This window comes from Saimiri boliviensis, chromosome 18 (assembly GCF_048565385.1).
Source record: "Saimiri boliviensis isolate mSaiBol1 chromosome 18, mSaiBol1.pri, whole genome shotgun sequence".
Lineage (NCBI taxonomy): Eukaryota > Metazoa > Chordata > Mammalia > Primates > Cebidae > Saimiri > Saimiri boliviensis.
The window spans coordinates 43,929,859-44,073,285 of NC_133466.1; positions in this window are offsets into that span (position 1 = coordinate 43,929,859).

The window sequence follows — 143,427 nt, forward strand, 5'->3', positions numbered from 1 at the left end:
TAGGAGAAGAGGCTGTAAAGAGAAATACCTTGCTCTAAAACCAAAACGGAGCTATCTAGCAGAATGGTTGTCAATGTGTGTATTCAACTTCCTGAGATTAACTGATTTGTGTTTGCAGCAGTTCAGAAACCCTTTCTTTGGAGAATGCAGAAACTGTCATTTCAAGCCCTAGAGACACATATAAGAGTTAGCAGTAAGAATGCGTTTAAAACACAGAAAACCCGCTTCTTACGAACTAATCTGCTGTGTGTTGGTTCCTTTTAGGAAGTTGCATCTATGTTTTGATTCAGCGAGGTAGAAACACGTTTCTTCTAAAAGCTGCGTTTGGACATTCCAGAGTGGATGGGAGAACAGGCTGTAAAGAGAAATACCTTGCTCTAAAACCAAAACGGAGCTATCTAGCAGAATGGTTGTCAATGTGTGTATTCAACTTCCAGAGTTAAACATATGTGTGTTTGCAGCAGTTCAGAAACCCTTTCTTTGGAGAATGCAGAAACAGTCTTTTCCCGCCCTAGAAACGCTTATAAGAGTTAGCAGTAAGAATGCGTTTAAAACAGAGAAGACCCGCTTTTTACGAAGTCATCTGATGTGTGTTGGTTCCTTTTAGGAAGTTGCATCTATGTTTAGATTCAGCGAGGTAGAAACACGTTTCTTCTAAAAGCTGCGTTTGGACATTCCAGAGTGGATGGGAGAACAGGCTGTAAAGAGAAATATCTTGCTCTAAAACCAAAACGGAGCTATCTAGCAGAATGGTTGTCAATGTGTGTATTCAACAACCAGAGTTAAACTGATGTGTGTTTGCAGCAGTTCAGAAACTCTTTCTTTGGAGAATGCAGAATAAGTCATTTCAAGCCCTAGAGACGCATATAAGAGTTAGCAGTAAGAATGCGTTTAAAACACAGAAGACCCGCTTCTTACGAACTCATCTGTTGTGTGTTGGTTCCTTTTAGGAAGTTGCATCTATGTTTAGATTCAGCGAGGTAGAAACACGTTTCTTCTAAAAGCTGCATTTGGACATTCCAGAGTGGATGGGAGAACAGGCTGTAAAGAGAAATACCTTGCTCTAAAACCAAAACGGAGCTATCTAGCAGAATGGTTGTCAATGTGTGTATTCAACTTCCAGAGTTAAACATATGTGTGTTTGCAGGAGTTCAGAAACCCTTTCTTTGCAGAATGCAGAAACCGTCAATTCTAGCCCTAGAGACACATAAAAGAGTTAGCAGTAAGAATGCGTTTAAAACACAGAAGACCCGCTTCTTACGAACTCATCTGCTGTGTGTTGGTTCCTTTTAGGAAGTTGCATCTATGTTTAGATTCAGCGAGGAAGAAACACGTTTCTTCTAAAAGCTGCGTTTGGACATTCCAGAGTGGATGGGAGAACAGGCTGTAAAGAGAAATACCTTGCTCTAAAACGAAAACGGAGCTATCTAGCAGAATGGTTGTCAATGTGTTTATTCACCTTCCAGAGTTAAACTGATGTGTGCTTCCAGCAGTTCAGAAACCCTTTCTTTGGAGAATGCAGAAACAGTCTTTTCCCGCCCTAGAGACGCTTATAAGAGTTAGCAGTAAGAATGCGTTTATAACACAGAAGACCCGCTTCTTACGAACTCATATGCTGTGTGTTGGTTCCTTTTAGGAAGTTGCATCTATGCTTAGATTCAGGGAGGTTGAAACACGTTTCTTCTAAAAGCTGCATTTCGACATTCCAGAGTGGATGGGAGAATAGGCTGTAAACAGAAATACCTTGCTCTAAAACCAAAACGGAGCTATCTAGCAGAATGGTTGTCAATGTGTGTATTCCACAGCCAGAGTTACACTGACGTGGGTTTGCAGCAGTTTAGAAACCCTTTCTTTGGAGAATGCAGAATCAGTCATTTCAAGCCCTTGAGACGCATATAAGAGTTAGCAGTAAGAATGCGTTTAAAACACAGAAGACCCGCTTCTTACGAAGTCATCTGCTGTGTGTTGGTTCCTTTTAGGAAGTTGCATCTATGTTTAGATTCAGCGAGGTAGAAACACGTTTCTTCTAAAAGCTGCGTTTGGACATTCCAGAGTAGATGGGAGAAGAGGCTGTAAAGAGAAATACCTTGCTCTAAAACCAAAACGGAGCTATCTAGCAGAATGGTTGTCAATGTGTGTATTCAACTTCCAGAGTTAAACATATGTGTGTTTGCAGCAGTTCAGAAACCCTTTCTTTGGAGAATGCAGAAACAGTCTTTTCCCGCCCTAGAGACGCTTATAAGAGTTAGCAGTAAGAATGCGTTTAAAACACAGAAGACCCGCTTCTTACGAACTCATCTGTTGTGTATTGGTTCCTTTTAGGAAGTTGCAACTATGTTTAGATTCAGCGAGGTAGAAACACGTTTCTTCTAAAAGCTGCGTTTGGACATTGCAGAGTGGATGGGAGAACAGGCTGTAAAGAGAAATACCTTGCTCTAAAACCAAAACGGAGGTATCTAGCAGAATGGTTGTCAATGTGTGTATTCAACTTCCAGAGTTAAACTGATGTTTGTTTGCAGCAGTTCAGAAACCCTTTCTTTGGAGAATGCAGAAACAGTCTTTTCCCGCCCTAGAAACGCTTATAAGAGTTAGCAGTAAGAATGCGTTTAAAACAGAGAAGACCCACTTTTTACGAAGTCATCTGATGTGTGTTGGTTACTTTTAGGAAGTTGCATCTATGTTTAGATTCAGCGAGGTAGAAACACGTTTCTTCTAAAAGCTGCGTTTGGACATTCCAGAGTGGATGGGAGAACAGGCTGTAAAGAGAAATATCTTGCTCTAAAACCAAAACGGAGCTATCTAGCAGAATGGTTGTCAATGTGTGTATTGAACAGCCAGAGTTAAACTGAAGTGTGTTTGCAGCAGTTCAGAAACTCTTTCTTTGGAGAATGCAGAATAAGTCATTTCAAGCCCTAGAGACGCATATAAGAGTTAGCAGTAAGAATGCGTTTAAAACACAGAAGACCCGCTTCTTACGAACTCATCTGTTGTGTGTTGGTTCCTTTTAGGAAGTTGCATCTATGTTTAGATTCAGCGAGGTAGAAACACGTTTCTTCTAAAAGCTGCGTTTGGACATTCCAGAGTGGATGGGAGAACAGGCTGTAAAGAGAAATACCTTGCTCTAAAACCAAAACGGAGCTATCTAGCAGAATGGTTGTCAATGTGTGTATTCAACTTCCAGAGTTAAACATATGTGTGTTTGCAGGAGTTCAGAAACCCTTTCTTTGCAGAATGCAGAAACCGTCAATTCTAGCCCTAGAGACACATAAAAGAGTTAGCAGTAAGAATGCGTTTAAAACACAGAAGACCCGCTTCTTACGAACTCATCTGCTGTGTGTTGGTTCCTTTTAGGAAGTTGCATCTATGTTTAGATTCAGCGAGGAAGAAACACGTTTCTTCTAAAAGCTGCGTTTGGACATTCCAGAGTGGATGGGAGAACAGGCTGTAAAGAGAAATACCTTGCTCTAAAACGAAAACGGAGCTATCTAGCAGAATGGTTGTCAATGTGTTTATTCACCTTCCAGAGTTAAACTGATGTGTGCTTCCAGCAGTTCAGAAACCCTTTCTTTGGAGAATGCAGAAACAGTCTTTTCCGGCCCTAGAGACGCTTATAAGAGTTAGCAGTAAGAATGCGTTTATAACACAGAAGACCCGCTTCTTACGAACTCATATGCTGTGTGTTGGTTCCTTTTAGGAAGTTGCATCTATGCTTAGATTCAGGGAGGTTGAAACACGTTTCTTCTAAAAGCTGCATTTCGACATTCCAGAGTGGATGGGAGAATAGGCTGTAAACAGAAATACCTTGCTCTAAAACAAAAACGGAGCTATCTAGCAGAATGGTTGTCAATGTGTGTATTCCACAGCCAGAGTTACACTGACGTGTGTTTGCAGCAGTTTAGAAACCCTTTCTTTGGAGAATGCAGAATCAGTCATTTCAAGCCCTTGAGACGCATATAAGAGTTAGCAGTAAGAAAGCGTTTAAAACACAGAAGACCCGCTTCTTACGAAGTCATCTGCTGTGTGTTGGTTCCTTTTAGGAAGTTGCATCTATGTTTAGATTCAGCGAGGTAGAAACACGTTTCTTCTAAAAGCTGCGTTTGGACATTCCAGAGTGGATGGGAGAACAGGCTGTAAAGAGAAATACCTTGCTCTAAAACCAAAACGGAGCTATCTAGCAGAATGGTTGTCAATGTGTGTATTCAACAGCCAGAGTTACACTGATGTGTGTTTGCAGCAGTTCAGAAACCCTTTCTTTGGAGAATGCAGAAACAGTCTTTTCCCGCCCTAGAAACGCTTATAAGAGTTAGCAGTAAGAATGCGTTTAAAACAGAGAAGACCCGCTTTTTACGAAGTCATCTGATGTGTGTTGGTTCCTTTTAGGAAGTTGCATCTATGTTTAGATTCAGCGAGGTAGAAACACGTTTCTTCTAAAAGCTGCGTTTGGACATTCCAGAGTGGATGGGAGAACAGGCTGTAAAGAGAAATATCTTGCTCTAAAACCAAAACGGAGCTATCTAGCAGAATGGTTGTCAATGTGTGTATTCAACAGCCAGAGTTAAACTGATGTGTGTTTGCAGCAGTTCAGAAACTCTTTCTTTGGAGAATGCAGAATAAGTCATTTCAAGCCCTAGAGACGCATATAAGAGTTAGCAGTAAGAATGCGTTTAAAACACAGAAGACCCGCTTCTTACGAACTCATCTGTTGTGTGTTGGTTCCTTTTAGGAAGTTGCATCTATGTTTAGATTCAGCGAGGTAGAAACACGTTTCTTCTAAAAGCTGCGTTTGGACATTCCAGAGTGGATGGGAGAACAGGCTGTAAAGAGAAATACCTTGCTCTAAAACCAAAACGGAGCTATCAAGCAGAATGGTTGTCAATGTGTGTATTCAACTTCCAGAGTTAATCATATGTGTGTTTGCAGGAGTTCAGAAACCCTTTCTTTGCAGAATGCAGAAACCGTCAATTCTAGCCCTAGAGACACATAAAAGAGTTAGCAGTAAGAATGCGTTTAAAACACAGAAGACCCGCTTCTTACGAACTCATCTGCTGTGTGTTGGTTCCTTTTAGGAAGTTGCATCTATGTTTAGATTCAGCGAGGTAGAAACACGTTTCTTCTAAAAGCTGCGTTTGGACATTCCAGAGTGGATGGGAAAACAGGCTGTAAAGAGAAATACCTTGCTCTAAAACCAAAACGGAGCTATCTAGCAGAATGGTTGTCAAAGTGTGTATTCAACTTCCAGAGTTATACATATGTGTGTTTGCAGCAGTTCAGAAACCCTTTCTTTGCAGAATGCAGAAACCGTCAATTCTAGCCCTAGAGACACATATAAGAGTTAGCAGTAAGAATGCGTTTAAAACACAGAAGACCCGCTTCTTACGAACTCATCTGCTGTGTGTTGGTTCCTTTTAGGAAGTTGCATCTATGTTTAGATTCAGCGAGGAAGAAACACGTTTCTTCTAAAAGCTGCGTTTGGACATTCCAGAGTGGATGGGAGAACAGGCTGTAAAGAGAAATACCTTGCTCTAAAACGAAAACGGAGCTATCTAGCAGAATGGTTGTCAATGTGTGTATTCAACTTCCAGAGTTAAACATATGTGTGCTTCCAGCAGTTCAGAAACCCTTTCTTTGGAGAATGCAGAAACAGTCTTTTCCCGCCCTAGAGACGCTTATAAGAGTTAGCAGTAAGAATGCGTTTAAAACACAGAAGACCCGCTTCTTACGAACTCATATGCTGTGTGTTGGTTCCTTTTAGGAAGATGCATCTATGCTTAGATTCAGGGAGGTTGAAACACGTTTCTTCTAAAAGCTGCGTTTGGACATTCCAGAGTGGATGGGAGAACAGGCTGTAAAGAGAAATACCTTGCTCTAAAACCAAAACGGAGCTATCTAGCAGAATGGTTGTCAATGTGTGTATTCAACTTCCAGAGTTAAACATATGTGTGTTTGCAGCAGTTCAGAAACCGTTTCTTTGGAGAATGCAGAAACAGTCTTTTCCCGCCCTAGAAACGCTTATAAGAGTTAGCAGTAAGAATGCGTTTAAAACACAGAAGACCCGCTTCTTACGAACTCATCTGCTGTGTGTTGGTTCCTTTTAGGAAGTTGCATCTATGTTTAGATTCAGCGAGGTAGAAACACGTTTCTTCTAAAAGCTGCGTTTGGATATTCCAGAGTGGATAGGAGAAGAGGCTGTAAAGAGAAATACCTTGCTCTAAAACCAAAACGGAGCTATCTAGCAGAATGGTTGTCAATGTGTGTATTCAACTTCCTGAGATTAACTGATTTGTGTTTGCAGCAGTTCAGAAACCCTTTCTTTGGAGAATGCAGAAACTGTCATTTAAAGCCCTAGAGACACATATAAGAGTTAGCAGTAAGAATGCGTTTAAAACACAGAAAACCCGCTTCTTACGAACTAATCTGCTGTGTGTTGGTTCCTTTTAGGAAGTTGCATCTATGTTTAGATTCAGCGAGGTAGAAACACGTTTCTTCTAAAAGCTGCGTTTGGACATTCCAGAGTGGATGGGAGAACAGGCTGTAAAGAGAAATACCTTGCTCTAAAACCAAAACGGAGCTATCTAGCAGAATGGTTGTCAATGTGTGTATTCAACTTCCAGAGTTAAACATATGTGTGTTTGCAGCAGTTCAGAAACCCTTTCTTTGGAGAATGCAGAAACAGTCTTTTCCCGCCCTAGAAACGCTTATAAGAGTTAGCAGTAAGAATGCGTTTAAAACAGAGAAGACCCGCTTTTTACGAAGTCATCTGATGTGTGTTGGTTCCTTTTAGGAAGTTGCATCTATGTTTAGATTCAGCGAGGTAGAAACACGTTTCTTCTAAAAGCTGCGTTTGGACATTCCAGAGTGGATGGGAGAACAGGCTGTAAAGAGAAATATCTTGCTCTAAAACCAAAACGGAGCTATCTAGCAGAATGGTTGTCAATGTGTGTATTCAACAGCCAGAGTTAAACTGATGTGTGTTTCCAGCAGTTCAGAAACTCTTTCTTTGGAGAATGCAGAATAAGTCATTTCAAGCCCTAGAGACGCATATAAGTGTTAGCAGTAAGAATGCGTTTAAAACACAGAAGACCCGCTTCTTACGAACTCATCTGTTGTGTGTTGGTTCCTTTTAGGAAGTTGCATCTATGTTTAGATTCAGCGAGGTAGAAACACGTTTCTTCTAAAAGCTGCGTTTGGACATTCCAGAGTGGATGGGAGAACAGGCTGTAAAGAGAAATACCTTGCTCTAAAACCAAAACGGAGCTATCAAGCAGAATGGTTGTCAATGTGTGTATTCAACTTCCAGAGTTAAACATATGTGTATTTGCAGGAGTTCAGAAACCCTTTCTTTGCAGAATGCAGAAACCGTCAATTCTAGCCCTAGAGACACATAAAAGAGTTAGCAGTAAGAATGCGTTTAAAACACAGAAGACCCGCTTCTTACGAACTCATCTGCTGTGTGTTGGTTCCTTTTAGGAAGTTGCATCTATGTTTAGATTCAGCGAGGAAGAAACACGTTTCTTCTAAAAGCTGCGTTTGGACATTCCAGAGTGGATGGGAGAACAGGCTGTAAAGAGAAATACCTTGCTCTAAAACGAAAACGGAGCTATCTAGCAGAATGGTTGTCAATGTGTTTATTCACCTTCCAGAGTTAAACTGATGTGTGCTTCCAGCAGTTCAGAAACCCTTTCTTTGGAGAATGCAGAAACAGTCTTTTCCCGCCCTAGAGACGCTTATAAGAGTTAGCAGTAAGAATGCGTTTATAACACAGAAGACCCGCTTCTTACGAACTCATATGCTGTGTGTTGGTTCCTTTTAGGAAGTTGCATCTATGCTTAGATTCAGGGAGGTTGAAACACGTTTCTTCTAAAAGCTGCATTTCGACATTCCAGAGTGGATGGGAGAATAGGCTGTAAACAGAAATACCTTGCTCTAAAACCAAAACGGAGCTATCTAGCAGAATGGTTGTCAATGTGTGTATTCCACAGCCAGAGTTACACTGACGTGTGTTTGCAGCAGTTTAGAAACCCTTTCTTTGGAGAATGCAGAATCAGTCATTTCAAGCCCTTGAGACGCATATAAGAGTTAGCAGTAAGAATGCGTTTAAAACACAGAAGACCCGCTTCTTACGAAGTCATCTGCTGTGTGTTGGTTCCTTTTAGGAAGTTGCATCTATGTTTAGATTCAGCGAGGTAGAAACACGTTTCTTCTAAAAGCTGCGTTTGGACATTCCAGAGTAGATGGGAGAAGAGGCTGTAAAGAGAAATACCTTGCTCTAAAACCAAAACGGAGCTATCTAGCAGAATGGTTGTCAATGTGTGTATTCAACTTCCAGAGTTAAACATATGTGTGTTTGCAGCAGTTCAGAAACCCTTTCTTTGGAGAATGCAGAAACAGTCTTTTCCCGCCCTAGAGACGCTTATAAGAGTTAGCAGTAAGAATGCGTTTAAAACAGAGAAGACCCGCTTTTTACGAAGTCATCTGATGTGTGTTGGTTCCTTTTAGGAAGTTGCATCTATGTTTAGATTCAGCGAGGTAGAAACACGTTTCTTCTAAAAGCTGCGTTTGGACATTCCAGAGTGGATGGGAGAACAGGCTGTAAAGAGAAATATCTTGCTCTAAAACCAAAACGGAGCTATCTAGCAGAATGGTTGTCAATGTGTGTATTCAACAGCCAGAGTTAAACTGATGTGTGTTTGCAGCAGTTCAGAAACTCTTTCTTTGGAGAATGCAGAATAAGTCATTTCAAGCCCTAGAGACGCATATAAGAGTTAGCAGTAAGAATGCGTTTAAAACACAGAAGACCCGCTTCTTACGAACTCATCTGTTGTGTGTTGGTTCCTTTTAGGAAGTTGCATCTATGTTTAGATTCAGCGAGGTAGAAACACGTTTCTTCTAAAAGCTGCGTTTGGACATTCCAGAGTGGATGGGAGAACAGGCTGTAAAGAGAAATACCTTGCTCTAAAACCAAAACGGAGCTATCTAGCAGAATGGTTGTCAATGTGTGTATTCAACTTCCAGAGTTAAACATATGTGTGTTTGCAGGAGTTCAGAAACCCTTTCTTTGCAGAATGCAGAAACCGTCAATTCTAGCCCTAGAGACACATAAAAGAGTTAGCAGTAAGAATGCGTTTAAAACACAGAAGACCCGCTTCTTACGAACTCATCTGCTGTGTGTTGGTTCCTTTTAGGAAGTTGCATCTATGTTTAGATTCAGCGAGGAAGAAACACGTTTCTTCTAAAAGCTGCGTTTGGACATTCCAGAGTGGATGGGAGAACAGGCTGTAAAGAGAAATACCTTGCTCTAAAACGAAAACGGAGCTATCTAGCAGAATGGTTGTCAATGTGTTTATTCACCTTCCAGAGTTAAACTGATGTGTGCTTCCAGCAGTTCAGAAACCCTTTCTTTGGAGAATGCAGAAACAGTCTTTTCCCGCCCTAGAGACGCTTATAAGAGTTAGCAGTAAGAATGCGTTTATAACACAGAAGACCCGCTTCTTACGAACTCATATGCTGTGTGTTGGTTCCTTTTAGGAAGTTGCATCTATGCTTAGATTCAGGGAGGTTGAAACACGTTTCTTCTAAAAGCTGCATTTCGACATTCCAGAGTGGATGGGAGAATAGGCTGTAAACAGAAATACCTTGCTCTAAAACCAAAACGGAGCTATCTAGCAGAATGGTTGTCAATGTGTGTATTCCACAGCCAGAGTTACACTGACGTGTGTTTGCAGCAGTTTAGAAACCCTTTCTTTGGAGAATGCAGAATCAGTCATTTCAAGCCCTTGAGACGCATATAAGAGTTAGCAGTAAGAATGCGTTTAAAACACAGAAGACCCGCTTCTTACGAAGTCATCTGCTGTGTGTTGGTTCCTTTTAGGAAGTTGCATCTATGTTTAGATTCAGCGAGGTAGAAACACGTTTCTTCTAAAAGCTGCGTTTGGACATTCCAGAGTAGATGGGAGAAGAGGCTGTAAAGAGAAATACCTTGCTCTAAAACCAAAACGGAGCTATCTAGCAGAATGGTTGTCAATGTGTGTATTCAACTTCCAGAGTTAAACATATGTGTGTTTGCAGCAGTTCAGAAACCCTTTCTTTGGAGAATGCAGAAACAGTCTTTTCCCGCCCTAGAGACGCTTATAAGAGTTAGCAGTAAGAATGCGTTTAAAACACAGAAGACCCGCTTCTTACGAACTCATCTGTTGTGTATTGGTTCCTTTTAGGAAGTTGCAACTATGTTTAGATTCAGCGAGGTAGAAACACGTTTCTTCTAAAAGCTGCGTTTGGACATTGCAGAGTGGATGGGAGAACAGGCTGTAAAGAGAAATACCTTGCTCTAAAACCAAAACGGAAGTATCTAGCAGAATGGTTGTCAATGTGTGTATTCAACTTCCAGAGTTAAACTGATGTTTGTTTGCAGCAGTTCAGAAACCCTTTCTTTGGAGAATGCAGAAACAGTCTTTTCCAGCCCTAGAGACGCATAAAAGTGTTAGCAGTAAGAATGCGTTTTAAACAGAGAAGACCCGCTTCTTATGAACTCATCTGCTCTGTGTTGGTTCCTTTTAGGAAGTTTCATCTTTGTTTAGATTCAGCGAGGTAGAAACACGTTTCTTCTAAAAGCTGCGTTTGGACATTCCAGAGTGGATGGGAGAACAGGCTGTAAAGAGAAATACCTTGCTCTAAAACCAAAACGGAGCTATCTAGCAGAATGGTTGTCAATGTGTGTATTCAACTTCCAGAGTTAAACATATGTGTGTTTGCAGCAGTTCAGAAACCGTTTCTTTGGAGAATGCAGAAACAGTCTTTTCCCGCCCTAGAAACGCTTATAAGAGTTAGCAGTAAGAATGCGTTTAAAACACAGAAGACCCGCTTCTTACGAACTCATCTGCTGTGTGTTGGTTCCTTTTAGGAAGTTGCATCTATGTTTAGATTCAGCGAGGTAGAAACACGTTTCTTCTAAAAGCTGCGTTTGGACATTCCAGAGTGGATGGGAAAACAGGCTGTAAAGAGAAATACCTTGCTCTAAAACCAAAACGGAGCTATCTAGCAGAATGGTTGTCAAAGTGTGTATTCAACTTCCAGAGTTATACATATGTGTGTTTGCAGCAGTTCAGAAACCCTTTCTTTGCAGAATGCAGAAACCGTCAATTCTAGCCCTGGAGACACATATAAGAGTTAGCAGTAAGAATGCGTTTAAAACACAGAAGACCCGCTTCTTACGAACTCATCTGCTGTGTGTTGGTTCCTTTTAGGAAGTTGCATCTATGTTTAGATTCAGCGAGGGAGAAACACGTTTCTTCTAAAAGCTGCGTTTGGACATTCCAGAGTGGATGGGAGAACAGGCTGTAAAGAGAAATACCTTGCTCTAAAACGAAAACGGAGCTATCTAGCAGAATGGTTGTCAATGTGTGTATTCAACTTCCAGAGTTAAACATATGTGTGTTTGCAGCAGTTCAGAAACCCTTTCTTTGGAGAATGCAGAAACAGTCTTTTCCCGCCCTAGAGACGCTTATAAGATTTAGCAGTAAGAATGCGTTTAAAACACAGAAGACCCGCTTCTTACGAACTCATCTGCTGTGTGTTGGTTCCTTTTAGGAAGTTGCATCTATGTTTAGATTCAGCGAGGTAGAAACACGTTTCTTCTAAAAGCTGCGTTTGGACATTCCAGAGTGGATGGGAAAACAGGCTGTAAAGAGAAATACCTTGCTCTAAAACCAAAACGGAGCTATCTAGCAGAATGGTTGTCAATGTGTTTATTCAACTTCCAGAGTTAAACTGATGTGTGCTTCCAGCAGTTCAGAAACCCTTTCTTTGGAGAATGCAGAAACAGTCTTTTCCCGCCCTAGAGACGCTTAAAAGAGTTAGCAGTAAGAATGCGTTTAAAACACAGAAGACCCGCTTCTTACGAACTCATATGCTGTGTGTTGGTTCCTTTTAGGAAGTTGCATCTATGCTTAGAATCAGGGAGGTTGAAACACGTTTCTTCTAAAAGCTGCGTTTGGACATTCCAGAGTGGATGGGAGAACAGGCTGTAAAGAGAAATACCTTGCTCTAAAACCAAAACGGAGCTATCTAGCAGAATGGTTGTCAATGTGTGTATTCAACAGCCAGAGTTACACTGATGTGTGTTTGCAGCAGTTTAGAAACCCTTTCTTTGGAGAATGCAGAATCAGTCATTTCAAGCCCTAGAGACGCATATAAGAGTTAGCAGTAAGAATGCGTTTAAAACACAGAAGACCCGCTTCTTACGAACTCATCTGCTGTGTGTTGGTTCCTTTTAGGAAGTTGCATCTATGTTTAGATTCAGCGAGGTAGAAACACGTTTCTTCTAAAAGCTGCGTTTGGATATTCCAGAGTGGATAGGAGAAGAGGCTGTAAAGAGAAATACCTTGCTCTAAAACGAAAACGGAGCTATCTAGCAGAATGGTTGTCAATGTGTGTATTCAACTTCCAGAGTTAAACGTATATGTGTTTGCAGCAGTTCAGAAACCCTTTCTTTGGAGAATGCAGAAACAGTCTTTTCCCGCACTAAAAACGCTTATAAGAGTTAGCAGTAAGAATGCGTTTAAAACACAGAAGACCCGCTTCTTACGAACTCATCTGCTGTGTGTTGGTTCCTTTTAGGAAGTTGCATCTATGTTTAGATTCAGCGAGGTAGAAACACGTTTCTTCTAAAAGCTGCGTTTGGACATTCCAGAGTGGATGGGAGAACAGGCTGTAAAGAGAAATATCTTGCTCTAAAACCAAAACGGAGCTATCTAGCAGAATGGTTGTCAATGTGTGTATTCCACAGCCAGAGTTAAACTGATGTGTGTTTGCAGCAGTTCAGAAACACTTTCTTTGGAGAATGCAGAAACAGTCATTTCAAGCCCTAGAGACGCATATAAGAGTTAGCAGTAAGAATGCGTTTAAAACACAGAAGACCCGCTTATTACGAACTCATCTGCTGTGTGTTGGTTCCTTTTAGGAAGTTGAATCTATATTTAAATTCAGCGAGGTAGAAACACGTTTCTTCTAAAAGCTGCGTTTGGACATTCCAGAGTGGATGGGAGAACAGGCTGTAAAGAAAAATACCTTGCTCTAAAACAAAAACGGAGCTATCTAGCAGAATGGTTGTCAATGTGTGTATTCAACAGCCAGAGTTACACTGATGTGTGTTTGCAGCAGTTTAGAAACCCTTTCTTTGGAGAATGCAGAATCAGTCATTTCAAGCCCTAGAGACGCATATAAGAGTTAGCAGTAAGAATGCGTTTAAAACACAGAAGACCCGCTTCTTACGAACTCATCGGCTATGTGTTGGTTCCTTTTAGGAAGTTGCATCTATGTTTAGATTCAGCGAGGTAGAAACACGTTTCTTCTAAAAGCTGCGTTTGGATATTCCAGAGTGGATAGGAGAAGAGGCTGTAAAGAGAAATACCTTGCTCTAAAACCAAAACGGAGCTATCTAGCAGAATGGTTGTCAATGTGTGTATTCAACTTCCAGAGTTAAACATATGTGTGTTTGCAGCAGTTCAGAAACCCTTTCTTTGGAGAATGCAGAAACAGTCTTTTCCCGCACTAAAAACGCTTATAAGAGTTAGCAGTAAGAATGCGTTTAAAACACAGAAGACCCGCTTCTTACGAACTCATCTGCTGTGTGTTGGTTCCTTTTAGGAAGTTGCATCTATGTTTAGATTCAGCGAGGTAGAAACACGTTTCTTCTAAAAGCTGCGTTTGGACATTCCAGAGTGGATGGGAGAACAGGCTGTAAAGAGAAATATCTTGCTCTAAAACCAAAACGGAGCTATCTAGCAGAATGGTTATCAATGTGTGTATTCAACAGCCATAGTTAAACTGATGTGTGTTTGCAGCAGTTCAGAAACACTTTCTTTGGAGAATGCAGAAACAGTCATTTCAAGCCCTAGAGACGCATATAAGAGTTAGCAGTAAGAATGCGTTTAAAACACAGAAGACCCGCTTATTACGAACTCATCTGCTGTGTGTTGGTTCCTTTTAGGAAGTTGAATCTATGTTTAAATTCAGCGAGGTAGAAACACGTTTCTTCTAAAAGCTGCGTTTGGACATTCCAGAGTGGATGGGAGAACAGGCTGTAAAGAGAAATACCTTGCTCTAAAACCAAAACGGAGCTATCTAGCAGAATGGTTGTCAATGTGTGTATTCAACTTCCAGAGTTAAACATATGTGTGTTTGCAGCAGTTCAGAAACCGTTTCTTTGGAGAATGCAGAAACAGTCTTTTCCCGCCCTAGAAACGCTTATAAGAGTTAGCAGTAAGAATGCGTTTAAAACACAGAAGACCCGCTTCTTACGAACTCATCTGCTGTGTGTTGGTTCCTTTTAGGAAGTTGCATCTATGTTTAGATTCAGCGAGGTAGAAACACGTTTCTTCTAAAAGCTGCGTTTGGACATTCCAGAGTGGATGGGAAAACAGGCTGTAAAGAGAAATACCTTGCTCTAAAACCAAAACGGAGCTATCTAGCAGAATGGTTGTCAAAGTGTGTATTCAACTTCCAGAGTTATACATATGTGTGTTTGCAGCAGTTCAGAAACCCTTTCTTTGCAGAATGCAGAAACCGTCAATTCTAGCCCTGGAGACACATATAAGAGTTAGCAGTAAGAATGCGTTTAAAACACAGAAGACCCGCTTCTTACGAACTCATCTGCTGTGTGTTGGTTCCTTTTAGGAAGTTGCATCTATGTTTAGATTCAGCGAGGGAGAAACACGTTTCTTCTAAAAGCTGCGTTTGGACATTCCAGAGTGGATGGGAGAACAGGCTGTAAAGAGAAATACCTTGCTCTAAAACGAAAACGGAGCTATCTAGCAGAATGGTTGTCAATGTGTGTATTCAACTTCCAGAGTTAAACATATGTGTGTTTGCAGCAGTTCAGAAACCCTTTCTTTGGAGAATGCAGAAACAGTCTTTTCCCGCCCTAGAGACGCTTATAAGATTTAGCAGTAAGAATGCGTTTAAAACACAGAAGACCCGCTTCTTACGAACTCATCTGCTGTGTGTTGGTTCCTTTTAGGAAGTTGCATCTATGTTTAGATTCAGCGAGGTAGAAACACGTTTCTTCTAAAAGCTGCGTTTGGACATTCCAGAGTGGATGGGAAAACAGGCTGTAAAGAGAAATACCTTGCTCTAAAACCAAAACGGAGCTATCTAGCAGAATGGTTGTCAATGTGTTTATTCAACTTCCAGAGTTAAACTGATGTGTGCTTCCAGCAGTTCAGAAACCCTTTCTTTGGAGAATGCAGAAACAGTCTTTTCCCGCCCTAGAGACGCTTAAAAGAGTTAGCAGTAAGAATGCGTTTAAAACACAGAAGACCCGCTTCTTACGAACTCATATGCTGTGTGTTGGTTCCTTTTAGGAAGTTGCATCTATGCTTAGAATCAGGGAGGTTGAAACACGTTTCTTCTAAAAGCTGCGTTTGGACATTCCAGAGTGGATGGGAGAACAGGCTGTAAAGAGAAATACCTTGCTCTAAAACCAAAACGGAGCTATCTAGCAGAATGGTTGTCAATGTGTGTATTCAACAGCCAGAGTTACACTGATGTGTGTTTGCAGCAGTTTAGAAACCCTTTCTTTGGAGAATGCAGAATCAGTCATTTCAAGCCCTAGAGACGCATATAAGAGTTAGCAGTAAGAATGCGTTTAAAACACAGAAGACCCGCTTCTTACGAACTCATCTGCTGTGTGTTGGTTCCTTTTAGGAAGTTGCATCTATGTTTAGATTCAGCGAGGTAGAAACACGTTTCTTCTAAAAGCTGCGTTTGGATATTCCAGAGTGGATAGGAGAAGAGGCTGTAAAGAGAAATACCTTGCTCTAAAACGAAAACGGAGCTATCTAGCAGAATGGTTGTCAATGTGTGTATTCAACTTCCAGAGTTAAACGTATATGTGTTTGCAGCAGTTCAGAAACCCTTTCTTTGGAGAATGCAGAAACAGTCTTTTCCCGCACTAAAAACGCTTATAAGAGTTAGCAGTAAGAATGCGTTTAAAACACAGAAGACCCGCTTCTTACGAACTCATCTGCTGTGTGTTGGTTCCTTTTAGGAAGTTGCATCTATGTTTAGATTCAGCGAGGTAGAAACACGTTTCTTCTAAAAGCTGCGTTTGGACATTCCAGAGTGGATGGGAGAACAGGCTGTAAAGAGAAATATCTTGCTCTAAAACCAAAACGGAGCTATCTAGCAGAATGGTTGTCAATGTGTGTATTCCACAGCCAGAGTTAAACTGATGTGTGTTTGCAGCAGTTCAGAAACACTTTCTTTGGAGAATGCAGAAACAGTCATTTCAAGCCCTAGAGACGCATATAAGAGTTAGCAGTAAGAATGCGTTTAAAACACAGAAGACCCGCTTATTACGAACTCATCTGCTGTGTGTTGGTTCCTTTTAGGAAGTTGAATCTATATTTAAATTCAGCGAGGTAGAAACACGTTTCTTCTAAAAGCTGCGTTTGGACATTCCAGAGTGGATGGGAGAACAGGCTGTAAAGAAAAATACCTTGCTCTAAAACAAAAACGGAGCTATCTAGCAGAATGGTTGTCAATGTGTGTATTCAACAGCCAGAGTTACACTGATGTGTGTTTGCAGCAGTTTAGAAACCCTTTCTTTGGAGAATGCAGAATCAGTCATTTCAAGCCCTAGAGACGCATATAAGAGTTAGCAGTAAGAATGCGTTTAAAACACAGAAGACCCGCTTCTTACGAACTCATCGGCTATGTGTTGGTTCCTTTTAGGAAGTTGCATCTATGTTTAGATTCAGCGAGGTAGAAACACGTTTCTTCTAAAAGCTGCGTTTGGATATTCCAGAGTGGATAGGAGAAGAGGCTGTAAAGAGAAATACCTTGCTCTAAAACCAAAACGGAGCTATCTAGCAGAATGGTTGTCAATGTGTGTATTCAACTTCCAGAGTTAAACATATGTGTGTTTGCAGCAGTTCAGAAACCCTTTCTTTGGAGAATGCAGAAACAGTCTTTTCCCGCACTAAAAACGCTTATAAGAGTTAGCAGTAAGAATGCGTTTAAAACACAGAAGACCCGCTTCTTACGAACTCATCTGCTGTGTGTTGGTTCCTTTTAGGAAGTTGCATCTATGTTTAGATTCAGCGAGGTAGAAACACGTTTCTTCTAAAAGCTGCGTTTGGACATTCCAGAGTGGATGGGAGAACAGGCTGTAAAGAGAAATATCTTGCTCTAAAACCAAAACGGAGCTATCTAGCAGAATGGTTATCAATGTGTGTATTCAACAGCCATAGTTAAACTGATGTGTGTTTGCAGCAGTTCAGAAACACTTTCTTTGGAGAATGCAGAAACAGTCATTTCAAGCCCTAGAGACGCATATAAGAGTTAGCAGTAAGAATGCGTTTAAAACACAGAAGACCCGCTTATTACGAACTCATCTGCTGTGTGTTGGTTCCTTTTAGGAAGTTGAATCTATGTTTAAATTCAGCGAGGTAGAAACACGTTTCTTCTAAAAGCTGCGTTTGGACATTCCAGAGTGGATGGGAGAACAGGCTGTAAAGAGAAATACCTTGCTCTAAAACCAAAACGGAGCTATCTAGCAGAATGGTTGTCAATGTGTGTATTCAACTTCTAGAGTTAAACATATGTGTGTTTGCAGCAGTTCAGAAACCCTTTCTTTGGAGAATGCAGAAACAGTCTTTTCCCGCCCTAGAGACGCTTATAAGAGTTAGCAGTAAGAATGCGTTTAAAACACAGAAGACCCGCTTCTTACGAACTCATCTGTTGTGTGTTGGTTCCTTTTAGGAAGTTGCATCTATGTTTAGATTCAGCGAGGTAGAAACACGTTTCTTCTAAAAGCTGCGTTTGTATATTCCAGAGTGGATGGGAGAACAGGCTGTAAAGAGAAATACCTTGCTCTAAAACCAAAACGGAGCTATCTAGCAGAATGGTTGTCAATGTGTTTATTCAACTTCCAGAGTTAAACTGATGTGTGCTTCCAGCAGTTCAGAAACCCTTTCTTTGGAGAATGCAGAAACAGTCTTTTCCCGCCCTAGAGACGCTTAAAAGAGTTAGCAGTAAGAATGCGTTTAAAACACAGAAGACCCGCTTCTTACGAACTCATATGCTGTGTGTTGGTTCCTTTTAGGAAGTTGCATCTATGCTTAGAATCAGGGAGGTTGAAACACGTTTCTTCTAAAAGCTGCGTTTGGACATTCCAGAGTGGATGGGAGAACAGGCTGTAAAGAGAAATACCTTGCTCTAAAACCAAAACGGAGCTATCTAGCAGAATGGTTGTCAATGTGTGTATTCAACAGCCAGAGTTACACTGATGTGTGTTTGCAGCAGTTTAGAAACCCTTTCTTTGGAGAATGCAGAATCAGTCATTTCAAGCCCTAGAGACGCATATAAGAGTTAGCAGTAAGAATGCGTTTAAAACACAGAAGACCCGCTTCTTACGAACTCATCGGCTGTGTGTTGGTTCCTTTTAGGAAGTTGCATCTATGTTTAGATTCAGCGAGGTAGAAACACGTTTCTTCTAAAAGCTGCGTTTGGATATTCCAGAGTGGATAGGAGAAGAGGCTGTAAAGAGAAATACCTTGCTCTAAAACCAAAACGGAGCTATCTAGCAGAATGGTTGTCAATGTGTGTATTCAACTTCCAGAGTTAAACATATGTGTGTTTGCAGCAGTTCAGAAACCCTTTCTTTGGAGAATGCAGAAACAGTCTTTTCCCGCACTAAAAACGCTTATAAGAGTTAGCAGTAAGAATGCGTTTAAAACACAGAAGACCCGCTTCTTACGAACTCATCTGCTGTGTGTTGGTTCCTTTTAGGAAGTTGCATCTATGTTTAGATTCAGCGAGGTAGAAACACGTTTCTTCTAAAAGCTGCGTTTGGACATTCCAGAGTGGATGGGAGAACAGGCTGTAAAGAGAAATATCTTGCTCTAAAACCAAAACGGAGCTATCTAGCAGAATGGTTGTCAATGTGTGTATTCAACAGCCATAGTTAAACTGATGTGTGTTTGCAGCAGTTCAGAAACACTTTCTTTGGAGAATGCAGAAACAGTCATTTCAAGCCCTAGAGACGCATATAAGAGTTAGCAGTAAGAATGCGTTTAAAACACAGAAGACCCGCTTATTACGAACTCATCTGCTGTGTGTTGGTTCCTTTTAGGAAGTTGAATCTATGTTTAAATTCAGCGAGGTAGAAACACGTTTCTTCTAAAAGCTGCGTTTGGACATTCCAGAGTGGATGGGAGAACAGGCTGTAAAGAGAAATACCTTGCTCTAAAACCAAAACGGAGCTATCTAGCAGAATGGTTGTCAATGTGTGTATTCAACTTCTAGAGTTAAACATATGTGTGTTTGCAGCAGTTCAGAAACCCTTTCTTTGGAGAATGCAGAAACAGTCTTTTCCCGCCCTAGAGACGCTTATAAGAGTTAGCAGTAAGAATGCGTTTAAAACACAGAAGACCCGCTTCTTACGAACTCATCTGTTGTGTGTTGGTTCCTTTTAGGAAGTTGCATCTATGTTTAGATTCAGCGAGGTAGAAACACGTTTCTTCTAAAAGCTGCGTTTGTATATTCTAGAGTGGATGGGAGAACAGGCTGTAAAGAGAAATACCTTGCTCTAAAACCAAAACAGAGCTATCTAGCAGAATGGTTGTCAATGTGTGTATTCAACTTCCAGAGCTAAACTGATTTTTGTTTGCAGCAGTTCAGAAACCCTTTCTTTGGAGAATGCAGAAACAGTCTTTTCCAGCCCTAGAGACGCTTATGAGAGTTAGCAGTAAGAATGCGTTTTAAAAAGAGAAGACCCGCTTCTTACGAACTCATCTGCTCTGTGTTGGTTCCTTTTAGGAAGTTTCATCTTTGTTTAGATTCAGCGAGATAGAAACACGTTTCTTCTAAAAGCTGCGTTTGGACATTCCAGAGTGGATGGGAGAACAGGCTGTAAAGAGAAATACCTTGCTCTAAAACCAAAACGGAGCTATCTAGCAGAATGGTTGTCAATATGTGTATTCAACTTCCAGAGTTAAACATATGTGTGTTTGCAGCAGTTCAGAAACCGTTTCTTTGGAGAATGCAGAAACAGTCTTTTCCCGCCCTAGAAACGCTTATAAGAGTTAGCAGTAAGAATGCGTTTAAAACACAGAAGACCCGCTTCTTACGAACTCATCTGCTGTGTGTTGGTTCCTTTTAGGAAGTTGCATCTATGTTTAGATTCAGCGAGGTAGAAACACGTTTCTTCTAAAAGCTGCGTTTGGACATTCCAGAGTGGATGGGAAAACAGGCTGTAAAGAGAAATACCTTGCTCTAAAACCAAAACGGAGCTATCTAGCAGAATGGTTGTCAATGTGTGTATTCAAAAGCCAGAGTTACACTGATGTGTGTTTGCAGCAGGTTAGAAACCCTTTCTTTGGAGAATGCAGAATCAGTCATTTCAAGAACTACAGACGCATATAAGAGTTAGCAGTAAGAATGCGTTTAAAACACAGAAGACCCGCTTCTTACGAAGTCATCTGCTGTGTGTTGGTTCCTTTTAGGAAGTTGCATCTATGTTTAGATTCAGCGAGGTAGAAACACGTTTCTTCTAAAAGCTGCGTTTGGACATTCCAGAGTAGATGGGAGAAGAGGCTGTAAAGAGAAATACCTTGCTCTAAAACCAAAACGGAGCTATCTAGCAGAATGGTTGTCAATGTGTGTATTCCACAGCCAGAGTTACACTGACGTGTGTTTGCAGCAGTTTAGAAACCCTTTCTTTGGAGAATGCAGAAACAGTCTTTTCCCGCCCTAGAGACGCTTATAAGAGTTAGCAGTAAGAATGCGTTTAAAACACAGAAGACCCGCTTCTTACGAAGTCATCTGCTGTGTGTTGGTTCCTTTTAGGAAGTTGCATCTATGTTTAGATTCAGCGAGGTAGAAACACGTTTCTTCTAAAAGCTGCGTTTGGACATTGCAGAGTGGATGGGAGAACAGGCTGTAAAGAGAAATACCTTGCTCTAAAACCAAAACGGAGGTACCTAGCAGAATGGTTGTCAATGTGTGTATTCAACTTCCAGAGTTAAACTGATGTTTGTTTGCAGCAGTTCAGAAACCCTTTCTTTGGAGAATGCAGAAACAGTCTTTTCCAGCCCTAGAGACGCATAAAAGGGTTAGCAGTAAGAATGCGTTTTAAACAGAGAAGATCCGCTTCTTACGAACTCATCTGCTCTGTGTTGGTTCCTTTTAGGAAGTTTCATCTTTGTTTAGATTCAGCGAGGTAGAAACACGTTTCTTCTAAAAGCTGCGTTTGGACATTCCAGAGTGGATGGGAGAACAGGCTGTAAAGAGAAATACCTTGCTCTAAAACCAAAACGGAGCTATCTAGCAGAATGGTTGTCAATGTGTGTATTCAACTTCCAGAGTTAAACATATGTGTGTTTGCAGCAGTTCAGAAACCGTTTCTTTGGAGAATGCAGAAACAGTCTTTTCCCGCCCTAGAAACGCTTATAAGAGTTAGCAGTAAGAATGCGTTTAAAACACAGAAGACCCGCTTCTTACGAACTCATCTGCTGTGTGTTGGTTCCTTTTAGGAAGTTGCATCTATGTTTAGATTCAGCGAGGTAGAAACACGTTTCTTCTAAAAGCTGCGTTTGGACATTCCAGAGTGGATGGGAAAACAGGCTGTAAAGAGAAATACCTTGCTCTAAAACCAAAACGGAGCTATCTAGCAGAATGGTTGTCAAAGTGTGTATTCAACTTCCAGAGTTATACATATGTGTGTTTGCAGCAGTTCAGAAACCCTTTCTTTGCAGAATGCAGAAACCGTCAATTCTAGCCCTAGAGACACATATAAGAGTTAGCAGTAAGAATGCGTTTAAAACACAGAAGACCCGCTTCTTACGAACTCATCTGCTGTGTGTTGGTTCCTTTTAGGAAGTTGCATCTATGTTTAGATTCAGCGAGGGAGAAACACGTTTCTTCTAAAAGCTGCGTTTGGACATTCCAGAGTGGATGGGAGAACAGGCTGTAAAGAGAAATACCTTGCTCTAAAACGAAAACGGAGCTATCTAGCAGAATGGTTGTCAATGTGTGTATTCAACTTCCAGAGTTAAACATATGTGTGTTTGCAGCAGTTCAGAAACCCTTTCTTTGGAGAATGCAGAAACAGTCTTTTCCCGCCCTAGAGACGCTTATAAGATTTAGCAGTAAGAATGCGTTTAAAACACAGAAGACCCGCTTCTTACGAACTCATCTGCTGTGTGTTGGTTCCTTTTAGGAAGTTGCATCTATGTTTAGATTCAGCGAGGTAGAAACACGTTTCTTCTAAAAGCTGCGTTTGGACATTCCAGAGTGGATGGGAAAACAGGCTGTAAAGAGAAATACCTTGCTCTAAAACCAAAAAGGAGCTATCTAGCAGAATGGTTGTCAATGTGTTTATTCAACTTCCAGAGTTAAACTGATGTGTGCTTCCAGCAGTTCAGAAACCCTTTCTTTGGAGAATGCAGAAACAGTCTTTTCCCGCCCTAGAGACGCTTAAAAGAGTTAGCAGTAAGAATGCGTTTAAAACACAGAAGACCCGCTTCTTACGAACTCATATGCTGAGTGTTGGTTCCTTTTAGGAAGTTGCATCTATGCTTAGAATCAGGGAGGTTGAAACACGTTTCTTCTAAAAGCTGCGTTTGGACATTCCAGAGTGGGTGGGAGAACAGGCTGTAAAGAGAAATACCTTGCTCTAAAACCAAAACGGAGCTATCTAGCAGAATGGTTGTCAATGTGTGTATTCAACAGCCAGAGTTACACTGATGTGTGTTTGCAGCAGTTTAGAAACCCTTTCTTTGTAGAATGCAGAATCAGTCATTTCAAGCCCTAGAGACGCATATAAGAGTTAGCAGTAAGAATGCGTTTAAAACACAGAAGACCCGCTTCTTACGAACTCATCTGCTGTGTGTTGGTTCCTTTTAGGAAGTTGCATCTATGTTTAGATTCAGCGAGGTAGAAACACGTTTCTTCTAAAAGCTGCGTTTGGATATTCCAGAGTGGATAGGAGAAGAGGCTGTAAAGAGAAATACCTTGCTCTAAAACCAAAACGGAGCTATCTAGCAGAATGGTTGTCAATGTGTGTATTCAACTTCCAGAGTTAAACGTATTTGTGTTTGCAGCAGTTCAGAAACCCTTTCTTTGGAGAATGCAGAAACAGTCTTTTCCCGCACTAAAAACGCTTATAAGAGTTAGCAGTAAGAATGCGTTTAAAACACAGAAGACCCGCTTCTTACGAACTCATCTGCTGTGTGTTGGTTCCTTTTAGGAAGTTGCATCTATGTTTAGATTCAGCGAGGTAGAAACACGTTTCTTCTAAAAGCTGCGTTTGGACATTCCAGAGTGGATGGGAGAACAGGCTGTAAAGAGAAATATCTTGCTCTAAAACCAAAACGGAGCTATCTAGCAGAATGGTTGTCAATGTGTGTATTCCACAGCCAGAGTTAAACTGATGTGTGTTTGCAGCAGTTCAGAAACACTTTCTTTGGAGAATGCAGAAACAGTCATTTCAAGCCCTAGAGACGCATATAAGAGTTAGCAGTAAGAATGCGTTGAAAACACAGAAGGCCCGCTTTTTACGAACTCATCTGCTGTGTGTTGGTTCCTTTTAGGAAGTTGCATCTATGTTTAGATTCAGCGAGGTAGAAACACGTTTCTTCTAAAAGCTGCGTTTGGACATTCCAGAGTGGATGGGAGAAGAGGCTGTAAAGAGAAATACCTTGCTCTAAAACCAAAACGGAGCTATCTAGCAGAATGGTTGTCAATGTGTGTATTCAACTTCCAGAGTTAAACATATGTGTGTTTGCAGCAGTTCAGAAACCCTTTCTTTGGAGAATGCAGAAACAGTCTTTTCCCGCCCTAAAAACGCTTATAAGAGTTAGCAGTAAGAATGCGTTTAAAACACAGAAGACCCGGTTCTTACGAACTCATCTGCTGTGTGTTGATTCCTTTTAGGAAGTTGCATTTATGTTTAGATTCAGGGAGGTAGAAACACGTTTCTTCTAAAAGCTGCGTTTGGACATTCCAGAGTGGATGGGAAAACAGGCTGTAAGGAGAAATACCTTGCTCTAAAACCAAAACGGAGCTATCTAGCAGAATGGTTGTCAATGTGTGTATTCAACTTCCAGAGTTAAACATATGTGTGTTAGCAGCAGTTCAGAAACCCTTTCTTTGCAGAATGCAGAAACCGTCAGTTCTAGCCCTAGAGAAACATATAAGAGTTAGCAGTAAGAATGCGTTGAAAACACAGAAGACCCGCTTTTTACGAAGTCATCTGCTGTGTGTTGGTTCCTTTTAGGAAGTTGCATCTATGTTTAGATTCAGCGAGGTAGAAACACGTTTCTTCTAAAAGCTGCGTTTGGACATTCCAGAGTGGGTGGGAGAACAGGCTGTAAAGAGAAATATCTTGCTCTAAAACCAAAACGGAGCTATCTAGCAGAATGGTTGTCAATGTGTGTATTCAACAGCCAGAGTTAAACTGATGTGTGTTTGCAGCAGTTCAGAAATTCTTTCTTTGGAGAATGCAGAATAAGTCATTTCAAGCCCTAGAGACGCATATAAGAGTTAGCAGTAAGAATGCGTTTAAAACACAGAAGACCCGCTTCTTACGAACTCATCTGCTGTGTGTTGGTTCCTTTTAGGAAGTTGCATCTATGTTTAGATTCAGCGAGGTAGAAACACGTTTCTTCTAAAAGCTGCGTTTGGACATTCCAGAGTGGATGGGAGAAGAGGCTGTAAAGATTAATACCTTGCTCTAAAACCAAAACGAAGCTATCTAGCAGAATGGTTGTCAATGTGTGTATTCAACTTCCAGAGTTAAACAAATGTGTGTTTGCAGCAGTTCAGAAACCCTTTCTTTGGAGAATGCAGAAAACGTCATTTCAAGCCCTAGAGAAACATATAAGAGTTAGCAGTAAGAATGCGTTTAAAACACAGAAAACCCGCTTCTTACGAACTCATCTGCTGTGTGTTGGTTCCTTTTAGGAAGTTGCATCTATGTTTAGATTCAGCGAGGTAGAAACAGGGTTCTTCTAAATGCTGCGTTTGGACATTCCAGAGTGGATGGGAGAACAGGCTGTAAAGAGAAATACCTTGCTCTAAAACCAAAACGGAGCTATCTAGCAGAATGGTTGTCAATGTGTGTATTCAACTTCCAGAGTAAAACATAAGTGTGTTTGCAGCAGTTCAGAAACCCTTTCTTTGGAGAATGCAGAAACAGTGTTTTCCCGCCCTAGAAACGCTTATAAGAGTTAGCAGTAAGAATGCGTTTCAAACACAGAAGACCCGCTTTTTATGAAGTCATCTGCTGTGTGTTGGTTCCTTTTAGGAAGTTTCATCTATGTTTAGATTCAGCGAGGTAGAAACACGTTTCTTCTAAAAGCTGCGTTTGGACATTCCAGAGTGGATGGGAGAACAGGCTGTAAAGAGAAATACCTTGCTCTAAAACCAAAACGGAGCTATCTAGCAGAATGCTTGTCAATGTGTATATTCAACAGCCAGAGTTACACTGATGTGTGTTTGCAGCAGTTTAGAAACCCTTTCTTTGGAGAATGCAGAATCAGTCATTTCAAGCCCTTGAGACGCATATAAGAGTTAGCAGTAAGAATGCGTTTAAAACACAGAAGACCCGCTTCTTACGAACTCATCTGCTGTGTGTTGGTTCCTTTTAGGAAGTTGCATCTATGTTTAGATTCAGCGAGGTAGAAACACGTTTCTTCTAAAAGCTGCGTTTGGACATTCCAGAGTGGATGGGAGAAGAGGCTGTAAAGATTAATACCTTGCTCTAAAACAAAAACGGAGCTATCTAGCAGAATGGTTGTCAATGTGTGTATTCAACTTCCAGAGTTAAACATATGTGTGTTTGCAGCAGTTCAGAAACCCTTTCTTTGGAGAATGCAGAAACAGTCTTTTCCCGCCCTAAAAACGCTTATAAGAGTTAGCAGTAAGAATGCGTTTAAAACACAGAAGACCCGCTTCTTACGAACTCATCTGCTGTGTGTTGGTTCCTTTTAGGAAGTTGCATCTATGTTTAGATTCAGCGAGGAAGAAACACGTTTCTTCTAAAAGCTGCCTTTGGACATTCCAGAGTGGATGGGAGAACAGGCTGTAAAGAGAAATACCTTGCTCTAAAAGGAAAACGGAGCTATCTAGCAGAATGGTTGTCAATGTGTGTATTCAACTTCCAGTGTTAAACTGATGTGTGCTTCCAGCAGTTCAGAAACCCTTTCTTTGGAGAATGCAGAAACAGTCTTTTCCCGCCCTAGAGACGCTTATAAGAGTTAGCAGTAAGAATGCGTTTAAAACACAGAAGACCCGCTTCTTACGAACTCATCTGCTGTGTGTTGGTTCCTTTTAGGAAGTTGCATCTATGCTTAGATTCAGGGAGGTTGAAACACGTTTCTTCTAAAAGCTGCGTTTGGACATTCCAGAGTGGATGGGAGAACAGGCTGTAAAGAGAAATACCTTGCTCTAAAACCAAAACGGAGCTATCTAGCAGAATGGTTGTCAATGTGTGTATTCAACAGCCAGAGTTACACTGATGTGTGTTTGCAGCAGTTTAGAAACCCTTTCTTTGGAGAATGCAGAATCAGTCATTTCAAGCCCTAGAGATGCATATAAGAGTTAGCAGTAAGAATGCGTTTAAAACACAGAAGACCCGCTTCTTACGAACTCATCTGCTGTGTGTTGGTTCCTTTTAGGAAGTTGCATCTATGTTTAGATTCAGCGAGGTAGAAACACGTTTCTTCTAAAAGCTGCGTTTGGATATTCCAGAGTGGATAGGAGAAGAGGCTGTAAAGAGAAATATCTTGTTCTAAAACCAAAACGGAGCTATCTAGCAGAATGGTTGTCAATGTGTGTATTCAATTTCCTGAGATTAACTGATTTGTGTTTGCAGCAGTTCAGAAACCCTTTCTTTGGCGAATGCAGAAACCGTCATTTCAAGCCCTAGAGACACATATAAGAGTTAGCAGTAAGAATGCGTTTAAAACACAGAAAACCCGCTTCTTACGAACTAATCTGCTGTGTGTTGGTTCCTTTTAGGAAGTTGCATCTATGTTTAGATTCAGCGAGGTAGAAACACGTTTCTTCTAAAAGCTGCGTTTGGACATTCCAGAGTGGATGGGAGAACAGGCTGTAAAGAGAAATACCTTGCTCTAAAACCAAAACGGAGCTATCTAGCAGAATGGTTGTCAATGTGTGTATTCAACAGCCAGAGTTAAACTGATGTGTGTTTGCAGCAGTTCAGAAATTCTTTCTTTGGAGAATGCAAAATAAGTCATTTCAAGCCCTAGAGACGCATATAAGAGTTAGCAGTAAGAATGCGTTTAAAACACAGAAGACCCGCTTCTTACGAACTCATCTGCTGTGTGTTGGTTCCTTTTAGGAAGTTGCATCTATGTTTAGATTCAGCGAGGTAGAAACACGTTTCTTCTAAAAGCTGCGTTTGGACATTCCAGAGTGGATGGGAGAACAGGCTGTAAAGAGAAATACCTTGCTCTAAAACCAAAACGGAGCTATCTAGCAGAATGGTTGTCAATGTGTGTATTCAACAGCCATAGTTAAACTGATGTGTGTTTGCAGCAGTTCAGAAACACTTTCTTTGGAGAATGCAGAATCAGTCATTTCAAGCCCTAGAGACGCATATAAGAGTTAGCAGTAAGAATGCGTTTAAAACACAGAAGACCCGCTTCTTACGAACTCATCTGCTGTGTGTTGGTTCCTTTTAGGAAGTTGCATCTATGTTTAGATTCAGCGAGGTAGAAACACGTTTCTTCTAAAAGCTGCGTTTGGATATTCCAGAGTGGATAGGAGAAGAGGCTGTAAAGAGAAATACCTTGCTCTAAAACCAAAACGGAGCTATCTAGCAGAATGGTTGTCAATGTTTTTATTCAACTTCCTGAGATTAACTGATTTGTGTTTGCAGCAGTTCAGAAACCCTTTCTTTGGAGAATGCAGAAACCGTCATTTCAAGCCCTAGAGACCCATATAAGAGTTAGCAGTAAGAATGCGTTTAAAACACAGAAAACCCGCTTCTTACGAACTAATCTGCTGTGTGTTGGTTCCTTTTAGGAAGTTGCATCTATGTTTAGATTCAGCGAGGTAGAAACACGTTTCTTCTAAAAGCTGCGTTTGGACATTCCAGAGTGGATGGGAGAACAGGGTGTAAAGAGAAATATCTTGCTCTAAAACCAAAACGGAGCTATCTAGCAGAATGGTTGTCAATGTGTGTATTCAACAGCCAGAGTTAAACTGATGTGTGTTTGCAGCAGTTCAGAAATTCTTTCTTTGGAGAATGCAAAATAAGTCATTTCAAGCCCTAGAGACGAATATAAGAGTTAGCAGTAAGAATGCGTTTAAAACACAGAAGACCCGCTTTTTACGAACTCATCTGTTGTGTGTTGGTTCCTTTTAGGAAGTTGCATCTATGTTTAGATTCAGCGAGGTAGAAACACGTTTCTTCTAAAAGCTGCCTTTGGACATTCCAGAGTGGATGGGAGAAGAGGCTGTAAAGAGAAATACCTTGCTCTAAAACCAAAACGGAGCTATCTAGCAGAATGGTTGTCAATGTGTGTATTCAACTTCCAGAGTTAAACATATGTGTGTTTGCAGCAGTTCAGAAACCCTTTCTTTGGAGAATGCAGAAACAGTCTTTTCCCGCCCTAAAAACGCTTATAAGAGTTAGCAGTAAGAATGCGTTTAAAACACAGAAGACCCGCTTCTTACGAACTCATCTGCTGTGTGTTGGTTCCTTTTAGGAAGTTGCATCTATGTTTAGATTCAGCGAGGTAGAAACACGTTTCTTCTAAAAGCTGCGTTTGGACATTCCAGAGTGGATGGGAGAACAGGCTGTAAAGAGAAATACCTTGCTCTAAAAGGAAAACGGAGCTATCTAGCAGAATGGTTGTCAATGTGTGTATTCAACAGCCATAGTTAAACTGATGTGTGTTTGCAGCAGTTCAGAAACACTTTCTTTGGAGAATGCAGAAACAGTCATTTCAAGCCCTAGAAACGCATATAAGAGTTAGCAGTAAGAATGCGTTTAAAACACAGAAGACCCGCTTATTACGAACTCATCTGCTGTGTGTTGGTTCCTTTTAGGAAGTTGCATCTATGTTTAGATTCATCGAGGTAGAAACACGTTTCTTCTAAAAGCTGCGTTTGGACATTCCAGAGTGGATGGGAGAACAGGCTGTAAAGAGAAATACCTTGCTCTAAAACCAAAACGGAGCTATCTAGCACAATGGTTGTCAATGTGTGTATTCAACTTCCAGAGTTAAACATATGTGTGTTTGCAGCAGTTCAGAAACCCTTTCTTTGGAGAATGCAGAAACAGTCTTTTCCCGCCCTAGAAACGCTTATAAGAGTTAGCAGTAAGAATGCGTTGAAAACACAGAAGTCCCGCTTTTTACGAAGTCATCTGCTGTGTGTTTGTTCCTTTTAGGAAGTTGCATCTATGTTTAGATACAGCGAGGTAGAAACACGTTTCTTCTAAAAGCTGCGTTTGGACATTCCAGAGTGGATGGGAGAACAGGGTGTAAAGAGAAATATCTTGCTCTAAAACCAAAACGGAGCTATCTAGCAGAATGGTTGTCAATGTGTGTATTCAACAGCCAGAGTTAAACTGATTTGTGTTTGCAGCAGTTCAGAAACTCTTTCTTTGGAGAATGCAGAATAAGTCATTTCAAGCCCTAGAGACGCATATAAGAGTTAGCAGTAAGAATGGGTTTAAAACACAGAAGACCCGCTTCTTACGAACTCATCTGCTGTGTGTTGGTTCCTTTTAGGAAGTTGCATCTATGTTTAGATTCAGCGAGGTAGAAACACGTTTCTTCTAAAAGCTGCGTTTGGACATTCCAGAGTGGATGGGAGAACAGGCTGTAAAGAGAAATACCTTGCTCTAAAACCAAAACGGAGCTATCTAGCAGAATGGTTGTCAATGTGTGTATTCAACTTCCAGAGTTAAACATATGTGTGTTTGCAGCAGTTCAGAAACCGTTTCTTTGGAGAATGCAGAAACAGTCTTTTCCCGCCCTAGAGACGCTTATAAGAGTTAGCAGTAAGAATGGGATTTAAACACAGAAGACCCGCTTCTTACGAACTCATCTGTTGTGTGTTGGTTCCTTTTAGGAAGTTGCATCTATGTTTAGATTCAGCGAGGTAGAAACACGTTTCTTCTAAAAGCTGCGTTTGGATATTCCAGAGTGGATAGGAGAAGAGGCTGTAAAGAGAAATACCTTGCTCTAAAACCAAAACGGAGCTATCTAGCAGAATGGTTGTCAATGTGTGTATTCAACTTCCAGAGTTAAACATATGTGTGTTTGCAGCAGTTCAGAAACCGTTTCTTTGGAGAATGCAGAAACAGTCTTTTCCCGCCCTAGAAACGCTTATAAGAGTTAGCAGTAAGAATGCGTTTAAAACACATTAGACCCGCTTTTTACGAAGTCATCTGATGTGTGTTGGTTCCTTTTAGGAAGTTGCATCTATGTTTAGATTCAGCGAGGTAGAAACACGTTTCTTCTAAAAGCTGCTTTGGGACATTCCAGAGTGGATGGGAGAACAGGCTGTAAAGAGAAATACCTTGCTCTAAAACCAAAACGGAGCTATCTAGCAGAATGGCTGTCAATGTGTGTATTCAACAGCCAGAGTTAAACTGATGTGTGTTTGCAGCAGTTCAGAAACTCTTTCTTTGGAGAATGCAGAATCAGTCATTTCAAGCCCTAGAGACGCATATAAGAGTTAGCAGTAAGAATGCGTTTAAAACACAGAAGACCCGCTTCTTACGAACTCATCTGCTGTGTGTTGGTTCCCTTTAGGAAGTTGCATCTATGTTTAGATTCAGCGAGGTAGAAACACGTTTCTTCTAAAAGCTGCGTTTGGATATTCCAGAGTGGATAGGAGAAGAGGCTGTAAAGAGAAATACCTTGCTCTAAAACCAAAACGGAGCTATCTAGCAGAATGGTTGTCAATGTGTGTATTCAACTTCCAGAGGTAAACTGATGTGTGTTTGCAGCAGTTCAGAAACCCTTTCTTTGCAGAATGCAGAAACCGTCAATTCTAGCCCTAGAGACACATATAAGAGTTAGCAGTAAGAATCCGTTTAAAACACAGAAGACCCGCTTCTTACGAACTCATCTGCTGTGTGTTGGTTCCTTTTAGGAAGTTGCATCTATGTTTAGATTCAGCGAGGAAGAAACACGTTTCATCTAAAAGCTGCGTTTGGACATTCCAGAGTGGATGGGAGAACAGGCTGTAAAGAGAAATACCTTGCTCTAAAACGAAAACGGAGCTATCTAGCAGAATGGTTGTCAATGTGTGTATTCAACTTCCAGAGGTAAACTGATGTGTGCTTCCAGCAGTTCAGAAACCCTGTCTTTGGAGAATGCAAAAACAGTCTTTTCCCGCCCTAGAGACGCTTATAAGAGTTAGCAGTAAGAATGCGTTTAAAACACAGAAGACCCGCTTCTTACGAGCTCATATGCTGTGTGTTGGTTCCTTTTAGGAAGTTGCATCTATGCTTAGATTCAGGGAGGTTGAAACACGTTTCTTCTAAAAGCTGCGTTTGGACATTCCAGAGTGGATGGGAGAACAGGCTGTAAAGAGAAATACCTTGCTCTTAAACCAAAACGGAGCTATCTAGCAGAATGTTTGTCAATGTGTGTATTCAACAACCAGAGTTACACTGATGTGTGTTTGCAGCAGTTTAGAAACCCTTTCTTTGGAGAATGCAGAATCAGTCATTTCAAGCCCTTGAGACGCATATAAGAGTTAGCAGTAAGAATGCGTTTAAAACACAGAAGACCCGCTTCTTACGAACTCATCTGCTGTGTGTTGGTTCCTTTTAGGAAGTTGCATCTATGCTTAGATTCAGGGAGGTTGAAACACGTTTCTTCTAAAAGCTGCGTTTCGACATTCCAGAGTGGATGGGAGAATAGGCTGTAAATAGAAATACCTTGCTCTAAAACGAAAACGGAGCTATCTAGCAGAATGGTTGTCAATGTGTGTATTCAACAGCCAGAGTTACACTGACGTGTGTTTGCAGCAGTTTAGAAACCCTTTCTTTGGAGAATGCAGAATCAGTCATTTCAAGCCCTTGAGACGCATATAAGAGTTAGCAGTAAGAATGCGTTTAAAACACAGAAGACCCGCTTCTTACGAAGTCATCTGCTGTGTGTTGGTTCCTTTTAGGAAGTTGCATCTATGTTTAGATTCAGCGAGGTAGAAACACGTTTCTTCTAAAAGCTGCGTTTGGATATTCCAGAGTGGATAGGAGAAGAGGCTGTAAAGAGAAATACCTTGCTCTAAAAGCAAAACGGAGCTATGTAGCAGAATGGTTGTCAATGTGTGTATTCAACTTCCTGAGATTAACTGATTTGTGTTTGCAGCAGTTCAGAAACCCTTTCTTTGGAGAATGCAGAATCCGTCATTTCAAGCCCTAGAGACACATATAAGAGTTAGCAGTAAGGATGCGTTTAAAACACAGAAAACCCGCTTCTTACGAACTCATCTGCTGTGTGTTGGTTCCTTTTAGGAAGTTGAATCTATGTTTAGATTCAGCGAGGTAGAAACACGTTTCTTCTAAAAGCTGCGTTTGGACATTCCAGAGTGGATGGGAGAACAGGCTGTAAAGAGAAATACCTTGCTCTAAAACCAAAACGGAGCTATCTAGCAGAATGGTTGTCAATGTGTGTATTCAACTTCCAGAGTTAAACATATGTGTGTTTGCAGCAGTTCAGAAACCCTTTCTTTGGAGAATGCAGAAACAGTCTTTTCCCGCCCTAGAAACGCTTATAAGAGTTAGCAGTAAGAATGCGTTTAAAACACAGAAGACCCGCTTATTACGAACTCATCTGCTGTGTGTTGGATCCTTTTAGGAAGTTGCATCTATGTTTAGATTCAGCGAGGTAGAAACACGTTTCTTCTAAAAGCTGTGTTTGGACATTCCAGAGTGGATGGGAGAACAGGCTGTAAAGAGAAATATCTTGCTCTAAAACCAAAACGGAGCTATCTAGAAGAATTGTTGTCAATGTGTGTATTCAACAGCCATAGTTAAACTGATGTGTGTTTGCAGCAGTTCAGAAACACTTTCGTTGGAGAATGCAGAAACAGTCATTTCAAGCCCTAGAGACGCATATAAGAGTTAGCAGTAAGAAGGCGTTTAAAACACAGAAGACCCGCTTATTACGAACTCATCTGCTGTGTGTTGGTTCCTTTTAGGAAGTTGAATCTATGTTTAGATTCAGCGAGGTAGAGACACGTTTCTTCTAAAAGCTGCGTTTGGACATTCTAGAGTGGATGGGAGAACAGGCTGTAAAGAGAAATACCTTGCTCTAAAACCAAAACGGAGCTATCTAGCAGAATGGTTGTCAATGTGTGTATTCAACTTCTAGAGTTAAACATATGTGTGTTTGCAGCAGTTCAGAAACCCTTTCTTTGGAGAATGCAGAAACAGTCTTTTCCCGCCCTAGAGACGCTTATAAGAGTTAGCAGTAAGAATGGGTTTTAAACACAGAAGACCCGCTTCTTACGAACTCATCTGTTGTGTGTTGGTTCCTTTTAGGAAGTTGCATCTATGTTTAGATTCAGCGAGGTAGAAACACGTTTCTTCTAAAAGCTGCGTTTGGATATTCCAGAGTGGATAGGAGAAGAGGCTGTAAAGAGAAATACCTTGCTCTAAAACCAAAACGGTACTATCTAGCAGAATGGTTGTCAATGTGTGTATTCAACTTCCAGAGTTAAACATATGTGTGTTTGCAGCAGTTCAGAAACCGTTTCTTTGGAGAATGCAGAAACAGTCTTTTCCCGCCCTAGAAACGCTTATAAGAGTTAGCAGTAAGAATGCGTTTAAAACACATTAGACCCGCTTTTTACGAAGTCATCTGATGTGTGTTGGTTCCTTTTAGGAAGTTGCATCTATGTTTAGATTCAGCGAGGTAGAAACACGTTTCTTCTAAAAGCTGCTTTTGGACATTCCAGAGTGGATGGGAGAACAGTCTGTAAAGAGAAATATCTTGCTCTAAAACCAAAACGGAGCTATCTAGCAGAATGGCTGTCAATGTGTGTATTCAACAGCGAGAGTTAAACTGATGTGTGTTTGCAGCAGTTCAGAAACTCTTTCTTTGGAGAATGCAGAATCAGTCATTTCAAGCCCTAGAGACGCATATAAGAGTTAGCAGTAAGAATGCGTTTAAAACACAGAAGACCCGCTTCTTACGAACTCATCTGCTGTGTGTTGGTTCCTTTTAGGAAGTTGCATCTATGTTTAGATTCAGCGAGGTAGAAACACGTTTCTTCTATAAGCTGCGTTTGGATATTCCAGAGTGGATAGGAGAAGAGGCTGTAAAGAGAAATACCTTGCTCTAAAACCAAAACGGAGCTATCTAGCAGAATGGTTGTCAATGTGTGTATTCAACTTCCAGAGTTAAACATATGTGTGTTTGCAGCAGTTCAGAAACCCTTTCTTTGGAGAATGCAGAAACAGTCTTTTCCCGCACTAAAAACGCTTATAAGAGTTAGCAGTAAGAATGCGTTTAAAACACAGAAGACCCGCTTATTACGAACTCATCTGCTTTGTGTTGGATCCTTTTAGGAAGTTGCATCTATGTTTAGATTCAGCGAGGTAGAAACACGTTTCTTCTAAAAGCTGCGTTTGGACATTCCAGAGTGGATGGGAGAACAGGCTGTAAAGAGAAATACCTTGCTCTAAAACCAAAACGGAGCTATCTAGCAGAATGTTTGTCAATGTGTGTATTCAACAGCCAGAGTTACACTGATGTGTGTTTGCAGCAGTTTAGAAACCCTTTCTTTGGAGAATGCAGAATCAGTCATTTCAAGCCCTTGAGACGCATATAAGAGTTAGCAGTAAGAATGCGTTTAAAACACAGAAGACCCGCTTCTTACGAACTCATCTGCTGTGTGTTGGTTCCTTTTAGGAAGTTGCATCTATGCTTAGACTCAGGGAGGTTGAAACACGTTTCTTCTAAAAGCTGCGTTTCGACATTCCAGAGTGGATGGGAGAATAGGCTGTAAAGAGAAATACCTTGCTCTAAAACGAAAACGGAGCTATCTAGCAGAATGGTTGTCAATGTGTGTATTCAACAGCCAGAGTTACACTGACCTGTGTTTGCAGCAGTTTAGAAACCCTTTCTTTGGAGAATGCAGAATCAGTCATTTCAAGCCCTTGAGACGCATATAAGAGTTAGCAGTAAGAATGCGTTTAAAACACAGAAGACCCGCTTCTTACGAAGTCATCTGCTGTGTGTTGGTTCCTTTTAGGAAGTTGCATCTATGTTTAGATTCAGCGAGGTAGAAACACGTTTCTTCTAAAATCTGCGTTTGGATATTCCAGAGTGGATAGGAGAAGAGGCTGTAAAGAGAAATACCTTGCTCTAAAAGCAAAACGGAGCTATGTAGCAGAATGGTTGTCAAAGTGTGTATTCAACTTCCTGAGATTAACTGATTTGTGTTTGCAGCAGTTCAGAAACCCTTTCTTTGGAGAATGCAGAATCCGTCATTTCAAGCCCTAGAGACACATATAAGAGTTAGCAGTAAGGATGCGTTTAAAACACAGAAAACCCGCTTCTTACGAACTCATCTGCTGTGTGTTGGTTCCTTTTAGGAAGTTGCATCTATGTTTAGATTCAGCGAGGTAGAAACACGTTTCTTCTATAAGCTGCGTTTGGATATTCCAGAGTGGATAGGAGAAGAGGCTGTAAAGAGAAATACCTTGCTCTAAAACCAAAACGGAGCTATCTAGCAGAATGGTTGTCAATGTGTGTATTCAACTTCCAGAGTTAAACATATGTGTGTTTGCAGCAGTTCAGAAACCCTTTCTTTGGAGAATGCAGAAACAGTCTTTTCCCGCACTAAAAACGCTTATAAGAGTTAGCAGTAAGAATGCGTTTAAAACACAGAAGACCCGCTTATTACGAACTCATCTGCTTTGTGTTGGATCCTTTTAGGAAGTTGCATCTATGTTTAGATTCAGCGAGGTAGAAACACGTTTCTTCTAAAAGCTGCGTTTGGACATTCCAGAGTGGATGGGAGAACAGGCTGTAAAGAGAAATACCTTGCTCTAAAACCAAAACGGAGCTATCTAGCAGAATGGTTGTCAATGTGTTTATTCAACTTCCAGAGTTAAACTGATATGTGCCTCCAGCAGTTCAGAAACCCTTTCTTTGGAGAATGCAGAAACAGTCTTTTCCCGCCCTAGAGACGCTTATAAGAGTTAGCAGTAAGAATGCGTTTAAAACACAGAAGACCCGCTTCTTACGAACTCATATGCTGTGTGTTGGTTCCTTTTAGGAAGTTGCTTCTATGCTTCGATTCAGGGAGGTTGAAACAGGTTTCTTCTAAAAGCTGCGTTTGGACATTCCAGAGTGGATGGGAGAACAGGCTGTAAAGAGAAATACCTTGCTCTAAAACCAAAACGGAGCTATCTAGCAGAATGGTTGTCAATGTGTGTATTCAACTTCCAGAGTTAAACATATGTGTGTTTGCAGCAGTTCAGAAAACGTTTCTTTGGAGAATGCAGAAACAGTCATTTCCAGCCCTAGAAACTCTTATAAGAGTTAGCAGTAAGAATGCGTCCAAAACAAAGAAGACTCGCTTCTTACGAACTCATCTGCTGTGTTTTTGTTCCTTTTAGGAAGTTGCATCTATGTTTAGATTCAGCGAGGTAGAAACACGTTTCTTCTAAAAGCTGCGTTTGGACATTCCAGAGTGGATGGGAAAACAGGCTGTAAGGAGAAATACCTTGCTCTAAAACCAAAACGGAGCTATCTAGCAGAATGGTTGTCAAAGTGTGTATTCAACTTCCAGAGTTAAACATATGTGTGTTTGCAGCAGTTCAGAAACCCTTTCTTTGCAGAATGCAGAAACCGTCAATTCTAGCCCTAGAGAAACATATAAGAGTTAGCAGTAAGAATCCGTTTAAAACACAGAAGACCCGCTTCTTACGAACTCATCTGCTGTGTGTTGGTTCCTTTTAGGAAGTTGCATCTATGTTTAGATTCAGCGAGGAAGAAACACGTTTCATCTAAAAGCTGCGTTTGGACATTCCAGAGTGGATGGGAGAACAGGCTGTAAAGAGAAATACCTTGCTCTAAAACGAAAACGGAGCTATCTAGCAGAATGGTTGTCAATGTGTGTATTCAACTTCCAGAGTTAAACTGATGTGTGCTTCCAGCAGTTCAGAAACCCTTTCTTTGGAGAATGCAGAAACAGTCTTTTCCCGCCCTAGAGACGCTTATAAGAGTTAGCAGTAAGAATGCGTTTAAAACACAGAATACCCGCTTCTTACGAACTAATCTGCTGTGTGTTGGTTCCTTTTAGGAAGTTGCATCTATGCTTAGATTCAGGGAGGTTGAAACACGTTTCTTCTAAAAGCTGCGTTTGGACATTCCAGAGTGGATGGGAGAACAGGCTGTAAAGAGAAATACCTTGCTCTTAAACCAAAACGGAGCTATCTAGCAGAATGTTTGTCAATGTGTGTATTCAACAGCCAGAGTTACACTGATGTGTGTTTGCAGCAGTTTAGAAACCCTTTCTTTGGAGAATGCAGAATCAGTCATTTCAAGCCCTTGAGACGCATATAAGAGTTAGCAGTAAGAATGCGTTTAAAACACAGAAGACCCGCTTCTTACGAACTCATCTGCTGTGTGTTGGTTCCTTTTAGGAAGTTGCATCTATGCTTAGACTCAGGGAGGTTGAAACACGTTTCTTCTAAAAGCTGCGTTTCGACATTCCAGAGTGGATGGGAGAATAGGCTGTAAAGAGAAATACCTTGCTCTAAAACGAAAACGGAGCTATCTAGCAGAATGGTTGTCAATGTGTGTATTCAACAGCCAGAGTTACACTGACGTGTGTTTGCAGCAGTTTAGAAACCCTTTCTTTGGAGAATGCAGAATCAGTCATTTCAAGCCCTTGAGACGCATATAAGAGTTAGCAGTAAGAATGCGTTTAAAACACAGAAGACCCGCTTCTTACGAAGTCATCTGCTGTGTGTTGGTTCCTTTTAGGAAGTTGCATCTATGTTTAGATTCAGCGAGGTAGAAACACGTTTCTTCTAAAATCTGCGTTTGGATATTCCAGAGTGGATAGGAGAAGAGGCTGTAAAGAGAAATACCTTGCTCTAAAAGCAAAACGGAGCTATGTAGCAGAATGGTTGTCAAAGTGTGTATTCAACTTCCTGAGATTAACTGATTTGTGTTTGCAGCAGTTCAGAAACCCTTTCTTTGGAGAATGCAGAATCCGTCATTTCAAGCCCTAGAGACACATATAAGAGTTAGCAGTAAGGATGCGTTTAAAACACAGAAAACCCGCTTCTTACGAACTCATCTGCTGTGTGTTGGTTCCTTTTAGGAAGTTGCATCTATGTTTAGATTCAGCGAGGTAGAAACACGTTTCTTCTAAAAGCTGCGTTTGGACATTCCAGAGTGGATGGGAGAACAGGCTGTAAAGAGAAATACCTTGCTCTAAAACCAAAACGGAGCTATCTAGCAGAATGGTTGTCAATGTGTGTATTCAACTTCCAGAGTTAAACATATGTGTGTTTGCAGCAGTTCAGAAACCCTTTCTTTGGAGAATGCAGAAACAGTCTTTTCCCGCCCTAGAAACGCTTATAAGAGTTAGCAGTAAGAATGCGTTTAAAACACAGAAGACCCGCTTATTACGAACTCATCTGCTGTGTGTTGGATCCTTTTAGGAAGTTGCATCTATGTTTAGATTCAGCGAGGTAGAAACACGTTTCTTCTAAAAGCTGCGTTTGGACATTCCAGAGTGGATGGGAGAACAGGCTGTAAAGAGAAATATCTTGCTCTAAAACCAAAACGGAGCTATCTAGCAGAATGGTTGTCAATGTGTGTATTCAACAGCCATAGTTAAACTGATGTGTGTTTGCAGCAGTTCAGAAACACTTTCTTTGGAGAATGCAGAAACAGTCATTTCAAGCCCTAGAGACGCATATAAGAGTTAGCAGTAAGAATGCGTTTAAAACACAGAAGACCCGCTTATTACGAACTCATCTGCTGTGTGTTGGTTCCTTTTAGGAAGTTGAATCTATGTTTAGATTCAGCGAGGTAGAAACACGTTTCTTCTAAAAGCTGCGTTTGGACATTCCAGAGTGGATGGGAGAACAGGCTGTAAAGAGAAATACCTTGCTCTAAAACCAAAACGGAGCTATCTAGCAGAATGGTTGTCAATGTGTGTATTCAACTTCTAGAGTTAAACATATGTGTGTTTGCAGCAGTTCAGAAACCCTTTCTTTGGAGAATGCAGAAACAGTCTTTTCCCGCCCTAGAGACGCTTATAAGAGTTAGCAGTAAGAATGGGTTTTAAACACAGAAGACCCGCTTCTTACGAACTCATCTGTTGTGTGTTGGTTCCTTTTAGGAAGTTGCATCTATGTTTAGATTCAGCGAGGTAGAAACACGTTTCTTCTAAAAGCTGCGTTTGGATATTCCAGAGTGGATAGGAGAAGAGGCTGTAAAGAGAAATACCTTGCTCTAAAACCAAAACGGAGCTATCTAGCAGAATGGTTATCAATGTGTGTATTCAACTTCCAGAGTTAAACATATGTGTGTTTGCAGCAGTTCAGAAACCGTTTCTTTGGAGAATGCAGAAACAGTCTTTTCCAGCCCTAGAAACGCTTATAAGAGTTAGCAGTAAGAATGCGTTTAAAACACATTAGACCCGCTTTTTACGAAGTCATCTGATGTGTGTTGGTTCCTTTTAGGAAGTTGCATCTATGTTTAGATTCAGCGAGGTAGAAACACGTTTCTTCTAAAAGCTGCTTTTGGACATTCCAGAGTGGATGGGAGAACAGGCTGTAAAGAGAAATATCTTGCTCTAAAACCAAAACGGAGCTATCTAGCAGAATGGTTGTCAATGTGTGTATTCAACAGCCAGAGTTAAACTGATGTGTGTTTGCAGCAGTTCAGAAACTCTTTCTTTGGAGAATGCAGAATCAGTCATTTCAAGCCCTAGAGACGCATATAAGAGTTAGCAGTAAGAATGCGTTTAAAACACAGAAGACCCGCTTCTTACGAACTCATCTGCTGTGTGTTGGTTCCTTTTAGGAAGTTGCATCTATGTTTAGATTCAGCGAGGTAGAAACACGTTTCTTCTAAAAGCTGCGTTTGGATATTCCAGAGTGGATAGGAGAAGAGGCTGTAAAGAGAAATACCTTGCTCTAAAACCAAAACGGAGCTATCTAGCAGAATGGTTGTCAATGTGTGTATTCAACTTCCAGAGTTAAACATATGTGTGTTTGCAGCAGTTCAGAAACCCTTTCTTTGTAGAATGCAGAAACAGTCTTTTCCCGCACTAAAAACGCTTATAAGAGTTAGCAGCAAGAATGCGTTTAAAACACAGAAGACCCGCTTCTTACGAACTCATCTGCTGTGTGTTGGATCCTTTTAGGAAGTTGCATCTATGTTTAGATTCAGCGAGGTAGAAACACGTTTCTTCTAAAAGCTGCGTTTGGACATTCCAGAGTGGATGGGAGAACAGGCTGTAAAGAGAAATACCTTGCTCTAAAACCAAAACGGAGCTATCTAGCAGAATGGTTGTCAATGTGTGTATTCAACTTCCAGAGTTAAACATATGTGTGTTTGCAGCAGTTCAGAAACCCTTTCTTTGGAGAATGCAGAAACAGTCTTTTCCCGCCCTAGAGACGCTTATAAGAGTTAGCAGTAAGAATGCGTTTAAAACACAGAAGACCCGCTTATTACGAACTCATCTGCTGTGTGTTGGTTCCTTTTAGGAAGTTGCATCTACGTTTAGATTCAGCGAGGTAGAAACACGTTTCTTCTAAAAGCTGCTTTTGGACATTCCAGAGTGGATGGGAAAACAGGCTATAAAGAGAAATACCTTGCTCTAAAACCAAAACGGAGCTATCTAGCAGAATGGTTGTCAATGTGTGTATTCAACTTCCAGAGTTAAACTGATGTGTGTTTGCAGCAGTTCAGAAACCCTTTCTTTGCAGAATGCAGAAACCGTCAATTCTAGCCCTAGAGACACATAAAAGAGTTAGCAGTAAGAATGCGTTTAAAACACAGAAGACCCGCTTCTTACGAACTCATCTGCTGTGTGTTGTTTCCTTTTAGGAAGTTGCATCTATGTTTAGATTCAGCGAGGAAGAAACACGTTTCTTCTAAAAGCTGCGTTTGGACATTCCAGAGTGGATGGGAGAACAGGCTGTAAAGAGAAATACCTTGCTCTAAAACCAAAACGGAGCTATCTAGCAGAATGGTTGTCAATGTGTGTATTCAACTTCCAGAGTTAAACATATGTGTGTTTGCAGCAGTTCAGAAACCGTTTCTTTGGAGAATGCAGAAACAGTCTTTTCCCGCCCTAGAAACTCTTATAAGAGTTAGCAGTAAGAATGCGTTTAAAACACAGAAGACCCGCTTCTTACGAACTCATCTGCTGTGTGTTGGTTCCTTTTAGGAAGTTGCATCTATGTTTAGATTCCGCGAGGTAGAAACACGTTTCTTCTAAAAGCTGCGTTTGGACATTCCAGAGTGGATGGGAAAACAGGCTGTAAAGAGAAATACCTTGCTCTAAAACCAAAACGGAGCTATCTAGCAGAATGGTTGTCAATGTGTCTATTCAACTTCCAGAGTTAAACTGATGTGTGTTTGCAGCAGTTCAGAAACCCTTTCTTTGCAGAATGCAGAAACCGTCAATTCTAGCCCTAGAGACACATATAAGAGTTAGCAGTAAGAATGCGTTTAAAACACAGAAGACCCGCTTCTTACGAACTCATCTGCTGTGTGTTGGTTCCTTTTAGGAAGTTGCATCTATGTTTAGATTCAGCGAGGAAGAAACACGTTTCATCTAAAAGCTGCGTTTGGACATTCCAGAGTGGATGGGAGAACAGTCTGTAAAGAGAAATACCTTGCTCTAAAACGAAAACGGAGCTATCTAGCAGAATGGTTGTCAATGTGTGTATTCAACTTCCAGAGTTAAACTGATGTGTGCTTCCAGCAGTTCAGAAACCCTTTCTTTGGAGAATGCAGAAACAGTCTTTTCCCGCCCTAGAGACGCTTATAAGAGTTAGCAGTAAGAATGCGTTTAAAACACAGAAGACCCGCTTCTTACGAACTCATATGCTGTGTGTTGGTCCCTTTTAGGAAGTTGCATCTATGCTTAGATTCAGGGAGGTTGAAACACGTTTCTTCTAAAAGCTGCGTTTGGACATTCCAGAGTGGATGGGAGAACAGGCTGTAAAGAGAAATACCTTGCTCTTAAACCAAAACGGAGCTATCTAGCAGAATGTTTGTCAATGTGTGTATTCAACAGCCAGAGTTACACTGATGTGTGTTTGCAGCAGTTTAGAAACCCTTTCTTTGGAGAATGCAGAATCAGTCATTTCAAGCCCTTGAGACGCATATAAGAGTTAGCAGTAAGAATGCGTTTAAAACACAGAAGACCCGCTTCTTACGAACTCATCTGCTGTGTGTTGGTTCCTTTTAGGAAGTTGCATCAATGTTTAGATTCAGCGAGGTAGAAACACGTTTCTTCTAAAAGCTGCGTTTGGATATTCCAGAGTGGATAGGAGAAGAGGCTGTAAAGAGAAATACCTTGCTCTAAAACCAAAACGGAGCTATCTAGCAGAATGGTTGTCAATGTGTGTATTCAACTTCCTGAGATTAACAGATTTGTGTTTGCAGCAGTTCAGAAACCCTTTCTTTGGAGAATGCAGAATCCGTCATTTCAAGCCCTAGGGACACATATAAGAGTTAGCAGTAAGGATGCGTTTAAAACACAGAAGACCCGCTTCTTACGAACTCATCTGCTGTGTGTTGGTTCCATTTAGGAAGTTGCATCTATGCTTAGATTCCGGGAGGTTGAAACACGTTTCTTCTAAAAGCTGCGTTTGGACATTCCAGAGTGGATGGGAGAACAGGCTGTAAAGAGAAATACCTTGCTCTAAAACGAAAACGGAGCTATCTAGCAGAATGGTTGTCAATGTGTGTATTCAACTTCCAGAGTTAAACTGATGTGTGCTTCCAGCAGTTCAGAAACCCTTTCTTTGGAGAATGCAGAAACAGTCTCTTCCCGCCCTAGAGACGCTTATAAGAGTTAGCAGTAAGAATGCGTTTAAAACACAGAAGACCCGCTTCTTACGAACTCATCTGCTGTGTGTTGGTTCCATTTAGGAAGTTGCATCTATGCTTAGATTCCGGGAGGTTGAAACACGTTTCTTCTAAAAGCTGCGTTTGGACATTCCAGAGTGGATGGGAGAACAGGCTGTAAAGAGAAATACCTTGCTCTAAAACCAAAACGGAGCTATCTAGCAGAATGGTTGTCAATGTGTGTATTCAACTTCCAGAGTTAAACATATGTGTGTTTGCAGCAGTTCAGAAACCCTTTCTTTGGAGAATGCAGAAACAGTCTTTTCCCGCCCTAAAAACGCTTATAAGAGTTAGCAGTAAGAATGCGTTTAAAACACAGAAGACCCGCTTCTTACGAACTCATCTGCTGTGTGTTGGTTCCTTTTAGGAAGTTGCATCTATGTTTAGATTCAGCGAGGTAGAAACACGTTTCTTCTAAAAGCTGCGTTTGTACATTCCAGAGTGGATGGGAAAACAGGCTGTAAAGAAAAATACCTTGCTCTAAAACCAAAACGGAGCTATCTAGCAGAATGGTTGTCAATGTGTGTATTCAACTTCCAGAGTTAAACTGATGTGTGTTTGCAGCAGTTCAGAAACCCTTTCTTTGCAGAATGCAGAAACCGTCAATTCCAGCCCTAGAGACACATATAAGAGTTAGCAGTAAGAATGCGTTTAAAACACAGAAGACCTGCTTCTTACGAACTCATCTGCTGTGTGTTGGTTCCTTTTAGGAAGTTGCATCTATGTTTAGATTCAGCGAGGAAGAAACACGTTTCTTCTAAAAGCTGCGTTTGGACATTCCAGAGTGGATGGGAGAACAGGCTGTAAAGAGAAATACCTTGCTCTAAAACGAAAACGGAGCTATCTAGCAGAATGGTTGTCAATGTGTTTATTCAACTTCCAGAGTTAAACTGATATGTGCCTACAGCAGTTCAGAAACCCTTTCTTTGGAGAATGCAGAAACAGTCATTTCCCGCCCTAGAGACGCTTATAAGAGTTAGCAGTAAGAATGCGTTTAAAACACAGAAGACCCGCTTCTTACGAACTCATATGCTGTGTGTTGGTTCCTTTTAGGAAGTTGCATCTATGCTTAGATTCAGGGAGGTTGAAACACGTTTCTTCTAAAAGCTGCGTTTGGACATTCCAGAGTGGATGGGAGAACAGGCTGTAAAGAGAAATACCTTGCTCTAAAACCAAAACGGAGCTATCTAGCAGAATGGTTGTCAATGTGTGTATTCAACTTCCAGAGTTAAACATATGTGTGTTTGCAGCAGTTCAGAAACCGTTTCTTTGGAGAATGCAGAAACAGTCTTTTCCCGTCCTAGAAACTCTTATAAGAGTTAGCAGTAAGAATGCGTTTAAAACACAGAAGACCCGCTTCTTACGAAGTCATCTGCTGTGTGTTGGTTCCTTTTAGGAAGTTGCATCTATGTTTAGATTCAGCGAGGAAGAAACACATTTCTTCTAAAAGCTGCGTTTGGACATTCCAGAGTGGATGGGAGAACAGGCTGTAAAGAGAAATACCTTGCTCTAAAACCAAAACGGAGCTATCTAGCAGAATGGTTGTCAATGTGTGTATTCAACTTCCAGAGTTAAACTGATGTTTGTTTGCAGCAGTTCAGAAACCCTTTCTTTGGAGAATGCAGAAACAGTCTTTTCCCGCCCTAGAGACGCTTATAAGAGTTAGCAGTAAGAATGCGTTTAAAACACAGAAGACCCGCTTCTTACGAACTCATATGCTGTGTGTTGGTTCCTTTTAGGAAGTTGCATCTATGCTTAGATTCAGGGAGGTTGAAACACGTTTCTTCTAAAAGCTGCGTTTGGACATTCCAGAGTGGATGGGAGAACAGGCTGTAAAGAGAAATACCTTGCTCTAAAACCAAAACGGAGCTATCTAGCAGAATGGTTGTCAATGTGTGTATTCAACAGCCAGAGTTACACTGATGTGTGTTTGCAGCAGTTTAGAAACCCTTTCTTTGGAGAATGCAGAATCAGTCATTTCAAGCCCTAGAGAGGCATATAAGAGTTAGCAGTAAGAAAGCGTTTAAAACACAGAAGACCCTCTTCTTACGAACTCATCTGCTGTGTGTTGGTTCCTTTTAGGAAGTTGCATCTATGTTTAGATTGAGCGAGGTAGAAACACGTTTCTTCTAAAAGCTGCGTTTGGATATTCCAGAGTGGATAGGAGAAGAGGCTGTAAAGAGAAATACGTTGCTCTAAAACCAAAACGGAGCTATCTAGCAGAATGGTTGTCAATGTGTGTATTCAACAGCCAGAGTTAAACTGATGTGTGTTTGCAGCAGTTCAGAAAAACTTTCTTTGGAGAATGCAGAAACAGGCATTTCAAGCCCTAGAGACGCATATAAGAGTTAGCAGTAAGAATGCGTTTAAAACACAGAAGACCCGCTTATTACGAACTCATCTGCTGTGTGTTGGTTCCTTTTAGGAAGTTGCATCTATGTTTAAATTCAGTGAGGTAGAAACACGTTTCTTCTAAAAGCTGCGTTTGGACATTCCAGAGTGGATGGGAGAACAGGCTGTAAAGAGAAATACCTTGCTCTAAAACCAAAACGGAGCTATCTAGCAGAATGGTTGTCAATGTGTGTATTCAACTTCCAGAGTTAAACATATGTGTGTTTGCAGCAGTTCAGAAACCCTTTCTTTGGAGAATGCAGAAACAGTCTTTTCCCGCCCTAAAAACGCTTATAAGAGTTAGCAGTAAGAATGCGTTTAAAACACAGAAGACCCGCTTCTTACGAACTCATCTGCTGTGTGTTGGTTCCTTTTAGGAAGTTGCATCTATGTTTAGATTCAGCGAGGTAGAAACACGTTTCTTCTAAAAGCTGCGTTTGTACATTCCAGAGTGGATGGGAAAACAGGCTGTATAGAAAAATACCTTGCTCTAAAACCAAAACGGAGCTATCTAGCAGAATGGTTGTCAATGTGTGTATTCAACTTCCAGAGATAAACTGATGTGTGTTTGCAGCAGTTCAGAAACCCTTTCTTTGCAGAATGCAGAAACCGACAATTCCAGCCCTAGAGACACATATAAGAGTTAGCAGTAAGAATGCGTTTAAAACACAGAAGACCTGCTTCTTACGAACTCATCTGCTGTGTGTTGGTTCCTTTTAGGAAGTTGCATCTATGTTTAGATTCAGCGAGGAAGAAACACGTTTCTTCTAAAAGCTGCGTTTGGATATTCCAGAGTGGATGGGAGAACAGGCTGTAAAGAGAAATACCTTGCTCTAAAACGAAAACGGAGCTATCTAGCAGAATGGTTGTCAATGTGTTTATTCAACTTCCAGAGTTAAACTGATATGTGCCTACAGCAGTTCAGAAACCCTTTCTTTGGAGAATGCAGAAACAGTCATTTCCCGCCCTAGAGACGCTTATAAGAGTTAGCAGTAAGAATGCGTTTAAAACACAGAAGACCCGCTTCTTACGAACTCATCTGCTGTGTGTTGGTTCCTTTTAGGAAGTTGCATCTATGCTTAGATTCAGGGAGGTTGAAACACGTTTCTTCTAAAAGCTGCGTTTGGACATTCCAGAGTGGATGGGAGAACAGGCTGTAAAGAGAAATACCTTGCTCTAAAACCAAAACGGAGCTATCTAGCAGAATGGTTGTCAATGTGTGTATTCAACTTCCAGAGTTAAACATATGTGTGTTTGCAGCAGTTCAGAAACCGTTTCTTTGGAGAATGCAGAAACAGTCTTTTCCCGCCCTAGAAACTCTTATAAGAGTTAGCAGTAAGAATGCGTTTAAAACACAGAAGACCCGCTTCTTACGAAGTCATCTGCTGTGTGTTGGTTCCTTTTAGGAAGTTGCATCTATGTTTAGATTCAGCGAGGAAGAAACACATTTCTTCTAAAAGCTGCGTTTGGACATTCCAGAGTGGATGGGAGAACAGGCTGTAAAGAGAAATACCTTGCTCTAAAACCAAAACGGAGCTATCTAGCAGAATGGTTGTCAATGTGTGTATTCAACTTCCAGAGTTAAACTGATGTTTGTTTGCAGCAGTTCAGAAACCCTTTCTTTGGAGAATGCAGAAACAGTCTTTTCCCGCCCTAGAGACGCTTATAAGAGTTAGCAGTAAGAATGCGTTTAAAACACAGAAGACCCGCTTCTTACGAACTCATCTGCTGTGTGTTGGTTCCTTTTAGGAAGTTGCATCTATGTTTAGATTCAGCGAGGAAGAAACACATTTCTTCTAAAAGCTGCGTTTGGACATTCCAGAGTGGATGGGAGAACAGGCTGTAAAGAGAAACACCTTGCTCTAAAACGAAAACGGAGCTATCTAGCAGAATGGTTGTCAATGTGTGTATTCAACTTCCAGAGTTAAACTGATGTGTGCTTCCAGCAGTTCAGAAACCCTTTCTTTGGAGAATGCAGAAACAGTCTCTTCCCGCCCTAGAGACGCTTATAAGAGTTAGCAGTAAGAATGCGTTTAAAACACAGAAGACCCGCTTCTTACGAACTCATCTGCTGTGTGTTGGTTCCTTTTAGGAAGTTGCATCTATGCTTAGATTCCGGGAGGTTGAAACACGTTTCTTCTAAAAGCTGCGTTTGGACATTCAAGAGTGGATGGGAGAACAGGCTGTAAAGAGAAATACCTTGCTCTAAAACCAAAACGGAGCTATCTAGCAGAATGGTTGTCAATGTGTGTATTCAACAGCCAGAGTTACACTGATGTGTGTTTGCAGCAGTTTAGAAACCCTTTCTTTGGAGAATGCAGAATCAGTCATTTCAAGCCATAGAGACGCATATAAGAGTTAGCAGTAAGAAAGCGTTTAAAACACAGAAGACCCTCTTCTTACGAACTCATCTGCTGTGTGTTGGTTCCTTTTAGGAAGTTGCATCTATGTTTAGATTGAGCGAGGTAGAAACACGTTTCTTCTAAAAGCTGCGTTTGGATATTCCAGAGTGGATAGGAGAAGAGGCTGTAAAGAGAAATACGTTGCTCTAAAACCAAAACGGAGCTATCTAGCAGAATGGTTGTCAATGTGTGTATTCAACAGCCAGAGTTAAACTGATGTGTGTTTGCAGCAGTTCAGAAAAACTTTCTTTGGAGAATGCAGAAACAGGCATTTCAAGCCCTAGAGAGGCATATAAGAGTTAGCAGTAAGAATGCGTTTAAAACACAGAAGACCCGCTTATTACGAACTCATCTGCTGTGTGTTGGTTCCTTTTAGGAAGTTGCATCTATGTTTAAATTCAGTGAGGTAGAAACACGTTTCTTCTAAAAGCTGCGTTTGGACATTCCAGAGTGGATGGGAGAACAGGCTGTAAAGAGAAATACCTTGCTCTAAAACCAAAACGGAGCTATCTAGCAGAATGGTTGTCAATGTGTGTATTCAACTTCCAGAGTTAAACATATGTGTGTTTGCAGCAGTTCAGAAACCCTTTCTTTGGAGAATGCAGAAACAGTCTTTTCCCGCCCTAAAAACGCTTATAAGAGTTAGCAGTAAGAATGCGTTTTAAACAGAGAAGACCCGCTTCTTACGAACTCATCTGCTGTGTGTTGGTTCCTTTTAGGAAGTTGCATCTATGTTTAGATTCAGCGAGGTAGAAACACGTTTCTTCTAAAATCTGCGTTTGGACATTCCAGAGTGGATGGGAGAACAGGCTGTAAAGAGAAATACCTTGCTCTAAAACCAAAACGGAGCTATCTAGCAGAATGGTTGTCAATGTGTGTATTCAACTTCCAGAGTTAAACTGATGTGTGTTTGCAGCAGTTCAGAAACCCTTTCTTTGCAGAATGCAGAAACCGTCAATTCCAGCCCTAGAGACACATATAAGAGTTAGCAGTAAGAATGCGTTTAAAACACAGAAGACCTGCTTCTTACGAACTCATCTGCTGTGTGTTGGTTCCTTTTAGGAAGTTGCATCTATGTTTAGATTCAGCGAGGAAGAAACACGTTTCTTCTAAAAGCTGCGTTTGGACATTCCAGAGTGGATGGGAGAACAGGCTGTAAAGAGAAATACCTTGCTCTAAAACGAAAACGGAGCTATTTAGCAGAATGGTTGTCAATGTGTTTATTCAACTTCCAGAGTTAAACTGATATGTGCCTCCAGCAGTTCAGAAACCCTTTCTTTGGAGAATGCAGAAACAGTCATTTCCCGCCCTAGAGACGCTTATAAGAGTTAGCAGTAAGAATGCGTTTAAAACACAGAAGACCCGCTTCTTACGAACTCATATGCTGTGTGTTGGTTCCTTTTAGGAAGTTGCATCTACGCTTAGATTCAGGGAGGTTGAAACACGTTTCTTCTAAAAGCTGCGTTTGGACATTCCAGAGTGGATGGGAGAACAGGCTGTAAAGAGAAATACCTTGCTCTAAAACCAAAACGGAGCTATCTAGCAGAATGGTTGTCAATGTGTGTATTCAACTTCCAGAGTTAAACATATGTGTGTTTGCAGCAGTTCAGAAACCGTTTCTTTGGAGAATGCAGAAACAGTCTTTTCCCGCCCTAGAAACTCTTATAAGAGTTAGCAGTAAGAATGCGTTTAAAACACAGAAGACCCGCTTCTTACGAACTCATCTGCTGTGTGTTGGTTCCTTTTAGGAAGTTGCATCTATGTTTAGATTCAGCGAGGAAGAAACACATTTCTTCTAAAAGCTGCGTTTGGACATTCCAGAGTGGATGGGAGAACAGGCTGTAAAGAGAAATACCTTGCTCTAAAACCAAAACGGAGCTATCTAGCAGACTGGTTGTCAATGTGTGTATTCAACTTCCTGAGATTAACTGATTTGTGTTTGCAGCAGTTCAGAAACCCTTTCTTTGGTGAATGCAGAAACCGTCATTTCAAACCCTAGAGACACATATAAGAGTTAGCAGTAAGAATGCGTTTAAAACATAGAAAACCCGCTTCTTATGAACTAATCTGCTGTGTGTTGGTTCCTTTTAGGAAGTTGCATCTATGTTTAGATTCAGCGAGGTAGAAACACGTTTCTTCTAAAAGCTGCGTTTGGACATTCCAGAGTGGATGGGAGAACAGGCTGTAAAGAGAAATACCTTGCTCTAAAACCAAAACGGAGCTATCTAGCAGAATGGTTGTCAATGTGTGTATTCAACTTCCAGAGTTAAACGTATGTGTTTTTGCAGCAGTTCAGAAACTCTTTCTTTGGAGAATGCAGAAACAGTCTTTTCCCGCCCTAGAAACGCTTATAAGAGTTAGCAGTAAGAATGCGTTTAAAACACAGAAGACCCGCTTTTTACGAAGTCATCTGCTGTGTGTTGGTTCCTTTTAGGAAGTTGCATCTATGTTTAGATTAAGCGAGGTAGAAACACGTTTCTTCTAAAAGCTGCGTTTGGACATTCCAGAGTGGATGGGAGAACAGGCTGTAAAGAGAAATACCTTGCTCTAAAACCAAAACGGAGCTATCTAGCAGAATGGTTGTCAATGTGTGTATTCAACAGCCAAAGTTAAACTGATGTGTGTTTGCAGCAGTTCAGAAACACTTTCTTTGGAGAATGCAGAAACAGTCATTTCAAGCCCTAGAGACGCATATAAGAGTTAGCAGTAAGAATGCGTTTAAAACACAGAAGACCCGCTTATTACAAACTCATCTGCTGTGTGTTGGTTCCTTTTAGGAAGTTGAATCTATGTTTAGATTCAGCGAGGTAGAAACACGTTTCTTCTAAAAGCTGCGTTTGGACATTCCAGAGTGGATAGGAGAACAGGCTGTAAAGAGAAATACCTTGCTCTAAAACCAAAACGGAGCTATCTAGCAGAATGGTTGTCAATGTGTGTATTCAACTTCTAGAGTTAAACATATGTGTGTTTGCAGCAGTTCAGAAACCCTTTCTTTGGAGAATGCAGAAACAGTCTTTTCCCGCCCTAGAGACGCTTATAAGAGTTCGCAGTAAGAATGCGTTTAAAACACAGAAGACCCGCTTCTTACGAACTAATCTGTTGTGTGTTGGTTCCTTTTAGGAAGTTGCATCTATGTTTAGATTCAGCGAGGTAGAAACACGTTTCTTCTAAAAGCTGCGTTTGGATATTCCAGAGTGGATGGGAGAACAGGCTGTAAAGAGAAATACCTTGCTCTAAAACCAAAACAGAGCTATCTAGCAGAATGGTTGTCAATGTGTGTATTCAACTTCCAGAGTTAAACTGATGTTTGTTTGCAGCAGTTCAGAAACCCTTTCTTTGGAGAATGCAGAAACAGTCTTTTCCCGCCCTAGAGACGCTTATAAGAGTTAGCAGTAAGAATGCGTTTAAAACACAGAAGACCCGCTTCTTACGAACTCATATGCTGTGTGTTGGTTCCTTTTAGGAAGTTGCATCTATGCTTAGATTCAGGGAGGTTGAAACACGTTTCTTCTAAAAGCTGCGTTTGGACATTCCAGAGTGGATGGGAGAACAGGCTGTAAAGAGAAATACCTTGCTCTAAAACCAAAACGGAGCTATCTAGCAGAATGGTTGTCAATGTGTGTATTCAACTTCCAGAGTTAAACATATGTGTGTTTGCAGCAGTTCAGAAACCGTTTCTTTGGAGAATGCAGAAACAGTTTTTTCCCGCCCTAGAAACTCTTATAAGAGTTAGTAGTAAGAATGCGTTTAAAACACAGAAGACCCGCTTCTTACGAACTCATCTGCTGTGTGTTTGTTCCTTTTAGGAAGTTGCATCTATGTTTAGATTCAGCGAGGTAGAAACACGTTTCTTCTAAAAGCTGCGTTTGGACATTCCAGAGTGGATGGGAAAACAGGCTGTAAGGAGAAATACCTTGCTCTAAAACCAAAACGGAGCTATCTAGCAGAATGGTTGTCAATGTGTGTATTCAACTTCCAGAGTTAAACTGATGTGTGCTTCCAGCAGTTCAGAAACCCTTTCTTTGGAGAATGCAGAAACAGTCTCTTCCCGCCCTAGAGACGCTTATAAGAGTTAGCAGTAAGAATGCGTTTAAAACACAGAAGACCCGCTTCTTACGAACTCATATGCTGTGTGTTGGTTCCTTTTAGGAAGTTTCATCTATGCTTAGATTCAGGGAGGTTGAAACACGTTTCTTCTAAAAGCTGCGTTTGGACATTCCAGAGTGGATGGGAGAACAGGCTGTAAAGAGAAATACCTTGCTCTAAAACCAAAACGGAGCTATCTAGCAGAATGGTTGTCAATGTGTGTATTCAACTTCCAGAGTTAAACTGATGATTGTTTGCAGCAGTTCAGAAACCCTTTCTTTGGAGAAGGCAGAAACAGTCTTTTCCAGCCCTAGAGACGCATAAAAGGGTTAGCAGTAAGAATGCGTTTTAAACAGAGAAGACCCGCTTCTTACGAACTCATCTGCTCTGTGTTGGTTCCTTTTAGGAAGTTTCATCTTTGTTTAGATTCAGCGAGGTAGAAACACGTTTCTTCTAAAAGCTGCGTTTGTACATTCCAGAGTGGATGGGAGAACAGGCTGTAAAGAGAAATACCTTGCTCTAAAACCAAAACGGAGGTATCTAGCAGAATGGTTGTCAATGTGTGTATTCAACTTCCAGAGTTAAACATATGTGTGTTTGCAGCAGTTCAGAAACCGTTTCTTTGGAGAATGCAGAAACAGTCTTTTCCCGCCCTAGAAACTCTTATAAGAGTTAGCAGTAAGAATGCGTTTAAAACACAGAAGACCCGCTTCTTACGAACTCATCTGCTGTGTTTTGGTTCCTTTTAGGAAGTTGCATCTATGTTTAGATTCAGCGAGGAAGAAACACGTTTCTTCTAAAAGCTGCGTTTGGACATTCCAGAGTGGATGGGAGAACAGGCTGTAAAGAGAAATACCTTATTCTAAAACGAAAACGGAGCTATCTAGCAGAATGGTTGTCAATGTGTGTATTCAACTTCCCGAGTTAAACTGATGTGTGCTTCCAGCAGTTCAGAAACCCTTTCTTTGGAGAATGCAGAAACAGTCTTTTCCCGCCCTAGAGACGCTTATAAGAGTTAGCAGTAAGAATGCGTTTAAAACACAGAAGACCCGCTTCTTACGAACTCATATGCTGTGTGTTGGTTCCTTTTAGGAAGATGCATCTATGCTTAGATTCAGGGAGGTTGAAACACGTTTCTTCTAAAAGCTGCGTTTGGACATTCCAGAGTGGATGGGAGAACAGGCTGTAAAGAGAAATACCTTGCTCTAAAACCAAAACGGAGCTATCTAGCAGAATTGTTGTCAATGTGTGTATTCAACAGCCAGAGTTACACTGATGTGTGTTTGCAGCAGTTTAGAAACCCTTTCTTTGGAGAATGCAGAATCAGTCATTTCAAGCCCTTGAGACGCATATAAGAGTTAGCAGTAAGAATGCGTTTAAAACACAGAAGACCCGCTTCTTACGAATTCATCTGCTCTGTGTTGGTTCCTTTTAGGAAGTTTCATCTTTGTTTAGATTCAGCGAGGTAGAAACACGTTTCTTCTAAAAGCTGCGTTTGGACATTCCAGAGTGGATGGGAAAACAGGCTGTAAAGAAAAATACCTTGCTCTAAAACCAAAACGGAGCTATCTAGCAGAATGGTTGTCAATGTGTGTATTCAACTTCCTGAGATTAACTGATTTTTGTTTACAGCAGTTCAGAAACCCTTTCTTTGGAGAATGCAGAAACTGTCATTTCAAGCCCTAGAGACACATATAAGAGTTAGCAGTAAGAATGCGTTTAAAACACAGAAAACCCGCTTCTTACGAACTCATCTGCTGTGTGTTGGTTCCTTTTAGGAAGTTGCATCTATATTTAGATTCAGCGAGGTAGAAACACGTTTCTTCTAAAAGCTGCGTTTGGACATTCCAGAGTGGATGTGAAAACAGGCTGTAAGGAGAAATACCTTGCTCTAAAACCAAAACGGAGCTATCTAGCAGAATGGTTGTCAAAGTGTGTATTCAACTTCCAGAGTTAAACATATGTGTGTTTGCAGCAGTTCAGAAACCCTTTCTTTGCAGAATGCAGAAACCGTCAATTCTAGCCCTAGAGAAACATATAAGAGTTAGCAGTAAGAATGCGTTTAAAACACAGAAGACCCGCTTCTTACGAACTCATCTGCTGTGTGTTGGTTCCTTTTAGGAAGTTGCATCTATGTTTAGATTCAGCGAGGAAGAAACACGTTTCTTCTAAAAGCTGCGTTTGGACATTCCAGAGTGGATGGGAGAACAGGCTGTAAAGAGAAATACCTTGCTCTAAAACGAAAACGGAGCTATCTAGCAGAATGGTTGTCAATGTGTGTATTCAACTTCCAGAGTTAAACTGATGTGTGCTTCCAGCAGTTCAGAAACCCTTTCTTTGGAGAATGCAGAAACAGTCTTTTCCCGCACTAAAAACGCTTATAAGAGTTAGCAGTAAGAATGCGTTTAAAACACAGAAGACCCGCTTATTACGAACTCATATGCTGTGTGTTGGTTCCTTTTAGGAAGATGCATCTATGCTTCGATTCAGGGAGGTTGAAACACGTTTCTTCTAAAAGCTGCGTTTGGACATTCCAGAGTGGATGGGAGAACAGGCTGTAAAGAGAAATACCTTGCTCTAAAACCAAAACGGAGCTATCTAGCAGAATGGTTGTCAATGTGCGTATTCAACAGCCAGAGTTACACTGATGTGTGTTTGCAGCAGTTTAGAAACCCTTTCTTTGGAGAATGCAGAATCAGTCATTTCAAGCCCTTGAGACGCATATAAGAGTTAGCAGTAAGAATGCGTTTAAAACACAGAAGATCCGCTTCTTACGAACTCATCTGATGTGTGTTGGTTCCTTTTAGGAAGTTGCATCTATGTTTAGATTCAGCGAGGTAGAAACACGTTTCTTCTAAAAGCTGCGTTTGTACATTCCAGAGTGGTGGGAAAACAGGCAGTAAAGAAAAATACCTTGCTCTAAAACCAAAACGGAGCTGTCTAGCAGAATGGTTGTCAATGTGTGTATTCAACTTCCTGAGATTAACTGATTTGTGTTTACAGCAGTTCAGAAACCCTTTCTTTGGAGAATGCAGAAACTGTCATTTCAAGCCCTAGAGACACATATAAGAGTTAGCAGTAAGAATGCGTTTAAAACACAGAAGACCCGCTTCTTACGAACTCATATGCTGTGTGTTGGTTCCTTTTAGGAAGTTGCATCTATGCTTAGATTCAGGGAGGTTGAAACACGTTTCTTCTAAAAGCTGCGTTTGGACATTCCAGAGTGGATGGGAGAACAGGCTGTAAAGAGAAATACCTTGCTCTAAAACCAAAACAGAGCTATCTAGCAGAATGGTTGTCAATGTGTGTATTCAACTTCCAGAGTTAAACATATGTGTGTTTGCAGCAGTTCAGAAACCCTTTCTTTGGAGAATGCAGAAACAGTCTTTTCCCGCCCTAGAAATTCTTATAAGAGTTAGCAGTAAGAATGCGTTTAAAACACAGAAGACCCGCTTCTTACGAACTCATCTGCTGTGTGTTTGTTCCTTTTAGGAAGTTGCATCTATGTTTAGATTCAGCGAGGTAGAAACACGTTTCTTCTAAAAGTTGCGTTTGGACATTCCAGAGTGGATGGGAAAACAGGCTGTAAGGAGAAATACCTTGCTCTAAAACCAAAACGGAGCTATCTAGCAGAATGGTTGTCAATGTGTGTATTCAACTTCCAGAGTTAAACATATGTGTGTTTGCTGCAGTTCAGAAACCCTTTCTTCGCAGAATGCAGAAACCGTCAATTCTAGCCCTAGAGAAACATAAAAGAGTTAGCAGTAAGAATGCGTTTAAAACACAGAAGACCCGCTTCTTACTAACTCATCTGCTGTGTGTTGGTTCCTTTTAGGAAGTTGCATCTATGTTTAGATTCAGCGAGGAAGAAACACATTTCTTCTAAAAGCTGCGTTTGGACATTCCAGAGTGGATGGGAAAACAGGCTGTAAAGAGAAATACCTTGCTCTAAAACGAAAACGGAGCTATCTAGCAGAATGGTTGTCAATGTGTGTATTCAACTTCCAGAGTTAAACTGATGTGTGCTTCCAGCAGTTCAGAAACCCTTTCTTTGGAGAATGCAGAAACAGTCTCTTCCCGCCCTAGAGACGCTTATAAGAGTTAGCAGTAAGAATGCGTTTAAAACACAGAAGACCCGCTTCTTACGAACTCATATGCTGTGTGTTGGTTCCTTTTAGGAAGTTTCATCTATGCTTAGATTCAGGGAGGTTGAAACACGTTTCTTCTAAAAGCTGCGTTTGGACATTCCAGAGTGGATGGGAGAACAGGCTGTAAAGAGAAATACCTTGCTCTAAAACCAAAACGGAGCTATCTAGCAGAATGGTTGTCAATGTGTGTATTCAACAGCCAGAGTTAAACTGATGTGTGTTTGCAGCAGTTCAGAAAAACTTTCTTTGGAGAATGCAGAAACAGTCATTTCAAGCCCTAGAGACGCATATAAAAGTTAGCAGTAAGAATGCGTTTAAAACACAGAAGACCCGCTTATTACGAACTCATCTGCTGTGTGTTGGTTCCTTATAGGAAGTTGCATCTATGTTTAGATTCAGCGAGGTAGAAACACGTTTCTTCTAAAAGCTGCGTTTGGACATTCCAGAGTGGATGGGAGAACAGGCTGTAAAGAGAAATACCTTGCTCTAAAACCAAAACGGAGCTATCTAGCAGAATGGTTGTCAATGTGTGTATTCAACTTCCAGAGTTAAACATATGTGTGTTTGCAGCAGTTCAGAAACCCTTTCTTTGGAGAATGCAGAAACAGTCTTTTCCCGACCTAGAGACGCTTATAAGAGTTAGCAGTAAGAATGCGTTTAAAACACAGAAGACCCGCTTCTTACGAACTAATCTGTTGTGTGTTGGTTCCATTTAGGAAGTTGCATCTATGTTTAGATTCAGCGAGGTAGAAACACGTTTCTTCTAAAAGCTGCGTTTGGACATTCCAGAGTGGATGGGAGAACAGGCTGTAAAGAGAAATACCTTGCTCTAAAACCAAAACGGAGCTATCTAGCAGAATGGTTGTCAATGTGTGTATTCAACTTCCAGAGTTAAACTGATGTTTGTTTGCAGCAGTTCAGAAACCCTTTCTTTGGAGAAGGCAGAAACAGTCTTTTCCAGCCCTAGAGACGCATAAAAGGGTTAGCAGTAAGAATGCGTTTTAAACAGAGAAGACCCGCTTCTTACGAACTCATCTGCTCTGTGTTGGTTCTTTTAGGAAGTTTCATCTTTGTTTAGATTCAGCGAGGTAGAAACACGTTTCTTCTAAAAGCTGCGTTTGTACATTCCAGAGTGGATGGGAGAACAGGCTGTAAAGAGAAATACCTTGCTCTAAAACCAAAACGGAGGTATCTAGCAGAATGGTTGTCAATGTGTGTATTCAACTTCCAGAGTTAAACATATGTGTGTTTGCAGCAGTTCAGAAACCGTTTCTTTGGAGAATGCAGAAACAGTCTTTTCCCGCCCTAGAAACTCTTATAAGAGTTAGCAGTAAGAATGCGTTTAAAACACAGAAGACCCGCTTCTTCCGAACTCATCTGCTGTGTGTTGGTTCCTTTTAGGAAGTTTCATCTATATTTAGATTCAGCGAGGTAGAAACACGTTTCTTCTAAAAGCTGCGTTTGGACATTCCAGAGTGGATGTGAAAACAGGCTGTAAGGAAAAATACCTTGCTCTAAAACCAAAAAGGAGCTATCTAGCAGAATGGTTGTCAAAGTGTGTATTCAACTTCCAGAGTTAAACATATGTGTGTTTGCAGCAGTTCAGAAACCCTTTCTTTGCAGAATGCAGAAACCGTCAATTCTAGCCCTAGAGAAACATATAAGAGTTAGCAGTAAGAATGCGTTTAAAACACAGAAGACCCGCTTCTTACGAACTCATCTGCTGTGTGTTGGTTCCTTTTAGGAAGTTGCATCTATGTTTAGATTCAGCGAGGAAGAAACACTTTTCTTCTAAAAGCTGCGTTTGGACATTCCAGAGTGGATGGGAGAACAGGCTGTAAAGAGAAATACCTTGCTCTAAAACGAAAACGGAGCTATCTAGCAGAATGGTTGTCAATGTGTGTATTCAACTTCCAGAGTTAAACTGATGTGTGCTTCCAGCAGTTCAGAAACCCTTTCTTTGGAGAATGCAGAAACAGTCTTTTCCCGCACTAAAAACGCTTATAAGAGTTAGCAGTAAGAATGCGTTTAAAACACAGAAGACCCGCTTCTTACGAACTCATATGCTGTGTGTTGGTTCCTTTTAGGAAGATGCATCTATGCTTCGATTCAGGGAGGTTGAAACACGTTTCTTCTAAAAGCTGCGTTTGGACATTCCAGAGTGGATGGGAGAACAGGCTGTAAAGAGAAATACCTTGCTCTAAAACGAAAACGGAGCTATCTAGCAGAATGGTTGTCAATGTGCGTATTCAACAGCCAGAGTTACACTGATGTGTGTTTGCAGCAGTTTAGAAACCCTTTCTTTGGAGAATGCAGAATCAGTCATTTCAAGCCCTTGAGACGCATATAAGAGTTAGCAGTAAGAATGCGTTTAAAACACAGAAGACCCGCTTCTTACGAACTCATCTGATGTGTGTTGGTTCCTTTTAGGAAGTTGCATCTATGTTTAGATTCAGCGAGGTAGAAACACGTTTCTTCTAAAAGCTGCGTTTGTACATTCCAGAGTGGATGGGAAAACAGGCTGTAAAGAAAAATAACTTGCTCTAAAACCAAAACGGAGCTATCTAGCAGAATGGTTGTCAATGTGTGTATTCAACTTCCTGAGATTAACTGATTTGTGTTTACAGCAGTTCAGAAACCCTTTCTTTGGAGAATGCAGAAACTGTCATTTCAAGCCCTAGAGACACATATAAGAGTTAGCAGTAAGAATGCGTTTAAAACACAGAAGACCCGCTTCTTACGAACTCATATGCTGTGTGTTGGTTCCTTTTAGGAAGTTGCATCTATGCTTAGATTCAGGGAGGTTGAAACACGTTTCTTCTAAAAGCTGCGTTTGGACATTCCAGAGTGGATGGGAGAACAGGCTGTAAAGAGAAATACCTTGCTCTAAAACCAAAACGGAGCTATCTAGCAGAATGGTTGTCAATGTGTGTATTCAACTTCCAGAGTTAAACATATGTGTGTTTGCAGCAGTTCAGAAACCGTTTCTTTGGAGAATGCAGAAACAGTCTTTTCCCGCCCTAGAACTTCTTATAAGAGTTAGCAGTAAGAATGCGTTTAAAACACAGAAGACCCGCTTCTTACGAACTCATCTGCTGTGTGTTTGTTCCTTTTAGGAAGTTGCATCTATGTTTAGATTCAGCGAGGTAGAAACACGTTTCTTCTAAAAGCTGCGTTTGGACATTCCAGAGTGGATGGGAAAACAGGCTGTAAGGAGAAATACCTTGCTCTAAAACCAAAACGGAGCTATCTAGCAGAATGGTTGTCAATGTGTGTATTCAACTTCCAGAGTTAAACATATGTGTGTTTGCTGCAGTTCAGAAACCCTTTCTTCGCAGAATGCAGAAACCGTCAATTCTAGCCCTAGAGAAACATAAAAGAGTTAGCAGTAAGAATGCGTTTAAAACACAGAAGACCCGCTTCTTACTAACTCATCTGCTGTGTGTTGGTTCCTTTTAGGAAGTTGCATCTATGTTTAGATTCAGCGAGGAAGAAACACATTTCTTCTAAAAGCTGGGTTTGGACATTCCTGAGTGGATGGGAGAACAGGCTGTAAAGAGAAATACCTTGCTCTAAAACGAAAACGGAGCTATCTAGCAGAATGGTTGTCAATGTGTGTATTTAACTTCCAGAGTTAAACTGATGTGTGCTTCCAGCAGTTCAGAAACCCTTTCTTTGGAGAATGCAGAAACAGTCTCTTCCCGCCCTAGAGACGCTTATAAGAGTTAGCAGTAAGAATGCGTTTAAAACACAGAAGACCCGCTTCTTACGAACTCATATGCTGTGTGTTGGTTCCTTTTAGGAAGTTTCATCTATGCTTAGATTCAGGGAGGTTGAAACACGTTTCTTCTAAAAGCTGCGTTTGGACATTCCAGAGTGGATGGGAGAACAGGCTGTAAAGAGAAATACCTTGCTCTAAAACCAAAACGGAGCTATCTAGCAGAATGGTTGTCAATGTGTGTATTCAACTTCCAGAGTTAAACTGATGTTTGTTTGCAGCAGTTCAGAAACCCTTTCTTTGGAGAAGGCCTATACAGTCTTTTCCAGCCCTAGAGACGCATAAAAGGGTTAGCAGTAAGAATGCGTTTTAAACAGAGAAGACCCGCTTCTTACGAACTCATCTGCTCTGTGTTGGTTCCTTTTAGGAAGTTTAATCTTTGTTTAGATTCAGCGAGGTAGAAACACGTTTCTTCTAAAAGCTGCGTTTGTACATTCCAGAGTGGATGGGAGAACAGGCTGTAAAGAGAAATACCTTGCTCTAAAACCAAAACGGAGGTATCTAGCAGAATGGTTGTCAATGTGTGTATTCAACTTCCAGAGTTAAACATATGTGTGTTTGCAGCAGTTCAGAAACCGTTTCTTTGGAGAATGCAGAAACAGTCTTTTCCCGCCCTAGAAACTCTTATAAGAGTTAGCAGTAAGAATGCGTTTAAAACACAGAAGACCCGCTTCTTACGAACTCATCTGCTGTGTGTTGGTTCCTTTTAGGAAGTTGCATCTATATTTAGATTCAGCGAGGTAGAAACACGTTTCTTCTAAAAGCTGCGTTTGGACATTCCAGAGTGGATGGGAAAACAGGCTGTAAGGAGAAATACCTTGCTCTAAAACAAAAACGGAGCTATCTAGCAGAATGGTTGTCAAAGTGTGTATTCAACTTCCAGAGTTAAACATATGGGTGTTTGCAGCAGTTCAGAAACCCTTTCTTTGCAGAATGCAGAAACCGTCAATTCTAGCCCTAGAGAAACATAAAAGAGTTAGCAGTAAGAATGCGTTTAAAACACAGAAGACCCGCTTCTTACGAACTCATCTGCTGTGTGTTGGTTCCTTTTAGGAAGTTGCATCTATGTTTAGATTCAGCGAGGAAGAAACACGTTTCTTCTAAAAGCTGCGTTTGTACATTCCAGAGTGGATGGGAAAACAGGCTGTAAAGAAAAATACCTTGCTCTAAAACGAAAACGGAGCTATCTAGCAGAATGGTTGTCAAAGTGTGTATTCAACTTCCAGAGTTAAACATATGTGTGTTTGCAGCAGTTCAGAAACCCTTTCTTTGCAGAATGCAGAAACCGTCAATTCTAGCCCTAGAGAAACATATAAGAGTTAGCAGTAAGAATGCGTTTAAAACACAGAAGACCCGCTTCTTACGAACTCATCTGCTGTGTGTTGGTTCCTTTTAGGAAGTTGCATCTATGTTTAGATTCAGCGAGGAAGAAACACGTTTCTTCTAAAAGCTGCGTTTGGACATTCCAGAGTGGATGGGAGAACAGGCTGTAAAGAGAAATACCTTATTCTAAAACGAAAACGGAGCTATCTAGCAGAATGGTTGTCAATGTGTGTATTCAACTTCCAGAGTTAAACTGATGTTTGTTTGCAGCAGTTCAGAAACCCTTTCTTTGGAGAAGGCAGAAACAGTCTTTTCCAGCCCTAGAGACGCATAAAAGGGTTAGCAGTAAGAATGCGTTTTAAACAGAGAAGACCCGCTTCTTACGAACTCATCTGCTCTGTGTTGGTTCTTTTAGGAAGTTTCATCTTTGTTTAGATTCAGCGAGGTAGAAACACGTTTCTTCTAAAAGCTGCGTTTGTACATTCCAGAGTGGATGGGAGAACAGGCTGTAAAGAGAAATACCTTGCTCTAAAACCAAAACGGAGGTATCTAGCAGAATGGTTGTCAATGTGTGTATTCAACTTCCAGAGTTAAACATATGTGTGTTTGCAGCAGTTTAGAAACCCTTTCTTTGGAGAATGCAGAATCAGTCATTTCAAGCCCTTGAGACGCATATAAGAGTTAGCAGTAAGAATGCGTTTAAAACACAGAAGACCCGCTTCTTACGAACTCATCTGCTCTGTGTTGGTTCCTTTTAGGAAGTTTCATCTTTGTTTAGATTCAGCGAGGTAGAAACACGTTTCTTCTAAAAGCTGCGTTTGGACATTCCAGAGTGGATGGGAGAACAGGCTGTAAAGAGAAATACCTTGCTCTAAAACCAAAACGGAGCTATCTAGCAGAATGGTTGTCAATGTGTTTATTCAACTTCCAGAGTTAAACATATGTGTGTTTGCAGCAGTTCAGAAACCGTTTCTTTGGAGAATGCAGAAACAGTCTTTTCCCGCCCTAGAAACTCTTATAAGAGTTAGCAGTAAGAATGCGTTTAAAACACAGAAGACCCGCTTCTTACGAACTCATCTGCTGTGTGTTGGTTCCTTTTAGGAAGTTGCATCTATATTTAGATTCAGGGAGGTAGAAACACGTTTCTTCTAAAAGCTGCGTTTGGACATTCCAGAGTGGATGGGAAAACAGGCTGTAAGGAGAAATACCTTGCTCTAAAACCAAAACGGAGCTATCTAGCAGAATGGTTGTCAATGTGTGTATTCAACTTCCAGAGTTAAACATATGTGTGTTTGCTGCAGTTCAGAAACCCTTTCTTCGCAGAATGCAGAAACCGTCAATTCTAGCCCTAGAGAAACATAAAAGAGTTAGCAGTAAGAATGCGTTTAAAACACAGAAGACCCGCTTCTTACGAACTCATCTGCTGTGTGTTGGTTCCTTTTAGGAAGTTGCATCTATGTTTAGATTCAGCGAGGAAGAAACACATTTCTTCTAAAAGCTGGGTTTGGACATTCCTGAGTGGATGGGAGAACAGGCTGTAAAGAGAAATACCTTGCTCTAAAACGAAAACGGAGCTATCTAGCAGAATGGTTGTCAATGTGTGTATTCAACTTCCAGAGTTAAACTGATGTGTGCTTCCAGCAGTTCAGAAACCCTTTCTTTGGAGAATGCAGAAACAGTCTCTTCCCGCCCTAGAGACGCTTATAAGAGTTAGCAGTAAGAATGCGTTTAAAACACAGAAGACCCGCTTCTTACGAACTCATATGCTGTGTGTTGGTTCCTTTTAGGAAGTTTCATCTATGCTTAGATTCAGGGAGGTTGAAACACGTTTCTTCTAAAAGCTGCGTTTGGACATTCCAGAGTGGATGGGAGAACAGGCTGTAAAGAGAAATACCTTGCTCTAAAACCAAAACGGAGCTATCTAGCAGAATGGTTGTCAATGTGTGTATTCAACTTCCAGAGTTAAACTGATGTTTGTTTGCAGCAGTTCAGAAACCCTTTCTTTGGAGAAGGCCTAAACAGTCTTTTCCAGCCCTAGAGACGCATAAAAGGGTTAGCAGTAAGAATGCGTTTTAAACAGAGAAGACCCGCTTCTTACGAACTCATCTGCTCTGTGTTGGTTCCTTTTAGGAAGTTTCATCTTTGTTTAGATTCAGCGAGGTAGAAACACGTTTCTTCTAAAAGCTGCGTTTGGACATTCCAGAGTGGATGGGAGAACAGGCTGTAAAGAGAAATACCTTGCTCTAAAACCAAAACGGAGGTATCTAGCAGAATGGTTGTCAAAGTGTGTATTCAACTTCCCGAGTTAAACTGATGTGTGCTTCCAGCAGTTCAGAAACCCTTTCCTTGGAGAATGCAGAAACAGTCTTTTCCCGCCCTAGAGACGCTTATAAGAGTTAGCAGTAAGAATGCGTTTAAAACACAGAAGACCCGCTTCTTACGAATTCATATGCTGTGTGTTGGTTCCTTTTAGGAAGATGCATCTATGCTTAGATTCAGGGAGGTTGAAACACGTTTCTTCTAAAAGCTGCGTTTGGACATTCCAGAGTGGATGGGAGAACAGGCTGTAAAGAGAAATACCTTGCTCTAAAACCAAAACGGAGCTATCTAGCAGAATGGTTGTCAATGTGTGTATTCAACAGCCAGAGTTACACTGATGTGTTTTTGCAGCAGTTTAGAAACCCTTTCTTTGGAGAATGCAGAATCAGTCATTTCAAGCCCTTGAGACGCATATAAGAGTTAGCAGTAAGAATGCGTTTAAAACACAGAAGACCCGCTTCTTACGAACTCATCTGCTCTGTGTTGGTTCCTTTTAGGAAGTTTCATCTTTGTTTAGATTCAGCGAGGTAGAAACACGTTTCTTCTAAAAGCTGCGTTTGGACATTCCAGAGTGGATGGGAGAACAGGCTGTAAAGAGAAATACCTTGCTCTAAAACCAAAACGGAGCTATCTAGCAGAATGGTTGTCAATGTGTTTATTCAACTTCCAGAGTTAAACATATGTGTGTTTGCAGCAGTTCAGAAACCGTTTCTTTGGAGAATGCAGAAACAGTCTTTTCCCGCCCTAGAAACTCTTATAAGAGTTAGCAGTAAGAATGCGTTTAAAACACAGAAGACCCGCTTCTTACGAACTCATCTGCTGTGTGTTGGTTCCTTTTAGGAAGTTGCATCTATATTTAGATTCAGGGAGGTAGAAACACGTTTCTTCTAAAAGCTGCGTTTGGACATTCCAGAGTGGATGGGAAAACAGCTTGTAAGGAGAAATACCTTGCTCTAAAACCAAAACGGAGCTATCTAGCAGAATGGTTGTCAAAGTGTGTATTCAACTTCCAGAGTTAAACATATGTGTGTTTGCAGCAGTTCAGAAACCCTTTCTTTGCAGAATGCAGAAACCGTCAATTCTAGCCCTAGAGAAACATATAAGAGTTAGCAGTAAGAATGCGTTTAAAACACAGAAGACCCGCTTCTTACGAACTCATCTGCTGTGTGTTGGTTCCTTTTAGGAAGTTGCATCTATGTTTAGATTCAGCGAGGTAGAAACACGTTTCTTCTAAAAGCTGCGTTTGGACATTCCAGAGTCGATGGGAGAACAGGCTGTAAAGAGAAATACCTTATTCTAAAACGAAAACGGAGCTATCTAGCAGAATGGTTGTCAATGTGTGTATTCAACTTCCAGAGTTAAACTGATGTGTGCTTCCAGCAGTTCAGAAACCGTTTCTTTGGAGAATGCAGAAACAGTCTTTTCCCGCCCTAGAGACGCTTATAAGAGTTAGCAGTAAGAATGCGTTTAAAACACAGAAGACCCGCTTCTTACGAACTAATCTGTTGTGTGTTGGTTCCATTTAAGAAGTTGCATCTATGTTTAGATTCAGCGAGGTAGAAACACGTTTCTTCTAAAAGCTGCGTTTGGACATTCCAGAGTGGATGGGAGAACAGGCTGTAAAGAGAAATACCTTGCTCTAAAACCAAAACGGAGCTATCTAGCAGAATGGTTGTCAATGTGTGTATTCAACAGCCAGAGTTACAGTGATGTGTGTTTGCAGCAGTTTAGAAACCCTTTCTTTGGAGAATGCAGAATCAGTCATTTCAAGCCCTTGAGACGCATATAAGAGTTAGCAGTAAGAATGCGTTTAAAACACAGAAGACCCGCTTCTTACGAACTCATCTGCTGTGTGTTGGTTCCTTTTAGGAAGTTGCATCTATGTTTAGATTCAGCGAGGTAGAAACACGTTTCTTCTAAAAGCTGTGTTTGGACATTCCAGAGTGGATGGGAGAACAGGCTGTAAAGAGAAATATCTTGCTCTAAAACCAAAACGGAGCTATCTAGCAGAATGGTTGTCAATGTGTGTATTCAACAGCCAGAGTTAAACTGATGTGTGTTTGCAGCAGTTCAGAAACTCTTTCTTTGGAGAATGCAGAATAAGTCATTTCAAGCCCTAGAGACGCATATAAGAGTTAGCAGTAAGAATGCGTTTAAAACACAGAAGACCCGCTTCTTACGAACTCATCTGTTGTGTGTTGGTTCCTTTTAGGAAGTTGCATCTATGTTTAGATTCAGCGAGGTAGAAACACGTTTCTTCTAAAAGCTGCGTTTGGACATTCCAGAGTGGATGGGAGAACAGGCTGTAAAGAGAAATACCTTGCTCTAAAACCAAAACGGAGCTATCTAGCAGAATGGTTGTCAATGTGTGTATTCAACTTCCAGAGTTAAACATATGTGTGTTTGCAGGAGTTCAGAAACCCTTTCTTTGCAGAATGCAGAAACCGTCAATTCTAGCCCTAGAGACACATAAAAGAGTTAGCAGTAAGAATGCGTTTAAAACACAGAAGACCCGCTTCTTACGAACTCATCTGCTGTGTGTTGGTTCCTTTTAGGAAGTTGCATCTATGTTTAGATTCAGCGAGGAAGAAACACGTTTCTTCTAAAAGCTGCGTTTGGACATTCCAGAGTGGATGGGAGAACAGGCTGTAAAGAGAAATACCTTGCTCTAAAACGAAAACGGAGCTATCTAGCAGAATGGTTGTCAATGTGTTTATTCACCTTCCAGAGTTAAACTGATGTGTGCTTCCAGCAGTTCAGAAACCCTTTCTTTGGAGAATGCAGAAACAGTCTTTTCCCGCCCTAGAGACGCTTATAAGAGTTAGCAGTAAGAATGCGTTTATAACACAGAAGACCCGCTTCTTACGAACTCATATGCTGTGTTGGTTCCTTTTAGGAAGTTGCATCTATGCTTAGATTCAGGGAGGTTGAAACACGTTTCTTCTAAAAGCTGCGTTTCGACATTCCAGAGTGGATGGGAGAATAGGTTGTAAACAGAAATACCTTGCTCTAAAACCAAAACGGAGCTATCTAGCAGAATGGTTGTCAATGTGTGTATTCCACAGCCAGAGTTACACTGACGTGTGTTTGCAGCAGTTTAGAAACCCTTTCTTTGGAGAATGCAGAATCAGTCATTTCAAGCCCTTGAGACGCATATAAGAGTTAGCAGTAAGAAAGCGTTTAAAACACAGAAGACCCGCTTCTTACGAACTCATCTGCTGTGTGTTGGTTCCTTTTAGGAAGTTGCATCTATGTTTAGATTCAGCGAGGTAGAAACACGTTTCTTCTAAAAGCTGCGTTTGGATATTCCAGAGTGGATAGGAGAAGAGGCTGTAAAGAGAAATACCTTGCTCTAAAACCAAAACGGAGCTATCTAGCAGAATGGTTGTCAATGTGTGTATTCAACAGCCAGAGTTAAACTGATGTGTGTTTGCAGCAGTTCAGAAAAACTTTCTTTGGAGAATGCAGAAACAGTCATTTCAAGCCCTAGAGACGCATATAAAAGTTAGCAGAAAGAATGCGTTTAAAACACAGAAGACCCGCTTATTACGAACTCATCTGCTGTGTGTTGGTTCCTTTTAGGAAGTTGCATCTATGTTTAGATTCAGCGAGGGGGAAACACGTTTCTTCTAAAAGCTGCATTTGGACATTCCAGAGTCGATGGGAGAACAGGCTGTAAAGAGAAATACCTTGCTCTAAAACCAAAACGGAGCTATCTAGCAGAATGGTTGTCAATGTGTGTATTCAACTTCCAGAGTTAAACATATGTGTGTTTGCAGCAGTTCAGAAACCCTTTCTTTGGAGAATGCAGAAACAGTCTTTTCCCGCCCTAGAGACGCTTATAAGAGTTAGCAGTAAGAATGCGTTTAAAACACAGAAGACCCGCTTCTTACGAACTAATCTGTTGTGTGTTGGTTCCATTTAGGAAGTTGCATCTATGTTTAGATTCAGAGAGGTAGAAACACGTTTCTTCTAAAAGCTGCGTTTGGACATTCCAGAGTGGATGGGAGAACAGGCTGTAAAGAGAAATACCTTGCTCTAAAACCAAAACGGAGCTATCTAGCAGAATGGTTGTCAATGTGTGTATTCAACTTCCAGAGTTAAACTGATGTTTGTTTGCAGCAGTTCAGAAACCCTTTCTTTGGAGAAGGCAGAAACAGTCTTTTCCAGCCCTAGAGACGCATAAAAGGGTTAGCAGTAAGAATGCGTTTTAAACAGAGAAGACCCGCTTCTTACGAACTCATCTGCTCTGTGTTGGTTCCTTTTAGGAAGTTTCATCTTTGTTTAGATTAAGCGAGGTAGAAACACGTTTCTTCTAAAAGCTGCGTTTGTACATTCCAGAGTGGATGGGAGAACAGGCTGTAAAGAGAAATACCTTGCTCTAAAACCAAAACGGAGGTATCTAGCAGAATGGTTGTCAAAGTGTGTATTCAACTTCCCGAGTTAAACTGATGTGTGCTTCCAGCAGTTCAGAAACCCTTTCCTTGGAGAATGCAGAAACAGTCTTTTCCCGCCCTAGAGACGCTTATAAGAGTTAGCAGTAAGAATGCGTTTAAAACACAGAAGACCCGCTTCTTACGAACTCATCTGCTGTGTGTTGGTTCCTTTTAGGAAGATGCATCTATGCTTAGATTCAGGGAGGTTGAAACACGTTTCTTCTAAAAGCTGCGTTTGGACATTCCAGAGTGGATGGGAGAACAGGCTGTAAAGAGAAATACCTTGCTCTAAAACCAAAACGGAGCTATCTAGCAGAATGGTTGTCAATGTGTGTATTCAACAGCCAGAGTTACACTGATGTGTGTTTGCAGCAGTTTAGAAACCCTTTCTTTGGAGAATGCAGAATCAGTCATTTCAAGCCCTTGAGATGCATATAAGAGTTAGCAGTAAGAATGCGTTTAAAACACAGAAGACCCGCTTCTTACGAACTCATCTGCTCTGTGTTGGTTCCTTTTAGGAAGTTTCATCTTTGTTTAGATTCAGCGAGGTAGAAACACGTTTCTTCTAAAAGCTGCGTTTGGACATTCCAGAGTGGATGGGAGAACAGGCTGTAAAGGGAAATACCTTGCTCTAAAACCAAAACGGAGCTATCTAGCAGAATGGTTGTCAATGTGTGTATTCAACTTCCAGAGTTAAACATATGTGTGTTTGCAGCAGTTCAGAAACCGTTTCTTTGGAGAATGCAGAAACAGTCTTTTCCCGCCCTAGAAACTCTTATAAGAGTTAGCAGTAAGAATGCGTTTAAAACACAGAAGACCCGCTTCTTACGAACTCATCTGCTGTGTGTTGGTTCCTTTTAGGAAGTTGCATCTATATTTAGATTCAGGGAGGTAGAAACACGTTTCTTCTAAAAGCTGCGTTTGGACATTCCAGAGTGGATGGGAAAACAGGCTGTAAGGAGAAATACCTTGCTCTAAAACCAAAACGGAGCTATCTAGCAGAATGGTTGTCAAAGTGTGTATTCAACTTCCAGAGTTAAACATATGTGTGTTTGCAGCAGTTCAGAAACCCTTTCTTTGCAGAATGCAGAAACCGTCAATTCTAGCCCTAGAGAAACATATAAGAGTTAGCAGTAAGAATGCGTTTAAAACACAGAAGACCCGCTTCTTACGAACTCATCTGCTGTGTGTTGGTTCCTTTTAGGAAGTTGCATCTATGTTTAGATTCAGCGAGGTAGAAACACGTTTCTTCTAAAAGCTGCGTTTGGACATTCCAGAGTCGATGGGAGAACAGGCTGTAAAGAGAAATAACTTATTCTAAAACGAAAACGGAGCTATCTAGCAGAATGGTTGTCAATGTGTGTATTCAACTTCCAGAGTTAAACTGATGTGTGCTTCCAGCAGTTCAGAAACCGTTTCTTTGGAGAATGCAGAAACAGTCTTTTCCCGCCCTAGAGACGCTTATAAGAGTTAGCAGTAAGAATGCGTTTAAAACACAGAAGACCCGCTTCTTACGAACTAATCTGTTGTGTGTTGGTTCCATTTAGGAAGTTGCATCTATGTTTAGATTCAGCGAGGTAGAAACACGTTTCTTCTAAAAGCTGCGTTTGGACATTCCAGAGTGGATGGGAGAACAGGCTGTAAAGAGAAATACCTTGCTCTAAAACCAAAACGGAGCTATCTAGCAGAATGGTTGTCAATGTGTGTATTCAACAGCCAGAGTTACACTGATGTGTGTTTGCAGCAGTTTAGAAACCCTTTCTTTGGAGAATGCAGAATCAGTCATTTCAAGCCCTTGAGACGCATATAAGAGTTAGCAGTAAGAATGCGTTTAAAACACAGAAGACCCGCTTCTTACGAACTCATCTGCTGTGTGTTGGTTCCTTTTAGGAAGTTGCATCTATGTTTAGATTCAGCGAGGTAGAAACACGTTTCTTCTAAAAGCTGTGTTTGGACATTCCAGAGTGGATGGGAGAACAGGCTGTAAAGAGAAATATCTTGCTCTAAAACCAAAACGGAGCTATCTAGCAGAATGGTTGTCAATGTGTGTATTCAACAGCCAGAGTTAAACTGATGTGTGTTTGCAGCAGTTCAGAAACTCTTTCTTTGGAGAATGCAGAATAAGTCATTTCAAGCCCTAGAGACGCATATAAGAGTTAGCAGTAAGAATGCGTTTAAAACACAGAAGACCCGCTTCTTACGAACTCATCTGTTGTGTGTTGGTTCCTTTTAGGAAGTTGCATCTATGTTTAGATTCAGCGAGGTAGAAGCACGTTTCTTCTAAAAGCTGCGTTTGGACATTCCAGAGTGGATGGGAGAACAGGCTGTAAAGAGAAATACCTTGCTCTAAAACCAAAACGGAGCTATCTAGCAGAATGGTTGTCAATGTGTGTATTCAACTTCCAGAGTTAAACATATGTGTGTTTGCAGGAGTTCAGAAACCCTTTCTTTGCAGAATGCAGAAACCGTCAATTCTAGCCCTAGAGACACATAAAAGAGTTAGCAGTAAGAATGCATTTAAAACACAGAAGACCCGCTTCTTACGAACTCATCTGCTGTGTGTTGGTTCCTTTTAGGAAGTTGCATCTATGTTTAGATTCAGCGAGGAAGAAACACGTTTCTTCTAAAAGCTGCGTTTGGACATTCCAGAGTGGATGGGAGAACAGGCTGTAAAGAGAAATACCTTGCTCTAAAACGAAAACGGAGCTATCTAGCAGAATGGTTGTCAATGTGTGTATTCAACTTCCAGAGTTAAACTGATGTGTGCTTCCAGCAGTTCAGAAACCCTTTCTTTGGAGAATGCAGAAACAGTCTTTTCCCGCCCTAGAGACGCTTATAAGAGTTAGCAGTAAGAATGCGTTTAAAACACAGAAGACCCGCTTCTTACGAACTCATATGCTGTGTGTTGGTTCCTTTTAGGAAGATGCATCTATGCTTAGATTCAGGGAGGTTGAAACACGTTTCTTCTAAAAGCTGCGTTTGGACATTCCAGAGTGGATGGGAGAACAGGCTGTAAAGAGAAATACCTTGCTCTAAAACCAAAACGGAGGTATCTAGCAGAATGGTTGTCAATGTGTGTATTCAACAGCCAGAGTTACACTGATGTGTGTTTGCAGCAGTTTAGAAACCCTTTCTTTGGAGAATGCAGAATCAGTCATTTCAAGCCCTTGAGACGCATATAAGAGTTAGCAGTAAGAATGCGTTTAAAACACAGAAGACCCGCTTCTTACGAACTCATCTGCTGTGTGTTGGTTCCTTTTAGGAAGTTGCATCTATGTTTAGATTCAGCGAGGTAGAAACACGTTTCTTCTAAAAGCTGCGTTTGGATATTCCAGAGTGGATAGGAGAAGAGGCTGTAAAGAGAAATACCTTGCTCTAAAACCAAAACGGAGCTATCTAGCAGAATGGTTGTCAATGTGTGTATTCAACTTCCTGAGATTAACTGATTTGTGTTTGCAGCAGTTCAGAAACCCTTTCTTTGGAGAATGCAGAAACTGTCATTTCAAGCCCTAGAGACACATATAAGAGTTAGCAGTAAGAATGCGTTTAAAACACAGAAAACCCGCTTCTTACGAACTAATCTGCTGTGTGTTGGTTCCTTTTAGGAAGTTGCATCTATGTTTAGATTCAGCGAGGTAGAAACACGTTTCTTCTAAAAGCTGCGTTTGGACATTCCAGAGTGGATGGGAGAACAGGCTGTAAAGAGAAATACCTTGCTCTAAAACCAAAACGGAGCTATCTAGCAGAATGGTTGTCAATGTGTGTATTCAACTTCCAGAGTTAAACATATGTGTGTTTGCAGCAGTTCAGAAACCCTTTCTTTGGAGAATGCAGAAACAGTCTTTTCCCGCCCTAGAAACGCTTATAAGAGTTAGCAGTAAGAATGCGTTTAAAACAGAGAAGACCCGCTTTTTACGAAGTCATCTGATGTGTGTTGGTTCCTTTTAGGAAGTTGCATCTATGTTTAGATTCAGCGAGGTAGAAACACGTTTCTTCTAAAAGCTGCGTTTGGACATTCCAGAGTGGATGGGAGAACAGGCTGTAAAGAGAAATATCTTGCTCTAAAACCAAAACGGAGCTATCTAGCAGAATGGTTGTCAATGTGTGTATTCAACAGCCAGAGTTAAACTGATGTGTGTTTGCAGCAGTTCAGAAACTCTTTCTTTGGAGAATGCAGAATAAGTCATTTCAAGCCCTAGAGACGCATATAAGAGTTAGCAGTAAGAATGCGTTTAAAACACAGAAGACCCGCTTCTTACGAACTCATCTGTTGTGTGTTGGTTCCTTTTAGGAAGTTGCATCTATGTTTAGATTCAGCGAGGTAGAAACACGTTTCTTCTAAAAGCTGCATTTGGACATTCCAGAGTGGATGGGAGAACAGGCTGTAAAGAGAAATACCTTGCTCTAAAACCAAAACGGAGCTATCTAGCAGAATGGTTGTCAATGTGTGTATTCAACTTCCAGAGTTAAACATATGTGTGTTTGCAGGAGTTCAGAAACCCTTTCTTTGCAGAATGCAGAAACCGTCAATTCTAGCCCTAGAGACACATAAAAGAGTTAGCAGTAAGAATGCGTTTAAAACACAGAAGACCCGCTTCTTACGAACTCATCTGCTGTGTGTTGGTTCCTTTTAGGAAGTTGCATCTATGTTTAGATTCAGCGAGGAAGAAACACGTTTCTTCTAAAAGCTGCGTTTGGACATTCCAGAGTGGATGGGAGAACAGGCTGTAAAGAGAAATACCTTGCTCTAAAACGAAAACGGAGCTATCTAGCAGAATGGTTGTCAATGTGTTTATTCACCTTCCAGAGTTAAACTGATGTGTGCTTCCAGCAGTTCAGAAACCCTTTCTTTGGAGAATGCAGAAACAGTCTTTTCCCGCCCTAGAGACGCTTATAAGAGTTAGCAGTAAGAATGCGTTTATAACACAGAAGACCCGCTTCTTACGAACTCATATGCTGTGTGTTGGTTCCTTTTAGGAAGTTGCATCTATGCTTAGATTCAGGGAGGTTGAAACACGTTTCTTCTAAAAGCTGCATTTCGACATTCCAGAGTGGATGGGAGAATAGGCTGTAAACAGAAATACCTTGCTCTAAAACCAAAACGGAGCTATCTAGCAGAATGGTTGTCAATGTGTGTATTCCACAGCCAGAGTTACACTGACGTGGGTTTGCAGCAGTTTAGAAACCCTTTCTTTGGAGAATGCAGAATCAGTCATTTCAAGCCCTTGAGACGCATATAAGAGTTAGCAGTAAGAATGCGTTTAAAACACAGAAGACCCGCTTCTTACGAAGTCATCTGCTGTGTGTTGGTTCCTTTTAGGAAGTTGCATCTATGTTTAGATTCAGCGAGGTAGAAACACGTTTCTTCTAAAAGCTGCGTTTGTACATTCCAGAGTAGATGGGAGAAGAGGCTGTAAAGAGAAATACCTTGCTCTAAAACCAAAACGGAGCTATCTAGCAGAATGGTTGTCAATGTGTGTATTCAACTTCCAGAGTTAAACATATGTGTGTTTGCAGCAGTTCAGAAACCCTTTCTTTGGAGAAGGCAGAAACAGTCTTTTCCCGCCCTAGAGACGCTTATAAGAGTTAGCAGTAAGAATGCGTTTAAAACACAGAAGACCCGCTTCTTACGAACTCATCTGTTGTGTATTGGTTCCTTTTAGGAAGTTGCAACTATGTTTAGATTCAGCGAGGTAGAAACACGTTTCTTCTAAAAGCTGCGTTTGGACATTGCAGAGTGGATGGGAGAACAGGCTGTAAAGAGAAATACCTTGCTCTAAAACCAAAACGGAGGTATCTAGCAGAATGGTTGTCAATGTGTGTATTCAACTTCCAGAGTTAAACTGATGTTTGTTTGCAGCAGTTCAGAAACCCTTTCTTTGGAGAATGCAGAAACAGTCTTTTCCCGCCCTAGAAACGCTTATAAGAGTTAGCAGTAAGAATGCGTTTAAAACAGAGAAGACCCACTTTTTACGAAGTCATCTGATGTGTGTTGGTTACTTTTAGGAAGTTGCATCTATGTTTAGATTCAGCGAGGTAGAAACACGTTTCTTCTAAAAGCTGCGTTTGGACATTCCAGAGTGGATGGGAGAACAGGCTGTAAAGAGAAATATCTTGCTCTAAAACCAAAACGGAGCTATCTAGCAGAATGGTTGTCAATGTGTGTATTCAACAGCCAGAGTTAAACTGATGTGTGTTTGCAGCAGTTCAGAAACTCTTTCTTTGGAGAATGCAGAATAAGTCATTTCAAGCCCTAGAGACGCATATAAGAGTTAGCAGTAAGAATGCGTTTAAAACACAGAAGACCCGCTTCTTACGAACTCATCTGTTGTGTGTTGGTTCCTTTTAGGAAGTTGCATCTATGTTTAGATTCAGCGAGGTAGAAACACGTTTCTTCTAAAAGCTGCGTTTGGACATTCCAGAGTGGATGGGAGAACAGGCTGTAAAGAGAAATACCTTGCTCTAAAACCAAAACGGAGCTATCTAGCAGAATGGTTGTCAATGTGTGTATTCAACTTCCAGAGTTAAACATATGTGTGTTTGCAGGAGTTCAGAAACCCTTTCTTTGCAGAATGCAGAAACCGTCAATTCTAGCCCTAGAGACACATAAAAGAGTTAGCAGTAAGAATGCGTTTAAAACACAGAAGACCCGCTTCTTACGAACTCATCTGCTGTGTGTTGGTTCCTTTTAGGAAGTTGCATCTATGTTTAGATTCAGCGAGGAAGAAACACGTTTCTTCTAAAAGCTGCGTTTGGACATTCCAGAGTGGATGGGAGAACAGGCTGTAAAGAGAAATACCTTGCTCTAAAACGAAAACGGAGCTATCTAGCAGAATGGTTGTCAATGTGTTTATTCACCTTCCAGAGTTAAACTGATGTGTGCTTCCAGCAGTTCAGAAACCCTTTCTTTGGAGAATGCAGAAACAGTCTTTTCCGGCCCTAGAGACGCTTATAAGAGTTAGCAGTAAGAATGCGTTTATAACACAGAAGACCCGCTTCTTAAGAACTCATCTGCTGTGTGTTGGTTCCTTTTAGGAAGTTGCATCTATGTTTAGATTCAGCGAGGTTGAAACACGTTTCTTCTAAAAGCTGCATTTCGACATTCCAGAGTGGATGGGAGAATAGGCTGTAAACAGAAATACCTTGCTCTAAAACAAAAACGGAGCTATCTAGCAGAATGGTTGTCAATGTGTGTATTCCACAGCCAGAGTTACACTGACGTGTGTTTGCAGCAGTTTAGAAACCCTTTCTTTGGAGAATGCAGAATCAGTCATTTCAAGCCCTTGAGACGCATATAAGAGTTAGCAGTAAGAAAGCGTTTAAAACACAGAAGACCCGCTTCTTACGAAGTCATCTGCTGTGTGTTGGTTCCTTTTAGGAAGTTGCATCTATGTTTAGATTCAGCGAGGTAGAAACACGTTTCTTCTAAAAGCTGCGTTTGGACATTCCAGAGTGGATGGGAGAACAGGCTGTAAAGAGAAATACCTTGCTCTAAAACCAAAACGGAGCTATCTAGCAGAATGGTTGTCAATGTGTGTATTCAACAGCCAGAGTTACACTGATGTGTGTTTGCAGCAGTTCAGAAACCCTTTCTTTGGAGAATGCAGAAACAGTCTTTTCCCGCCCTAGAAACGCTTATAAGAGTTAGCAGTAAGAATGCGTTTAAAACAGAGAAGACCCGCTTTTTACGAAGTCATCTGATGTGTGTTGGTTCCTTTTAGGAAGTTGCATCTATGTTTAGATTCAGCGAGGTAGAAACACGTTTCTTCTAAAAGCTGCGTTTGGACATTCCAGAGTGGATGGGAGAACAGGCTGTAAAGAGAAATATCTTGCTCTAAAACCAAAACGGAGCTATCTAGCAGAATGGTTGTCAATGTGTGTATTCAACAGCCAGAGTTAAACTGATGTGTGTTTGCAGCAGTTCAGAAACTCTTTCTTTGGAGAATGCAGAATAAGTCATTTCAAGCCCTAGAGACGCATATAAGAGTTAGCAGTAAGAATGCGTTTAAAACACAGAAGACCCGCTTCTTACGAACTCATCTGTTGTGTGTTGGTTCCTTTTAGGAAGTTGCATCTATGTTTAGATTCAGCGAGGTAGAAACACATTTCTTCTAAAAGCTGCGTTTGGACATTCCAGAGTGGATGGGAGAACAGGCTGTAAAGAGAAATACCTTGCTCTAAAACCAAAACGGAGCTATCTAGCAGAATGGTTGTCAATGTGTGTATTCAACTTCCAGAGTTAATCATATGTGTGTTTGCAGGAGTTCAGAAACCCTTTCTTTGCAGAATGCAGAAACCGTCAATTCTAGCCCTAGAGACACATAAAAGAGTTAGCAGTAAGAATGCGTTTAAAACACAGAAGACCCGCTTCTTACGAACTCATCTGCTGTGTGTTGGTTCCTTTTAGGAAGTTGCATCTATGTTTAGATTCAGCGAGGAAGAAACACGTTTCTTCTAAAAGCTGCGTTTGGACATTCCAGAGTGGATGGGAGAACAGGCTGTAAAGAGAAATACCTTGCTCTAAAACGAAAACGGAGCTATCTAGCAGAATGGTTGTCAATGTGTTTATTCAACTTCCAGAGTTAAACTGATGTGTGCTTCCAGCAGTTCAGAAACCCTTTCTTTGGAGAATGCAGAAACAGTCTTTTCCCGCCCTAGAGACGCTTATAAGAGTTAGCAGTAAGAATGCGTTTATAACACAGAAGACCCGCTTCTTACGAACTCATATGCTGTGTGTTGGTTCCTTTTAGGAAGTTGCATCTATGCTTAGATTCAGGGAGGTTGAAACACGTTTCTTCTAAAAGCTGCGTTTCGACATTCCAGAGTGGATGGGAGAATAGGCTGTAAACAGAAATACCTTGCTCTAAAACCAAAACGGAGCTATCTAGCAGAATGGTTGTCAATGTGTGTATTCCACAGCCAGAGTTACACTGACGTGTGTTTGCAGCAGTTTAGAAACCCTTTCTTTGGAGAATGCAGAATCAGTCATTTCAAGCCCTTGAGACGCATATAAGAGTTAGCAGTAAGAAAGCGTTTAAAACACAGAAGACCCGCTTCTTACGAAGTCATCTGCTGTGTGTTGGTTCCTTTTAGGAAGTTGCATCTATGTTTAGATTCAGCGAGGTAGAAACACGTTTCTTCTAAAAGCTGCGTTTGGATATTCCAGAGTGGATAGGAGAAGAGGCTGTAAAGAGAAATACCTTGCTCTAAAACCAAAACGGAGCTATCTAGCAGAATGGTTGTCAATGTGTGTATTCAACAGCCAGAGTTAAACTGATGTGTGTTTGCAGCAGCTCAGAAAAACTTTCTTTGGAGAATGCAGAAACAGTCATTTCAAGCCCTAGAGACGCATATAAAAGATAGCAGAAAGAATGCGTTTAAAACACAGAAGACCCGCTTATTACGAACTCATCTGCTGTGTGTTGGTTCCTTTTAGGAAGTTGCATCTATGTTTAGATTCAGCGAGGGAGAAACACGTTTCTTCTAAAAGCTGCGTTTGGACATTCCAGAGTGGATGGGAGAACAGGCTGTAAAGAGAAATACCTTGCTCTAAAACCAAAACGGAGCTATCTAGCAGAATGGTTGTCAATGTGTGTATTCAACTTCCAGAGTTAAACATATGTGTGTTTGCAGCAGTTCAGAAACCCTTTCTTTGGAGAATGCAGAAACAGTCTTTTCCCGCCCTAGAGACGCTTATAAGTGTTAGCAGTAAGAATGCGTTTAAAACACAGAAGACCCGCTTCTTACGAACTAATCTGTTGTGTGTTGGTTCCATTTAGGAAGTTGCATCTATGTTTAGATTCAGCGAGGTAGAAACACGTTTCTTCTAAAAGCTGCGTTTGGACATTCCAGAGTGGATGGGAGAACAGGCTGTAAAGAGAAATACCTTGCTCTAAAACCAAAACGGAGCTATCTAGCAGAATGGTTGTCAATGTGTGTATTCAACTTCCAGAGTTAAACTGATGTTTGTTTGCAGCAGTTCAGAAACCCTTTCTTTGGAGAAGGCAGAAACAGTCTTTTCCAGCCCTAGAGACGCATAAAAGGGTTAGCAGTAAGAATGCGTTTTAAACAGAGAAGACCCGCTTCTTACGAACTCATCTGCTCTGTGTTGGTTCCTTTTAGGAAGTTTCATCTTTGTTTAGATTCAGCGAGGTAGAAACACGTTTCTTCTAAAAGCTGCGTTTGTACATTCCAGAGTGGATGGGAGAACAGGCTGTAAAGAGAAATACCTTGCTCTAAAACCAAAACGGAGGTATCTAGCACAATGGTTGTCAATGTGCGTATTCAACTTCCAGAGTTAAACATATGTGTGTTTGCAGCAGTTCAGAAACCGTTTCTTTGGAGAATGCAGAAACAGTCTTTTCCCGCCCTAGAAACTCTTATAAGAGTTAGCAGTAAGAATGCGTTTAAAACACAGAAGACCCGCTTCTTACGAACTCATCTGCTGTGTGTTGGTTCCTTTTAGGAAGTTGCATCTATATTTAGATTCAGGGAGGTAGAAACACGTTTCTTCTAAAAGCTGCGTTTGGACATTCCAGAGTGGATGGGAAAACAGGCTGTAAGGAGAAATACCTTGCTCTAAAACCAAAACGGAGCTATCTAGCAGAATGGTTGTCAAAGTGTGTATTCAACTACCAGAGTTAAACATATGTGTGTTTGCAGCAGTTCAGAAACCCTTTCTTTGCAGAATGCAGAAACCGTCAATTCTAGCCCTAGAGAAACATATAAGAGTTAGCAGTAAGAATGCGTTTAAAACACAGAAGACCCGCTTCTTACGAACTCATCTGCTGTGTGTTGGTTCCTTTTAGGAAGATGCATCTATGCTTAGATTCAGGGAGGTTGAAACACGTTTCTTCTAAAAGCTGCGTTTGGACATTCCAGAGTGGATGGGAGAACAGGCTGTAAAGAGAAATACCTTGCTCTAAAACCAAAACGGAGGTATCTAGCAGAATGGTTGTCAATTTGTGTATTCAACAGCCAGAGTTACACTGATGTGTGTTTGCAGCAGTTTAGAAACCCTTTCTTTGGAGAATGCAGAATCAGTCATTTCAAGCCCTTGAGACGCATATAAGAGTTAGCAGTAAGAATGCGTTTAAAACACAGAAGACCCGCTTCTTACGAACTCATCTGCTGTGTGTTGGTTCCTTTTAGGAAGTTGCATCTATGTTTAGATTCAGCGAGGTAGAAACACGTTTCTTCTAAAAGCTGCGTTTGGATATTCCAGAGTGGATAGGAGAAGAGGCTGTAAAGAGAAATACCTTGCTCTAAAACCAAAACGGAGCTATCTAGCAGAATGGTTGTCAATGTGTGTATTCAACTTCCTGAGATTAACTGATTTGTGTTTGCAGCAGTTCAGAAACCCTTTCTTTGGAGAATGCAGAAACTGTCATTTCAAGCCCTAGAGACACATATAAGAGTTAGCAGTAAGAATGCGTTTAAAACACAGAAAACCCGCTTCTTACGAACTAATCTGCTGTGCGTTGGTTCCTTTTAGGAAGTTGCATCTATGTTTAGATTCAGCGAGGTAGAAACACGTTTCTTCTAAAAGCTGCGTTTGGACATTCCAGAGTGGATGGGAGAACAGGCTGTAAAGAGAAATACCTTGCTCTAAAACCAAAACGGAGCTATCTAGCAGAATGGTTGTCAATGTGTGTATTCAACTTCCAGAGTTAAACATATGTGTGTTTGCAGCAGTTCAGAAACCCTTTCTTTGGAGAATGCAGAAACAGTCTTTTCCCGCCCTAGAAACGCTTATAAGAGTTAGCAGTAAGAATGCGTTTAAAACAGAGAAGACCCGCTTTTTACGAAGTCATCTGATGTGTGTTGGTTCCTTTTAGGAAGTTGCATCTATGTTTAGATTCAGCGAGGTAGAAACACGTTTCTTCTAAAAGCTGCGTTTGGACATTCCAGAGTGGATGGGAGAACAGGCTGTAAAGAGAAATACCTTGCTCTAAAACAAAAACGGAGCTATCTAGCAGAATGGTTGTCAATGTGTGTATTCAACTTCCAGAGTTAAACATATGTGTGTTTGCAGCAGTTCAGAAACCCTTTCTTTGGAGAATGCAGAAACAGTCTTTTCCCGCCCTAGAAACGCTTATAAGAGTTAGCAGTAAGAATGTGTTTAAAACAGAGAAGACCCGCTTTTTACGAAGTCATCTGATGTGTGTTGGTTCCTTTTAGGAAGTTGCATCTATGTTTAGATTCAGCGAGGTAGAAACACGTTTCTTCTAAAAGCTGCGTTTGGACATTCCAGAGTGGATGGGAGAACAGGCTGTAAAGAGAAATATCTTGCTCTAAAACCAAAACGGAGCTATCTAGCAGAATGGTTGTCAATGTGTGTATTCAACAGCCAGAGTTAAATTGATGTGTGTTTGCAGCAGTTCAGAAACTCTTTCTTTGGAGAATGCAGAATAAGTCATTTCAAGCCCTAGAGACGCATATAAGAGTTAGCAGTAAGAATGCGTTTAAAACACAGAAGACCCGCTTCTTACGAACTCATCTGTTGTGTGTTGGTTCCTTTTAGGAAGTTGCATCTATGTTTAGATTCAGCGAGGTAGAAACACGTTTCTTCTAAAAGCTGCGTTTGGACATTCCAGAGTGGATGGGAGAACAGGCTGTAAAGAGAAATACCTTGCTCTAAAACCAAAACGGAGCTATCTAGCAGAATGGTTGTCAATGTGTGTATTCAACTTCCAGAGTTAAACATATGTGTGTTTGCAGGAGTTCAGAAACCCTTTCTTTGCAGAATGCAGAAACCGTCAATTCTAGCCCTAGAGACACATAAAAGAGTTAGCAGTAAGAATGCGTTTAAAACACAGAAGACCCGCTTCTTACGAACTCATCTGCTGTGTGTTGGTTCCTTTTAGGAAGTTGCATCTATGTTTAGATTCAGCGAGGAAGAAACACGTTTCTTCTAAAAGCTGCGTTTGGACATTCCAGAGTGGATGGGAGAACAGGCTGTAAAGAGAAATACCTTGCTCTAAAACGAAAACGGAGCTATCTAGCAGAATGGTTGTCAATGTGTTTATTCACCTTCCAGAGTTAAACTGATGTGTGCTTCCAGCAGTTCAGAAACCCTTTCTTTGGAGAATGCAGAAACAGTCTTTTCCCGCCCTAGAGACGCTTATAAGAGTTAGCAGTAAGAATGCGTTTATAACACAGAAGACCCGCTTCTTACGAACTCATATGCTGTGTGTTGGTTCCTTTTAGGAAGTTGCATCTATGCTTAGATTCAGGGAGGTTGAAACACGTTTCTTCTAAAAGCTGCGTTTCGACATTCCAGAGTGGATGGGAGAATAGGCTGTAAACAGAAATACCTTGCTCTAAAACCAAAACGGAGCTATCTAGCAGAATGGTTGTCAATGTGTGTATTCCACAGCCAGAGTTACACTGACGTGTGTTTGCAGCAGTTTAGAAACCCTTTCTTTGGAGAATGCAGAATCAGTCATTTCAAGCCCTTGAGACGCATATAAGAGTTAGCAGTAAGAAAGCGTTTAAAACACAGAAGACCCGCTTCTTACGAAGTCATCTGCTGTGTGTTGGTTCCTTTTAGGAAGTTGCATCTATGTTTAGATTCAGCGAGGTAGAAACACGTTTCTTCTAAAAGCTGCGTTTGGATATTCCAGAGTGGATAGGAGAAGAGGCTGTAAAGAGAAATACCTTGCTCTAAAACCAAAACGGAGCTATCTAGCAGAATGGTTGTCAATGTGTGTATTCAACAGCCAGAGTTAAACTGATGTGTGTTTGCAGCAGCTCAGAAAAACTTTCTTTGGAGAATGCAGAAACAGTCATTTCAAGCCCTAGAGACGCATATAAAAGTTAGCAGAAAGAATGCGTTTAAAACACAGAAGACCCGCTTATTACGAACTCATCTGCTGTGTGTTGGTTCCTTTTAGGAAGTTGCATCTATGTTTAGATTCAGCGAGGGAGAAACACGTTTCTTCTAAAAGCTGCGTTTGGACATTCCAGAGTGGATGGGAGAACAGGCTGTAAAGAGAAATACCTTGCTCTAAAACCAAAACGGAGCTATCTAGCAGAATGGTTGTCAATGTGTGTATTCAACTTCCAGAGTTAAACTGATGTTTGTTTGCAGCAGTTCAGAAACCCTTTCTTTGGAGAAGGCAGAAACAGTCTTTTCCAGCCCTAGAGACGCATAAAAGGGTTAGCAGTAAGAATGCGTTTTAAACAGAGAAGACCCGCTTCTTACGAACTCATCTGCTCTGTGTTGGTTCCTTTTAGGAAGTTTCATCTTTGTTTAGATTCAGCGAGGTAGAAACACGTTTCTTCTAAAAGCTGCGTTTGTACATTCCAGAGTGGATGGGAGAACAGGCTGTAAAGAGAAATACCTTGCTCTAAAACCAAAACGGAGGTATCTAGCACAATGGTTGTCAATGTGTGTATTCAACTTCCAGAGTTAAACATATGTGTGTTTGCAGCAGTTCAGAAACCGTTTCTTTGGAGAATGCAGAAACAGTCTTTTCCCGCCCTAGAAACTCTTATAAGAGTTAGCAGTAAGAATGCGTTTAAAACACAGAAGACCCGCTTCTTACGAACTCATCTGCTGTGTGTTGGTTCCTTTTAGGAAGTTGCATCTATATTTAGATTCAGGGAGGTAGAAACACGTTTCTTCTAAAAGCTGCGTTTGGACATTCCAGAGTGGATGGGAAAACAGGCTGTAAGGAGAAATACCTTGCTCTAAAACCAAAACGGAGCTATCTAGCAGAATGGTTGTCAAAGTGTGTATTCAACTTCCAGAGTTAAACATATGTGTGTTTGCAGCAGTTCAGAAACCCTTTCTTTGCAGAATGCAGAAACCGTCAATTCTAGCCCTAGAGAAACATATAAGAGTTAGCAGTAAGAATGCGTTTAAAACACAGAAGACCCGCTTCTTACGAACTCATCTGCTGTGTGTTGGTTCCTTTTAGGAAGATGCATCTATGCTTAGATTCAGGGAGGTTGAAACACGTTTCTTCTAAAAGCTGCGTTTGGACATTCCAGAGTGGATGGGAGAACAGGCTGTAAAGAGAAATACCTTGCTCTAAAACCAAAACGGAGGTATCTAGCAGAATGGTTGTCAATGTGTGTATTCAACAGCCAGAGTTACACTGATGTGTGTTTGCAGCAGTTTAGAAACCCTTTCTTTGGAGAATGCAGAATCAGTCATTTCAAGCCCTTGAGACGCATATAAGAGTTAGCAGTAAGAATGCGTTTAAAACACAGAAGACCCGCTTCTTACGAACTCATCTGCTGTGTGTTGGTTCCTTTTAGGAAGTTGCATCTATGTTTAGATTCAGCGAGGTAGAAACACGTTTCTTCTAAAAGCTGCGTTTGGATATTCCAGAGTGGATAGGAGAAGAGGCTGTAAAGAGAAATACCTTGCTCTAAAACCAAAACGGAGCTATCTAGCAGAATGGTTGTCAATGTGTGTATTCAACTTCCTGAGATTAACTGATTTGTGTTTGCAGCAGTTCAGAAACCCTTTCTTTGGAGAATGCAGAAACTGTCATTTCAAGCCCTAGAGACACATATAAGAGTTAGCAGTAAGAATGCGTTTAAAACACAGAAAACCCGCTTCTTACGAACTAATCTGCTGTGCGTTGGTTCCTTTTAGGAAGTTGCATCTATGTTTAGATTCAGCGAGGTAGAAACACGTTTCTTCTAAAAGCTGCGTTTGGACATTCCAGAGTGGATGGGAGAACAGGCTGTAAAGAGAAATACCTTGCTCTAAAACCAAAACGGAGCTATCTAGCAGAATGGTTGTCAATGTGTGTATTCAACTTCCAGAGTTAAACATATGTGTGTTTGCAGCAGTTCAGAAACCCTTTCTTTGGAGAATGCAGAAACAGTCTTTTCCCGCCCTAGAAACGCTTATAAGAGTTAGCAGTAAGAATGCGTTTAAAACAGAGAAGACCCGCTTTTTACGAAGTCATCTGATGTGTGTTGGTTCCTTTTAGGAAGTTGCATCTATGTTTAGATTCAGCGAGGTAGAAACACGTTTCTTCTAAAAGCTGCGTTTGGACATTCCAGAGTGGATGGGAGAACAGGCTGTAAAGAGAAATACCTTGCTCTAAAACAAAAACGGAGCTATCTAGCAGAATGGTTGTCAATGTGTGTATTCAACTTCCAGAGTTAAACATATGTGTGTTTGCAGCAGTTCAGAAACCCTTTCTTTGGAGAATGCAGAAACAGTCTTTTCCCGCCCTAGAAACGCTTATAAGAGTTAGCAGTAAGAATGCGTTTAAAACAGAGAAGACCCGCTTTTTACGAAGTCATCTGATGTGTGTTGGTTCCTTTTAGGAAGTTGCATCTATGTTTAGATTCAGCGAGGTAGAAACACGTTTCTTCTAAAAGCTGCGTTTGGACATTCCAGAGTGGATGGGAGAACAGGCTGTAAAGAGAAATATCTTGCTCTAAAACCAAAACGGAGCTATCTAGCAGAATGGTTGTCAATGTGTGTATTCAACAGCCAGAGTTAAATTGATGTGTGTTTGCAGCAGTTCAGAAACTCTTTCTTTGGAGAATGCAGAATAAGTCATTTCAAGCCCTAGAGACGCATATAAGAGTTAGCAGTAAGAATGCGTTTAAAACACAGAAGACCCGCTTCTTACGAACTCATCTGTTGTGTGTTGGTTCCTTTTAGGAAGTTGCATCTATGTTTAGATTCAGCGAGGTAGAAACACGTTTCTTCTAAAAGCTGCGTTTGGACATTCCAGAGTGGATGGGAGAACAGGCTGTAAAGAGAAATACCTTGCTCTAAAACCAAAACGGAGCTATCTAGCAGAATGGTTGTCAATGTGTGTATTCAACTTCCAGAGTTAAACATATGTGTGTTTGTAGGAGTTCAGAAACCCTTTCTTTGCAGAATGCAGAAACCGTCAATTCTAGCCCTAGAGACACATAAAAGAGTTAGCAGTAAGAATGCGTTTAAAACACAGAAGACCCGCTTCTTACGAACTCATCTGCTGTGTGTTGGTTCCTTTTAGGAAGTTGCATCTATGTTTAGATTCAGCGAGGAAGAAACACGTTTCTTCTAAAAGCTGCGTTTGGACATTCCAGAGTGGATGGGAGAACAGGCTGTAAAGAGAAATACCTTGCTCTAAAACGAAAACGGAGCTATCTAGCAGAATGGTTGTCAATGTGTTTATTCACCTTCCAGAGTTAAACTGATGTGTGCTTCCAGCAGTTCAGAAACCCTTTCTTTGGAGAATGCAGAAACAGTCTTTTCCCGCCCTAGAGACGCTTATAAGAGTTAGCAGTAAGAATGCGTTTATAACACAGAAGACCCGCTTCTTACGAACTCATATGCTGTGTGTTGGTTCCTTTTAGGAAGTTGCATCTATGCTTAGATTCAGGGAGGTTGAAACACGTTTCTTCTAAAAGCTGCGTTTCGACATTCCAGAGTGGATGGGAGAATAGGCTGTAAACAGAAATACCTTGCTCTAAAACCAAAACGGAGCTATCTAGCAGAATGGTTGTCAATGTGTGTATTCCACAGCCAGAGTTACACTGACGTGTGTTTGCAGCAGTTTAGAAACCCTTTCTTTGGAGAATGCAGAATCAGTCATTTCAAGCCCTTGAGACGCATATAAGAGTTAGAAGTAAGAAAGCGTTTAAAACACAGAAGACCCGCTTCTTACGAAGTCATCTGCTGTGTGTTGGTTCCTTTTAGGAAGTTGCATCTATGTTTAGATTCAGCGAGGTAGAAACACGTTTCTTCTAAAAGCTGCGTTTGGACATTCCAGAGTGGATGGGAGAACAGGCTGTAAAGAGAAATACCTTGCTCTAAAACGAAAACGGAGCTATCTAGCAGAATGGTTGTCAATGTGTGTATTCAACTTCCAGAGTTAAACTGATGTTTGTTTGCAGCAGTTCAGAAACCCTTTCTTTGGAGAAGGCAGAAACAGTCTTTTCCAGCCCTAGAGACGCATAAAAGGGTTAGCAGTAAGAATGCGTTTTAAACAGAGAACACCCGCTTCTTAGGAACTCATCTGCTCTGTGTTGGTTCCTTTTAGGAAGTTTCATCTTTGTTTAGATTCAGCGAGGTAGAAACACGTTTCTTCTAAAAGCTGCGTTTGTACATTCCAGAGTGGATGGGAGAACAGGCTGTAAGGAGAATTACCTTGCTCTAAAACCAAAACGGAGGTATCTAGCACAATGGTTGTCAATTTGTGTATTCAACTTCCAGAGTTAAACATATGTGTGTTTGCAGCAGTTCAGAAACCGTTTCTTTGGAGAATGCAGAAACAGTCTTTTCCCGCCCTAGAAACTCTTATAAGAGTTAGCAGTAAGAATGCGTTTAAAACACAGAAGACCCGCTTCTTACGAACTCATCTGCTGTGTGTTGGTTCCTTTTAGGAAGTTGCATCTATGTTTAGATTCAGCGAGGAAGAAACACGTTTCTTCTAAAAGCTGCGTTTGGACATTCCAGAGTGGATGGGAGAACAGGCTGTAAAGAGAAATACCTTGCTCTAAAACCAAAACGGAGCTATCTAGCAGAATGCTTGTCAATGTGTGTATTCAACTTCCAGAGTTAAACTGATGTGTGCTTCCAGCAGTTCAGAAACCCTTTCTTTGGAGAATGCAGAAACAGTCTTTTCCCGCCCTAGAGACGCTTATAAGAGTTAGCAGTAAGAATGCGTTTAAAACACAGAAGACCCGCTTCTTACGAACTCATCTGCTGTGTGTTGGTTCCTTTTAGGAAGTTGCATCTATATTTAGATTCAGCGAGGTAGAAACACGTTTCTTCTAAAAGCTGCGTTTGGACATTCCAGAGTGGATGGGAAAACAGGCTGTAAGGAGAAATACCTTGCTCTAAAACCAAAACGGAGCTATCTAGCAGAATGGTTGTCAAAGTGTGTATTCAACTTCCAGAGTTAAACATATGTGTGTTTGCAGCAGTTCAGAAACCCTTTCTTTGCAGAATGCAGAAACCGTCAATTCTAGCCCTAGAGAAACATATAAGAGTTAGCAGTAAGAATGCGTTTAAAACACAGAAGACCCGCTTCTTACGAACTCATCTGCTGTGTGTTGGTTCCTTTTAGGAAGTTGCATCTATGTTTAGATTCAGCGAGGAAGAAACACGTTTCTTCTAAAAGCTGCGTTTGGACATTCCAGAGTGGATGGGAGAACAGGCTGTAAAGAGAAATACCTTGCTCTAAAACCAAAACGGAGCTATCTAGCAGAATGGTTGTCAATGTGTGTATTCAACAGCCAGAGTTACACTGACGTGTGTTTGCAGCAGTTTAGAAACCCTTTCTTTGGAGAATGCAGAATCAGTCATTTCAAGCCCTTGAGACGCATATAAGAGTTAGCAGTAAGAATGCGTTTAAAACACAGAAGACCCGCTTCTTACGAACTCATCTGCTGTGTGTTGGTTCCTTTTAGGAAGTTGCATCTATGTTTAGATTCAGCGAGGTAGAAACACGTTTCTTCTAAAAGCTGCGTTTGGATATTCCAGAGTGGATAGGAGAAGAGGCTGTAAAGAGAAATACCTTGCTCTAAAACCAAAACGGAGCTATCTAGCAGAATGGTTGTCAATGTGTGTATTCAACTTCCTGAGATTAACTGATTTGTGTTTGCAGCAGTTCAGAAACCCTTTCTTTGGGGAATGCAGAAACTGTCATTTCAAGCCCTAGAGACACATATAAGAGTTAGCAGTAAGAATGCGTTTAAAACACAGAAAACCCGCTTCTTACGAACTAATCTGCTGTGTGTTGGTTCCTTTTAGGAAGTTGCATCTATGTTTAGATTCAGCGAGGTAGAAACACGTTTCTTCTAAAAGCTGCGTTTGGACATTCCAGAGTGGATGGGAGAACAGGCCGTAAAGAGAAATACCTTGCTCTAAAACAAAAACGGAGCTATCTAGCAGAATGGTTGTCAATGTGTGTATTCAACTTCCAGAGTTAAACATATGTGTGTTTGCAGCAGTTCAGAAACCCTTTCTTTGGAGAATGCAGAAACAGTCTTTTCCCGCCCTAGAAACGCTTATAAGAGTTAGCAGTAAGAATGCGTTTAAAACAGAGAAGACCCGCTTTTTACGAAGTCATCTGATGTGTATTGGTTCCTTTTAGGAAGTTGCATCTACGTTTAGATTCAGCGAGGTAGAAACACGTTCCTTCTAAAAGCTGCGTTTGGACATTCCAGAGTGGATGGGAGAACAGGCTGTAAAGAGAAATATCTTGCTCTAAAACCAAAACGGAGCTATCTAGCAGAATGGTTGTCAATGTGTGTATTCAACAGCCAGAGTTAAACTGATGTGTGTTTGCAGCAGTTCAGAAACTCTTTCTTTGGAGAATGCAGAATAAGTCATTTCAAGCCCTAGAGACTCATATAAGAGTTAGCAGTAAGAATGCGTTTAAAACACAGAAGACCCGCTTCTTACGAACTCATCTGTTGTGTGTTGGTTCCTTTTAGGAAGTTGCATCTATGTTTAGATTCAGCGAGGTAGAAACACGTTTCTTCTAAAAGCTGCGTTTGGACATTCCAGAGTGGATGGGAGAACAGGCTGTAAAGAGAAATACCTTGCTCTAAAACCAAAACGGAGCTATCTAGCAGAATGGTTGTCAATGTGTGTATTCAACTTCCAGAGTTAAACATATGTGTGTTTGCAGGAGTTCAGAAACCCTTTCTTTGCAGAATGCAGAAACCGTCAATTCTAGCCCTAGAGAAACATATAAGAGTTAGCAGTAAGAATGCGTTTAAAACACAGAAGACCCGCTTCTTACGAACTCATCTGCTGTGTGTTGGTTCCTTTTAGGAAGTTGCATCTATGTTTAGATTCAGCGAGGAAGAAACACGTTTCTTCTAAAAGCTGCGTTTGGACATTCCAGAGTGGATGGGAGAACAGGCTGTAAAGAGAAATACCTTGCTCTAAAACGAAAACGGAGCTATCTAGCAGAATGGTTGTCAATGTGTGTATTCCACAGCCAGAGTTACACTGACGTGTGTTTGCAGCAGTTTAGAAACCCTTTCTTTGGAGAATGCAGAATCAGTCATTTCAAGCCCTTGAGACGCATATAAGAGTTAGCAGTAAGAATGCGTTTAAAACACAGAAGACCCGCTTCTTACGAAGTCATCTGCTGTGTGTTGGTTCCTTTTAGGAAGTTGCATCTATGTTTAGATTCAGCGAGGTAGAAACACGTTTCTTCTAAAAGCTGCGTTTGGACATTCCAGAGTAGATGGGAGAAGAGGCTGTAAAGAGAAATACCTTGCTCTAAAACCAAAACGGAGCTATCTAGCAGAATGGTTGTCAATGTGTGTATTCAACTTCCAGAGTTAAACATATGTGTGTTTGCAGCAGTTCAGAAACCCTTTCTTTGGAGAATGCAGAAACAGTCTTTTCCCGCCCTAGAGACGCTTATAAGAGTTAGCAGTAAGAATGCGTTTAAAACACAGAAGACCCGCTTCTTACGAACTCATCTGTTGTGTATTGGTTCCTTTTAGGAAGTTGCAACTATGTTTAGATTCAGCGAGGTAGAAACACGTTTCTTCTAAAAGCTGCGTTTGGACATTGCAGAGTGGATGGGAGAACAGGCTGTAAAGAGAAATACCTTGCTCTAAAACCAAAACGGAGGTATCTAGCAGAATGGTTGTCAATGTGTGTATTCAACTTCCAGAGTTAAACTGATGTTTGTTTGCAGCAGTTCAGAAACCCTTTCTTTGGAGAATGCAGAAACAGTCTTTTCCAGCCCTAGAGACGCATAAAAGGGTTAGCAGTAAGAATGCGTTTTAAACAGAGAAGACCCGCTTCTTACGAACTCATCTGCTCTGTGTTGGTTCCTTTTAGGAAGTTTCATCTTTGTTTAGATTCAGCGAGGAAGAAACACGTTTCTTCTAAAAGCTGCGTTTGGACATTCCAGAGTGGATGGGAGAACAGGCTGTAAAGAGAAATACCTTGCTCTAAAACCAAAACGGAGCTATCTAGCAGAATGGTTGTCAATGTGTGTATTCAACTTCCAGAGTTAAACATATGTGTGTTTGCAGCAGTTCAGAAACCGTTTCTTTGGAGAATGCAGAAACAGTCTTTTCCCGCCCTAGAAACGCTTATAAGAGTTAGCAGTAAGAATGCGTTTAAAACACAGAAGACCCGCTTCTTACGAACTCATCTGCTGTGTGTTGGTTCCTTTTAGGAAGTTGCATCTATGTTTAGATTCAGCGAGGTAGAAACACGTTTCTTCTAAAAGCTGCGTTTGGACATTCCAGAGTGGATGGGAAAACAGGCTGTAAAGAGAAATACCTTGCTCTAAAACCAAAACGGAGCTATCTAGAAGAATGGTTGTCAAAGTGTGTATTCAACTTCCAGAGTTATACATATGTGTGTTTGCAGCAGTTCAGAAACCCTTTCTTTGCAGAATGCAGAAACCGTCAATTCTAGCCCTAGAGACACATATAAGAGTTAGCAGTAAGAATGCGTTTAAAACACAGAAGACCCGCTTCTTACGAACTCATCTGCTGTGTGTTGGTTCCTTTTAGGAAGTTGCATCTATGTTTAGATTCAGCGAGGAAGAAACACGTTTCTTCTAAAAGCTGCGTTTGGACATTCCAGAGTGGATGGGAGAACAGGCTGTAAAGAGAAATACCTTGCTCTAAAACGAAAACGGAGCTATCTAGCAGAATGGTTGTCAATGTGTGTATTCAACTTCCAGAGTTAAACATATGTGTGCTTCCAGCAGTTCAGAAACCCTTTCTTTGGAGAATGCAGAAACAGTCTTTTCCCGCCCTAGAGACGCTTATAAGAGTTAGCAGTAAGAATGCGTTTAAAACACAGAAGACCCGCTTCTTACGAACTCATATGCTGTGTGTTGGTTCCTTTTAGGAAGATGCATCTATGCTTAGATTCAGGGAGGTTGAAACACGTTTCTTCTAAAAGCTGCGTTTGGACATTCCAGAGTGGATGGGAGAACAGGCTGTAAAGAGAAATACCTTGCTCTAAAACCAAAACGGAGCTATCTAGCAGAATGGTTGTCAATGTGTGTATTCAACAGCCAGAGTTACACTGATGTGTGTTTGCAGCAGTTTAGAAACCCTTTCTTTGGAGAATGCAGAATCAGTCATTTCAAGCCCTTGAGACGCATATAAGAGTTAGCAGTAAGAATGCGTTTAAAACACAGAAGACCCGCTTCTTACGAACTCATCTGCTGTGTGTTGGTTCCTTTTAGGAAGTTACATCTATGTTTAGATTCAGCGAGGTAGAAACACGTTTCTTCTAAAAGCTGCGTTTGGATATTCCAGAGTGGATAGGAGAAGAGGCTGTAAAGAGAAATACCTTGCTCTAAAACCAAAACGGAGCTATCTAGCAGAATGGTTGTCAATGTGTGTATTCAACTTCCTGAGATTAACTGATTTGTGTTTGCAGCAGTTCAGAAACCCTTTCTTTGGAGAATGCAGAAACTGTCATTTAAAGCCCTAGAGACACATATAAGAGTTAGCAGTAAGAATGCGTTTAAAACACAGAAAACCCGCTTCTTACGAACTAATCTGCTGTGTGTTGGTTCCTTTTAGGAAGTTGCATCTATGTTTAGATTCAGCGAGGTAGAAACACGTTTCTTCTAAAAGCTGCGTTTGGACATTCCAGAGTGGATGGGAGAACAGGCTGTAAAGAGAAATACCTTGCTCTAAAACCAAAACGGAGCTATCTAGCAGAATGGTTGTCAATGTGTGTATTCAACTTCCAGAGTTAAACATATGTGTGTTTGCAGCAGTTCAGAAACCCTTTCTTTGGAGAATGCAGAAACAGTCTTTTCCCGCCCTAGAAACGCTTATAAGAGTTAGCAGTAAGAATGCGTTTAAAACAGAGAAGACCCGCTTTTTACGAAGTCATCTGATGTGTGTTGGTTCCTTTTAGGAAGTTGCATCTATGTTTAGATTCAGCGAGGTAGAAACACGTTTCTTCTAAAAGCTGCGTTTGGACATTCCAGAGTGGATGGGAGAACAGGCTGTAAAGAGAAATATCTTGCTCTAAAACCAAAACGGAGCTATCTAGCAGAATGGTTGTCAATGTGTGTATTCAACAGCCAGAGTTAAACTGATGTGTGTTTCCAGCAGTTCAGAAACTCTTTCTTTGGAGAATGCAGAATAAGTCATTTCAAGCCCTAGAGACGCATATAAGTGTTAGCAGTAAGAATGCGTTTAAAACACAGAAGACCCGCTTCTTACGAACTCATCTGTTGTGTGTTGGTTCCTTTTAGGAAGTTGCATCTATGTTTAGATTCAGCGAGGTAGAAACACGTTTCTTCTAAAAGCTGCGTTTGGACATTCCAGAGTGGATGGGAGAACAGGCTGTAAAGAGAAATACCTTGCTCTAAAACCAAAACGGAGCTATCTAGCAGAATGGTTGTCAATGTGTGTATTCAACTTCCAGAGTTAAACATATGTGTGTTTGCAGGAGTTCAGAAACCCTTTCTTTGCAGAATGCAGAAACCGTCAATTCTAGCCCTAGAGACACATAAAAGAGTTAGCAGTAAGAATGCGTTTAAAACACAGAAGACCCGCTTCTTACGAACTCATCTGCTGTGTGTTGGTTCCTTTTAGGAAGTTGCATCTATGTTTAGATTCAGCGAGGAAGAAACACGTTTCTTCTAAAAGCTGCGTTTGGACATTCCAGAGTGGATGGGAGAACAGGCTGTAAAGAGAAATACCTTGCTCTAAAACGAAAACGGAGCTATCTAGCAGAATGGTTGTCAATGTGTTTATTCACCTTCCAGAGTTAAACTGATGTGTGCTTCCAGCAGTTCAGAAACCCTTTCTTTGGAGAATGCAGAAACAGTCTTTTCCCGCCCTAGAGACGCTTATAAGAGTTAGCAGTAAGAATGCGTTTATAACACAGAAGACCCGCTTCTTACGAACTCATATGCTGTGTGTTGGTTCCTTTTAGGAAGTTGCATCTATGCTTAGATTCAGGGAGGTTGAAACACGTTTCTTCTAAAAGCTGCATTTCGACATTCCAGAGTGGATGGGAGAATAGGCTGTAAACAGAAATACCTTGCTCTAAAACCAAAACGGAGCTATCTAGCAGAATGGTTGTCAATGTGTGTATTCCACAGCCAGAGTTACACTGACGTGTGTTTGCAGCAGTTTAGAAACCCTTTCTTTGGAGAATGCAGAATCAGTCATTTCAAGCCCTTGAGACGCATATAAGAGTTAGCAGTAAGAATGCGTTTAAAACACAGAAGACCCGCTTCTTACGAAGTCATCTGCTGTGTGTTGGTTCCTTTTAGGAAGTTGCATCTATGTTTAGATTCAGCGAGGTAGAAACACGTTTCTTCTAAAAGCTGCGTTTGGACATTCCAGAGTAGATGGGAGAAGAGGCTGTAAAGAGAAATACCTTGCTCTAAAACCAAAACGGAGCTATCTAGCAGAATGGTTGTCAATGTGTGTATTCAACTTCCAGAGTTAAACATATGTGTGTTTGCAGCAGTTCAGAAACCCTTTCTTTGGAGAATGCAGAAACAGTCTTTTCCCGCCCTAGAGACGCTTATAAGAGTTAGCAGTAAGAATGCGTTTAAAACAGAGAAGACCCGCTTTTTACGAAGTCATCTGATGTGTGTTGGTTCCTTTTAGGAAGTTGCATCTATGTTTAGATTCAGCGAGGTAGAAACACGTTTCTTCTAAAAGCTGCGTTTGGACATTCCAGAGTGGATGGGAGAACAGGCTGTAAAGAGAAATATCTTGCTCTAAAACCAAAACGGAGCTATCTAGCAGAATGGTTGTCAATGTGTGTATTCAACAGCCAGAGTTAAACTGATGTGTGTTTGCAGCAGTTCAGAAACTCTTTCTTTGGAGAATGCATAATAAGTCATTTCAAGCCCTAGAGACGCATATAAGAGTTAGCAGTAAGAATGCGTTTAAAACACAGAAGACCCGCTTCTTACGAACTCATCTGTTGTGTGTTGGTTCCTTTTAGGAAGTTGCATCTATGTTTAGATTCAGCGAGGTAGAAACACGTTTCTTCTAAAAGCTGCGTTTGGACATTCCAGAGTGGATGGGAGAACAGGCTGTAAAGAGAAATACCTTGCTCTAAAACCAAAACGGAGCTATCTAGCAGAATGGTTGTCAATGTGTGTATTCAACTTCCAGAGTTAAACATATGTGTGTTTGCAGCAGTTCAGAAACCCTTTCTTTGGAGAATGCAGAAACAGTCTTTTCCCGCCCTAGAGACGCTTATAAGAGTTAGCAGTAAGAATGCGTTTAAAACACAGAAGACCCGCTTCTTACGAACTCATCTGTTGTGTATTGGTTCCTTTTAGGAAGTTGCAACTATGTTTAGATTCAGCGAGGTAGAAACACGTTTCTTCTAAAAGCTGCGTTTGGACATTGCAGAGTGGATGGGAGAACAGGCTGTAAAGAGAAATACCTTGCTCTAAAACCAAAACGGAGGTATCTAGCAGAATGGTTGTCAATGTGTGTATTCAACTTCCAGAGTTAAACTGATGTTTGTTTGCAGCAGTTCAGAAACCCTTTCTTTGGAGAATGCAGAAACAGTCTTTTCCAGCCCTAGAGACGCATAAAAGGGTTAGCAGTAAGAATGCGTTTTAAACAGAGAAGACCCGCTTCTTACGAACTCATCTGCTCTGTGTTGGTTCCTTTTAGGAAGTTTCATCTTTGTTTAGATTCAGCGAGGTAGAAACACGTTTCTTCTAAAAGCTGCGTTTGGACATTCCAGAGTGGATGGGAGAACAGGCTGTAAAGAGAAATACCTTGCTCTAAAACCAAAACGGAGCTATCTAGCAGAATGGTTGTCAATGTGTGTATTCAACTTCCAGAGTTAAACATATGTGTGTTTGCAGCAGTTCAGAAACCGTTTCTTTGGAGAATGCAGAAACAGTCTTTTCCCGCCCTAGAAACGCTTATAAGAGTTAGCAGTAAGAATGCGTTTAAAACACAGAAGACCCGCTTCTTACGAACTCATCTGCTGTGTGTTGGTTCCTTTTAGGAAGTTGCATCTATGTTTAGATTCAGCGAGGTAGAAACACGTTTCTTCTAAAAGCTGCGTTTGGACATTCCAGAGTGGATGGGAAAACAGGCTGTAAAGAGAAATACCTTGCTCTAAAACCAAAACGGAGCTATCTAGAAGAATGGTTGTCAAAGTGTGTATTCAACTTCCAGAGTTATACATATGTGTGTTTGCAGCAGTTCAGAAACCCTTTCTTTGCAGAATGCAGAAACCGTCAATTCTAGCCCTAGAGACACATATAAGAGTTAGCAGTAAGAATGCGTTTAAAACACAGAAGACCCGCTTCTTACGAACTCATCTGCTGTGTGTTGGTTCCTTTTAGGAAGTTGCATCTATGTTTAGATTCAGCGAGGAAGAAACACGTTTCTTCTAAAAGCTGCGTTTGGACATTCCAGAGTGGATGGGAGAACAGGCTGTAAAGAGAAATACCTTGCTCTAAAACGAAAACGGAGCTATCTAGCAGAATGGTTGTCAATGTGTTTATTCACCTTCCAGAGTTAAACTGATGTGTGCTTCCAGCAGTTCAGAAACCCTTTCTTTGGAGAATGCAGAATCAGTCATTTCAAGCCCTTGAGACGCATATAAGAGTTAGCAGTAAGAATGCGTTTAAAACACAGAAGACCCGCTTCTTACGAACTCATCTGCTGTGTGTTGGTTCCTTTTAGGAAGTTACATCTATGTTTAGATTCAGCGAGGTAGAAACACGTTTCTTCTAAAAGCTGCGTTTGGATATTCCAGAGTGGATAGGAGAAGAGGCTGTAAAGAGAAATACCTTGCTCTAAAACCAAAACGGAGCTATCTAGCAGAATGGTTGTCAATGTGTGTATTCAACTTCCTGAGATTAACTGATTTGTGTTTGCAGCAGTTCAGAAACCCTTTCTTTGGAGAATGCAGAAACTGTCATTTAAAGCCCTAGAGACACATATAAGAGTTAGCAGTAAGAATGCGTTTAAAACACAGAAAACCCGCTTCTTACGAACTAATCTGCTGTGTGTTGGTTCCTTTTAGGAAGTTGCATCTATGTTTAGATTCAGCGAGGTAGAAACACGTTTCTTCTAAAAGCTGCGTTTGGACATTCCAGAGTGGATGGGAGAACAGGCTGTAAAGAGAAATACCTTGCTCTAAAACCAAAACGGAGCTATCTAGCAGAATGGTTGTCAATGTGTGTATTCAACTTCCAGAGTTAAACATATGTGTGTTTGCAGCAGTTCAGAAACCCTTTCTTTGGAGAATGCAGAAACAGTCTTTTCCCGCCCTAGAAACGCTTATAAGAGTTAGCAGTAAGAATGCGTTTAAAACAGAGAAGACCCGCTTTTTACGAAGTCATCTGATGTGTGTTGGTTCCTTTTAGGAAGTTGCATCTATGTTTAGATTCAGCGAGGTAGAAACACGTTTCTTCTAAAAGCTGCGTTTGGACATTCCAGAGTGGATGGGAGAACAGGCTGTAAAGAGAAATATCTTGCTCTAAAACCAAAACGGAGCTATCTAGCAGAATGGTTGTCAATGTGTGTATTCAACAGCCAGAGTTAAACTGATGTGTGTTTCCAGCAGTTCAGAAACTCTTTCTTTGGAGAATGCAGAATAAGTCATTTCAAGCCCTAGAGACGCATATAAGTGTTAGCAGTAAGAATGCGTTTAAAACACAGAAGACCCGCTTCTTACGAACTCATCTGTTGTGTGTTGGTTCCTTTTAGGAAGTTGCATCTATGTTTAGATTCAGCGAGGTAGAAACACGTTTCTTCTAAAAGCTGCGTTTGGACATTCCAGAGTGGATGGGAGAACAGGCTGTAAAGAGAAATACCTTGCTCTAAAACCAAAACGGAGCTATCTAGCAGAATGGTTGTCAATGTGTGTATTCAACTTCCAGAGTTAAACATATGTGTGTTTGCAGGAGTTCAGAAACCCTTTCTTTGCAGAATGCAGAAACCGTCAATTCTAGCCCTAGAGACACATAAAAGAGTTAGCAGTAAGAATGCGTTTAAAACACAGAAGACCCGCTTCTTACGAACTCATCTGCTGTGTGTTGGTTCCTTTTAGGAAGTTGCATCTATGTTTAGATTCAGCGAGGAAGAAACACGTTTCTTCTAAAAGCTGCGTTTGGACATTCCAGAGTGGATGGGAGAACAGGCTGTAAAGAGAAATACCTTGCTCTAAAACGAAAACGGAGCTATCTAGCAGAATGGTTGTCAATGTGTTTATTCACCTTCCAGAGTTAAACTGATGTGTGCTTCCAGCAGTTCAGAAACCCTTTCTTTGGAGAATGCAGAAACAGTCTTTTCCCGCCCTAGAGACGCTTATAAGAGTTAGCAGTAAGAATGCGTTTATAACACAGAAGACCCGCTTCTTACGAACTCATATGCTGTGTGTTGGTTCCTTTTAGGAAGTTGCATCTATGCTTAGATTCAGGGAGGTTGAAACACGTTTCTTCTAAAAGCTGCATTTCGACATTCCAGAGTGGATGGGAGAATAGGCTGTAAACAGAAATACCTTGCTCTAAAACCAAAACGGAGCTATCTAGCAGAATGGTTGTCAATGTGTGTATTCCACAGCCAGAGTTACACTGACGTGTGTTTGCAGCAGTTTAGAAACCCTTTCTTTGGAGAATGCAGAATCAGTCATTTCAAGCCCTTGAGACGCATATAAGAGTTAGCAGTAAGAATGCGTTTAAAACACAGAAGACCCGCTTCTTACGAAGTCATCTGCTGTGTGTTGGTTCCTTTTAGGAAGTTGCATCTATGTTTAGATTCAGGGAGGTAGAAACACGTTTCTTCTAAAAGCTGCGTTTGGACATTCCAGAGTAGATGGGAGAAGAGGCTGTAAAGAGAAATACCTTGCTCTAAAACCAAAACGGAGCTATCTAGCAGAATGGTTGTCAATGTGTGTATTCAACTTCCAGAGTTAAACATATGTGTGTTTGCAGCAGTTCAGAAACCCTTTCTTTGGAGAATGCAGAAACAGTCTTTTCCCGCCCTAGAGACGCTTATAAGAGTTAGCAGTAAGAATGCGTTTAAAACAGAGAAGACCCGCTTTTTACGAAGTCATCTGATGTGTGTTGGTTCCTTTTAGGAAGTTGCATCTATGTTTAGATTCAGCGAGGTAGAAACACGTTTCTTCTAAAAGCTGCGTTTGGACATTCCAGAGTGGATGGGAGAACAGGCTGTAAAGAGAAATATCTTGCTCTAAAACCAAAACGGAGCTATCTAGCAGAATGGTTGTCAATGTGTGTATTCAACAGCCAGAGTTAAACTGATGTGTGTTTGCAGCAGTTCAGAAACTCTTTCTTTGGAGAATGCAGAATAAGTCATTTCAAGCCCTAGAGACGCATATAAGAGTTAGCAGTAAGAATGCGTTTAAAACACAGAAGACCCGCTTCTTACGAACTCATCTGTTGTGTGTTGGTTCCTTTTAGGAAGTTGCATCTATGTTTAGATTCAGCGAGGTAGAAACACGTTTCTTCTAAAAGCTGCGTTTGGACATTCCAGAGTGGATGGGAGAACAGGCTGTAAAGAGAAATACCTTGCTCTAAAACCAAAACGGAGCTATCTAGCAGAATGGTTGTCAATGTGTGTATTCAACTTCCAGAGTTAAACATATGTGTGTTTGCAGGAGTTCAGAAACCCTTTCTTTGCAGAATGCAGAAACCGTCAATTCTAGCCCTAGAGACACATAAAAGAGTTAGCAGTAAGAATGCGTTTAAAACACAGAAGACCCGCTTCTTACGAACTCATCTGCTGTGTGTTGGTTCCTTTTAGGAAGTTGCATCTATGTTTAGATTCAGCGAGGAAGAAACACGTTTCTTCTAAAAGCTGCGTTTGGACATTCCAGAGTGGATGGGAGAACAGGCTGTAAAGAGAAATACCTTGCTCTAAAACGAAAACGGAGCTATCTAGCAGAATGGTTGTCAATGTGTTTATTCACCTTCCAGAGTTAAACTGATGTGTGCTTCCAGCAGTTCAGAAACCCTTTCTTTGGAGAATGCAGAAACAGTCTTTTCCCGCCCTAGAGACGCTTATAAGAGTTAGCAGTAAGAATGCGTTTATAACACAGAAGACCCGCTTCTTACGAACTCATATGCTGTGTGTTGGTTCCTTTTAGGAAGTTGCATCTATGCTTACATTCAGGGAGGTTGAAACACGTTTCTTCTAAAAGCTGCATTTCGACATTCCAGAGTGGATGGGAGAATAGGCTGTAAACAGAAATACCTTGCTCTAAAACCAAAACGGAGCTATCTAGCAGAATGGTTGTCAATGTGTGTATTCCACAGCCAGAGTTACACTGACGTGTGTTTGCAGCAGTTTAGAAACCCTTTCTTTGGAGAATGCAGAATCAGTCATTTCAAGCCCTTGAGACGCATATAAGAGTTAGCAGTAAGAATGCGTTTAAAACACAGAAGACCCGCTTCTTACGAAGTCATCTGCTGTGTGTTGGTTCCTTTTAGGAAGTTGCATCTATGTTTAGATTCAGCGAGGTAGAAACACGTTTCTTCTAAAAGCTGCGTTTGGACATTCCAGAGTAGATGGGAGAAGAGGCTGTAAAGAGAAATACCTTGCTCTAAAACCAAAACGGAGCTATCTAGCAGAATGGTTGTCAATGTGTGTATTCAACTTCCAGAGTTAAACATATGTGTGTTTGCAGGAGTTCAGAAACCCTTTCTTTGCAGAATGCAGAAACCGTCAATTCTAGCCCTAGAGACACATAAAAGAGTTAGCAGTAAGAATGCGTTTAAAACACAGAAGACCCGCTTCTTACGAACTCATCTGCTGTGTGTTGGTTCCTTTTAGGAAGTTGCATCTATGTTTAGATTCAGCGAGGAAGAAACACGTTTCTTCTAAAAGCTGCGTTTGGACATTCCAGAGTGGATGGGAGAACAGGCTGTAAAGAGAAATACCTTGCTCTAAAACGAAAACGGAGCTATCTAGCAGAATGGTTGTCAATGTGTTTATTCACCTTCCAGAGTTAAACTGATGTGTGCTTCCAGCAGTTCAGAAACCCTTTCTTTGGAGAATGCAGAAACAGTCTTTTCCCGCCCTAGAGACGCTTATAAGAGTTAGCAGTAAGAATGCGTTTATAACACAGAAGACCCGCTTCTTACGAACTCATATGCTGTGTGTTGGTTCCTTTTAGGAAGTTGCATCTATGCTTAGATTCAGGGAGGTTGAAACACGTTTCTTCTAAAAGCTGCATTTCGACATTCCAGAGTGGATGGGAGAATAGGCTGTAAAGAGAAATACCTTGCTCTAAAACCAAAACGGAGCTATCTAGCAGAATGGTTGTCAATGTGTGTATTCAACTTCCAGAGTTAAACATATGTGTGTTTGCAGCAGTTCAGAAACCCTTTCTTTGGAGAATGCAGAAACAGTCTTTTCCCGCCCTAGAGACGCTTATAAGAGTTAGCAGTAAGAATGCGTTTAAAACACAGAAGACCCGCTTCTTACGAACTCATCTGTTGTGTATTGGTTCCTTTTAGGAAGTTGCAACTATGTTTAGATTCAGCGAGGTAGAAACACGTTTCTTCTAAAAGCTGCGTTTGGACATTGCAGAGTGGATGGGAGAACAGGCTGTAAAGAGAAATACCTTGCTCTAAAACCAAAACGGAGGTATCTAGCAGAATGGCTGTCAATGTGTGTATTCAACTTCCAGAGTTAAACTGATGTTTGTTTGCAGCAGTTCAGAAACCCTTTCTTTGGAGAATGCAGAAACAGTCTTTTCCAGCCCTAGAGACGCATAAAAGGGTTAGCAGTAAGAATGCGTTTTAAACAGAGAAGACCTGCTTCTTACGAACTCATCTGCTCTGTGTTGGTTCCTTTTAGGAAGTTTCATCTTTGTTTAGATTCAGCGAGGTAGAAACACGTTTCTTCTAAAAGCTGCGTTTGGACATTCCAGAGTGGATGGGAGAAGAGGCTGTAAAGAGAAATACCTTGCTCTAAAACCAAAACGGAGCTATCTAGCAGAATGGTTGTCAATGTGCGTATTCAACTTCCAGAGTTAAACATATGTGTGTTTGTAGCAGTTCAGAAACCGTTTCTTTGGAGAATGCAGAAACAGTCTTTTCCCGCCCTAGAAACGCTTATAAGAGTTAGCAGTAAGAATGCGTTTAAAACACAGAAGACCCGCTTCTTACGAACTCATCTGCTGTGTGTTGGTTCCTTTTAGGAAGTTGCATCTATGTTTAGATTCAGCGAGGTAGAAACACGTTTCTTCTAAAAGCTGCGTTTGGACATTCCAGAGTGGATGGGAAAACAGGCTGTAAAGAGAAATACCTTGCTCTAAAACCAAAACGGAGCTATCTAGCAGAATGGTTGTCAAAGTGTGTATTCAACTTCCAGAGTTATACATATGTGTGTTTGCAGCAGTTCAGAAACCCTTTCTTTGCAGAATGCAGAAACCGTCAATTCTAGCCCTAGAGACACATATAAGAGTTAGCAGTAAGAATGCGTTTAAAACACAGAAGACCCGCTTCTTACGAACTCATCTGCTGTGTGTTGGTTCCTTTTAGGAAGTTGCATCTATGTTTAGATTCAGCGAGGGAGAAACACGTTTCTTCTAAAAGCTGCGTTTGGACACTCCAGAGTGGATGGGAGAACAGGCTGTAAAGAGAAATACCTTGCTCTAAAACCAAAACGGAGCTATCTAGCAGAATGGTTGTCAATGTGTGTATTCAACTTCCAGAGTTAAACTGATGTTTGTTTGCAGCAGTTCAGAAACCCTTTCTTTGGAGAAGGCAGTAACAGTCTTTTCCAGCCCTAGAGACGCATAAAAGGGTTAGCAGTAAGAATGCGTTTTAAACAGAGAAGACCCGCTTCTTACGAACTCATCTGCTCTGTGTTGGTTCCTTTTAGGAAGTTTCATCTTTGTTTAGATTCAGCGAGGTAGAAACACGTTTCTTCTAAAAGCTGCGTTTGTACATTCCAGAGTGGATGGGAGAACAGGCTGAAAAGAGAATTACCTTGCTCTAAAACCAAAACGGAGGTATCTAGCACAATGGTTGTCAATGTGTGTATTCAACTTCCAGAGTTAAACATATGTGTGTTTGCAGCAGTTCAGAAACCGTTTCTTTGGAGAATGCAGAAACAGTCTTTTCCCGCCCTAGAAACTCTTATAAGAGTTAGCAGTAAGAATGCGTTTAAAACACAGAAGACCAGCTTCTTACGAACTCATCTGCTGTGTGTTGGTTCCTTTTAGGAAGTTGCATCTATATTTAGATTCAGCGAGGTAGAAACACGTTTCTTCTAAAAGCTGCGTTTGGACATTCCAGAGTGGATGGGAAAACAGGCTGTAAGGAGAAATACCTTGCTCTAAAACCAAAACGGAGCTATCTAGCAGAATGGTTGTCAAAGTGTGTATTCAACTTCCAGAGTTAAACATATGTGTGTTTGCAGCAGTTCAGAAACCCTTTCTTTGCAGAATGCAGAAACCGTCAATTCTAGCCCTAGAGAAACATATAAGAGTTAGCAGTAAGAATGCGTTTAAAACACAGAAGACCCGCTTCTTACGAACTCATCTGCTGTGTGTTGGTTCCTTTTAGGAAGTTGCATCTATGTTTAGATTCAGCGAGGAAGAAACACGTTTCTTCTAAAAGCTGCGTTTGGACATTCCAGAGTGGATGGGAGAACAGGCTGTAAAGAGAAATACCTTGCTCTAAAACGAAAACGGAGCTATCTAGCAGAATGGTTGTCAATGTGTGTATTCAACTTCCAGAGTAAAACTGATGTGTGCTTCCAGCAGTTCAGAAACCCTTTCTTTGGAGAATGCAGAAACAGTCTTTTCCCGCCCTAGAGACGCTTATAAGTGTTAGCAGTAAGAATGCGTTTAAAACACAGAAGACCCGCTTCTTACGAACTCATATGCTGTGTGTTGGTTCCTTTTAGGAAGTTGCATCTATGCTTAGATTCAGGGAGGTTGAAACACGTTTCTTCTAAAAGCTGCGTTTGGACATTCCAGAGTGGATGGGAGAACAGGCTGTAAAGAGAAATACCTTGCTCTAAAACCAAAACGGAGCTATCTAGCAGAATGGTTGTCAATGTGTGTATTCAACAGCCAGAGTTACACTGATGTGTGTTTGCAGCAGTTTAGAAACCCTTTCTTTGGAGAATGCAGAATCAGTCATTTCAAGCCCTTGAGACGCATATAAGAGTTAGCAGTAAGAATGCGTTTAAAACACAGAAGACCCGCTTCTTACGAACTCATCTGCTGTGTGTTGGTTCCTTTTAGTAAGTTGCATCTATGTTTAGATTCAGCGAGGTAGAAACACGTTTCTTCTAAAAGCTGCGTTTGGATATTCCAGAGTGGATAGGAGAAGAGGCTGTAAAGAGAAATACCTTGCTCTAAAACCAAAACGGAGCTATCTAGCAGAATGGTTGTCAATGTGTGTATTCAACTTCCTGAGATTAACTGATTTGTGTTTGCAGCAGTTCAGAAACCCTTTCTTTGGAGAATGCAGAAACTGTCATTTCAAGCCCTAGAGACACATATAAGAGTTAGCAGTAAGAATGCGTTTAAAACACAGAAAACCCGCTTCTTACGAACTAATCTGCTGTGTGTTGGTTCCTTTTAGGAAGTTGCATCTATGTTTAGATTCAGCGAGGTAGAAACACGTTTCTTCTAAAAGCTGCGTTTGGACATTCCAGAGTGGATGGGAGAACAGGCTGTAAAGAGAAATACCTTGCTCTAAAACCAAAACGGAGCTATCTAGCAGAATGGTTGTCAATGTGTGTATTCAACTTCCAGAGTTAAACATATGTGTGTTTGCAGCAGTTCAGAAACCCTTTCTTTGGAGAATGCAGAAACAGTCTTTTCCCGCCCTAGAAACGCTTATAAGAGTTAGCAGTAAGAATGCGTTTAAAACAGAGAAGACCCGCTTTTTACGAAGTCATCTGATGTGTGTTGGTTCCATTTAGGAAGTTGCATCTATGTTTAGATTCAGCGAGGTAGAAACACGTTTCTTCTAAAAGCTGCGTTTGGACATTCCAGAGTGGATGGGAGAACAGGCTGTAAAGAGAAATATCTTGCTCTAAAACCAAAACGGAGCTATCTAGCAGAATGGTTGTCAATGTGTGTATTCAACAGCCAGAGTTAAACTGATGTGTGTTTGCAGCAGTTCAGAAACTCTTTCTTTGGAGAATGCAGAATAAGTCATTTCAAGCCCTAGAGACGCATATAAGAGTTAGCAGTAAGAATGCGTTTAAAACACAGAAGACCCGCTTCTTACGAACTCATCTGTTGTGTGTTGGTTCCTTTTAGGAAGTTGCATCTATGTTTAGATTCAGCGAGGTAGAAACACGTTTCTTCTAAAAGCTGCGTTTGGACATTCCAGAGTGGATGGGAGAACAGGCTGTAAAGAGAAATACCTTGCTCTAAAACCAAAACGGAGCTATCTAGCAGAATGGTTGTCAATGTGTGTATTCAACTTCCAGAGTTAAACATAAGTGTGTTTGCAGCAGTTCAGAAACCCTTTCTTTGGAGAATGCAGAAACAGTCTTTTCCCGCCCTAGAGACGCTTATAAGAGTTAGCAGTAAGAATGCGTTTATAACACAGAAGACCCGCTTCTTACGAACTCATATGCTGTGTGTTGGTTCCTTTTAGGAAGTTGCATCTATGCTTAGATTCAGGGAGGTTGAAACACGTTTCTTCTAAAAGCTGCATTTCGACATTCCAGAGTGGATGGGAGAATAGGCTGTAAACAGAAATACCTTGCTCTAAAACCAAAACGGAGCTATCTAGCAGAATGGTTGTCAATGTGTGTATTAAACTTCCAGAGTTAAACATATGTGTGTTTGCAGCAGTTTAGAAACCCTTTCTTTGGAGAATGCAGAATCAGTCATTTCAAGCCCTTGAGACGCATATAAGAGTTAGCAGTAAGAATGCGTTTAAAACACAGAAGACCCGCTTCTTACGAAGTCATCTGCTGTGTGTTGGTTCCTTTTAGGAAGTTGCATCTATGTTTAGATTCAGCGAGGTAGAAACACGTTTCTTCTAAAAGCTGCGTTTGGACATTCCAGAGTAGATGGGAGAAGAGGCTGTAAAGAGAAATACCTTGCTCTAAAACCAAAACGGAGCTATCTAGCAGAATGGTTGTCAATGTGTGTATTCAACTTCCAGAGTTAAACATATGTGTGTTTGCAGCAGTTCAGAAACCCTTTCTTTGGAGAATGCAGAAACAGTCTTTTCCCGCCCTAGAGACGCTTATAAGAGTTAGCAGTAAGAATGCGTTTAAAACAGAGAAGACCCGCTTTTTACGAAGTCATCTGATGTGTGTTGGTTCCTTTTAGGAAGTTGCATCTATGTTTAGATTCAGCGAGGTAGAAACACGTTTCTTCTAAAAGCTGCGTTTGGACATTCCAGAGTGGATGGGAGAACAGGCTGTAAAGAGAAATATCTTGCTCTAAAACCAAAACGGAGCTATCTAGCAGAATGGTTGTCAATGTGTGTATTCAACAGCCAGAGTTAAACTGATGTGTGTTTGCAGCAGTTCAGAAACTCTTTCTTTGGAGAATGCAGAATAAGTCATTTCAAGCCCTAGAGACGCATATAAGAGTTAGCAGTAAGAATGCGTTTAAAACACAGAAGACCCGCTTCTTACGAACTCATCTGTTGTGTGTTGGTTCCTTTTAGGAAGTTGCATCTATGTTTAGATTCAGCGAGGTAGAAACACGTTTCTTCTAAAAGCTGCGTTTGGACATTCCAGAGTGGATGGGAGAACAGGCTGTAAAGAGAAATACCTTGCTCTAAAACCAAAACGGAGCTATCTAGCAGAATGGTTGTCAATGTGTGTATTCAACTTCCAGAGTTAAACATATGTGTGTTTGCAGGAGTTCAGAAACCCTTTCTTTGCAGAATGCAGAAACCGTCAATTCTAGCCCTAGAGACACATAAAAGAGTTAGCAGTAAGAATGCGTTTAAAACACAGAAGACCCGCTTCTTACGAACTCATCTGCTGTGTGTTGGTTCCTTTTAGGAAGTTGCATCTATGTTTAGATTCAGCGAGGAAGAAACACGTTTCTTCTAAAAGCTGCGTTTGGACATTCCAGAGTGGATGGGAGAACAGGCTGTAAAGAGAAATACCTTGCTCTAAAACGAAAACGGAGCTATCTAGCAGAATGGTTGTCAATGTGTTTATTCACCTTCCAGAGTTAAACTGATGTGTGCTTCCAGCAGTTCAGAAACCCTTTCTTTGGAGAATGCAGAAACAGTCTTTTCCCGCCCTAGAGACGCTTATAAGAGTTAGCAGTAAGAATGCGTTTATAACACAGAAGACCCGCTTCTTACGAACTCATATGCTGTGTGTTGGTTCCTTTTAGGAAGTTGCATCTATGCTTAGATTCAGGGAGGTTGAAACACGTTTCTTCTAAAAGCTGCATTTCGACATTCCAGAGTGGATGGGAGAATAGGCTGTAAACAGAAATACCTTGCTCTAAAACCAAAACGGAGCTATCTAGCAGAATGGTTGTCAATGTGTGTATTCCACAGCCAGAGTTACACTGACGTGTGTTTGCAGCAGTTTAGAAACCCTTTCTTTGGAGAATGCAGAATCAGTCATTTCAAGCCCTTGAGACGCATATAAGAGTTAGCAGTAAGAATGCGTTTAAAACACAGAAGACCCGCTTCTTACGAAGTCATCTGCTGTGTGTTGGTTCCTTTTAGGAAGTTGCATCTATGTTTAGATTCAGCGAGGTAGAAACACGTTTCTTCTAAAAGCTGCGTTTGGACATTCCAGAGTAGATGGGAGAAGAGGCTGTAAAGAGAAATACCTTGCTCTAAAACCAAAACGGAGCTATCTAGCAGAATGGTTGTCAATGTGTGTATTCAACTTCCAGAGTTAAACATATGTGTGTTTGCAGCAGTTCAGAAACACTTTCTTTGGAGAATGCAGAAACAGTCTTTTCCCGCCCTAGAGACGCTTATAAGAGTTAGCAGTAAGAATGCGTTTAAAACACAGAAGACCCGCTTCTTACGAACTCATCTGTTGTGTATTGGTTCCTTTTAGGAAGTTGCAACTATGTTTAGATTCAGCGAGGTAGAAACACGTTTCTTCTAAAAGCTGCGTTTGGACATTGCAGAGTGGATGGGAGAACAGGCTGTAAAGAGAAATACCTTGCTCTAAAACCAAAACGGAGGTATCTAGCAGAATGGTTGTCAATGTGTGTATTCAACTTCCAGAGTTAAACTGATGTTTGTTTGCAGCAGTTCAGAAACCCTTTCTTTGGAGAATGCAGAAACAGTCTTTTCCAGCCCTAGAGACGCATAAAAGGGTTAGCAGTAAGAATGCGTTTTAAACAGAGAAGACCCGCTTCTTACGAACTCATCTGCTCTGTGTTGCTTCCTTTTAGGAAGTTTCATCTTTGTTTAGATTCAGCGAGGTAGAAACACGTTTCTTCTAAAAGCTGCGTTTGGACATTCCAGAGTGGATGGGAGAACAGGCTGTAAAGAGAAATACCTTGCTCTAAAACCAAAACGGAGCTATCTAGCAGAATGGTTGTCAATGTGTGTATTCAACTTCCAGAGTTAAACATATGTGTGTTTGCAGCAGTTCAGAAACCGTTTCTTTGGAGAATGCAGAAACAGTCTTTTCCCGCCCTAGAAACGCTTATAAGAGTTAGCAGTAAGAATGCGTTTAAAACACAGAAGACCCGCTTCTTACGAACTCATCTGCTGTGTGTTGGTTCCTTTTAGGAAGTTGCATCTATGTTTAGATTCAGCGAGGTAGAAACACGTTTCTTCTAAAAGCTGCGTTTGGACATTCCAGAGTGGATGGGAAAACAGGCTGTAAAGAGAAATACCTTGCTCTAAAACCAAAACGGAGCTTTCTAGCAGAATGGTTGTCAAAGTGTGTATTCAACTTCCAGAGTTATACATATGTGTGTTTGCAGCAGTTCAGAAACCCTTTCTTTGCAGAATGCAGAAACCGTCAATTCTAGCCCTAGAGACACATATAAGAGTTAGCAGTAAGAATGCGTTTAAAACACAGAAGACCCGCTTCTTACGAACTCATCTGCTGTGTGTTGGTTCCTTTTAGGAAGTTGCATCTATGTTTAGATTCAGCGAGGGAGAAACACGTTTCTTCTAAAAGCTGCGTTTGGACATTCCAGAGTGGATGGGAGAACAGGCTGTAAAGAGAAATACCTTGCTCTAAAACGAAAACGGAGCTATCTAGCAGAATGGTTGTCAATGTGTGTATTCAACTTCCAGAGTTAAACATATGTGTGTTTGCAGCAGTTCAGAAACCCTTTCTTTGGAGAATGCAGAAACAGTCTTTTCCCGCCCTAGAGACGCTTATAAGATTTAGCAGTAAGAATGCGTTTAAAACACAGAAGACCCGCTTCTTACGAACTCATCTGCTGTGTGTTGGTTCCTTTTAGGAAGTTGCATCTATGTTTAGATTCAGCGAGGTAGAAACACGTTTCTTCTAAAAGCTGCGTTTGGACATTCCAGAGTGGATGGGAAAACAGGCTGTAAAGAGAAATACCTTGCTCTAAAACCAAAACGGAGCTATCTAGCAGAATGGTTGTCAATGTGTTTATTCAACTTCCAGAGTTAAACTGATGTGTGCTTCCAGCAGTTCAGAAACCCTTTCTTTGGAGAATGCAGAAACAGTCTTTTCCCGCCCTAGAGACGCTTAAAAGAGTTAGCAGTAAGAATGCGTTTAAAACACAGAAGACCCGCTTCTTACGAACTCATATGCTGTGTGTTGGTTCCTTTTAGGAAGTTGCATCTATGCTTAGAATCAGGGAGGTTGAAACACGTTTCTTCTAAAAGCTGCGTTTGGACATTCCAGAGTGGATGGGAGAACAGGCTGTAAAGAGAAATACCTTGCTCTAAAACCAAAACGGAGCTATCTAGCAGAATGGTTGTCAATGTGTGTATTCAACAGCCAGAGTTACACTGATGTGTGTTTGCAGAAGTTTAGAAACCCTTTCTTTGGAGAATGCAGAATCAGTCATTTCAAGCCCTAGAGACGCATATAAGAGTTAGCAGTAAGAATGCGTTTAAAACACAGAAGACCCGCTTCTTACGAACTCATCTGCTGTGTGTTGGTTCCTTTTAGGAAGTTGCATCTATGTTTAGATTCAGCGAGGTAGAAACACGTTTCTTCTAAAAGCTGCGTTTGGATATTCCAGAGTGGATAGGAGAAGAGGCTGTAAAGAGAAATACCTTGCTCTAAAACGAAAACGGAGCTATCTAGCAGAATGGTTGTCAATGTGTGTATTCAACTTCCAGAGTTAAACGTATATGTGTTTGCAGCAGTTCAGAAACCCTTTCTTTGGAGAATGCAGAAACAGTCTTTTCCCGCACTAAAAACGCTTATAAGAGTTAGCAGTAAGAATGCGTTTAAAACACAGAAGACCCGCTTCTTACGAACTCATCTGCTGTGTGTTGGTTCCTTTTAGGAAGTTGCATCTATGTTTAGATTCAGCGAGGTAGAAACACGTTTCTTCTCAAAGCTGCGTTTGGACATTCCAGAGTGGATGGGAGAACAGGCTGTAAAGAGAAATATCTTGCTCTAAAACCAAAACGGAGCTATCTAGCAGAATGGTTGTCAATGTGTGTATTCCACAGCCAGAGTTAAACTGATGTGTGTTTGCAGCAGTTCAGAAACACTTTCTTTGGAGAATGCAGAAACAGTCATTTCAAGCCCTAGAGACGCATATAAGAGTTAGCAGTAAGAATGCGTTTAAAACACAGAAGACCCGCTTATTACGAACTCATCTGCTGTGTGTTGGTTCCTTTTAGGAAGTTGCATCTATATTTAAATTCAGCGAGGTAGAAACACGTTTCTTCTAAAAGCTGCGTTTGGACATTCCAGAGTGGATGGGAGAACAGGCTGTAAAGAGAAATACCTTGCTCTAAAACCAAAACGGAGCTATCTAGCAGAATGGTTGTCAATGTGTGTATTCAACTTCTAGAGTTAAACATATGTGTGTTTGCAGCAGTTCAGAAACCCTTTCTTTGGAGAATGCAGAAACAGTCTTTTCCCGCCCTAGAGACGCTTATAAGAGTTAGCAGTAAGAATGCGTTTAAAACACAGAAGACCCGCTTCTTACGAACTCATCTGTTGTGTGTTGGTTCCTTTTAGGAAGTTGCATCTATGTTTAGATTCAGCGAGGTAGAAACACGTTTCTTCTAAAAGCTGCGTTTGTATATTCCAGAGTGGATGGGAGAACAGGCTGTAAAGAGAAATACCTTGCTCTAAAACCAAAACAGAGCTATCTAGCAGAATGGTTGTCAATGTGTGTATTCAACTTCCAGAGCTAAACTGATGTTTGTTTGCAGCAGTTCAGAAACCCTTTCTTTGGAGAATGCAGAAACAGTCTTTTCCAGCCCTAGAGACGCTTATGAGAGTTAGCAGTAAGAATGCGTTTTAAACAGAGAAGACCCGATTCTTACGAACTCATCTGCTCTGTGTTGGTTCCTTTTAGGAAGTTTCATCTTTGTTTAGATTCAGCGAGATAGAAACACGTTTCTTCTAAAAGCTGCGTTTGGACATTCCAGAGTGGATGGGAGAACAGGCTGTAAAGAGAAATACCTTGCTCTAAAACCAAAACGGAGCTATCTAGCAGAATGGTTGTCAATGTGTGTATTCAACAGCCAGAGTTACACTGATGTGTGTTTGCAGCAGTTTAGAAACCCTTTCTTTGGAGAATGCAGAATCAGTCATTTCAAGCCCTAGAGACGCATATAAGAGTTAGCAGTAAGAATGCGTTTAAAACACAGAAGACCCGCTTCTTACGAACTCATCTGCTGTGTGTTGGTTCCTTTTAGGAAGTTGCATCTATGTTTAGATTCAGCGAGGTAGAAACACGTTTCTTCTAAAAGCTGCGTTTGGATATTCCAGAGTGGATAGGAGAAGAGGCTGTAAAGAGAAATACCTTGCTCTAAAACCAAAACGGAGCTATCTAGCAGAATGGTTGTCAATGTGTGTATTCAACTTCCAGAGTTAAACGTATATGTGTTTGCAGCAGTTCAGAAACCCTTTCTTTGGAGAATGCAGAAACAGTCTTTTCCCGCACTAAAAACGCTTATAAGAGTTAGTAGTAAGAATGCGTTTAAAACACAGAAGACCCGCTTCTTACGAACTCATCTGCTGTGTGTTGGTTCCTTTTAGGAAGTTGCATCTATGTTTAGATTCAGCGAGGTAGAAACACGTTTCTTCTAAAAGCTGCGTTTGGACATTCCAGAGTGGATGGGAGAACAGGCTGTAAAGAGAAATATCTTGCTCTAAAACCAAAACGGAGCTATCTAGCAGAATGGTTGTCAATGTGTGTATTCCACAGCCAGAGTTAAACTGATGTGTGTTTGCAGCAGTTCAGAAACACTTTCTTTGGAGAATGCAGAAACAGTCATTTCAAGCCCTAGAGACGCATATAAGAGTTAGCAGTAAGAATGCGTTTAAAACACAGAAGACCCGCTTATTACGAACTCATCTGCTGTGTGTTGGTTCCTTTTAGGAAGTTGAATCTATATTTAAATTCAGCGAGGTAGAAACACGTTTCTTCTAAAAGCTGCGTTTGGACATTCCAGAGTGGATTGGAGAACAGGCTGTAAAGAGAAATACCTTGCTGTAAAACAAAAACGGAGCTATCTAGCAGAATGGTTGTCAATGTGTGTATTCAACAGCCAGAGTTACACTGATGTGTGTTTGCAGCAGTTTAGAAACCCTTTCTTTGGAGAATGCAGAATCAGTCATTTCAAGCCCTAGAGACGCATATAAGAGTTAGCAGTAAGAATGCGTTTAAAACACAGAAGACCCGCTTCTTACGAACTCATCGGCTGTGTGTTGGTTCCTTTTAGGAAGTTGCATCTATGTTTAGATTCAGCGAGGTAGAAACACGTTTCTTCTAAAAGCTGCGTTTGGATATTCCAGAGTGGATAGGAGAAGAGGCTGTAAAGAGAAATACCTTGCTCTAAAACCAAAACGGAGCTATCTAGCAGAATGGTTGTCAATGTGTGTATTCAACTTCCAGAGTTAAACATATGTGTGTTTGCTGCAGTTCAGAAACCCTTTCTTCGCAGAATGCAGAAACCGTCAATTCTAGCCCTAGAGAAACATAAAAGAGTTAGCAGTAAGAATGCGTTTAAAACACAGAAGACCCGCTTCTTACTAACTCATCTGCTGTGTGTTGGTTCCTTTTAGGAAGTTGCATCTATGTTTAGATTCAGCGAGGTAGAAACACGTTTCTTCTAAAAGCTGCGTTTGGACATTCCAGAGTGGATGGGAGAACAGGCTGTAAAGAGAAATATCTTGCTCTAAAACCAAAACGGAGCTATCTAGCAGAATGGTTGTCAATGTGTGTATTCAACAGCCATAGTTAAACTGATGTGTGTTTGCAGCAGTTCAGAAACACTTTCTTTGGAGAATGCAGAAACAGTCATTTCAAGCCCTAGAGACGCATATAAGAGTTAGCAGTAAGAATGCGTTTAAAACACAGAAGACCCGCTTATTACGAACTCATCTGCTGTGTGTTGGTTCCTTTTAGGAAGTTGAATCTATGTTTAAATTCAGCGAGGTAGAAACACGTTTCTTCTAAAAGCTGCGTTTGGACATTCCAGAGTGGATGGGAGAACAGGCTGTAAAGAGAAATACCTTGCTCTAAAACCAAAACGGAGCTATCTAGCAGAATGGTTGTCAATGTGTGTATTCAACTTCTAGAGTTAAACATATGTGTGTTTGCAGCAGTTCAGAAACCCTTTCTTTGGAGAATGCAGAAACAGTCTTTTCCCGCCCTAGAGACGCTTATAAGAGTTAGCAGTAAGAATGCGTTTAAAACACAGAAGACCCGCTTCTTACGAACTCATCTGTTGTGTGTTGGTTCCTTTTAGGAAGTTGCATCTATGTTTAGATTCAGCGAGGTAGAAACACGTTTCTTCTAAAAGCTGCGTTTGTATATTCCAGAGTGGATGGGAGAACAGGCTGTAAAGAGAAATACCTTGCTCTAAAACCAAAACAGAGCTATCTAGCAGAATGGTTGTCAATGTGTGTATTCAACTTCCAGAGCTAAACTGATGTTTGTTTGCAGCAGTTCAGAAACCCTTTCTTTGGAGAATGCAGAAACAGTCTTTTCCAGCCCTAGAGACGCTTATGAGAGTTAGCAGTAAGAATGCGTTTTAAACAGAGAAGACCCGCTTCTTACGAACTCATCTGCTCTGTGTTGGTTCCTTTTAGGAAGTTTCATCTTTGTTTAGATTCAGCGAGATAGAAACACGTTTCTTCTAAAAGCTGCGTTTGGACATTCCAGAGTGGATGGGAGAACAGGCTGTAAAGAGAAATACCTTGCTCTAAAACCAAAACGGAGCTATCTAGCAGAATGGTTGTCAATATGTGTATTCAACTTCCAGAGTTAAACATATGTGTGTTTGCAGCAGTTCAGAAACCGTTTCTTTGGAGAATGCAGAAACAGTCTTTTCCCGCCCTAGAAACGCTTATAAGAGTTAGCAGTAAGAATGCGTTTAAAACACAGAAGACCCGCTTCTTACGAACTCATCTGCTGTGTGTTGGTTCCTTTTAGGAAGTTGCATCTATGTTTAGATTCAGCGAGGTAGAAACACGTTTCTTCTAAAAGCTGCGTTTGGACATTCCAGAGTGGATAGGAGAAGAGGCTGTAAAGAGAAATACCTTGCTCTAAAACCAAAACGGAGCTATCTAGCAGAATGGTTGTCAATGTGTGTATTCAACTTCCAAAGTTAAACATATGTGTGTTTGCAGCAGTTCAGAAACCCTTTCTTTGCAGAATGCAGAAACCGTCAATTCTAGCCCTAGAGACACATATAAGAGTTAGCAGTAAGAATGCGTTTAAAACACAGAAGACCCGCTTCTTACGAACTCATCTGCTGTGTGTTGGTTCCTTTTAGGAAGTTGAATCTATGTTTAGATTCAGCGAGGTAGAAACACGTTTCTTCTAAAAGCTGCGTTTGGACATTCCAGAGTGGATGGGAGAACAGGCTGTAAAGAGAAATACCTTGCTCTAAAACCAAAACGGAGCTATCTAGCAGAATGGTTGTCAATGTGTGTATTCAACTTCTAGAGTTAAACATATGTGTGTTTGCAGCAGTTCAGAAACCCTTTCTTTGGAGAATGCAGAAACAGTCTTTTCCCGCCCTAGAGACGCTTATAAGAGTTAGCAGTAAGAATGCGTTTAAAACACAGAAGACCCGCTTCTTACGAACTCATCTGTTGTGTGTTGGTTCCTTTTAGGAAGTTGCATCTATGTTTAGATTCAGCGAGGTAGAAACACGTTTCTTCTAAAAGCTGCGTTTGTATATTCCAGAGTGGATGGGAGAACAGGCTGTAAAGAGAAATACCTTGCTCTAAAACCAAAACAGAGCTATCTAGCAGAATGGTTGTCAATGTGTGTATTCAACTTCCAGAGCTAAACTGATGTTTGTTTGCAGCAGTTCAGAAACCCTTTCTTTGGAGAATGCAGAAACAGTCTTTTCCAGCCCTAGAGACGCTTATGAGAGTTAGCAGTAAGAATGCGTTTTAAACAGAGAAGACCCGCTTCTTACGAACTCATCTGCTGTGTGTTGGTTCCTTTTAGGAAGTTGAATCTATGTTTAGATTCAGCGAGGTAGAAACACGTTTCTTCTAAAAGCTGCGTTTGGACATTCCAGAGTGGATGGGAGAACAGGCTGTAAAGAGAAATACCTTGCTCTAAAACCAAAACGGAGCTATCTAGCAGAATGGTTGTCAATATGTGTATTCAACTTCCAGAGTTAAACATATGTGTGTTTGCAGCAGTTCAGAAACCGTTTCTTTGGAGAATGCAGAAACAGTCTTTTCCCGCCCTAGAAACGCTTATAAGAGTTAGCAGTAAGAATGCGTTTAAAACACAGAAGACCCGCTTCTTACGAACTCATCTGCTGTGTGTTGGTTCCTTTTAGGAAGTTGCATCTACGTTTAGATTCAGCGAGGTAGAAACACGTTTCTTCTAAAAGCTGCGTTTGGACATTCCAGAGTGGATGGGAAAACAGGCTGTAAAGAGAAATACCTTGCTCTAAAACCAAAACGGAGCTATCTAGCAGAATGGTTGTCAATGTGTGTATTCAACAGCCAGAGTTACACTGATGTGTGTTTGCAGCAGGTTAGAAACCCTTTCTTTGGAGAATGCAGAATCAGTCATTTCAAGAACTACAGACGCATATAAGAGTTAGCAGTAAGAATGCGTTTAAAACACAGAAGACCCGCTTCTTACGAACTCATCTGCTGTGTGTTGGTTCCTTTTAGGAAGTTGCATCTATGTTTAGATTCAGCGAGGTAGAAACACGTTTCTTCTAAAAGCTTCGTTTGGACATTCCAGAGTAGATGGGAGAAGAGGCTGTAAAGAGAAATACCTTGCTCTAAAACCAAAACGGAGCTATCTAGCAGAATGGTTGTCAATGTGTGTATTCCACAGCCAGAGTTACACTGACGTGTGTTTGCAGCAGTTTAGAAACCCTTTCTTTGGAGAATGCAGAATCAGTCATTTCAAGCCCTTGAGACGCATATAAGAGTTAGCAGTAAGAATGCGTTTAAAACACAGAAGACCCGCTTCTTACGAAGTCATCTGCTGTGTGTTGGTTCCTTTTAGGAAGTTGCATCTATGTTTAGATTCAGCGAGGTAGAAACACGTTTCTTCTAAAAGCTGCGTTTGGACATTCCAGAGTAGATGGGAGAAGAGGCTGTAAAGAGAAATACCTTGCTCTAAAACCAAAACGGAGCTATCTAGCAGAATGGTTGTCAATGTGTTTATTCAACTTCCAGAGTTAAACATATGTGTGTTTGCAGCAGTTCAGAAACCCTTTCTTTGGAGAATGCAGAAACAGTCTTTTCCCGCCCTAGAGACGCTTATAAGAGTTAGCAGTAAGAATGCGTTTAAAACACAGAAGACCCGCTTCTTACGAACTCATCTGTTGTGTATTGGTTCCTTTTAGGAAGTTGCAACTATGTTTAGATTCAGCGAGGTAGAAACACGTTTCTTCTAAAAGCTGCGTTTGGACATTGCAGAGTGGATGGGAGAACAGGCTGTAAAGAGAAATACCTTGCTCTAAAACCAAAACGGAGGTATCTAGCAGAATGGTTGTCAATGTGTGTATTCAACTTCCAGAGTTAAACTGATGTTTGTTTACAGCAGTTCAGAAACCCTTTCTTTGGAGAATGCAGAAACAGTCTTTTCCCGCCCTAGAGACGCATAAAAGGGTTAGCAGTAAGAATGCGTTTTAAACAGAGAAGACCCGCTTCTTACGAACTCATCTGCTCTGTGTTGGTTCCTTTTAGGAAGTTTCATCTTTGTTTAGATTCAGCGAGGTAGAAACACGTTTCTTCTAAAAGCTGCGTTTGGACATTCCAGAGTGGATGGGAGAACAGGCTGTAAAGAGAAATACCTTGCTCTAAAACCAAAACGGAGCTATCTAGCAGAATGGTTGTCAATGTGTTTATTCAACTTCCAGAGTTAAACATATGTGTGTTTGCAGCAGTTCAGAAACCGTTTCTTTGGAGAATGCAGAAACAGTCTTTTCCCGCCCTAGAAACGCTTATAAGAGTTAGCAGTAAGAATGCGTTTAAAACACAGAAGACCCGCTTCTTACGAACTCATCTGCTGTGTGTTGGTTCCTTTTAGGAAGTTGCATCTATGTTTAGATTCAGCGAGGTAGAAACACGTTTCTTCTAAAAGCTGCGTTTGGACATTCCAGAGTGGATGGGAAAACAGGCTGCAAAGAGAAATACCTTGCTCTAAAACCAAAACGGAGCTATCTAGCAGAATGGTTGTCAAAGTGTGTATTCAACTTCCAGAGTTATACATATGTGTGTTTGCAGCAGTTCAGAAACCCTTTCTTTGCAGAATGCAGAAACCGTCAATTCTAGCCCTAGAGACACATATAAGAGTTAGCAGTAAGAATGCGTTTAAAACACAGAAGACCCGCTTCTTACGAACTCATCTGCTGTGTGGTGGTTCCTTTTAGGAAGTTGCATCTATGTTTAGATTCAGCGAGGGAGAAACACGTTTCTTCTAAAAGCTGCGTTTGGACATTCCAGAGTGGATGGGAGAACAGGCTGTAAAGAGAAATACCTTGCTCTAAAACGAAAACGGAGCTATCTAGCAGAATGGTTGTCAATGTGTGTATTCAACTTCCAGAGTTAAACATATGTGTGTTTGCAGCAGTTCAGAAACCCTTTCTTTGGAGAATGCGGAAACAGTCTTTTCCCGCCCTAGAGACGCTTATAAGATTTAGCAGTAAGAATGCGTTTAAAACACAGAAGACCCGCTTCTTACGAACTCATCTGCTGTGTGTTGGTTCCTTTTAGGAAGTTGCATCTATGTTTAGATTCAGCGAGGTAGAAACACGTTTCTTCTAAAAGCTGCGTTTGGACATTCCAGAGTGGATGGGAAAACAGGCTGTAAAGAGAAATACCTTGCTCTAAAACCAAAACGGAGCTATCTAGCAGAATGGTTGTCAATGTGTTTATTCAACTTCCAGAGTTAAACTGATGTGTGCTTCAGCAGTTCAGAAACCCTTTCTTTGGAGAATGCAGAAACAGTCTTTTCCCGCCCTAGAGACGCTTAAAAGAGTTAGCAGTAAGAATGCGTTTAAAACACAGAAGACCCGCTTCTTACGAACTCATATGCTGTGTGTTGGTTCCTTTTAGGAAGTTGCATCTATGCTTAGAATCAGGGAGGTTGAAACACGTTTCTTCTAAAAGCTGCGTTTGGACATTCCAGAGTGGATGGGAGAACAGGCTGTAAAGAGAAATACCTTGCTCTAAAACCAAAACGGAGCTATCTAGCAGAATGGTTGTCAATGTGTGTATTCAACAGCCAGAGTTACACTGATGTGTGTTTGCAGCAGTTTAGAAACCCTTTCTTTGGAGAATGCAGAATCAGTCATTTCAAGCCCTAGAGACGCATATGAGTTAGCAGTAAGAATGCGTTTAAAACACAGAAGACCCGCTTCTTACGAACTCATCTGCTGTGTGTTGGTTCCTTTTAGGAAGTTGCATCTATGTTTAGATTCAGCGAGGTAGAAACACGTTTCTTCTAAAAGCTGCGTTTGGATATTCCAGAGTGGATAGGAGAAGAGGCTGTAAAGAGAAATACCTTGCTCTAAAACCAAAACGGAGCTATCTAGCAGAATGGTTGTCAATGTGTGTATTCAACTTCCAGAGTTAAACGTATATGTGTTTGCAGCAGTTCAGAAACCCTTTCTTTGGAGAATGCAGAAACAGTCTTTTCCCGCACTAAAAACGCTTATAAGAGTTAGCAGTAAGAATGCGTTTAAAACACAGAAGACCCGCTTCTTACGAACTCATCTGCTGTGTGTTGGTTCCTTTTAGGAAGTTGCATCTATGTTTAGATTCAGCGAGGTAGAAACACGTTTCTTCTAAAAGCTGCGTTTGGACATTCCAGAGTGGATGGGAGAACAGGCTGTAAAGAGAAATATCTTGCTCTAAAACCAAAACGGAGCTATCTAGCAGAATGGTTGTCAATGTGTGTATTCCACAGCCAGAGTTAAACTGATGTGTGCTTCCAGCAGTTCAGAAACCCTTTCTTTGGAGAATGCAGAAACAGTCTTTTCCCGCCCTAGAAACGCTTATAAGAGTTAGCAGTAAGAATGCGTTTAAAACACAGAAGACCCGCTTCTTACGTACTCATATGCTGTGTGTTGGTTCCTTTTAGGAAGTTGCATCTATGCTTAGATTCAGGGAGGTTGAAACACGTTTCTTCTAAAAGCTGCGTTTCGACATTCCAGAGTGGATGGGAGAATAGGATGTAAACAGAAATACCTTGCTCTAAAACCAAAACGGAGCTATCTAGCAGAATGGTTGTCAATGTGTGTATTCAACAGCCAGAGTTACACTGACGTGTGTTTGCAGCAGTTTAGAAACCCTTTCTTTGGAGAATGCAGAATCAGTCATTTCAAGCCCTTGAGACGCATACAAGAGTTAGCAGTAAGAATGCGTTTAAAACACAGAAGACCCGCTTCTTACGAAGTCATCTGCTGTGTGTTGGTTCCTTTTAGGAAGTTGCATCTATGTTTAGATTCAGCGAGGGAGAAACACGTTTCTTCTAAAAGCTGCGTTTGGACATTCCAGAGTGGATGGGAGAACAGGCTGTAAAGAGAAATATCTTGCTCTAAAACCAAAACGGAGCTATCTAGCAGAATGGTTGTCAATGTGTGTATTCAACAGCCAGAGTTAAACTGATGTGTGTTTGCAGCAGTTCAGAAACTCTTTCTTTGGAGAATGCAGAATAAGTCATTTCAAGCCCTAGAGACGCATATAAGAGTTAGCAGTAAGAATGCGTTTAAAACACAGAAGACCCGCTTATTACGAACTCATCTGCTGTGTGTTGGTTCCTTTTAGGAAGTTGCATCTATGTTTAGATTCAGCGAGGTAGAAACACGTTTCTTCTAAAAGCTGCGTTTGGATATTCCACAGTGGATGGGAGAACAGGCTGTAAAGAGAAATACCTTGCTCTAAAACCAAAACAGAGCTATCTAGCAGAATGGTTGTCAATGTGTGTATTCAACTTCCAGAGTTAAACTGATGTTTGTTTGCAGCAGTTCAGAAACCCTTTCTTTGGAGAATGCAGAAACCGTCAATTCTAGCCCTAGAGAAACATATAAGAGTTAGCAGTAAGAATACGTTTAAAACACAGAAGACCCGCTTCTTACGAAGTCATCTGCTGTGTGTTGGTTCCTTTTAGGAAGTTGCATCTATGTTTAGATTCAGCGAGGAAGAAACACGTTTCTTCTAAAAGCTGCGTTTGGACATTCCAGAGTGGATGGGAGAACAGGCTGTAAAGAGAAATACCTTGCTCTAAAACCGAAACGGAGCTGTCTAGCAGAATGGTTGTCAATGTGTGTATTCAACAGCCAGAGTTACACTGACGTGTGTTTGCAGCAGTTTAGAAACCCTTTCTTTGGAGAATGCAGAATCAGTCATTTCAAGCCCTTGAGACGCATATAAGTGTTAGCAGTAAGAATGCGTTTAAAACACAGAAGACCCGCTTCTTACGAACTCATCTGCTGTGTGTTGGTTCCTTTTAGGAAGTTGCATCTATGTTTAGATTCAGCGAGGTAGAAACACGTTTCTTCTAAAAGCTGCGTTTGGATATTCCAGAGTGGATAGGAGAAGAGGCTGTAAAGAGAAATACCTTGCTCTAAAACCAAAACGGAGCTATCTAGCAGAATGGTTGTCAATGTGTGTATTCAACTTCCTGAGATTAACTGATCTGTGTTTGCAGCAGTTCAGAAACCCTTTCTTTGGAGAATGCAGAAACTGTCATTTCAAGCCCTAGAGACACTTATAAGAGTTAGCAGTAAGAATGCGTTTATACACAGAAAACCCCCTTCTTACGAACTAATCTGCTGTGTGTTGGTTCCTTTTAGGAAGTTGCATCTATGTTTACATTCAGCGAGGTAGAAACACGTTTCTTCTAAAAGCTGCGTTTGGACATTCCAGAGTGGATGGGAGAACAGGCTGTAAAGAGAAATACCTTGCTCTAAAACCAAAACGGAGCTATCTAGCAGAATGGTTGTCAATGTGTGTATTCAACTTCCAGAGTTAAACATATGTGTGTTTGCAGCAGTTCAGAAACCCTTTCTTTGGAGAATGCGGAAACAGTCTTTTCCCGCCCTAGAGACGCTTATAAGATTTAGCAGTAAGAATGCGTTTAAAACACAGAAGACCCGCTTCTTACGAACTCATCTGCTGTGTGTTGGTTCCTTTTAGGAAGTTGCATCTATGTTTAGATTCAGCGAGGTAGAAACACGTTTCTTCTAAAAGCTGCGTTTGGACATTCCAGAGTGGATGGGAAAACAGGCTGTAAAGAGAAATACCTTGCTCTAAAACCAAAACGGAGCTATCTAGCAGAATGGTTGTCAATGTGTTTATTCAACTTCCAGAGTTAAACTGATGTGTGCTTCCAGCAGTTCAGAAACCCTTTCTTTGGAGAATGCAGAAACAGTCTTTTCCCGCCCTAGAGACGCTTAAAAGAGTTAGCAGTAAGAATGCGTTTAAAACACAGAAGACCCGCTTCTTACGAACTCATATGCTGTGTTTTGGTTCCTTTTAGGAAGTTGCATCTATGCTTAGAATCAGGGAGGTTGAAACACGTTTCTTCTAAAAGCTGCGTTTGGACATTCCAGAGTGGATGGGAGAACAGGCTGTAAAGAGAAATACCTTGCTCTAAAACCAAAACGGAGCTATCTAGCAGAATGGTTGTCAATGTGTGTATTCAACAGCCAGAGTTACACTGATGTGTGTTTGCAGCAGTTTAGAAACCCTTTCTTTGGAGAATGCAGAATCAGTCATTTCAAGCCCTAGAGACGCATATAAGAGTTAGCAGTAAGAATGCGTTTAAAACACAGAAGACCCGCTTCTTACGAACTCATCTGCTGTGTGTTGGTTCCTTTTAGGAAGTTGCATCTATGTTTAGATTCAGCGAGGTAGAAACACGTTTCTTCTAAAAGCTGCGTTTGGATATTCCAGAGTGGATAGGAGAAGAGGCTGTAAAGAGAAATACCTTGCTCTAAAACCAAAACGGAGCTATCTAGCAGAATGGTTGTCAATGTGTGTATTCAACTTCCAGAGTTAAACGTATATGTGTTTGCAGCAGTTCAGAAACCCTTTCTTTGGAGAATGCAGAAACAGTCTTTTCCCGCACTAAAAACGCTTATAAGAGTTAGCAGTAAGAATGCGTTTAAAACACAGAAGACCCGCTTCTTACGAACTCATCTGCTGTGTGTTGGTTCCTTTTAGGAAGTTGCATCTATGTTTAGATTCAGCGAGGTAGAAACACGTTTCTTCTAAAAGCTGCGTTTGGACATTCCAGAGTGGATGGGAGAACAGGCTGTAAAGAGAAATATCTTGCTCTAAAACCAAAACGGAGCTATCTAGCAGAATGGTTGTCAATGTGTGTATTCCACAGCCAGAGTTAAACTGATGTGTGCTTCCAGCAGTTCAGAAACCCTTTCTTTGGAGAATGCAGAAACAGTCTTTTCCCGCCCTAGAAACGCTTATAAGAGTTAGCAGTAAGAATGCGTTTAAAACACAGAAGACCCGCTTCTTACGTACTCATATGCTGTGTGTTGGTTCCTTTTAGGAAGTTGCATCTATGCTTAGATTCAGGGAGGTTGAAACACGTTTCTTCTAAAAGCTGCGTTTCGACATTCCAGAGTGGATGGGAGAATAGGATGTAAACAGAAATACCTTGCTCTAAAACCAAAACGGAGCTATCTAGCAGAATGGTTGTCAATGTGTGTATTCAACAGCCAGAGTTACACTGACGTGTGTTTGCAGCAGTTTAGAAACCCTTTCTTTGGAGAATGCAGAATCAGTCATTTCAAGCCCTTGAGACGCATACAAGAGTTAGCAGTAAGAATGCGTTTAAAACACAGAAGACCCGCTTCTTACGAAGTCATCTGCTGTGTGTTGGTTCCTTTTAGGAAGTTGCATCTATGTTTAGATTCAGCGAGGGAGAAACACGTTTCTTCTAAAAGCTGCGTTTGGACATTCCAGAGTGGATGGGAGAACAGGCTGTAAAGAGAAATATCTTGCTCTAAAACCAAAACGGAGCTATCTAGCAGAATGGTTGTCAATGTGTGTATTCAACAGCCAGAGTTAAACTGATGTGTGTTTGCAGCAGTTCAGAAACTCTTTCTTTGGAGAATGCAGAATAAGTCATTTCAAGCCCTAGAGACGCATATAAGAGTTAGCAGTAAGAATGCGTTTAAAACACAGAAGACCCGCTTATTACGAACTCATCTGCTGTGTGTTGGTTCCTTTTAGGAAGTTGCATCTATGTTTAGATTCAGCGAGGTAGAAACACGTTTCTTCTAAAAGCTGCGTTTGGATATTCCACAGTGGATGGGAGAACAGGCTGTAAAGAGAAATACCTTGCTCTAAAACCAAAACAGAGCTATCTAGCAGAATGGTTGTCAATGTGTGTATTCAACTTCCAGAGTTAAACTGATGTTTGTTTGCAGCAGTTCAGAAACCCTTTCTTTGGAGAATGCAGAAACAGTCAATTCTAGCCCTAGAGAAACATATAAGAGTTAGCAGTAAGAATACGTTTAAAACACAGAAGACCCGATTCTTACGAAGTCATCTGCTGTGTGTTGGTTCCTTTTAGGAAGTTGCATCTATGTTTAGATTCAGCGAGGAAGAAACACGTTTCTTCTAAAAGCTGCGTTTGGACATTCCAGAGTGGATGGGAGAACAGGCTGTAAAGAGAAATACCTTGCTCTAAAACCGAAACGGAGCTGTCTAGCAGAATGGTTGTCAATGTGTGTATTCAACAGCCAGAGTTACACTGACGTGTGTTTGCAGCAGTTTAGAAACCCTTTCTTTGGAGAATGCAGAATCAGTCATTTCAAGCCCTTGAGACGCATATAAGTGTTAGCAGTAAGAATGCGTTTAAAACACAGAAGACCCGCTTCTTACGAACTCATCTGCTGTGTGTTGGTTCCTTTTAGGAAGTTGCATCTATGTTTAGATTCAGCGAGGTAGAAACACGTTTCTTCTAAAAGCTGCGTTTGGATATTCCAGAGTGGATAGGAGAAGAGGCTGTAAAGAGAAATACCTTGCTCTAAAACCAAAACGGAGCTATCTAGCAGAATGGTTGTCAATGTGTGTATTCAACTTCCTGAGATTAACTGATCTGTGTTTGCAGCAGTTCAGAAACCCTTTCTTTGGAGAATGCAGAAACTGTCATTTCAAGCCCTAGAGACACTTATAAGAGTTAGCAGTAAGAATGCGTTTATACACAGAAAACCCCCTTCTTACGAACTAATCTGCTGTGTGTTGGTTCCTTTTAGGAAGTTGCATCTATGTTTACATTCAGCGAGGTAGAAACACGTTTCTTCTAAAAGCTGCGTTTGGACATTCCAGAGTGGATGGGAGAACAGGCTGTAAAGAGAAATACCTTGCTCTAAAACCAAAACGGAGCTATCTAGCAGAATGGTTGTCAATGTGTGTATTCAACTTCCAGAGTTAAACATATGTGTGTTTGCAGCATTTCAGAAACCCTTTCTTTGGAGAATGCAGAAACAGTCTTTTCCCGCCCTAGAAACGCTTATAAGATTTAGCAGTAAGAATGCGTTTAAAACACAGAAGACCCGCTTTTTACGAAGTCATCTGATGTGTGTTTGTTCCTTTTAGGAAGTTGCATCTATGTTTAGATTCAGCGAGGTAGAAACACGTTTCTTCTAAAAGCTGCGTTTGGACATTCCAGAGTGGATGGGAGAACAGGCTGTAAAGAGAAATATCTTGCTCTAAAACCAAAACGGAGCTATCTAGCAGAATGGTTGTCAATGTGTGTATTCAACAGCCAGAGTTAAACTGATGTGTGTTTGCAGCAGTTCAGAAACTCTTTCTTTGGAGAATGCAGAATAAGTCATTTCAAGCCCTAGAGACGCATATAAGAGTTAGCAGTAAGAATGCGTTTAAAACACAGAAGACCCGCTTCTTACGAACTCATCTGTTGTGTGTTGGTTCCTTTTAGGAAGTTGCATCTATGTTTAGATTCAGCGAGGTAGAAACACGTTTCTTCTAAAAGCTGCGTTTGGACATTCCAGAGTGGATGGGAGAACAGGCTGTAAAGAGAAATACCTTGCTCTAAAACCAAAACGGAGCTATCTAGCAGAATGGTTGTCAATGTGTGTATTCAACTTCCAGAGTTAAACTGATGTGTGCTTCCAGCAGTTCAGAAACCCTTTCTTTGGAGAATGCAGAAACAGTCTTTTCCCGCCCTAGAGACGCTTATAAGAGTTAGCAGTAAGAATGCGTTTAAAACACAGAAGACCCGCTTCTTACGAACTCATATGCTGTGTGTTGGTTCCTTTTAGGAAGTTGCATCTATGCTGAGATTCAGGGAGGTTGAAACACGTTTCTTCTAAAAGCTGCGTTTCGACATTCCAGAGTGGATGGGAGAATAGGCTGTAAACAGAAATACCTTGCTCTAAAACGAAAACGGAGCTATCTAGCAGAATGGTTGTCAATGTGTGTATTCAACAGCCAGAGTTACACTGATGTGTGTTTGCAGCAGTTCAGAAACCCTTTCTTTGGAGAATGCAGAATCAGTCATTTCAAGCCCTTGAGACGCATATAAGAGTTAGCAGTAAGAATGCGTTTAAAACACAGAAGACCCGCTTCTTACGAACTAATCTGCTGTGTGTTGGTTCCTTTTAGGAAGTTGCATCTATGTTTAGATTCAGCGAGGTAGAAACACGTTTCTTCTAAAAGCTGCTTTTGGACATTCCAGAGTGGATGGGAGAACAGGCTGTAAAGAGAAATACCTTGCTCTAAAACCAAAACGGAGCTATCTAGCAGAATGGTTGTCAATGTGTGTATTCAACTTCCAGAGTTAAACATATGTGTGTTTGCAGCATTTCAGAAACCCTTTCTTTGGAGAATGCAGAAACAGTCTTTTCCCGCCCTAGAAACGCTTATAAGATTTAGCAGTAAGAATGCGTTTAAAACACAGAAGACCCGCTTTTTACGAAGTCATCTGATGTGTGTTTGTTCCTTTTAGGAAGTTGCATCTATGTTTAGATTCAGCGAGGTAGAAACACGTTTCTTCTAAAAGCTGCGTTTGGACATTCCAGAGTGGATGGGAGAACAGGCTGTAAAGAGAAATATCTTGCTCTAAAACCAAAACGGAGCTAACAAGCAGAATGGTTGTCAATGTGTGTATTCAACAGCTAGAGTTAAACTGATGTGTGTTTGCAGCAGTTCAGAAACTCTTTCTTTGGAGAATGCAGAATAAGTCATTTCAAGCCCTAGAGACGCATATAAGAGTTAGCAGTAAGAATGCGTTTAAAACACAGAAGACCCGCTTCTTACGAACTCATCTGTTGTGTGTTGGTTCCTTTTAGGAAGTTGCATCTATGTTTAGATTCAGCGAGGTAGAAACACGTTTCTTCTAAAAGCTGCGTTTGGACATTCCAGAGAGGATGGGAGAACAGGCTGTAAAGAGAAATACCTTGCTCTAAAACCAAAACGGAGCTATCTAGCAGAATGGTTGTCAATGTGTGTATTCAACTTCCAGAGTTAAACTGATGTGTGCTTCCAGCAGTTCAGAAACCCTTTCTTTGGAGAATGCAGAAACAGTCTTTTCCCGCCCTAGAGACGCTTATAAGAGTTAGCAGTAAGAATGCGTTTAAAACACAGAAGACCCGCTTCTTACGAACTCATATGCTGTGTGTTGGTTCCTTTTAGGAAGTTGCATCTATGCTGAGATTCAGGGAGGTTGAAACACGTTTCTTCTAAAAGCTGAGTTTCGACATTCCAGAGTGGATGGGAGAATAGGCTGTAAACAGAAATACCTTGCTCTAAAACCAAAACGGAGCTATCTAGCAGAATGGTTGTCAATGTGTGTATTCAACAGCCAGAGTTACACTGATGTGTGTTTGCAGCAGTTTAGAAACCCTTTCTTTGGAGAATGCAGAATCAGTCATTTCAAGCCCTTGAGACGCATATAAGAGTTAGCAGTAAGAATGCGTTTAAAACACAGAAGACCCGCTTATTACGAACTCATCTGCTGTGTGTTGGTTCCTTTTAGGAAGTTGCATCTATGTTTAGATTCAGCGAGGTAGAAACACGTTTCTTCTAAAAGCTGCGTTTGGATATTCCAGAGTGGATAGGAGAAGAGGCTGTAAAGACAAATACCTTGCTCTAAAACCAAAACGGAGCTATCTAGCAGAATGGTTGTCAATGTGTGTATTCAACTTCCTGAGCTTAACTGATTTGTGTTTGCAGCAGTTCAGAAACCCTTTCTTTGGAGAATACAGAAACTGTCATTTCAAGCCCTAGACACACATATAAGAGTTAGCAGTAAGAATGTGTTTAAAACACAGAAAACCCGCTTCTTACGAACTAATCTGCTGTGTGTTGGTTCCTTTTAGGAAGTTGCATCTATGTTTAGATTCAGCGAGGTAGAAACACGTTTCTTCTAAAAGCTGCGTTTGGACATTCCAGAGTGGATGGGAGAACAGGCTGTAAAGAGAAATACCTTGCTCTAAAACCAAAACGGAGCTATCTAGCAGAATGGTTGTCAATGTGTGTATTCAACTTCCAGAGTTAAACATATGTGTGTTTGCAGCAGTTCAGAAACCCTTTCTTTGGAGAATGCAGAAACAGTCTTTTCCCGCCCTAGAAACGCTTATAAGAGTTAGCAGTAAGAATGCGTTTAAAACACAGAAGACCCGCTTCTTACGAACTCATCTGTTTTGTGTTGGTTGCTTTTAGGAAGTTGCATCTATGTTTAGATTCAGCGAGGTAGAAACACGTTTCTTCTAAAAGCTGCGTTTGGACATTCCAGAGTGGATGGGAGAACAGGCTGTAAAGAGAAATACCTTGCTCTAAAACCAAAACGGAGCTATCTAGCAGAATGGTTGTCAATGTGTCTATTCAACTTCCAGATTTAAACATATGTGTGTTTGCAGCAGTTCAGAAACCCTTTCTTTGCAGAATGCAGAAACCGTCAATTCTAGCCCTAGAGACACATAAAAGAGTTAGCAGTAAGAATGCGTTTAAAACACAGAAGACCCGCTTCTTACGAACTCATCTGCTGTGTGTTTGTTCCTTTTAGGAAGTTGCATCTATGGTTAGATTCAGCGAGGAAGAAACACGTTTCTTCTAAAAGCTGTGTTTGGACATTCCAGAGTGGATGGGAGAACAGGCTGTAAAGAGAAATACCTTGCTCTAAAACGAAAACGGAGCTATCTAGCAGAATGGTTGTCAATGTGTTTATTCAACTTCCAGAGTTAAACTGATGTGTGCTTCCAGCAGTTCAGAAACCCTTTCTTTGGAGAATGAAGAAACAGTCTTTTCCCGCCCTAGAGACGCTTATAAGAGTTAGCAGTAAGAATGCGTTTAAAACACAGAAGACCCGCTTCTTACGAACTCATCTGCTGTGTGTTGGTTCCTTTTAGGAAGTTGCATCTATGCTTAGATTCAGGGAGGTTGAAACACGTTTCTTCTAAAAGCTGCGTTTCGACATTCCAGAGTGGATGGGAGAATAGGCTGTAAACAGAAATACCTTGCTCTAAAACCAAAACGGAGCTATCTAGCAGAATGGTTGTCAATGTGTGTATTCAACAGCCAGAGTTACACTGACGTGTGTTTGCAGCAGTTTAGAAACCCTTTCTTTGGAGAATGCAGAATCAGTCATTTCAAGCCCTTGAGACGCATATAAGAGTTAGCAGTAAGAATGCGTTTAAAACACAGAAGACCCGCTTCTTACGAAGTCATCTGCTGTGTGTTGGTTCCTTTTAGGAAGTTGCATCTATGTTTAGATTCAGCGAGGGAGAAACACGTTTCTTCTAAAAGCTGCGTTTGGACATTCCAGAGTGGATGGGAGAACAGGCTGTAAAGAGAAATATCTTGCTCTAAAACCAAAACGGAGCTATCTAGCAGAATGGTTGTCAATGTGTGTATTCAACAGCCAGCGTTAAACTGATGTGTGTTTGCAGCAGTTCAGAAACTCTTTGGAGAATGCAGAATAAGTCATTTCAAGCCCTAGAGACGCATATAAGAGTTAGCAGTAAGAATGCGTTTAAAACAGAGAAGACCCGCTTCTTACGAACTCATCTGCTGTGTGTTGGTTCCTTTTAGGAAGTTGCATCTATGTTTAGATTCAGCGAGGTAGAAACACGTTTCTTCTAAAAGCTGCGTTTGGATATTCCAGAGTGGATGGGAGAACAGGCTGTAAAGAGAAATACCTTGCTCTAAAACCAAAACAGAGCTATCTAGCAGAATGGTTGTCAATGTGTGTATTCAACTTCCAGAGTTAAACTGATGTTTGTTTGCAGCAGTTCAGAAACCCTTTCTTTGGAGAATGCAGAAACAGTCTTTTCCAGCCTTAGAGACGCTTATGAGAGTTAGCAGTAAGAATGCGTTTTAAACAGAGAAGACCCGCTTCTTACGAACTCATCTGCTCTGTGTTGGTTCCTTTTAGGAAGTTGCATCTATGTTTAGATTCAGCGAGGTAGAAACACGTTTCTTCTAAAAGCTGCGTTTGGACATTGCAGAGTGGATGGGAGAACAGGCTGTAAAGAGAAATATCTTGCTCTAAAACCAAAACGGAGCTATCTAGCAGAATGGTTGTCAATGTGTGTATTCAACAGCCATAGTTAAACTGATGTGTGTTTGCAGCAGTTCAGAAACACTTTCTTTGGAGAATGCAGAAACAGTCATTTGAAGCCCTAGAGACGCATATAAGAGTTAGCAGTAAGAATGCGTTTAAAACACGGAAGATACGCTTATTACGAACTCATCTGCTGTGTGTTGGTTCCTTTTAGGAAGTTGAATCTATGTTTAAATTCAGCGAGGTAGAAACACGTTTCTTCTAAAAGCTGCGTTTGGACATTCCAGAGTGGATGGGAGAACAGGCTGTAAAGAGAAATACCTTGCTCTAAAACCAAAACGGAGCTATCTAGCAGAATGGTTGTCAATGTGTGTATTCAACTTCTAGAGTTAAACATATGTGTGTGTGCAGCAGTTCAGAAACCCTTTCTTTGGAGAATGCAGAAACAGTCTTTTCCAATCCTATAGACGCTTATGGGAGTTAGCAGTAACAATGCGTTTTAAACAGAGAAGACCCGCTTCTTACGAACTCATCTGCTCTGTGTTGGTTCCTTTTAGGAAGTTTCATCTTTGTTTAGATTCAGCGAGATAGAAACACGTTTCTTCTAAAAGCTGCGTTTGGACATTCCAGAGTGGATGGGAGAACAGGCTGTAAAGAGAAATACCTTGCTCTAAAACCAAAAAGGAGCTATCTAGCAGAATGGTTGTCAATGTGTGTATTCAACTTCCAGAGCTAAACATATGTGTGTTTGCAGCAGTTCAGAAACCCTTTCTTTGGAGAATGCAGAAACAGTCTTTTCCCGCACTAAAAACGCTTATAAGAGTTAGCAGTAAGAATGCGTTTAAAACACAGAAGACCCGCTTCTTACGAACTCATCTGCTGTGTGTTGGTTCCTTTTAGGAAGTTGCATCTATGTTTAGATTCAGCGAGGTAGAAACACGTTTCTTCTAAAAGCTGCGTTTGGACATTGCAGAGTGGATGGGAGAACAGGCTGTAAAGAGAAATACCTTGCTCTAAAACCAAAACGGAGGTATCTAGCAGAATGGTTGTCAATATGTGTATTCAACTTCCAGAGTTAAACTGATGTTTGTTTGCAGCAGTTCAGAAACCCTTTCTTTGGAGAATGCAGAAACAGTCTTTTCCAGCCCTAGAGACGCATAAAAGGGTTAGCAGTAAGAATGCGTTTTAAACAGAGAAGACCCGCTTCTTACGAACTCATCTGCTCTGTGTTGGTTCCTTTTAGGAAGTTTCATCTTTGTTTAGATTCAGCGAGGTAGAAACATGTTTCTTCTAAAAGCTGCGTTTGGACATTCCAGAGTGGATGGGAGAACAGGCTGTAAAGAGAAATACCTTGCTCTAAAACCAAAACGGAGCTATCTAGCAGAATGGTTGTCAATGTGTGTATTCAACTTCCAGAGTTAAACATATGTGTGTTTGCAGCAGTTCAGAAACACTTTCTTTGGAGAATGCAGAAACAGTCATTTCAAGCCCTAGAGACGCATATAAGAGTTAGCAGTAAGAATGCGTTTAAAACACGGAAGATACGCTTATTACGAACTCATCTGCTGTGTGTTGGTTCCTTTTAGGAAGTTGAATCTATGTTTAAATTCAGCGAGGTAGAAACACGTTTCTTCTAAAAGCTGCGTTTGGACATTCCAGAGTGGATGGGAGAACAGGCTGTAAAGAGAAATACCTTGCTCTCAAACCAAAGCGGAGCTATCTAGCAGAATGGTTGTCAATGTGTGTATTCAACTTCTAGAGTTAAACATATGTGTGTTTGCAGCAGTTCAGAAACCCTTTCTTTGGAGAATGCAGAAACAGTCTTTTCCAGCCCTAGAGACGCTTATGAGAGTTGGCAGTAAGAATGCGTTTTAAACAGAGAAGACCCGCTTCTTACGAACTCATCTGCTCTGTGTTGGTTCATTTTAGGAAGTTTCATCTTTGTTTAGATTCAGCGAGATAGAAACACGTTTCTTCTAAAAGCTGCGTTTGGACATTCCAGAGTGGATGGGAGAACAGGCTGTAAAGAGAAATACCTTGCTCTAAAACCAAAACGGAGCTATCTAGCAGAATGGTTGTCAATGTGTGTATTCAACTTCCAGAGTTAAACATAGGTGTGTTTGCAGCAGTTCAGAAACCGTTTCTTTGGAGAATGCAGAAACAGTCTTTTCCCGCCCTAGAGACGCTTATAAGAGTTAGCAGTAGGAATGCGTTTAAAACAAAGAATACCCGCTTCTTACGAACTCATCTGCTGTGTGTTGGTTCCTTTTAGGAAGTTGCATCTATGTTTAGATTCAGCGAGGTAGAAACACGTTTCTTCTAAAAGCTGCGTTTGCACATTCCAGAGTGGATGGGAAAACAGGCTGTAAAGAGAAATACCTTGCTCTAAAACCAAAACGGAGCTATCTAGCAGAATGGTTGTCAAGGTGTGTATTCAAAAGCCAGAGTTACACTGATGTGTGTTTGCAGCAGGTTTGAAACCCTTTCTTTGGAGAATGCAGAATCAGTCATTTCAAGAACTAGAGACGCATATAAGAGTTAGCAGTAAGAACGCGTTTAAAACACAGAAGACCCGCTTCTTACTAACTCATCTGCTGTGTGTTGGTTCCTTTTAGGAAGTTGCATCTATGTTTAGATTCAGCGAGGTAGAAACACGTTTCTTCTAAAAGCTGCGTTTGGATATTCCAGAGTGGATAGAAGAGGCTGTAAAGAGAAATACCTTGCTCTAAAACCAAAACGGAGCTATCTAGCAGAATGGTTGTCAATGTGTGTATTCAACTTCCAGAGTTAAACATATGTGTGTTTGCAGGAGTTCAGAAACCCTTTCTTTGGAGAATGCAGAAACAGTCTTTTTCCGCACTAAAAACGCTTATAAGAGTTAGCAGTAAGAATGCGTTTAAAACACAGAAGACCCGCTTCTTACGAACTCATCTGCTGTGTGTTGGTTCCTTTTAGGAAGTTGCATCTATGTTTAGATTCAGCGAGGTAGAAACACGTTTCTTCTAAAAGCTGCGTTTGGACATTGCAGAGTGGATGGGAGAACAGGCTGTAAAGAGAAATACCTTGCTCTAAAACCAAAACGGAGGTATCTAGCAGAATGGTTGTCAATGTGTGTATTCAACTTCCAGAGTTAAACTGATGTTTGTTTGCAGCAGTTCAGAAACCCTTTCTTTGGAGAATGCAGAAACAGTCTTTTCCAGCCCTAGAGACGCATAAAAGGGTTAGCAGTAAGAATGCGTTTTAAACAGAGAAGACCCGCTTTTTACGAACTAATCTGCTGTGTGTTGGTTCCTTTTAGGAAGTTTCATCTTTGTTTAGATTCAGCGAGGTAGAAACACGTTTCTTCTAAAAGCTGCGTTTGGACATTCCAGAGTGGATGGGAGAACAGGCTGTAAAGAGAAATACCTTGCTCTAAAACCAAAACGGAGCTATCTAGCAGAATGGTTGTCAATGTGTGTATTCAACTTCCAGAGTTAAACATATGTGTGTTTGCAGCAGTTCAGAAACCGTTTCTTTGGAGAATGCAGAAACAGTCTTTTCCCGCCCTAGAAACGCTTATAAGAGTTAGCAGTAAGAATGCGTTTTAAACAGAGAAGACCCGCTTCTTACGAACTCATCTGCTGTGTGTTGGTTCCTTTTAGGAAGTTGCATCTATGTTTAGATTCAGCGAGGTAGAAACACGTTTCTTCTAAAAGCTGCGTTTGGACATTCCAGAGTGGAAGGGAAAACAGGCTGTAAAGAGAAATACCTTGCTCTAAAACCAAAACGGAGCTATCTAGCAGAATGGTTGTCAAAGTGTGTATTCAACTTCCAGAGTTAAACATATGTGTGTTTGCAGCAGTTCAGAAACCCTTTCTTTGCAGAATGCAGAAACCATCAATTCTAGCCCTAGAGACACATATAAGAGTTAGCAATAAGAATGCGTTTAAAACACAGAAGACCCGCTTCTTACGAACTCATCTGCTGTGTGTTGGTTCCTTTTAGGAAGTTGCATCTATGTTTAGATTCAGCGAGGGAGAAACACGTTTCTTCTAAAAGCTGCGTTTGGACATTCCAGAGTGGATGGGAGAACAGGCTGTAAAGAGAAATACCTTGCTCTAAAACCAAAACGGAGCTATCTAGCAGAATGGTTGTCAATGTGTGTATTCAACTTCCAGAGTTAAACATAGGTGTGTTTGCAGCAGTTCAGAAACCGTTTCTTTGGAGAATGCAGAAACAGTCTTTTCCCGCCCTAGAGACGCATATAAGAGTTAGCAGTAGGAATGCGTTTAAAACAAAGAAGACCCGCTTCTTACGAACTCATCTGCTGTGTGTTGGTTCCTTTTAGGAAGTTGCATCTATGTTTAGATTCAGCGAGGTAGAAACACGTTTCTTCTAAAAGCTGCGTTTGGACATTCCAGAGTGGATGGGAAAACAGGCTGTAAAGAGAAATACCGTGCTCTAAAACCAAAACGGAGCTATCTAGCAGAATGGTTGTCAATGTGTGTATTCAAAAGCCAGAGTTACACTGATGTGTGTTTGCAGCAGGTTTGAAACCCTTTCTTTGGAGAATGCAGAATCAGTCATTTCAAGAACTAGAGACGCATATAAGAGTTAGCAGTAAGAACGCGTTTAAAACACAGAAGACCCGCTTCTTACGAACTCATCTGCTGTGTGTTGGTTCCTTTTAGGAAGTTGCATCTATGTTTAGATTCAACGAGGTAGAAACACGTTTCTTCTAAAAGCTGCGTTTGGATATTCCAGAGTGGATAGAAGAGGCTGTAAAGAGAAATACCTTGCTCTAAAACCAAAACGGAGCTATCTAGCAGAATGGTTGTCAATGTGTGTATTCAACTTCCAGAGTTAAACATATGTGTGTTTGCAGGAGTTCAGAAACCCTTTCTTTGGACAATGCAGAAACAGTCTTTTCCCGCACTAAAAACGCTTATAAGAGTTAGCAGTAAGAATGCGTTTAAAACACAGAAGACCCGCTTCTTACGAACTCATCTGCTGTGTGTTGGTTCCTTTTAGGAAGTTGCATCTATGTTTAGATTCAGCGAGGTAGAAACACGTTTCTTCTAAAAGCTGCGTTTGGACATTGCAGAGTGGATGGGAGAACAGGCTGTAAAGAGAAATACCTTGCTCTAAAACCAAAACGGAGGTATCTAGAAGAATGGTTGTCAATGTGTGTATTCAACTTCCAGAGTTAAACTGATGTTTGTTTGCAGCAGTTCAGAAACCCTTTCTTTGGAGAATGCAGAAACAGTCTTTTCCAGCCCTAGAGACGCATAAAAGGGTTAGCAGTAAGAATGCGTTTTAAACAGAGAAGACCCGCTTCTTACGAACTCATCTGCTCTGTGTTGGTTCCTTTTAGGAAGTTTCATCTTTGTTTAGATTCAGCGAGGTAGAAACACGTTTCTTCTAAAAGCTGCGTTTGGACATTCCAGAGTGGATGGGAGAACAGGCTGTAAAGAGAAATACCTTGCTCTAAAACCAAAACGGAGCTATCTAGCAGAATGGTTGTCAATGTGTGTATTCAACTTCCAGAGTTAAACATATGTGTGTTTGCAGCAGTTCAGAAACCGTTTCTTTGGAGAATGCAGAAACAGTCTTTTCCCGCCCTAGAAACGCTTATAAGAGTTAGCAGTAAGAATGCGTTTTAAACAGAGAAGACCCGCTTCTTACGAACTCATCTGCTGTGTGTTGGTTCCTTTTAGGAAGTTGCATCTATGTTTAGATTCAGCGAGGTAGAAACACGTTTCTTCTAAAAGCTGCGTTTGGACATTCCAGAGTGGAAGGGAAAACAGGCTGTAAGAGAAATACCTTGCTCTAAAACCAAAACGGAGCTATCTAGCAGAATGGTTGTCAAAGTGTGTATTCAACTTCCAGAGTTAAACATATGTGTGTTTGCAGCAGTTCAGAAACCCTTTCTTTGCAGAATGCAGAAACCGTCAATTCTAGCCCTAGAGACACATATAAGAGTTAGCAGTAAGAATGCGTTTAAAACACAGAAGACCCGCTTCTTACGAACTCATCTGCTGTGTGTTTGTTCCTTTTAGGAAGTTGCATCTATGTTTAGATTCAGCGAGGAAGAAACACGTTTCTTCTAAAAGCTGCGTTTGGACATTCCAGAGTGGATGGGAGAACAGGCTGTAAAGAGAAATACCTTGCTCTAAAACGAAAACGGAGCTATCTAGCAGAATGGTTGTCAATGTGTTTATTCAACTTCCAGAGTTAAACTGATGTGTGCTTCCAGCAGTTCAGAAACCCTTTCTTTGGAGAATGCAGAAACAGTCTTTTCCCGCCCTAGAGACGCTTATAAGAGTTAGCAGTAAGAATGCGTTTAAAACACAGAAGACCCGCTTCTTACGAACTCATCTGCTGTGTGTTGGTTCCTTTTAGGAAGTTGCATCTATGTTTAGATTCAGCGAGGTAGAAACACGTTTCTTCTAAAAGCTGCGTTTGGATATTCCAGAGTGGATAGAAGAGGCTGTAAAGAGAAATACCTTGCTCTAAAACCAAAACGGAGCTATCTAGCAGAATGGTTGTCAATGTGTGTATTCAACTTCCAGAGTTAAACATATGTGTGTTTGCAGGAGTTCAGAAACCCTTTCTTTGGAGAATGCAGAAACAGTCTTTTCCCGCACTAAAAACGCTTATAAGAGTTAGCAGTAAGAATGCGTTTAAAACACAGAAGACCCGCTTCTTACGAACTCATCTGCTGTGTGTTGGTTCCTTTTAGGAAGTTGCATCTATGTTTAGATTCAGCGAGGTAGAAACACGTTTCTTCTAAAAGCTGCGTTTGGACATTGCAGAGTGGATGGGAGAACAGGCTGTAAAGAGAAATACCTTGCTCTAAAACCAAAACAGAGGTATCTAGCAGAATGGTTGTCAATGTGTGTATTCAACTTCCAGAGTTAAACTGATGTTTGTTTGCAGCAGTTCAGAAACCCTTTCTTTGGAGAATGCAGAAACAGTCTTTTCCAGCCCTAGAGACGCATAAAAGGGTTAGCAGTAAGAATGCGTTTTAAACAGAGAAGACCCGCTTCTTACGAACTCATCTGCTGTGTGTTGGTTCCTTTTAGGAAGTTGCATCTATGTTTAGATTCAGCGAGGTAGAAACACGTTTCTTCTAAAAGCTGCGTTTGGACATTCCAGAGTGGAAGGGAAAACAGGCTGTAAAGAGAAATACCTTGCTCTAAAACCAAAACGGAGCTATCTAGCAGAATGGTTCTCAAAGTGTGTATTCAACTTCCAGAGTTAAACATATGTGTGTTTGCAGCAGTTCAGAAACCCTTTCTTTGCAGAATGCAGAAACCGTCAATTCTAGCCCTAGAGACACATATAAGAGTTAGCAGTAAGAATGCGTTTAAAACACAGAAGACCCGCTTCTTACGAACTCATCTGCTGTGTGTTGGTTCCTTTTAGGAAGTTGCATCTATGTTTAGATTCAGCGAGGGAGAAACACGTTTCTTCTAAAAGCTGCGTTTGGACATTCCAGAGTGGATGGGAGAACAGGCTGTAAAGAGAAATACCTTGCTCTAAAACCAAAACGGAGCTATCTAGCAGAATGGTTGTCAATGTGTGTATTCAACTTCCAGAGTTAAACATAGGTGTGTTTGCAGCAGTTCAGAAACCGTTTCTTTGGAGAATGCAGAAACAGTCTTTTCCCGCCCTAGAGACGCTTATAAGTGTTAGCAGTAGGAATGCGTTTAAAACAAAGAAGACCCGCTTCTTACGAACTCATCTGCTGTGTGTTGGTTCCTTTTAGGAAGTTGCATCTATGTTTAGATTCAGCGAGGTAGAAACACGTTTCTTCTAAAAGCTGCGTTTGGACATTCCAGAGTGGATGGGAAAACAGGCTGTAAAGAGAAATACCTTGCTCTAAAACCAAAACGGAGCTATCTATCAGAATGGTTGTCAATGTGTGTATTCAAAAGCCAGAGTTACACTGATGTGTGTTTGCAGCAGGTTTGAAACCCTTTCTTTGGAGAATGCAGAATCAGTCATTTCAAGAACTAGAGACGCATATAAGAGTTAGCAGTAAGAACGCGTTTAAAACACAGAAGACCCGCTTCTTATGAACTCATCTGCTGTGTGTTGGTTCCTTTTAGGAAGTTGCATCTATGTTTAGATTCAGCGAGGTAGAAACACGTTTCTTCTAAAAGCTGCGTTTGGATATTCCAGAGTGGATAGAAGAGGCTGTAAAGAGAAATACCTTGCTCTAAAACCAAAACGGAGCTATCTAGCAGAATGGTTGTCAATGTGTGTATTCAACTTCCAGAGTTAAACATATGTGTGTTTGCAGGAGTTCAGAAACCCTTTCTTTGGAGAATGCAGAAACAGTCTTTTCCCGCACTAAAAACGCTTATAAGAGTTAGCAGTAAGAATGCGTTTAAAACACAGAAGACCCGCTTCTTACGTACTCATATGCTGTGTGTTGGTTCCTTTTAGGAAGTTGCATCTATGCTTAGATTCAGGGAGGTTGAAACACGTTTCTTCTAAAAGCTGCGTTTCGACATTCCAGAGTGGATGGGAGAATAGGATGTAAACAGAAATACCTTGCTCTAAAACCAAAACGGAGCTATCTAGCAGAATGGTTGTCAATGTGTGTATTCAACAGCCAGAGTTACACTGACGTGTGTTTGCAGCAGTTTAGAAACCCTTTCTTTGGAGAATGCAGAATCAGTCATTTCAAGCCCTTGAGACGCATACAAGAGTTAGCAGTAAGAATGCGTTTAAAACACAGAAGACCCGCTTCTTACGAAGTCATCTGCTGTGTGTTGGTTCCTTTTAGGAAGTTGCATCTATGTTTAGATTCAGCGAGGGAGAAACACGTTTCTTCTAAAAGCTGCGTTTGGACATTCCAGAGTGGATGGGAGAACAGGCTGTAAAGAGAAATATCTTGCTCTAAAACCAAAACGGAGCTATCTAGCAGAATGGTTGTCAATGTGTGTATTCAACAGCCAGAGTTAAACTGATGTGTGTTTGCAGCAGTTCAGAAACTCTTTCTTTGGAGAATGCAGAATAAGTCATTTCAAGCCCTAGAGACGCATATAAGAGTTAGCAGTAAGAATGCGTTTAAAACACAGAAGACCCGCTTATTACGAACTCATCTGCTGTGTGTTGGTTCCTTTTAGGAAGTTGCATCTATGTTTAGATTCAGCGAGGTAGAAACACGTTTCTTCTAAAAGCTGCGTTTGGATATTCCACAGTGGATGGGAGAACAGGCTGTAAAGAGAAATACCTTGCTCTAAAACCAAAACAGAGCTATCTAGCAGAATGGTTGTCAATGTGTGTATTCAACTTCCAGAGTTAAACTGATGTTTGTTTGCAGCAGTTCAGAAACCCTTTCTTTGGAGAATGCAGAAACCGTCAATTCTAGCCCTAGAGAAACATATAAGAGTTAGCAGTAAGAATACGTTTAAAACACAGAAGACCCGCTTCTTACGAAGTCATCTGCTGTGTGTTGGTTCCTTTTAGGAAGTTGCATCTATGTTTAGATTCAGCGAGGAAGAAACACGTTTCTTCTAAAAGCTGCGTTTGGACATTCCAGAGTGGATGGGAGAACAGGCTGTAAAGAGAAATACCTTGCTCTAAAACCGAAACGGAGCTGTCTAGCAGAATGGTTGTCAATGTGTGTATTCAACAGCCAGAGTTACACTGACGTGTGTTTGCAGCAGTTTAGAAACCCTTTCTTTGGAGAATGCAGAATCAGTCATTTCAAGCCCTTGAGACGCATATAAGTGTTAGCAGTAAGAATGCGTTTAAAACACAGAAGACCCGCTTCTTACGAACTCATCTGCTGTGTGTTGGTTCCTTTTAGGAAGTTGCATCTATGTTTAGATTCAGCGAGGTAGAAACACGTTTCTTCTAAAAGCTGCGTTTGGATATTCCAGAGTGGATAGGAGAAGAGGCTGTAAAGAGAAATACCTTGCTCTAAAACCAAAACGGAGCTATCTAGCAGAATGGTTGTCAATGTGTGTATTCAACTTCCTGAGATTAACTGATCTGTGTTTGCAGCAGTTCAGAAACCCTTTCTTTGGAGAATGCAGAAACTGTCATTTCAAGCCCTAGAGACACTTATAAGAGTTAGCAGTAAGAATGCGTTTATACACAGAAAACCCCCTTCTTACGAACTAATCTGCTGTGTGTTGGTTCCTTTTAGGAAGTTGCATCTATGTTTACATTCAGCGAGGTAGAAACACGTTTCTTCTAAAAGCTGCGTTTGGACATTCCAGAGTGGATGGGAGAACAGGCTGTAAAGAGAAATACCTTGCTCTAAAACCAAAACGGAGCTATCTAGCAGAATGGTTGTCAATGTGTGTATTCAACTTCCAGAGTTAAACATATGTGTGTTTGCAGCAGTTCAGAAACCCTTTCTTTGGAGAATGCGGAAACAGTCTTTTCCCGCCCTAGAGACGCTTATAAGATTTAGCAGTAAGAATGCGTTTAAAACACAGAAGACCCGCTTCTTACGAACTCATCTGCTGTGTGTTGGTTCCTTTTAGGAAGTTGCATCTATGTTTAGATTCAGCGAGGTAGAAACACGTTTCTTCTAAAAGCTGCGTTTGGACATTCCAGAGTGGATGGGAAAACAGGCTGTAAAGAGAAATACCTTGCTCTAAAACCAAAACGGAGCTATCTAGCAGAATGGTTGTCAATGTGTTTATTCAACTTCCAGAGTTAAACTGATGTGTGCTTCCAGCAGTTCAGAAACCCTTTCTTTGGAGAATGCAGAAACAGTCTTTTCCCGCCCTAGAGACGCTTAAAAGAGTTAGCAGTAAGAATGCGTTTAAAACACAGAAGACCCGCTTCTTACGAACTCATATGCTGTGTTTTGGTTCCTTTTAGGAAGTTGCATCTATGCTTAGAATCAGGGAGGTTGAAACACGTTTCTTCTAAAAGCTGCGTTTGGACATTCCAGAGTGGATGGGAGAACAGGCTGTAAAGAGAAATACCTTGCTCTAAAACCAAAACGGAGCTATCTAGCAGAATGGTTGTCAATGTGTGTATTCAACAGCCAGAGTTACACTGATGTGTGTTTGCAGCAGTTTAGAAACCCTTTCTTTGGAGAATGCAGAATCAGTCATTTCAAGCCCTAGAGACGCATATAAGAGTTAGCAGTAAGAATGCGTTTAAAACACAGAAGACCCGCTTCTTACGAACTCATCTGCTGTGTGTTGGTTCCTTTTAGGAAGTTGCATCTATGTTTAGATTCAGCGAGGTAGAAACACGTTTCTTCTAAAAGCTGCGTTTGGATATTCCAGAGTGGATAGGAGAAGAGGCTGTAAAGAGAAATACCTTGCTCTAAAACCAAAACGGAGCTATCTAGCAGAATGGTTGTCAATGTGTGTATTCAACTTCCAGAGTTAAACGTATATGTGTTTGCAGCAGTTCAGAAACCCTTTCTTTGGAGAATGCAGAAACAGTCTTTTCCCGCACTAAAAACGCTTATAAGAGTTAGCAGTAAGAATGCGTTTAAAACACAGAAGACCCGCTTCTTACGAACTCATCTGCTGTGTGTTGGTTCCTTTTAGGAAGTTGCATCTATGTTTAGATTCAGCGAGGTAGAAACACGTTTCTTCTAAAAGCTGCGTTTGGACATTCCAGAGTGGATGGGAGAACAGGCTGTAAAGAGAAATATCTTGCTCTAAAACCAAAACGGAGCTATCTAGCAGAATGGTTGTCAATGTGTGTATTCCACAGCCAGAGTTAAACTGATGTGTGCTTCCAGCAGTTCAGAAACCCTTTCTTTGGAGAATGCAGAAACAGTCTTTTCCCGCCCTAGAAACGCTTATAAGAGTTAGCAGTAAGAATGCGTTTAAAACACAGAAGACCCGCTTCTTACGTACTCATATGCTGTGTGTTGGTTCCTTTTAGGAAGTTGCATCTATGCTTAGATTCAGGGAGGTTGAAACACGTTTCTTCTAAAAGCTGCGTTTCGACATTCCAGAGTGGATGGGAGAATAGGATGTAAACAGAAATACCTTGCTCTAAAACCAAAACGGAGCTATCTAGCAGAATGGTTGTCAATGTGTGTATTCAACAGCCAGAGTTACACTGACGTGTGTTTGCAGCAGTTTAGAAACCCTTTCTTTGGAGAATGCAGAATCAGTCATTTCAAGCCCTTGAGACGCATACAAGAGTTAGCAGTAAGAATGCGTTTAAAACACAGAAGACCCGCTTCTTACGAAGTCATCTGCTGTGTGTTGGTTCCTTTTAGGAAGTTGCATCTATGTTTAGATTCAGCGAGGGAGAAACACGTTTCTTCTAAAAGCTGCGTTTGGACATTCCAGAGTGGATGGGAGAACAGGCTGTAAAGAGAAATATCTTGCTCTAAAACCAAAACGGAGCTATCTAGCAGAATGGTTGTCAATGTGTGTATTCAACAGCCAGAGTTAAACTGATGTGTGTTTGCAGCAGTTCAGAAACTCTTTCTTTGGAGAATGCAGAATAAGTCATTTCAAGCCCTAGAGACGCATATAAGAGTTAGCAGTAAGAATGCGTTTAAAACACAGAAGACCCGCTTATTACGAACTCATCTGCTGTGTGTTGGTTCCTTTTAGGAAGTTGCATCTATGTTTAGATTCAGCGAGGTAGAAACACGTTTCTTCTAAAAGCTGCGTTTGGATATTCCACAGTGGATGGGAGAACAGGCTGTAAAGAGAAATACCTTGCTCTAAAACCAAAACAGAGCTATCTAGCAGAATGGTTGTCAATGTGTGTATTCAACTTCCAGAGTTAAACTGATGTTTGTTTGCAGCAGTTCAGAAACCCTTTCTTTGGAGAATGCAGAAACAGTCAATTCTAGCCCTAGAGAAACATATAAGAGTTAGCAGTAAGAATACGTTTAAAACACAGAAGACCCGATTCTTACGAAGTCATCTGCTGTGTGTTGGTTCCTTTTAGGAAGTTGCATCTATGTTTAGATTCAGCGAGGAAGAAACACGTTTCTTCTAAAAGCTGCGTTTGGACATTCCAGAGTGGATGGGAGAACAGGCTGTAAAGAGAAATACCTTGCTCTAAAACCGAAACGGAGCTGTCTAGCAGAATGGTTGTCAATGTGTGTATTCAACAGCCAGAGTTACACTGACGTGTGTTTGCAGCAGTTTAGAAACCCTTTCTTTGGAGAATGCAGAATCAGTCATTTCAAGCCCTTGAGACGCATATAAGTGTTAGCAGTAAGAATGCGTTTAAAACACAGAAGACCCGCTTCTTACGAACTCATCTGCTGTGTGTTGGTTCCTTTTAGGAAGTTGCATCTATGTTTAGATTCAGCGAGGTAGAAACACGTTTCTTCTAAAAGCTGCGTTTGGATATTCCAGAGTGGATAGGAGAAGAGGCTGTAAAGAGAAATACCTTGCTCTAAAACCAAAACGGAGCTATCTAGCAGAATGGTTGTCAATGTGTGTATTCAACTTCCTGAGATTAACTGATCTGTGTTTGCAGCAGTTCAGAAACCCTTTCTTTGGAGAATGCAGAAACTGTCATTTCAAGCCCTAGAGACACTTATAAGAGTTAGCAGTAAGAATGCGTTTATACACAGAAAACCCCCTTCTTACGAACTAATCTGCTGTGTGTTGGTTCCTTTTAGGAAGTTGCATCTATGTTTACATTCAGCGAGGTAGAAACACGTTTCTTCTAAAAGCTGCGTTTGGACATTCCAGAGTGGATGGGAGAACAGGCTGTAAAGAGAAATACCTTGCTCTAAAACCAAAACGGAGCTATCTAGCAGAATGGTTGTCAATGTGTGTATTCAACTTCCAGAGTTAAACATATGTGTGTTTGCAGCATTTCAGAAACCCTTTCTTTGGAGAATGCAGAAACAGTCTTTTCCCGCCCTAGAAACGCTTATAAGATTTAGCAGTAAGAATGCGTTTAAAACACAGAAGACCCGCTTTTTACGAAGTCATCTGATGTGTGTTTGTTCCTTTTAGGAAGTTGCATCTATGTTTAGATTCAGCGAGGTAGAAACACGTTTCTTCTAAAAGCTGCGTTTGGACATTCCAGAGTGGATGGGAGAACAGGCTGTAAAGAGAAATATCTTGCTCTAAAACCAAAACGGAGCTATCTAGCAGAATGGTTGTCAATGTGTGTATTCAACAGCCAGAGTTAAACTGATGTGTGTTTGCAGCAGTTCAGAAACTCTTTCTTTGGAGAATGCAGAATAAGTCATTTCAAGCCCTAGAGACGCATATAAGAGTTAGCAGTAAGAATGCGTTTAAAACACAGAAGACCCGCTTCTTACGAACTCATCTGTTGTGTGTTGGTTCCTTTTAGGAAGTTGCATCTATGTTTAGATTCAGCGAGGTAGAAACACGTTTCTTCTAAAAGCTGCGTTTGGACATTCCAGAGTGGATGGGAGAACAGGCTGTAAAGAGAAATACCTTGCTCTAAAACCAAAACGGAGCTATCTAGCAGAATGGTTGTCAATGTGTGTA